This window comes from Magnolia sinica, chromosome 10 (assembly GCF_029962835.1).
Source record: "Magnolia sinica isolate HGM2019 chromosome 10, MsV1, whole genome shotgun sequence".
In the NCBI taxonomy this organism is placed as follows: Eukaryota; Viridiplantae; Streptophyta; class Magnoliopsida; order Magnoliales; family Magnoliaceae; genus Magnolia; species Magnolia sinica.
In genome coordinates, this window is record NC_080582.1 from 18,150,615 (window position 1) to 18,294,793 (window position 144,179).

The 144,179-nt window shown below is 39.7% G+C and overlaps 2 protein-coding genes, 1 long non-coding RNA gene and 1 other non-coding gene across 4 annotated transcripts; 3 read left to right on the forward strand and 1 right to left on the reverse strand.

Annotated features, from left to right (window-relative positions):
* The first annotated feature begins 30,763 nt into the window (after window positions 1-30,763).
* Window positions 30,764-30,870, forward strand: LOC131217774 (small nucleolar RNA R71). The gene has a single exon (XR_009157364.1). It is a non-coding gene; the product is annotated as a small nucleolar RNA R71 (small nucleolar RNA).
* A 10,402-nt stretch (window positions 30,871-41,272) lies between these two features.
* On the forward strand, window positions 41,273-43,142 carry LOC131217411 (uncharacterized). The gene is made up of 3 exons (XM_058212331.1): window positions 41,273-41,653; window positions 41,985-42,170; window positions 43,053-43,142. Exons 1-3 carry the CDS (start codon window positions 41,273-41,275, stop codon window positions 43,140-43,142), a joined length of 657 nt encoding a protein of 218 aa, XP_058068314.1.
* A 28,677-nt stretch (window positions 43,143-71,819) lies between these two features.
* LOC131257378 (protein PHLOEM PROTEIN 2-LIKE A9-like) lies at window positions 71,820-84,236 on the forward strand. Its single transcript, XM_058258266.1, has 4 exons — window positions 71,820-72,037; window positions 72,165-72,276; window positions 74,668-74,750; window positions 83,615-84,236. The coding sequence occupies exons 2-4, from the start codon at window positions 72,229-72,231 to the stop codon at window positions 83,985-83,987; spliced, it is 504 nt and encodes a 167-aa protein (XP_058114249.1). The 5' UTR covers window positions 71,820-72,037; window positions 72,165-72,228; the 3' UTR covers window positions 83,988-84,236.
* A 32,591-nt stretch (window positions 84,237-116,827) lies between these two features.
* Window positions 116,828-118,786, reverse strand: LOC131257379 (uncharacterized). The gene is made up of 3 exons (XR_009177347.1): window positions 117,654-118,786; window positions 117,335-117,433; window positions 116,828-117,207 (listed from the first exon to the last, which is right to left on the reverse strand). It is a non-coding gene; the product is annotated as an uncharacterized LOC131257379 (long non-coding RNA).
* Between the last annotated feature and the right edge of the window lie 25,393 nt (window positions 118,787-144,179).

The following is a 144,179-nucleotide window of genomic DNA, read 5'->3' on the forward strand; positions in this document are numbered from 1 at the left end:
ATCAACATTACAACCATGACCCTTACCATATTACAAGGACGGCCCTTACGATTGGTATAAGTCGTGGTTGTCATGTTATATGGGTTGTGGTTGTCATGGGTCGAGTTTGTCATGTTATATAGGTCATGGTCGTCATGTTATATGGGTTGTAGTTGTCATGGGTCAAGGTTGTCATGTCATATGGGTCGTGGTTATGATGTATCATAGTTATCATGTTATATAGGTCATGGTTGTCATGGGTTGTGGTTGTCATGTTATATGAGTTATGGTTGTCAGGGGTTGTAGTTGTCATGTTATATGGGTTGTGGTAATCATGTTATATGAGTTGAGGTTGTCATGTGACATGTGGAGTTCATGGTTTGGGACCTGTCGTGATTTATGTGTCGAATCCATCTGCCCACTGGATTTAGAATTTAGTTTAACGTCATGGGCCAAAAAATAAGTTACATCCAAAAATTTTATAGCCCCCAAAAGGCTTTTAATGGTAGGTTTTCAATTTCACGGCTTTCTATGGTATGGTCCACATGAGCCTTTGATATGCCTCATTTTTTGGCTCATTCCTTAAAATAATCTTTCAAAATGAATGGACGACATGGATAAAATATATATGTCACAGTGGGCCCAACACTCAACACATGACAACCACGACCCTCAACACGTGACAATCATGACCCTTACCACATTACAATCATGACCCTTGCTACATTACAAATGTAAGGATCATGTTTGTAACGTAGTAAGGGTTGTGGTCGTACGTGTATAATCCACACCTTCCACTTAGTAGGTAAGAATACTTTAGGGCTAGGGTCCAAATATCAACCAAAACCATCTCTTGGGTGGGGCACACCATAGAAAACAGTGATGGTGATGGCATCCACTTTGAAACTTTCTAAGGCCCACTGTGATGCATGTGTGTATTGGAACCTGCCAAAGGCATGGCTCTTCGGGCCCACGGTGAGCTGGTGAACCTGATGGACGATTTGGATCTTGCAAATGGACCCCACATGGATGAAAAATTTAAAAATTATTAAAAAAAGGGCTTTCCGTGCATGCCAAGTAACCGTGAGAGTGCAGAAGCCATTTTTTGGGCATAAGCAAGGCTCAACTCGTGGGGCCCACACTATTATATGTGTATAATCCACACCGCCCATCGTTTTTGACATGTCATTTTAGGGTTAGGGACCAAATATTAGCTTGATCTAGAGCTTTGGTGGGCCACATAATAGAAAACAACGTGACAATGATACCCACTGTTGAAACTTTTCATGCTCACTACGATGTTTGTTGGAAGTGGACCCTGCCCAAGTTTGGACTTCTTGGGTCCATAGCGAGCTGACCAACAAGGTGGACGAAATGGATCACCCCGTAAGGGCCGTGGTAGTTTTCAAAAAGGTTTATGGCCCAATAGGCAACTTTCAACTGTAGTGTGCAAATACACTATTTATTGTTGTGTTGTCCATTTCATCTATAGGTAAGCATCATTTTTGGTGTTATATATTACAATGAACTCGTACAATGGATGAACTATGTAGATCAAAATCTTGAATCACAATGGGCCCACAGCCAGGTACATTACCATCAAGCACAAGAGTTGGAGCCGCCGTCCTCCCTTCATCATCATTACCTTTTCAAGCTTGTAGGGGTAATTTGGTTCGAAAAACTTTTAAAAACCTATCAGTGGGCTACCCTTGGAATATTTCCATCCTTTTTCCTAATTTTTATCGTAATTACAAGCTAGCATGGTCAAAAAAAAAAAAGGAAAAAAAAAGAAGATGAAATATCAACTGTACATATTCACTTTTGAAAAGTGTTGATCGTACTCTAGGCAAACGATTTATAGGGCATTGCATGCAATTACGGAACCTTGAAATATAAAGTACGCCCTTTTTCCCACCAACGTCTTCTATGGTTGGAGATGAGAGAGCACGATTTTTATGGTGTTGACTTTAGTCAACAAGTTAAGTCAACGTCATGAAATCAATGCTCCCGCATCTGAACCCAACCATTCAAGACCAATGCATTCGAATCAAGGGCCAATGTTTTTGGCGTCACATGATTTTTGGTACATGTATGGGTCCTAAAAAATGTAAGCGAATTGGGTGGTGACCCCAACACAAACCACTTAGGTGGTGCTGGCATTATATATGGGTTTAATTTATGACATCACCTCAAAGAGAGGTGGAACAAAATTCGGTGGTCATTGATCACTGGCCATTAAAAACTTTTCGGAGGCCACAAAAGTTTTGGAAGTAGTTGTTATTTGTATTTTGCCTTCATCCATCTAGGTCACCTTATCAAAACCTTGTACGACAAATAAATACTACGGTGGGCCCTAGAAAAGTTTCAACACTGTTTTCTTTAGTTTGGTCCATTGATCTTTAGATCTGCCTCATTTTGATCGTGCCCTAAAATAAGCTGGTAAAGTGGGTGGGCGGTGTGAATGGGTCCCGCAAAGTGTTCACAACCTCACGTGCAGGGTTGCGATGTAGTAATAACTCGGTGAGACTAAGGTCGAATCCACAGGGACTATACTTGTACGTATTCTGAAAATAACTAAAACCAGAATAAGATCTAAATTGAAATCTGGAATAGTTGAGAATAATTGAGAATAAACTATCAATAATTTAAAAAAACTAGAGCGCCAAGGATCCACTTGTAGCTATCAGGATGCTATAACTCACTTGATTCAATAAACACAAATGAAATTGAAGTCCTATTCTATCCAGTTGGAAGATAAAATAATTGAAGATTTTCATTGAAATAGTTCATACATGAAGAAGATTATGACGATTGGAAGGGAATTCAATCATCTACCATGCCCAGGAGATGATGTTGAATCACGAATTTTACCAATCACCACAACACTAAAACAGATAACAAGATATTAAAGCCTATCACAACATCTATTGTAATTTGAGTTACAATAAATCATTGAAAACTGAAAATACTTCTTAAATTAAAACTAAAAATCAATGAAGTTCTACATAAACAAGAATCTAAGTAAGATAAACATCCAAATAAACTACAAGCTTTACCTCTTAGCTATAACTAAAAGGTTTAGTTAACCATAAACATGATTAAATCCAAATAACTTAAACAAAACATAAAAAATAAATTAAGGAAGAAGAAAAACTCTTGGGAGGTTGCTCCACCCTTTTGCTTTACTTCTTAAACCTTAATTCGTGTTTAGAACTCTTTAAATAACCCATATTTATAGCTTTTGTCCAACCGTCTTTGGAAACCGCCTCAAATTTATGCACACTGCGTAATGCCTTCGATGTCATTGAATATGAATCGAATCCGGAAGTCACACCTTTTCACACTACATAACGCCTTTCGCACTAGTAACTCTTCATGTCATTGAACATACCTTCGATGTCATCGAATAGATCTTCAATGGCATCGAAGGGTGTTCGAGTGATCGAAAAAGTGTCCAGAGTATTCCAGCGAGTTGCTTCAAAAATCTCCAAAAATATCGATGTCATCGAACTACCTTCGATGTCACAAAACAGGTCTTTGAGTAATCGAACAGGGCTTCGATGTCATTGAGAAATGCATCCAATTTTTTTAGCAACTAAACTCTATTTTCATATAATTATCGATGCAATCGAACTGTCTTCGATGTTATCGAACGGTGGTTAATGTCATCGACAGTGTAGTTCATATTCTCTGAATTTCTGCAATTTGCACTTTCGACTTCCTTCTCCACTTGGTTTCCTTGAATCTCGAATTCTTAAAATCTTCAATCTTGGTCTCTTAATATTCATCCCTTGCCTTGGTGATTCTTTAGCATCAAATATATGCTTTTAACATTCTTTTCAATCCAAGCTCTCAGACTCACCTTGCAATACAAACATGTATAAAATATATCCATTAAGCATTGTCATGTTCATAAAACCAAGATATAAACAGGGGAAAATATCCAATATTTAACACTCAACACAACGCTCAATACCACCTAGCTCAATGGTGTTGGGTCACCACCTAATTTGCTTCCTTAAAATAACATGTTCACTGAATTATAGGTACTACTTTTATAAAATGAAATTGGAATTTTACCAAAATGGTCCTGAAGTATGGCCATTCCAAGCAAATATTTTCCTTTTTCATTTCTACTTTATCAAAGCCTCTTCATTTTAACTTTTTCATGGATTTAAATGCCCTTGCTTTTGGGAAGCTACTTCGAAGTTGATTTTCCTTGCAGGAGAAGCTTTCAAGCTCAACTCCTAATATATTAGGTGTCCATAGTGTGATAATTTGAACAACTTGAAGATAAATCCAATCCATTTATTCTCTTCGTGGCCCACTATTTCAGTAGGAATACTCAATCTTCAACTTGATATAATTAGTTCCTTGTGGCTTAAATAAATGATAATGATGACCGTTCACTCTCAACTATTTTCTCATGGTCTCGTCTACCTAATCTATGAATGTGGCTCATTCTTTACACCATGACTTTTTTATGACATGCCAACTCCAATGAAATTAGTAGATTAGGTATATAACTAATGGGTGAACCCTACAAATGACATCCTTTTGGTGTTAAGGGTTAGGGTCTGGGTTGTCATGTGTTAAGGGAAGGGTCAAGGTTGTCAAGATATGGGTTGTCATGTATTAAGGGTCAAGGTTGTCATGTGTTTAGGGTCGAGATTGTCAAGATATGGGTTGTCATGTGTTAAGGGTCAAGGTTGTCATGTGTTTAAGGTCGAGGTTGTCAAGGTATGGGTTGCCATGTGTTAAGGGTCAAGGTTGTCAGGATTTGCGCTGTCATGTGTTACGGGTTGAGGTTGTCAAGGTCTGAGCTATCATGTGTTAAGGGTTTAGGTTGTCATGTGTTAAGGGTCAAGGTTGTCAAGGTCTGGATTGTCATTTGTCAAGGGTCGAGGTTGTTAGGCTTAGGTTGTCATGTGTTAAGGGTGTAAGTAATGGTGTGTTGAGAGTTATGGGGCCCACCGTGGGATGTGTGTTTAATCCATTCTACCCATTGAATTCAGAATTTAATTTAAGGTCATGGATCAAAATGATTCATATTTGCAAATAAGGTAAACCATATCATAAGGAAATAACTGAGAGTAAACGATCGCCATTATCGATTGTAATGGGGCACAAAAACCATGGCTGAAATTTGTGTCTTCCATTTGAAATAGTGTGTTATGAAGAAAATGAATGGATATGATGTTAGTGCACTAATTTTTGCATGTTATTTGTCAATCACGTGAATTGTTGTGTTAAGTAGTTGGTTGAGCCCTTGGAAAGTGAAGACCGAAGGCACAAGTAAAGAAGGAGCGTCAAGGAGCAAAAAAACATGTATATGAGGTACCTTAGTGACCCTAACCCTTGACCCAAAACAACCTTAGACCTCTAGATGATATAGTCTTAATAGGAATACCTATTTGATTATCCCTTAGCCTTAGAAAATCAAGTAAAACATGATAAACAAGCTAGAAGAGGTGCGAAACTGTTGTGTAAAAGATTGCCCAAAACAACAGTGTTTGATTGATATTCGATGGCATTGAGCTACCATCGAAGTGTCTACGATGGCATCGAAGGCCTGCTGGATGGCATCGAAGGCCCCTAATGCAATCGATCGAGAGTCAGAACTGTCCAACAACATATGATATTTGTTTTGAATTTCTTGATGGCATCAAGGTCCCTTCGATGACATCGATTGAGATTCAGAATTGTCCAGCAAGAAATTGGATTTAATTTTGTCTTTCTCGATGGCATTAAGGACCCCTTCGATGACATCAAAGGATGAGTTAGATGACATCGAAGGACCATTCGATGACATCGAAGGTATCTTATATATGTCCAGCAAGAAATCATCACATATCTCTGAATTTTTCAATGGCATTGAGGAAACCTTTGATGACATCGATAGACCTTCGATGACGTCGATAGAACCGTTTTCTACCTTTGTTTTTTTTTTTTTTTTTTTTTAATACCGTTGGAGCTCAAAGTGTTTATAAAAGAGAATTAGTTCTTGGGCATTTTATAAGTTTTTGGTTCAATAGAAGCTTAAGTATACCCATGTTCATATCCCTCATCCCAAGCCTCTATTTCATTGAGTTCTAAGCAATCTTCATTGAGATTACAACTCCAATGAAGATTTCAATCTCAACATTGAAGATGTGTTTGAACTCTTCCATTTTCTAGATATTCGACTTAAGATATCTTGGCATACCATTGTTTAAATCATCCAGAAGACCCATCTAGGTGAATTCCCTAGGAAAGACAACTTCACACTAATTGTAAGAGACTCAACTGACCTCTCATCACCTTGGTCACCTTGGAGGAGCATCATATATAAGGTAGTTGATCTTATAGTTGAAGCCTTGGTAAAGCAGCAACATCATGATTGAGGGGGCATCGGGAAGCTGATTGTAGCATAGGAGAGTGACGATCAAGCAAACTAAGACGGAGTTACAAAAGAGACTCAATCCGACAAGTAAGTTGTCATATTTAGTAGTTCATTTTTACTCTATTTCCTTATGTAAGATCGTGGGTAAGAGTTTATGTTTCAAACTCGAATTATGTTCTTGGGCAGGAACTTAGCTTTTGTGTGGGGCCTAAACCCCTAGGTTTTTATGTAGGACCTTGGCTCTTGTGTAAGGCCTAAATCACTGAATTCTTGTGTAGGACATTAGCCTTTGTGTAGGACTTAAAACTCCGGGTTCTTGTGTAGAGCATTGACTTTTGTGTAGAGCCTAAAGTCTAGAGTCCTTGTGTAGGACTGTAAAGGTTAGAGGTTACCATCATTTAAAACACTCAATAATGAAATCCGGTACACTCACAGGTTGATTGCGTCCACCGGGAGTGGAGTAGACAAGTAGTCGAACCACTAAATATGATTGCATTGGGGATTGTCATTTGCACACTTGTTTGATTATGCTTATGAGTTTGAATGTTTAAATTATACATGCATGATTAAATAAATGCTTAATGATTGATAGGTAGCACATCCCACACACACTTATATACTATCTTGTTATATACTAGTTGCTTATTTGCAAATCATTTGTATTCTATGGCAGGGTTATATGATAAGTGAGGGTGCTGTCCCCACTCGAAAATTCTTGTACAACATTGATGGCTGCTAATATAAATCCAAATGTTTAATTTTTTTTTTTTAAATTATTTATATTCTATGTGAGTGGATCCTCTACTGGCTTAGAAGCCTTAGAGTTAAATTGTCTTACTTAGTTTAATTAGAAATTAGTTTAAGTTAGGTAATTGGTTTTTAAAGGGGGATAATTTTTTCATAGGTCCTAATCCCTGGTCTTCATTCCTTAGCTCCACCAAGCTTTTACACGGACAGTCGTGGTAATCCCATTACGACACAGGCACAATTTCATATGATTTGCCTTTGAGTATGCTTAATCATCATGTGATGTCATATCATGCATTGGAATTATGGATAAAAAGCCTTTGGATCGAGTACTTGTGAAACTCATAAAAATCAGGGCATTTTGGTCCTAAAAAATTAAAAGGTGTCAAGAGATCAAAAGAAAAAAAATGAAACGAGAGGTCATTCTCCTAAAACATGGTCATAGCTTAGGTCATTCTCTTGAAAACAGCCGGCCATACCTCAAGGTTATTTTGATAAAAATCACAAATGAAACTGCCACTTATTGGTGTAGTAACTTCTGGGCATAGTAGTGCATGATGTCTAATGGACTCAAGCGGAGCTCGGGTCCAAGATTTAGGTGGGGCCGGGCTTGGAATCATCTTACAATAATCCTTGTTATTCGACAGATCATGTGATTGTACGGAGGTGAATCTGTTGCTTCCATTAGTAAATCCAATCGTGCATGTAACAACCCTGAATTTTTGTGCACATAAAAACTAAAATAATAAATATTTTATTTTTAATTAAAAATAAAAACAAGTGAATAGTTGAGTTGGTAGAGATATTCTTGGTTGAAAGAGAGGATGAGGGATCGACTCTTGCTACCATGACTCTTTGGAATAGTAATAATATTTTTTTATCAAATGACATAAAAATTAAGAAAAACAAAAGAGATAGGAAGCCCTAAAGAAAAGGGAGAGGAGATTCTAAGAGGGCTTGAGCAAGTAAGTTCTAACCCTTAGATCTGTTTAATTTTTTTTTTATTTTGTTAATTTCTCCCCAATCTATACAATGGATGGTGTGAATCATCCACACGATCATTGTATAGGTGTGTAGTCATTGTATAGGTGTGTAGAGAAAATTTTAACAAAGTGATGTTTTATGATTTTAGACCTTGTCAGTAATATTTTTAGAATAAATTTAATAAACGCCATCTGACTGTGTTAAGATGGATCTGAACAGGTCATTTAATCCTAAGCACCAAAAGATAATAGTGCCTTAAATTTCAGATCAATCTGATCAATGGATGAGCCATTTTATCAGATTTACCCATAAGAACCATTTACACTTTAGATCTAAAATGGTGATCGGACAGATCAGATCAGATCCCCACTATGTATACTCGTTCTAGAAAAGATATAAACTGTTACTTAGAGAATATGGGTAGATCTGACCGTTTGATGGGCCACAAGGATGAAATGTTAGAATTGTACTAATTATACTTTAAATCAATTTTTTTTTTATTTCAGAAATATAAATGGTCTAAATCTAAGCGATCTATTAACCCATTATCAATATGAAATTTTATGATGTTGATGGATGACTTACATCTGTCCCATATGATCAGTGGATTATTGGATGTATTAGATCCGATCCAAACAATCTATCTGATTGTTGAGTTTAAATTATGTTGGAACCATAAATATTAGGTCAATCTGACCATCAGGTGGACTTGATTAATCAAGTGGGCCACATGAAATGGTTGTGATTGTAGACCATGTATCAAGGGTTGGATCTGAAGAGATCCAGATTTGAGAATATTATGGACCCTAATCATATCCTCGATCAATCAAAGGTGAGACCTATTGTATGAATTCATATAAATTAGGATAATGATTGTATATACATGTTATGTTTTAAGAAATTCTAAACTATCATATTACGATGTCTCGCTAAACCTTCAGGTGAGTGATCCCAACATGTTTCCTATCCATTGTTATTAAAATAGACATCCCATTATTTTGATAATTGTGATCTTTTGTATTGAATGCTTGCTGAGTTTGTTGAGAATTGGAATACTATATGTTGTTATATGTAAATATTTGTCAACTGTTAATATCATGCACCAATCATTCTCATCATACATCCATGTCATGCATCGCATAACTGCGCTGAATACTTGGGGGCACTCCTTGAATGACCTGTAGGTACTTAAGTATCGGGTGACCTAGGGGACCATCACTGCATGCTTACATTGTGTGAAAGCCTACCAAGATGGTAGAAGCCTACCCCAAAAAGGGGGGAGATGCGTGTTGATGGGATCTAACTCAAGCAAGTGGATTGATCAACCCACTTGATGCATTCATGCATCCATGCACCTCATGTCATTCATGCATTCTATTTTAGTTATGATGTGCATGGTTCTATTTTAGTTATGATGTGCATGAACCATGATGGGTTCACTCACTGGCCTGGTCAACTGACGTTTTATTGATAGCAAAATCGTACAGACTTAGTGGACGATGAAACCATTGTTCAAGTTTTATGACAGGAAGGTGAACCAGTGGATGATTCACAAGGGCTATGGCCCTATCTTGATGAAGACGAGTTAAATATGTTAAATCATTAACATATCTAGTCGAACTTATTCTATTCATTTGATTATATTTTGAATAAATTTTAAGTTGAGTAACTGAAAGTTATGAATTGTTAACTCTTTTTTAGTGAATGGTTTAATAAAGCCCCAGATGGGTGGGCGATGGTACTGTGATTATTATTATTATTATGTTTTTGTAAATGTTATCAATATATGGATTGAATGTCCATTAATAATTGTGATGGTGGATATATGTGTGTGTGATTAAATTAAATGAGAGTGAGATGTTTTGTTTAAGTTTTGATTTTGAAAACTTAGTGTACATTTGAACTAAGCCTTTGGAAAACGGTATGAAGGAATGGTTTTATTACACATGATGTACAAGTCATGTGTCGTAACTCAGGTCCGAGGGTGCACACTGTTGCGCAGAACGCCAACAATGCTAGTAAACCGAGATCCAATCTTCGGTCTCACCCACAAACGATAAACAAGAAGAAATATAATCTAGAAGAAGAATCAAAGCATTCCAAACAAACCACAAGACAGAATATAAGTAGAAAAACCCCAACAAGGGTAAAAAACCACGGGTGCAAACTTTCACTATGAAGAAAATGATATTACAAGCAATATACTAACCTTTTCCCTTCGATGCATAGAGAAAACCCTTTGCCCACACTTTAGAATAACTCCCATTAACCTTAGAAAAGCCCTAGGTACCCTTATTTATAGTTTAGGTAACTTCCCTTTTACACCCTTGTGAAATTGCCTTAAATTTTCGTAGTCCTTGTCAAATCCGCAAAACGAATCTGCGTAACCTCGACTAGTCTAGCAGGCTCCTCGACTGGTCGAGCACCTCGGACCAAAAAATACTTTTTCTTGCTGGACTTTGAGTCGAGCGAACCCTCGACTAGTCGAGCAGGGCACTTGACTGGTTGAGTAGCCCTGTCCAGATGTGACTCCACATCTCAACAATCTCTCACTTCAAGACACATCATCATAAACTTTCATCTTTTACATCCAGAGTGCACCACTTCCCCATCTTCAAACCTGAAGACTAAACAGAGCTTCAGCTTCTCCCGTGTGACCACCTTGGTCAGCATAACCGCAAGATTCTTACTTGTATGAATCTTCTCCAGAGCAATCGATCCATCTTCTAGTAAGGAACGTATGAAGTGATATCTGATGTTAATATGCTTGGTCCTTGAATAAAAGGCTGAACTCTTAGCCAAGTATATTGCACTCTAATTGTCATTGTATAACTTGCAATCCGCTTGCTTCTTACCCAACTCTTCTATGAAACCTTGTATCCACACCATCTCCTTACACTCTTCTATAACTACAATATATTCTGTTTTCGTTGTATTGATAGATACTATCTTCTGTAACTGAGAGACCCAACTGACTACAGCACTACCCAGAGTAAAGACATAACCTGTAATGCTTCTTCTGCTATCGATATCTCTTGCCAAATCTGAATCTATGTAGCCTTGTAACTTGATTTTCGATCCTCCATAACACAGCCCTACATCCACAGTACCTACCAGGTATTTAAGAATCCACTTCACAACTTCCCAATGTTCCTTTCTGGGGTTATTCATGAACCTGCTAACAACTTCCACTGCTTGAGCAATGTCTGACCTCGTGCTCACCATAGCATACATAAGATTCTCAATGACGCGTATGAGACTTTAGCCATGTAGTCATGTTCCTCCTGCATCTTTGCACCCTACTCCTTAGAAAGCTTGAAATGGTTGGTTAATGGGGTGCTAACCGACTTAGCACCTCCCATATTGAATCGATCAAGTACCTTGACTATGTACTCTGCCTGTGACAAAATTAGTTTCTTGTTTTCTCTGTCACGCATTATCCTCATGTCTAGGATTTGTTTTGCAGATCCTAAATCCTTCATGGCAAATTCTCTAGATAGTTGTCTTTTGAGATATGAGATATCCTTCATACTTGATCCTACTACAAGTATATTATCAACGTATAGAAGAAGGATGATGTACGACGTATCAAACTTTTTCAAATAGCAATAGTGGTCTGCATGACATCTCGTAAAACTGTTTCCTGACATGAAACTGTCGAACTTCTTGTACCACTGCCTAGGGGCCTACTTCATGCCATATAGACTTCTTTTCAGTCTACACACCTTATTCTCCTTTCCTGGTGCCACGTATCGTATCGACTGATGTATATATATATTTTCTTTAAGGTCCCCATGAAGAAAAGTTGTCTTAAAATCTAACTGCTCTAGATGTAAGTCCTCTGTAGCCACTATACTCAAAACCATATGAATCGTAGACATTTTCATCATTAGTGAAAATATTTCAGTGAAGTCGATATCTGCCATTTGTTGGAACCCTTTCACAACCAGTCTAGCCTTGTACCGTTTTGAACTATCGTGTTCCTCTTTAAGTTTGTAAACCCACTTGTTATGAAGAGCTTTTTTACCCTTAGGTAGAGTGACTAGTCCCATGTACGATTAGACTCAAGAGAGTCCATCTCATCATCCATGGCCTGCTCCCACTTAACTCATGTATCTGACTGTAATGCCTCTTCGAAACACTCTGGTTCACCATTATCTGTCAGTAGTAGATAATGTAAAGAGGGTGAGTATCGAATTATGGGTTCTCCTCTCCCAAGTAGACCTCCTCACAACAGGTGTCTATAGCTCTGCCTTATAATGCTTATGTACATGATCATCCTGTGGCGCTGTAACACCTATGTCCGGTAACTCTTCCAACTCTACGAATTTTTTCTCATCAGCCTTGTTTTGCTGCACATTATCCTTATGCATCACTTTTTCATTGAAGATTACGTCTTTGCTTCTAATGATTTTTTGATTCTCTGTATCCTAAAACCTATAGCCAAAATCATGCTGCCCGTAACCTATAAACGTGCACTTCCTAGACTTCTCATCCAGTTTGTTTCTATGCTCTGCATCAATATGAACGGATGAAGTACAACCGAACACTTTGAAATGTGCAAGGTTCACTTCTTTTTCAGTCCACATTTCTTCTTGTAGCCCACCATCCAATGATGATGAGGGACTTCTATTGATGAGATATGCAGTATTATTCACAGCATCTGCCCAAAACTTCTTAGGGAACCTTGCATGTAACCTCATGCTCCTGACGCGCTCAAGGATAGTCCTTTTAATGCGCTTAGCCACACCATTCTGCTGTGGTGTCCCTGTAATCATTTTTTAATGTTTGATTCCATTTGCTGCACAATACTCTTCAAACCTCTTATCACAGTACTCTCCCCCATTATCTGATCTGAGACATTTTACTATTTTACCTGTCTCGTTTTCTACCATTACTTTCCACTTCTTAAATACATCAAATACATTACATTTATGCTTTAAGAAATAAACCCACAGTTTTTTACTAGCATCATCAATAAAGGAAATAAAATAACGTGAACCACCAAGAGATGATACCTTTGACGGTCCCCATACATCAGTGTGTACAAGTTCCAACAGATGCGTCTTTGAAGTGTGTCCTGTTTTCTTTAAACTTAGCCTCTTTTGTTTGTCATACATACAGTCCTTGCAGAATTCCAAGTCAATAGACTTTAGCCCTGATAGCTTCCCTTTTGACAATAACACTTTCATCCATTTCTCACTCATATGTCTTAGCCTCTGATGTCATAACTGCTTATTCACTCCAGTTGATACGACTGCGAGTGAACTATACGATCCTCAAGTCACATACGAAGTACCTTCCTTCTTGCCTCGAGATATCACCAAAGCACATTTTGTGATCTTCTAAGAATCACTAGTGAATGTTGTCATATATCCGGTATCGGCCAACTACCTCACTGAGATTAAGTTCCGTCTCAAACTCGGTACATATCTGATATCCGTTAATTTCAACGTCATTCCATTTTTTGACTTATATGAACGTCTCCCTTTCTAACAATACTGCACGGTTTATCATCACTTAGTTAGACTCTCCCGAAGTCACCTAACATATAATCACGCAGAACTTCTTACACGAAGTGGCATGAAACAAAGCACTCGAGTCTATGACGCAAGACTCATTCCTCTCATCAAGAGACAAGATCAATGCCTCTGTATCACTCTCCTCGGATAGATTCACCTAATCCTTCCCGCCTTAAGAGCTTCCTTTTTGTTTCTTAAGCTCCCTACAATCACGTTTCATGTACCCCTTCTTGTCGCAATGCCAACACTCGTCTTTGTCTTTCGGTCCTTTGGACTTCTTCCTCGACTTAGAACATCCGTGTTTATTGCCTCCTTTGTTCAGTGATCTTTCTCTTCCTTCAACGTTTAAAGCATTCCCTGAATCCCCTGAAACTCCTGATGCCTTTCTTCTAGATTCTTCGCTGAGAATTAGACCGGCCACATCATTGAATTTTAGCTTTATCGACCCTAAAGAATTGCTCACGGCTATCATCAAACCATCCCAATTGTCTGATAAACTAGACAAGATCAATAACGTCATGACCTCGTCTTAAAAAATAATGCCAACGGATTCCAATTGACTCGTGACTGTATTAAATTTGTTTAGAAGTTCAGTCACGCTCCGACCATCTGACATCTTCATGTTGAATAGCTATTTCATAAGATGAATCTTGTTCGACGCTGATGGTTTTTCATACATCGTAGATAGGGCTTCTATTAATTCTTTTGTGGTATTCTCCTTAGATATATTGAAGGCGGCGCTCTTAGATAAAGAGAGTTGGATCGTTCTTAAAGCCTTTCAATCCAATAAAGACGATTCATCATCTGTCATCTTCTTTGATTTCTTCTTTTTTCCTTCTAGAGGAATATAGAGGTCCTTCTGATACAGATAATCCTTTATCTGTATCTTCAAAAAGGTAAAGTTTGAACCATCAAACTTCTCAATTCTAGTCTTCCCTACTTCCGTCATCGCTCCCATTAAAACTAAACCAATAACTCTGATACTAGTTGTTACGCAGCACGCTAACAACGCTAGTGAACCGAGATCCAATCTCTGGTCTCACTTACAAACGATAAACAAGAAGAAATATAATTTAAAAGAAGAATCAAAATATTCCAAACAAACCACAAGACATAATATACGTAGAAAAACCCCAACAAGGGTAAAAAACCACGGGTGCAAACTTCCACTATGAAGAAAACGAAAATACAAGTAATATACTAACCTTTTCCCTTTGATGTATAAAGAAAACCATTTGCCCACACTTTAGAATAACTCCCATTAACCCTAGAAAAGCCTTAGGGACCCCTATTTATAGTTTAGGCAACTTCCATTTCGCACCCTTGCGAAACCGTTTCAAATTTTCAGTCCGTGAGACCTACGTTGGAAATAAAAATAAAAAATAAAAACACGGAAAATGGGGGAAAGAAACACATGAAATGCAGTCCCAGTTGCAGTTTTATTTTGCATGCAATCATGTTCGGTGAGAAACTGCTATTGGTTGACAATATAACAAATAAAAGTCGCTGCTATTTGCCACCCACTAAACGTGCTCACGAACACCTGCGAGCAAAGGCGACTGCACGGATATCCAAGCTGTGTTCGGAAGGGTCCAAGGTGGATGTTACCTGGCCCGGGAATCAAGCTGGTCAACTCCAGAACGGATCTCAATTTACTCAATGCGGACTAACCCAGTTTTAAATCCAGTTGGAGTTCTCCAAAGCTAACCTGACACTTGAGGAGCCTAACAACTTGACCCAAACTCGGGTTGGGTTGACCTGAGCCCAAGCTGCAGCCTTGCAAACCCATGTGATTGCAAGTGACTGAAAGGGACAACTTACACACCCTGGATTTCCAGGTTTATGGCTGATTTACGGCTGGGCTTTTCTCTTAACTAGACCATGAAACCATGCGTCACAGCCTATGCAATGTGTGAGAACAATGGACGTTCCGAAAGGTTCTGAAAAGTTCAGGGTACGCACACATGATCTTGCTGATGAGTGTTGTATCTTTAAAAAGAAAAACGGTCAATGGTCCAAGTCTAATAGCCAAAGTCAACTGATTAACATTCCATCAATATGAATTGAGTTTCTGGCCACACTTCAACCATACCATGCTTGCTTGTGTACCGTGAATGCAGTTTGCTCGCACGTACCAGATTCAATTATGGTGTGGTACTGTACAACTTGGATTTTCTGCTTGTACAGTACCATTTAGATTTTCTCCATGTTAGACCCATGGTGATTTACAGCGAGCAGCGGATGCTTTCATGTCCAAAGTAGACCAGGGAAGGCCCAACCCGATGCCAAAGTGATTAAGACCGTTAGTTATTTGATATATCATATATAATTTTGGGGTAAGATAAACTACTTTAGCCAACCAACCTGCTATGTTGGGTTGCCCACATCGGATTTGCAAGATTCTATCGGATGGTTGAAAATCTTAGTTAAATTCATTTTTACTATATATAATAATTTTTAATTCAATCATAACCTTTGATCCTTTGAGCTTTATGAGTTGTGCCCAAACATGAAAAGGGATTAGAAAATTTATGAGAATAAAATGGGTAGAACAAATTAGATACTTATTATTTTTGGTTGAAACAAGTCCAGTAGAAATCATAGCAGTCTATAAATAGTAAACTAGTAAATTTACTATTTATAAATAACTCATAGTCTCAGGTAGTCTGAGTTAGAGTTTGATTTTGAAACTTCTTCCTAAGTTTGAGAATACCATATAAAAGGTTGTAATTTCATTTTTTATTAGCAATCATTCTATTTTCAAATTTATTAAAATTTATTTGTAGTTTTCCTCATGGATTGGAGGAAACTCTGCGAGGCATCCAGAAAAGCTCCTTCGATTTGGAGTAATTATCCCCTTGAGGAAGATAGTGATCGACCTCATCATGGCCATCCCTGCGTCACATGGTTAAGTGTTCCAAATATTGACAAGACAGGCCACGCAACGGATGGCCCATGTGCCAAAATCCCCTGGATTTGTTTATCCTACACCATCAGATCGCTAACCATCTATTGGTTGCATACTTTTTGAAGGATTGAGGCTTCTCCGGTTGGAAAATGTTTGGTGCATGAACCACCTACAGTGGGCACACAATTTTTAGTGATTTGGATCATTGAACCATTAACTTGGGACCCATCTCAACGAAAACGAAAGCCTAGGAGGCACTTATCGAGAGCATTTTTTGCTACTTGATTAAAAATTACCAGTGCACATGGAAATTTTTCTAAGGCCCATTATTAATAGGACTATCTTAACTATATAATTAAATGGAACCACCATTGGTCACACCATTATAAAAACAGTGGTGACCCATCTTCCTCCCAGATCATCCATGCTGTGGGGAACACCTTATATCTCAAAAATCATAGTGACTAGCAATTCTAATTTTCTGCATCTACAAAGTTATAATTTGTGTGTTCCCATTTTTCTGTGGAACAGAGAGAGAGAGAGAGAGAGAGAGAGAGAGAGAGAGAGAGAAAAAAAAATCCTAATCATTCAACTGATGGTTGCCAAATGGATGGTTAAAAGTAAAATAGTGGGTGGTTCAAATTGCAAGTGTGAAATCAACTGTAAACCATCATATTCTTGGTGTAGTTTTTGAGATATGTGCCATCCACAACAAGATAAGAAATTTGAATGGTCCAGATTTTGTAAAATCATGCAAGTGCTTATGGATGAGATCACCATCATTAAAACGGTATTATTTGGCACAGTGAGTCTAGCCCTGTAAAGAATATTCAGATCTCAGGCTCCTATAATTACTATTAACTGTGTTACACGGGGGCTTTACTAATACTGTGGTATTCGAGGACTTCGAAATTCGGTACCCCACTTGCTTGAAAGCATGTGCTACAGGCCATGTGAATTCGGACGCGGATTTCCCGCTGGTGCCTTTCGCTGGAACTTCCTTTGCAAGGATGCTGCGTGGGCCCACCTAGATGTTTGTGAGAAATCCACTCCTCCATTCCTTTTGAAGCTTCTTTTAGGAAATGCGACAAAAATTAAGGTAGATTCAAAACTCAAGTGGATCACACGACAGGGAAATTTTGGGAAAGAAATTTCCACGGTTGAAACCTTCATGGCTCCACCTTGATGTTTATATGCCATCCAAACCGTTTATATGATCATTACCAATGGGATGAAGTGAAAATACCAAAAAAAAAAAAAAATTCCTGACACAAAAAAATTATGGCCCCAAGAATGTTTCAACGATTCACACTGAATCTCCGCTGTTTCCTCTGTTATGACCCACTTAAGTTTTTGATACACATCATTTTTGTTCACGTGTCCTAAAATGAGCTCTCAAAGCGGACGAACGGGGTGGATTTTTCACAAACATCTGGGTGGGTCCCACCAGCATCCTTGCGCAGAAACTTCCCGCGAGAGTCTTTGGCAGGAAATCCGCCTCCTGTAAATTCGTACCCCACTTGCTTGAAAGCATGTGCTGCAAGCCATGTGAATGCAGACTTGAACTTTGATATTTGTACCCCACGTGTTTGAAAGTACGTGCAATATACAAGTCATGTGAACGCATGTGATCCCATCCTGTTTTTTAATGGTCCAGTTAATAAAGAGCAATGATTAAAAGTATATGAAATAAAATGGTTCTTACAGAAATGAATAATGCAACCGAACTCTCAAAGATCCATAAGTTATGGTGCATGTTGTTTTCATTGGTTTACTTGGACAGTCCAATTAACTGATTTAAATTGTCCACTGAGTCCAGAACACAGGTGCAACATCCAGGCCATCACTGTAGCAAGTCTGACTGTATAAATGCTCTCACCCAAAACTCAGGCAGGCCCACTTATGAGGTGAGCCACTTCGTTGTGACATGGCTGGATGTGCTAGATGACATTGGGCAAGTTTCTCCAGACATGCATTTATTTCATGGGTTATGGTGAACCTGATGAGTAGACTGACCTGATTCTTGGGCCGGGACATCAACCTAGTGGTATATATCCTTACAATGGATGGATTGGATCTCGGATCCATGTGTGATGCTTAGACGTGGTGGCCTGTCCATGAGTTGACATACGCACAAGGGTTAAGCTTGGGGACTGTAGAATTAAAATGAGGTTCGGCGTTCAATTTGGCTTATAAAAATCTAGTATCCTAGAATAGAAATGAGGTCTAACGTTATAGTATGGATTACTTATAAAACGTATTATGTAATGATCACTTAGCGGTCTTTTATTCCAGCTAATCTTGTTCGAAAACGGTATTATACAATGCCACGACTGTAGGCAAGTGTGGCCAATGCTTCTGTAGTGCAAACGGTTGATACTATGGGCTCCACCGTGGATGAATCATATATCAATAGAAATCATCATGACGATTGGATGCTCCAATAATCAAGTTTAGCCCACTATCAGGTTAATAGACATGAATGATGGATAAGGTAAACGTATGGAGCCAATATCTTGTGACAAAGAATGTAGCCATCAATTTTGGATCTACCTATCTTGATGTTTTTTTTGTTTTTTTTCGTTAAAAGAAGTCTTTAATCTTGGATTTCCAAGATGATCGACTAGTCGAGGGACTGACTCGACTAGTCGAAGGTTCCTTCGACTGGTCGAGGGATTGGCTCTACTAGTCGAAGGTCCATTCGATTGGTCAAAGATCTGTCCCAACTAGTCGAGGGTTATGCAAACGGTGCGCAGTTTGTTCGCAGACTGCGTAAATTCGAAGCGGTTTTTAGAGATGTACGTAAGTGGGTGTTTTTCATCTATAAATAAGAGTCCATAGGGTCATTCTAAAATATTTTAAGGCTTCTTAAAGGTATTTCACCATGACCAATAATGAATGAAATACCCTTGATAAGAAGGCTTTATCCTCAATCCGTTTATGTCTCACGAATGAGGTTCTCTATAATGTTTTAAGGGAGAAAACTGTGGCTAGTTTATGGGCGAAGTTAAAGGATATCTATGTGAAAAAATTCTCTGAAAATTGCCTACACTTGAAGCAACAGTAGTGTAACTTCAAGATAACAGAGGGTAGAGATTTGAAGGCCCACATTAGCAACTTTAATAAATTAGTTTGCAAATTGCTGGATATGAAGAAAGTGATTAAAGATGAAGAACAAGCATGAATGTTGCTGAATTCTCTTCCGGCATCGTATGAGTCATTGAAGGACACAATGTGCACCATAAATTAAACCTTGAGTGTCGACGTCGTTATCTCAACCCTTCAAGGGAAAGCCATTTAAAAACTAAACGGCGACATGAGAACATCTTCCGATGCATTGATTATGAGAGGCAGAAATTCTGAGCGAGGTATAGAATCTTCAAGACCTATATTCAAATCCAAGAGTGAGGGTAAAGGAAAACTAAAGTGGTGGAACTGTGAGATGTCTGGACACATGAAGAAAGATTGTACCAATCCTAGAGCAAAAAAATAAAAAATAAAAAATAAAAATCAGCGGCTTCTTCCAAGGAGGCCAATGTTGTCACATCTAATGAAGAGACAAGTGGTGGTGATGTATTATCTGTGTCCATGATCGGACACTTGCATGACAATCATGGAGATGAGTGAATCCTCGACACATGATTGTCATATCACATGACTCTTCATTAGAGTTGGTTCGCCACTTATAGAGAATGTGACGGTGGACAGGTGTTTATGGGCAATGACATTGCAAGTAATGTTGTGGCTGTCGGTACGGTACGCATTAAGATGTTTGATGGGGTGGAACGTACCTTGACTGATGTCAGGCACGTTCCTGATTTGAAGAAGAATCTAATTTCTCCTGGTGTACTTGAGACAAAAGGATGCAAGTTCACGGGTATTGATGGTGCCCTTAAAGTATTTAAAGAGAAACGGGTAATCATGAAAGCGCACCGACTCGGTAATCTTTACAGGTTGATAGGGAGCACTTCAACAAGTGGAGTTGCAGTGGATGTAGTGGATTCCACCTCTGTACGTGTGTGACATGTTGAGCATGGCCACATGATTAGGCAGGGCATGAAGGTTGATACGGAGTAGGTGGAGTAGCTACTTGTGAGAAGAATCACACAACATATTCATAGGATATTGGCGAGTCACATGGACGACTCCAACATCGCTTATGCTCTCGTTAAAGACGAGGGGGATCTGTCTTTTATTCAGATGGCTCTAGATGAGCCTGGTGCTGAGAAGTGGAAGGTCACTATGGACAATGTAATGGACTCGTTGTATTAGATCGACACATGTGAGTTGGTAGTGGGTCAGAAGGTAGTTGGATGCAGGTGGATCTTCAAGAGGATACAACATAAATACAGAGCGAAGCTGGTAGCGAAGGATTATGCTCAGACAGAAGGGATCGGCTTCTTAGAGATATTCAGACTGGTGGTATAACAGGTGTCTATTAGAATTATATTGGCGCTGGTTGCGCAATGCGATCTCGAGCTGGAACAAATGGATGTGAAAACAACACTTCTGCATGAGAAATTGGAAGAACTGTTCTACATGAAGCAACCAAAGTGATTTGAAGTTTAAAAGGGTTGAGAAAAAAGTTTGTAGGAGGTCGTGGTACGACCTGTCGCCTAGGCAATGATATAAAATTTGATTCCTTCATGGTGAGTCAGGAATTATATATTGATGACATGTAGATCACTAATCATGTCATGTCTAAAATCAACGTACTAAAGTCTCGGTTAAGTGGGACATTTGAGATGAAGGATCGGGGGATGCAAAGATGGTTCTTGGCATTAATATTTTTAGAGACTGAAAGAGGAGAAGGCTTTGGTAATCACAGGTAGAATACCTTGAGTAGGTATGCGTGGACCAAGCAAAACTGGTAAATGTTCCCTACGCGGTTCACTTCAAGTTTTCCTCTGGACATGTCCCAATACAGATGAGGAAAAGCATGATATGTCTCATGAGCCTTATTCGAATGCAGTTGGCAGTGTATGCCATGGTTTGTATTGGACTGGTTATTTTATAGGCAATCGGTGTTGCGAGCAAATACCCCGACAATCAATATTGGATAGTGATGAGATGGTTACTTCGATACATTCGAGGTACAGAAGACTACGTCTTACTTTTAGAAAAATAGGAGCAAAGGTGGTTGGGCATGTGGATTCAGATTCGGCAGACATGCTTATTAAGATCGTTCCTACAAAGAAGTTCAAGTTCTGTGCAACTTCTCTACACTTGACGATGGGGAAAAAAAAGGACGGAGTGTGCATGAGAAGCTATGATGAAATGCAAAGATAAGAGAAGAGGTCAAAAAGCTATATGTTTGAAGATTGAAGACATGGTGGAGATTGTGGTTAAAAGATGTCTTTAATCTTGAATTTTCGAGATGCTCGACTAGTCGAGGGTCCCTTCAACTGGTCGAAGCTCTGTCTCGACTAGTCAAGTGTTACGCAGACGATGCGCGGTTTATGCCCGGACTATGTAAATTTGAGGTGGTTTCTATGGATGTACATAAGTGGGAGTTCCCCATTTATAAATAGGAGTCCCTAGGACCATTCTAAGATATTCTAAGGCTTCCTAAAGGTATTCCAAAGATTTCTAAAAGGATTATAGGGTTTTAAAAGGGTGTAGCGAGGGTGAGATTCGAGGTTGTTCGAATCGGGTAAGTTCTCTCTCTCTTTGTAATTTCTATTTTCATAGTGAAAATTTGTCCCTTTATGCCGTGGTTTTTTCTCGAAAGGTATTCACACCCCAAGTGTAGGGTTGTGATGTAGTAATAAACTCGGTAAGACTGAGGTCGAATCCACAGGGACTGATACCTGTACGTTATCTGAAACCAAGTAGAACTAGAACTAGACTAAGATGTGATTTAAACCAAATAGAATTTAAGAAATAATTGTGGAACAATTATCTAAAACTTTAAGGAATTCAGAGGAAGGAAACTAGGGTTTTAGAGGATCCACTTGTAGAGATCAGGGAGATCTTATGCCTGCATCAAGGATTATGGAATTCAAACTGAACTTACTTGATCTGGTTTTTAAGAGATGAAAGGTATATGAATTAGAATGGATTCCATCATCTAACCATGCCCAGGAGACAAAGCAAACAATAGGATTAAACTAATTACCAACCAATCAACAATGTATGAAGATCAGGAAGGGTACTGTCATCCTACCACGCCCATGGAATAATGATGAACAACAGGGCTTCCTGACTTCATAAACATAAAAAGGGGAAAGAAATATTCAAAGCCATTGCAAACCCATTGTAATTTCAGTCACAACAGACCATTAAAGACTAAGAAAAATATTCCTTGAATAATCAAACCACAATCAAGTTTAATTCACAATTAAATAATTAAAAGAAGTCTCCCATCTCAATACAAGCTTCACCTCTTAGCCCTAGCTAAGAGGTTTAGCCGACCATGATTAGGCTAAAATCCTTAGGATTCATAAGGAAAGAAAGAAATGACAGCTAAGAGAAAATAAGAGAAAAAAAAGGAAATAAGGTAGCCAACCTCCTCAATCCCTTCTCATCTCTACACGCTGCCAGCTTCCAAAACCGAGCCTTTTTCCCCTCCACACGCTCAGCTCACGTGCCACCCAACTGTCCTTCCTCCTCCTTTCCAACACGAGTGCTCCAAGTCTGTGCTCACGTTACAGCATCAACAACTCTATTCCTCTCCAGCCACGTCCCGCAGAAAGCCAAGCTCCCTGTACTCTCTCACGCTCCAGATCCCCTTCTCCGTTCTCTCTCTTTCTCCCTTATAGGCAGCCGAACATACCCCCCCGCAGGCGTGCCGAAGAGGGATTCTTTTCTTCCCGTCTGCGGTCAGGAACCTCCGCCGATAAGTCACTGCCGAACGCTATTTACGCAGCAAGAAAACAACGTGGCTGATTTGCGTTAACTGCGGGACCCATGATCTGAGTCTAAGGAGAGATCCACCCCGTCCATTAGATGAGGCTAGAGATTCTGATCAGGAATGTAAACTTTTGGTCGTCTGCTGATGCGGCACACTGGATATTTTATCTGCCATCCATCTTGCGTTTGAAGTATTGAAACCCGATCCTCGCTATATCTTGGAATTTTGTCACCTAGGTCTTGCTCAGATGGACCGTGGGCTTCTAATGGATGGTCCGGATTGGACCCTTGAGTTCAGATGGTAGCCCACAAGTATCAACCGGCACCCCTGTTTCACGCCAGAAGAACGGACGTTTCCGTTTCTTTTGAATGAGAGCCGGTGGGGCCCATGAACAATGCCCGAGAGTAAATCCACTCCGTTCATTCGACTCGTGGAGAAAAACCTATTGAAAATGCATACTTTTTCTTGATTTTAGTGTGGCCCACCGTATCACATATTTCCACTGTCTATCCTGTGTTTGATCTTTTTTTACACGTGCGGTGTTTGCCTGGAGCAAAACTGCCACCTAGGTTTTGGCCAGTGGACCCGTGGAATTCCAATGGACGGTCCAGATCGGACCGTCGCATCATGATGGTGGCCCACAAAAACACGTCCGCAAGCTCTGTTTTGCGTTCGCAGGAAATAGAAATCTTTTTTTTAGAAGGGATCAGTCAGCGTGCTATTGACCGGTTTCATGGGTTCGGTGCACATCACACTCCCATGTACTGTGTACACATGTAACCTAAGGTGGGGCCCATCATGATGTTCATGCAAAATCCACTCCATCCATCCGTTGTCCCATCTCATTTAAACCGCCAAGACTAACTTTGAAGCATATCCAGATAACAGGTGGGCCCCATATCACTGTTTTAGTGGCTGATCTGTCCGTTGGGCCACTTCATAGTGATCCAGGAGCTAAAAATTGATGTGTACGGTTCATTTATGGTCCTCAGGGTACGTATGGAGTTTCAAACTGATCTAATGGTGGGAACCCTGTGATCTTATATTCTATACGTCTTCTAGGCCTGTTGGCTGGAATTTCTCTGATTTCTGGCTTGTAAATTCTTCAAGCTTGGTCCTCTGGAGTCCCGTCCTATGCCTTGGTAAATTCAGAGTATTAAATCCATGCTTTTAGTACCCTTTTCCAGTCCAAGCTCGTGAATACGCCCTGCATCACAAACATGATTAAATCAGGCCGTTAAACAATACTATGTTTGAAAATCCAGGCAATAACAGGGTCTGATATACAATATTTGACCCTCAACACAACCCCCAACCAGCATCTTGCTAGTCCCGAGCAAGGTATGCGAAAAATAAATTGAGGATTACAGGACAATTTCTACAAACTCAAGAGATTTATGAAAAACATTTCAGATACTCAAATTCTAAGATTCATGAATGTTGGCATTACTTTCTCCTGAAATCAAGCTCCCGGTAAACTTCATAATCAAGCTCAGATATTAATCCATTAATTAGAACGATTCTAAATATTAAATTCCATGGGTGTATCGTGTAATCTCGGCTTATCATTAAGGTTCACTTCTTAATTTCATGATATTATCGGTAAACACTAAGATAATTCATAATAACTAAAACTTTCCTCATGGGTCATCTTTTCAGAAATCGACTGTTGATATATATTTTTTTCATTGAAATACCGCCAAGGGGAGGAATCAAATCTTCACCTATAGGGAGCAAACCTATGATGAAGACCATTGCCCACCCATTTCCGTAGGCTACTTTGGGAAATCAAACCTTCACCTATAGGGAGCAAACCTATGATGAAGATTATCCACCCAATCCTTTCAATTTTCTCAGGCCGGTTCCTTTCATGCTTAGTGAGTACCAAGTAAATCCTTCAATATCAAACTGAGACCTTAATGTGAAAGCGAGATGTGACACGTGAGATCATAACTCAATCAAAGTGTACAATCTTCTAATTCTGAATTAACAATTCAAACTTAGCTATGAAATTTAATAGATAACTAAATCCAAGAGTCATAAAGTACCAACATCACGCATTTTGAAATTCTAAGTGCCCTAGATGGCCGTCAAAATCACTTCGAATTCATCAGAAAGCCTAAAAAATTAAAAATTTTCACAACTTTTGCTCAAGACCAAGAAAACACTGATTAGGAAACCTAATCTCCCACCCCCAACCAAAAATCTACATTGTCCTCAATGTAAAAGAAATAAACATGCAATGCACATGGGACAACGGAAATATAAGAGGAGTGATGGAAAGATAGTACCTGGACGAAAGAATCAAGAGGTTCTCCAAAGATATCTACGTAAGAGCGGGTCAGCACAAGAGAAAAACCAACAAAAATAAAAATAAAAATAAAAATAGCACAAATGAAATCCTACCTACACCACTTTCGCAGGTACTCTCGATTGCATTTAGCATATGCAACAAGCCTTTAAACCCCTAGGTTGCCCCTAGTGGACGAGTTTGAGTCTCGTGAGGGTTTGCAGTAATGTTACCCACAAACATTGAACTAACTAACGAAATGAAATAAAGAGCTGGGTTGCCTCCCAGGAGCGCTAAGTTTACCATCTTCAGCCAGACAAATAAAGCAACTACCCTAGTCCTAAGAAAACAGGAAGCCTACCTATACCTCCATCAGACTAGGAGATCAATCCTGGTAAACAGGATCAGTCAGAGGCATGGACATGTCCTCTGAATCAAATTTCTCGACGAATGGTTTCAATCGATGTCCATTGACTTTAAACTCCTTGTCATTGTCGGGATCTCTTATCTCAATGGCTCCATGCAGAAAAACAGTGACAACAATGTAAGGGCCGGTCCAACGAGATCGAAGCTTACCCGGAAAGAGATGTAATCGAGAATTATACAAAAGGACCTTCTGACCAGGCATGAATGATTTTCGCAAAATGTGTTGGTCATGAAATGCTTTTATCTTGTCCTTGTAAATTCTCGAATTATCGTACGCATCATTCCGGATTTCCTCAAGTTCATTCAATTGAAGTTTGCGTAGCGAGCTAGCGTTGTCTAGATTGAAATTAAGATTTTTGATCGCCCAGTACGCTTTATGTTCCAGCTCCACAGGCAAGTGACAAGCTTTCCCATAGACAAGTCTAAAGGGAGACATTCCAATAGGGGTTTTAAAAGCAGTACGGTATGCCCATAAGGCATCGGTCAATCGGATTGACCAATCCTTACGATCTGGGTTAACCGTTTTCTCCAAAATGTGTTTGATCTCCCTATTAGAAATCTCAGCTTGTCCACTTGTCTGTGGATGGTATGGGGTGCTCACCTTATGAGAGATACCGTATTTCTTCATTAAGCTCTCAAATGGTTTATTACAAAAGTGTGAGCCCCCATCACTAATGATGGCTCGAGGCGTTTTGAATCGAGAAAGGATGTTTTCTTTTAGGAATTTAATGACCGTGTGATGGTCATAAGTTCGACACGGAATCACTTCGACCCATTTAGTGACATAATCCACAGCGAGCAAAATATACAGATTTCCAAAAGATTGGAGGAATGGTCCCATGAAATCGAGGCCCCAGCAATCAAATGCTTCAATGATAAGGATGAGATTCAAAGGCATCATATTTCGACGGGACAATGCTCCCAATTTTTGACAACGCTCACAAGCTTTGCAAAACTTATGAGTGTCCCTAAACATAGTGGGCCAGTAAAAACCACACTGCAGAATCTTGGCCGTGGTCTTTTTAGCAGAAAAGTGACCACCACAGGCGTGTGAGTAACAGAAGGAGATGACGCTCTGATGCTCATCGTCTGGTACACATCTCCTTAGGATTTGGTCTGGGCAATAGTTAAATAAATAAGGATCATCCCAGAAAAAGTTGCACACCTCGGTGAAGAATTTCTTCTTATCTTGCGCAGTCCACTGTGTCGGTATGGCACCTGTAGCAAGATAATTAGCAATATCAGCGAACCAAGGTGAATGGGAGACTTTGAACAGTTGTTCATCAGGGAACATATCATTGATATGGGTCGCCTCAAGGGAATCAGAGGTATTAAGGCGAGAAAGGTGATCGGCCACAACGTTTTCTACTCCCTTTTTATCTTTAATTTCCAAATCAAATTCTTGGAGTAGAAGGATCTATCGTATCAAACGGGGCTTAGAATCATTCTTAGAAAGAAGATACTTAAGTGCCGCATGATCTGTGTAGATAATAATCTTGGATCCGATCAAGTAGGACCTAAATTTGTCCAAGGCGAACACTACAGCTAAGAGTTCCTTTTCCGTAGTCGAGTAGTTCACCTGGGCAAAATTTAAAGTTCTACTTGCGTAATGGATGACGTAGGGCCTCTTATCTTTTCTCTGGCCTAGGACTGCCCCAAGAGCATAATCAGAAGCGTCGCACATAAGCTCAAAAGGAAGGCTCCAGTCGGGTGGCTACATGATAGGTGCAGTGGTTAACGTGCCCTTAAGCTTGGTGAAAGCTTCCTGGCATTGCTCAGTCCACTCGTACGGAGCATCCTTTTGAAGAAGAGTACATAAAGGACGAGAGAGGAGACTAAAGTCCTTTATGAATTGCCTGTAAAATCCTGCGTGTCCTAAGAAGGATCGCACGTCTCTGATGTTCTTGGGTGGAGGTAGGTTAGAGATAAGATCGATTTTTGCCTTATCTACCTCGATTCCCTTGGACGAGATGATATGCCTAAGGACAATTCCCTTTTGAACCATGAAATGGCACTCTCCCAATTAAGTACCAAGTTCTTTTCTTCACATCTTTTCAGCACACATTTAAGACTTTCCAAGCACTTGCTGAAAGATGGACCGTAAACAGAGAAGTCGTCCATGAAGACATCTAGATATTGCCCCACCATATCAGAAAAGATACTAAGCATACATCGCTGAAAGGTGGCAGGGGCATTACATAGTCCGAATGGCATCCTTCGATAGGCAAAGGTGCCGTAGGGACATGTAAATGTGGTCTTTTCCTGGTCTTCAGGGGCTATCTCTATCTGGTTGTAGCCCGAATACCCGTCAAGGAAACTGTAATAGGAATGACCAGCTAACCTTTCCAGGATCTGATCAATGAATGGTAAGGGAAAGTGGTCTTTCCTCGTGACGGTATTCAACTTCCTATAGTCAATGCACATTCTCCAACCAGTAGTGACTCTAGTTGGCACGAGTTCATTATTGGCATTGGCTACGATGGTGATTCCGGACTTCTTAGGGACCACTTGAGTTGGACTCACCCATTGACTATCAGATATAGGGTATATAATACCCACGTCCAATAGTTTAAGAACCTCGGCCTTAACCACTTCCTTCATGTTTGGATTTAGTCTACGTTGTGGTTGCCGAGCGGTTTTTGCATTATCCTCAAGATATATGTGGTGAGTACAAATCGAGGGATCGATTCCCTTGAGGTCCGCTATCGTCCATCCCAGGGCTCCTTTATGCTCAATGAGAGTAGATATGAGCATACTCTCCTGTTCTTTCTCTAGGTGGGCAGAGATCACCACCGGGTATGTCTCATCTTGACCTAAATAGGCATATTTCAAATCAGAGGGCAAAGATTTTAGGTCAAGCTTCGGCGGCTTGAGGTTAGACGGTAGAGGCACTACATCGGTTTGTGGCAATTCTTCAAATTGTGGCCTCCACCGGTTAACTTCAAGTACCGGTGCAGTATCAAGCAAGGCGCACGTCTCCCTAATTATGTCATCATCAAAATCATGGGAGTGGGCCAGGCACGTCTCTAGAGAGTCAGAGGATAAGGTTAGAGGTGTCGTATCTTCCACGAAAGAGTCAATCATATTAATATCGTGGAAATCGTCATCCTCCTCTGAGTTGCTGCCATTATTGAAAAAAATGTTTGACTCTAATGTCAAATTTTCAAAAGACATAGTCATGACACCATTCCTGCAATTGATAATTGCATTTGACGTGGCAAGGAATGGGCGACCAAGAATGACGGGAATCTGAGTGCTCATGTTATTGATGGGTTTGGTGTCCAGGATGATAAAATCTACAGGGTAGTAAAATCTATCGACCTGGACTAACACATCCTCAATTATCCCTCTTGGTAAACGAACAGAGCGATCAGCAAGTTGTAGTGTGGTTAGGGTGGGTTTTAATTCACCCAAACCTAACTGTTTGTATACCGAGTAGGGAATCAGATTGACGCTTGCTCCTAAGTCAAGAAGTGCATGATCAATTCGATGGTTCCCGATTACACATGATATGGTTGGGCTACCAGGATCCTTGAATTTCTGCGGCACATCTTGCTTCAGGATGACACTCACTTTCTCAGTCAAGAAGATTTTCTTTTGAATAATTTTTCGTCGTTTGGTCGTGCATAAGTCTTTCAGGAATTTGGAATATGAAGGTATCTGTTTAACGACATCAAGTAGAGGAATGTTGACTTTCACTTGTTTCAACACCTCTAGGATATCCTGAGAGTTAGAGAGAGGTTTTGGTGAAACCAACCGTTGGGGGAATGGAGCAACTGGCTTCTCTGGAAGTTCCGGTTCTAATTTTTGTGGGGCATCACTAGCTACATCATTGTTGTCCTCTTCTGGTTCTTGAGGTTTTTCGGGTCTAACCGAAAGAGTTTTATCAATGATCTTTCCACTCCTAAGAGTGGTGATGGATTTAGCGTGCCCCATCTGATTTGAAGAGCTGGGATCATTAATCTCGTACTGCGGTTTAGGATTGGGGAGAGGTTGTGCAGGAAGCATCCCATTTTCTATAACCGTCATACGAGAATCTATCTTTTGCATAAAATCTGTGATTCCCCGCATTGCCTGATCCAGCTCTTATATGGGATTTTGAACCGGTTCCCCTTGAGGTTTCACTTGATTTGGATTTTGATTGAAGAAACCTGGAGGAGTCGCCGTTTGTCCATTCCTCCAACTAAAGTTTGGATGATTTTTCCAGCCAGGATTGTATGTATTGGAGTTAGGTCCAGTAAAAGGTCTTTGATAGTTGTTTACGGCATTGGCTTGTTCATTCAACACTCCTCGAAAGGCGGGTATTGTAGGACAGTTTTCAGTTGTGTGAATGTTGCAATCACAGATGCCGCAAACAATTTCATTGACCTTATACTTCTTTCCTTCCATGGCCTCAACTTTCCTTATGAGCGTAGTCACTTTACACTTAAGATCATCCTCTTCTTTTAAGAGATATAATCCACCTTTCTCCTTTAATTGAGTCGGCCTAGACGTGGTGTTCGCCATTGGGTAATAGTCCCATGATTGTGTTTTTTCAGCGAGACTATCGAGGTAATCCCATACCTCGTCAACATCTTTATTAATGAACTCTCCATTACACATTGTCTCGACCATTTGGCGCATGGAAGATGTCAGTCCATCATAGAAAAAATTTGTAATGCGCCACGTTTCAAATCCGTGTTGTGGGCATGAACTGACCAAATCTTTGAACCTTTCCCAACATTGGAAGAATGTTTCATCTTCCTTTTGGGCGAAGTTCATGATTGCTTTTCTGAGGGTAATCGTTTTATGATGTGGGAAGAATTTTTTTATGAATTCCCTCTGCATGTCGTTCCATGTGCCAATGGATCTAGGACGCAGTGAATGTAACCACGTCTTAGCTTTCTCTTTTAAGGAAAAAGGAAAGAATTTCAGCCTAATTGTATCCTCAGATACATTAGGAAAACATAATGTGGCTATAATCTCATCGAACTCTTTCAAATGTAAATATGGACTCTCTGATTCAAGTCCATGGAATTTGGGAAGGAGTTGGATAACTCCTGGCTTGATGTCCATTTGTCCTGTGTTTTCAGGAAAAATCATGCATGAGGGCATACTTACTCCCGCCGGTTGTAGATAATCTTGTAAAGTACGAGGCGGGGGTGCCTGTTGCACCTCATTCTCATCTTGGGTATCCTCCACCCTGGGTGGAAGTAGAGGAGGTTGGTCTTCAGCTATAACTTCACTTAACTCAGGGGATTTCGAGTGGTGTCTAATCCTGCGATGGATAGTCAACCCCTCAACCAATCCTCCTTCAGTCAAAAGACGTCGAGTGTTGTCACCGGCCCAATTGGGCATGAAACACTCGCAGCCCTTAATCAAATTCAAAGCCTAATCCTAAGAAAGGAAAAGAAAATCTAAAAAGAAAGAGGGAGAGTTGGAAAGAAATTACCAAATTGAAGCTCCTAAGTTAAGGACCTGCAAAATAAAACAAAATAAGTTAGATTTTAAGAAAGGAGAGGAACAATCTTTTTAAAAGAAAGGTAGCAGTAAACTGATTTCTAAAAGAAAGTAAAAACTTCTAAAATAAATTAGGAAAGTCCTAAGCTAGAAAGTAAATTACTAAAAGAGAACTGAAAAATAGAAAGTAGAGAAGGAGTGTACCGAATTAGAGATTTCTATCTTAAAGGCCTACAAAATAGGAAGGTTAGTTTCTAAACAAAAATTCTAAAAATAAATTAGGAAAACAAAATTAGATTCTAAAAGAGTTAAAATTAGAAAGTGAAAAGCAAAAGAGAAAAGTTTCTAAAATTAGAGGATTTTTCTAGAAAGGGAAATAACTAACCTAGTTTCTAAAAATAAACTGCTTCCTAAAAAATAGAAAAAAATACTAGAATTAAAATTTTCAAAATTTAAACCCTAATTCTAAAAGGTAGAAAAAGTAGAGAGATTAGGAAGGAATTACCAATTTAGAAACTTATGTCAAGATCCTATAAAACAGGAAACAAGTTAGTTTTGAACTTAAATAAAAATAAATAAATAAAATAAAATAACTAAGGTTAGTAAAATCCTAATCTTAAACTAATCCTAAAACCAATTAATTTCAGAGAATCGTAATCGTCATTCCCCGGCAACGGCGCCAAAAACTTATTCACACCCCAAATGTAGTAATAAACTCGGTAAGACCGAGGTCGAATCCACAGGGACTGATACTTGTACGTTATCTGAAACCAAGTAGAACTAAAACTAGACTAAGATGTGATTTAAACCAAATAGAATTTAAGAAATAATTGTGGAACAATTATCTAAAACTTTAAGGAATTCAGAGGAAGGAAACTAGGGTTTTAGAGGATCCACTTGTAGAGATCAGGGAGATCTTATGCATGCATCAAGGATTATGGAATTCAAACTGAACTTACTTGATCTGATTTTTAAGAGATGAAAGGTATATGAATTAGAATGGATTCCATCATCTAACCATGCCCAGGAGACAAAGCAAACAATAGGATTAAACTAATTACCAACCAAACAACAATGTATGAAGATCAGGAAGGGTACTGTCATCCTACCACATGCATGGAACAATGATGAACAACAGGGCTTCCTGACTTCATAAACATAAAAAGGGGAAAGAAATATTCAAAGCCATTGCAAACCCATTGTAATTTCAGTCACAACAGACCATTAAAGACTAAGAAAAATATTCTTTGAATAATCAAACTACAATCAAGTTTAATTCACAATTAAATAATTAAATGAAGTCTCCCATCTCAATACAAGTTTCACCTCTTAGCCCTAGCTAAGAGGTTTAGTCGACCATGATTAGGCTAAAATCCTTAGGATTCATAAGGAAAGAAAGGAATGACAGCCAAGAGAAAATAAGAGAAAAAAAAGGAAATAAGGCAGCCAACCTCCTCAATCCCTTCTCATCTCCACACGCTGCCAGCTTCCAAAACCAAGCCTTTTTCCCCTCCACACGCTCAGCTCACGTGCCACCCAACTGTCCTTCCTCCTCCTTTCTAACACGAGCGCTCCAAGTCTGTGCTCACGTTACAGCAGCAACAACTCTATTCCTCTCCAGCCACATCCCGCAGAAAGCCAAGCTCCCTGTACTCTCTCACGCTCCAGATCCCCTTCTCCGTTCTCTCTCTTTCTCCCTTATAGGCAGCCGAACATACCCCCCCGCAGGCGTGCCGAAGAGGGATTCTTTTCTTCCCATCTGCGGTCAGGAACCTCCGCCGATAAGTCACTGCCGAACGCTATTTACGCAGCAAGAAAACAACGTGGCTGATTTATGTTAACTGTAGGACCCACGATCTGAGTCTAAGGAGAGATCCACCCCGTCCATTAGATGAGGCTAGAGATTCTGATCAGGAATGTAAACTTTTGGTCGTTTACCGATGCGGCACACTGGATATTTTATCTGCCATCCATCTTGCGTTTGAAGTATTGAAACCCGATCCTCGCTATATCTTGGAATTTTGTCACCTACGTCTTGCTCAGATGGACCGTGGGCTTCTAATGGATGGTCCAGATTGGACCCTTGAGTTCAGATGGTAGCCCACAAGTATCAACCGGCGCCCCTGTTTCACGCCAGAAGAACGGACGTTTCCGTTTCTTTTGAATGAGAGCCGGTGGGGCCCATGAACAATGCCCGAGAGTAAATCCACTCCATTCATTCGACTCGTGGAGAAAAACCTATTGAAAATGCATACTTTTTCTTGATTTTAGTGTGGCCCACCGTATCACATATTTCCACCGTTTATCCTGCGTTTGATCTTTTTTTACACGTGCGGTGTTTGCCTGGAGCAAAACTGTCACCTAGGTTTTGGCCAGTGGACCCGTGGAATTCCAATGGACGGTCCAGATCGGACCGTCGCATCATGATGGTGGCCCACAAAAACACATCCGCAAGCTCTGTTTTGCGTTCGCAAGAAAGAGAAATCTTTTTTTTTTAGAAGGGATCGGTCAGCGTGCTGTTGACCGGTTTCATGGGTTCGGTGCACATCACACTCTCATGTACTGTGTACACATGCAACCTAAGGTGGGGCCCATCATGATGTTCATGCAAAATCCACTCCATCCATCCGTTGTCTCATCTCATTTAAACCGCTAAGACTAACTTTGAAGCATATCCAGATAACAGGTGAGCCCCATATCACTGTTTTAGTGGCTGATCTGTCCGTTGGGCCACTTTCACAGTGATCTAGGAGCTGAAAATTGATGTGTATGGTTCATTTATGGTCCTCAGGGTACGTATGGAGTTTCAAACTGATCTAATAGTAGGAACCCTGTGATCTTGCATTCTATACGTCTTCTAGGCCTGTTGGCTGGAATTTCTCTGATTTCTAGCTTGTAAATTCTTCAAGCTTGGTCCTCTGGAGTCCCGTCCTATGCCTTGGTAAATTCAGAGCGTTAAATCCATGCTTTTAGTACCCTTTTCTAGTCCAAGCTCGTGAATACGCCCTGCATCACAAACATGATTAAATCAGGCCATTAAACAATACTATGTTTGAAAATCCAGGCAATAACAGGGTCTGATATGCAATATTTGACCCTCAACAAAAGGGTTTTCCACATTAAATCTTTGTATTCTTTCGTGTTTGCTTGGTGCTCTTAGATTGCTATCCTAGATCCAAATCCGTAGGATTCTGCAGAGTAAATCCCAACAGTTTTCAGCCTTCACGAACAAAGAAATTATCACCATACAAGGGCTAGACTTCCATTTTACTTTAACACCAATTATATTTATATATATATATATATATATATATATATATATATATATGTGGTACTATGCGGTCGAGCGCATGCAACCCTAATATATGGTCGAGTCGTGTCCCATTTTCCGTCATTGGATGATAAATTTGAAAAATATACTGCTCAGATAATAGCTTTTAATGAAAAGGAAACCAACAAAATGGTGGAGCATTTTACTCGCCCGCAAAGAAAGAGATCAAGCATTGGATTGCGTGGTGTGACCTTCACAATGTGTTGCCATTAGACCCACCATGATGAATGTGTTATATCCAGACTATCCATCCATTTGCCAACTTTATTTTAGGGAACAATCATAAAAATGAGGCAGATCGAAAGCTCAAGTAGACCACATCACAAGAAGCACTGGGGATTGAATGCTTATCATTGAAAACTGCTAGGGCCCATAGAAGTTTCGGATCATGCTGATATTTGTTTTTTTCTCTTCATCTACGTTTGGGTGACCCTATCGACACGTAGGATTGCAAATAAACATCATGGTAGGCCTTAGGAAGGTTTTAAAGGTGGGTGTCAAGGTGCCCCACTGCTTTCTGTGGTGAGATCCACTTGAGCTTTGGATCTTTATAATTTCTAAGTTCATGATCTAAATTGTCCTCGCCAAATAAATGGATGGTGTGGATATAACACATACATTATGGTGAAGCCCATAGAATTGGTGACGTTGTCGCAGCAACTACGTCGGTGGTGGGGATACCACCAAATAAAAATGGAGGATTTGCAATGGATGGAAGTGCGACGGAGAAAACCCCCTTTAATCCAACATCCCTGTTTGTAGCCAACATCTCCTACAACTCCACCACCAACGACCTACATAGAATCTTCAGGAAGCATGGTAAGATCATGGACATCTTCCGGCCGTGGGACGTCGTTTTGCAAAGGCGTAGGAGGTTTGCTAAGGAGAAGGATACATCAATAGCGTTGAACTGTTAAATGGTAAAATGGTGGATGAAAGAGTGCTTATTGTGGAAATGGCCTAGGATCGGCCTGAGAAGAGGATCCCCAATGGATTGTAAAACCCCCCCCCCAAACTAGAAACCTCCCATCAGATGTACACCGGTATTTGACCCATCATTTCTGGATGTAACCAGAGGATGGAGTCAGAGGTGCTCGACAGATGTTCAGGGAAATGCCCCATCCAGCCTTCCTGTAGCCCCTTCTCCCTCCAGCCCTCCAGACGCTTGTGGTAATGCTGCTGTGAGCCTCCATATCCAAGTAAATCCCCGTGAATCAGTAGATAGAATCAAAGGCTTAAAGCTGGCTCTTGTAGGGCAGGTTGTTTCTCTAGATATTCTGTTGAGCCACCTCACTGAGACACTCTCCCATTCCAGGCATAATTCCTCAGCCATCGATATCTGTAGGTTGAACCATGATCACTTTCTCCTTGTATTCCAGACAATGATGGAAATATAGGGTATCATTTTTTTTCTGATGAGTCTTTATAAATGGACATGGGGCTTGCTATGGTGTTTGCTTGGTCCCAGGATTTTGGTGCAGTCGAGCAAGGGGTCTGGATTCACCTATTTGACATACCGGCTCATACCTAGTTTAAATTGGTGTTTGTAGCCCTGAATAACACATTCGACCGTATCTTAGAAGTCGACAGGTGTGCCCTACTGGGGCTTATTCAAGAATCTGTTAGAGTGAGAGTGGTTGTTACTCAAGGAGCAGATGCACACAACAATAGGAATTTAGAAGTGTCAAGTAATGCTTTCTGGTGAGTCTGTTGATGGAGCGTTTGGGATCTTCTCCTAATCCAAACGCTCGGAGACCCTCCTCGCACCCCCTAATCAGGGGCTCCACTAGGCAATGGTTAAACGGGCTTTCTATCAATCGAAGTCTTGGTTAATTGTCTTTAACCTTATAGAGAAAAAATTTTGCTTAACCCCTTTGCTCTTCCCAACCCACCTGCCCTCCCAACCCCTTAGTATAATTCCCCTCCATCCCAAGATTTGGTTCCTACCCTCCCTCCTGCCCTGTACAATACTTTTACAAATCCCTTGGTCCCAGATCCCATACCACCTCTTAACTCAATACTGCCCTCAGTATCTAACCCTGTTCCAATTCCCATACCCATAGACCACCCACAGATGAACTTAACTCGAACTTGAACTCCCTTCCTAGGCCCATAGCCAATGCCCCTACTTCGCCAAAGTCTCTCATGGAGTTCCCCTTTGGGTTTGGTCCCCTGTCATCCCAGCTTCCCCTAGGAAAGCCCTCTTTGAAGGCCATTGTCCCCTATCATTCAGATCTCATTCCAATTGCGGATCGGAAGGTTCCTAGGAAGCGAGCTGTAACACTTACTCTCAACCGAGTAAAAGCAGAAGGCAGTCCCTTGAGAGGGGTGAGATTGTGGTGGATCTATCTCCTTATTTCATTCAAAACACTTTATCCCCAACACCCGACAGATCCTTATCGAGATGCATCTTCCCCAGAGCCTCATGTAAACTCCCAGCCTCTTTAATACAGAATTCCTAGGCAAGTCGTAAACCAATGGCCCAGATCCCCAGCAAGCTGTCCCGCATACTCTAGGAGGTGTCCAACGTGCCTCCAAGGAAGGATGTCAATAGGGAGGTCTGCTCTTATGGGATGGATATTGCTTTCATAGCCTCTAAAAAAGTAGGGAATGAGAAGTCGAATGGCCGTAGACTCAGTTCAAGGCTGAGGAAACAGAACTCAGCATAGCGTGTGGTCCCCAGGAGACGTAATGACAAGACTCATTCTAGACTTAGTAAGGGTGGTCCTTCCAGCCAAAAGTTAGCTACTGTTCTCTCCAAACAAAACAGGAGAAGCAGAGAAATTTTGTCCAGAGTTAATTGGTTCGGGAAACTCAAGAAACTCAAACCCAGAAGCAAGTTCTCCATTAGATCATCCAATGGATAGCATTCTTATTTGGAACGCACATGGTGTGGGTAATGCCCCAACGATCCATACTCTTAAGAGTATGGTGAGCCAGTCGAAACCGGCCATTATTGCCATCTTAGAGCTAATGATTAGTGATGTGAAGAGAAGCCGGATTGACTTGAAGGTGGGTTTTCATTCATCCTATTCCAATGTAGATCTGGGAGGCAAGATTTGGGTGTTTGTCTCATCCTCCCTGTCTACTTCAGTTATTGGGGCCTCGAATCAATTGTTGTCCATGGAAGTGGGAATCTGTGGGGACAACTCTAAGGTTCTGATTTCCTTCATTTATGCTAAATGTGCTAGAATGCTTAGAAGGCAACTATGGGAGGATCTAGCAATTCTAGGTGACCTATATTCAATACCTTGGGCAGTTGGTGGTGACTTCAATGTTGTCCTTTCTTCAACAAAAAGAAAGAGGTTCTGCCAACTTTGATGCTCTGAGCGCTTCTGAATTCGCTAAAGCATTGGATAACGCAGGTCTTCAAGATGTGCAGTTTTCAAGTAATAGATTCACATGGGTTAATAGACAGGAGGGCCAACCACGTTGGTGGGTTAGACTAGACAGGTTTTGCTGTAACAATTTATATTTCAGCAATTCCAAGAGTTCCAGGTTAAGCATCTTCCTAGGGGGAACTCAGACCATGCCCCAATGCTTCTCCTTTTCCCCTAGCCGCGTCCCTCTACTCCGAGACCGTTCATATTCCAATGCATGTGGACAATAGATGTTAATTTCAGGGGCATAATTAGCGAGGCGTGGTCCTCTAATGTTGAGGGGAACCCCATCCAATCCCTCATCGGTAAACTCAGGAATGTCAAGAGAGTGTTGAAGGCCTGAAATACCAATGTGTTTGTTAATATTTTCAAAAACCTGAAGGTGGTTGCAGATGTTTTGCTCGCAGTTGAAGCGGCAGCATAGGATTCATCTGACCCTGCTCGTCTGAGTGCCCTGAGAGCGACTACAAACAGGATGACAAACTGGAACTCTGCGAGGAGATATTTTAGAAGCAAAAGGCTAAGGCCCATTGTTTGTAAGAAGGTGACTGTAACAAAAAAAAAAAAATCCATGCAGCAGCTTCAGGCTGAGCTAGAAGAGCCAAAATCCTTGAAATCAAGAATGAGGATGGGGTGAGAATTTCAGACAATAATGCCATAAAAGAGTACGACAGTGGAATTCTTTTACAAACTCTTGCAGGATGTTGACGACTCTAATGGGGGAGAGCTGGTGGATTCCATTCCTTCTTTGGTTACTGAGGAAGACAATAAACTGTTGTTGATGGATCCGTCTTGGGAAGAGGTCAGGGACGCGGTTAGGTCACTTCCTCCAGATGGTGCTCCAGGCTCTGACAGTTTTTTTAGGGTGTTCTTCCAAGAATGCTGGGATTCGGTAGGCCACGATATTGTATCGGCTACTACATTCTTCTTCAATGGAGGTAATCTTCCCAGAGTTCTCACAACATCCCTCATCTGCCTAGTCTCCAAGATAAGTTCCCCCTCAAGTTTTTCTGATTTTAGACCCATCAGCCTATGTAACTGCATATAATTTTTTTTTTTTATATAAAATCATTGCTGTAAGGTTGGGAAGACTCCTACCCAATATCATATCCCCTGAGCAAGGGGCTTTTGTGCAGGGTAGATCGATAGCGGAAAGTGGGGCACTAGTCCAAGAGATCTTTCATGATATTAACAAGAAAACTAGAGGAGGCAACATCCTGTTAAAACTGGACATGGATAAGGCCTATGAAAGGCTGCAATGGAACTTTCTAAAGAAAGTCCTTTCCATATTTGGCTTTGCTAAAAGGTGGATCGACATGGTGGAGAAGTGTTGGACCAACTACTGGTTCTCCATTTTAATTAACGGTGAAGCTTCTGGTTTCTTCAAATCAGCTAGGAGCCTTCGTCAGGGAGATCCAATCTCCCCTAGACTGTTTATCTTAGCAGCTGAGGTTCTTAGCAGGGGCTTCAAGCATCTCATGCTTCGTGGAAGTTGCCACCCGAAGTGACTGCCCTTTGATATCTCATCTTCTATTTGCCGATGATACAATTTTATTTGCGAACACTAGCCGCGATTCCTTGAGGGCTATTTCCAAATTTCTCAATGATTATGAGAATGAATCAAGCCAAAAGATCAACATGGATAAAAGCTTTTTCATTCCTTCTTCATTGATTTCAGCGACCCGCATTAGATCTACTAGCAGAATCCTTGGCTATCACAAGGTTGAAGCACCATTCAACTACCTAGGGATCCCGATCTTCCAAGGTAGAGTGAAGAAAATCTACTTCCAGAGCTTGGTTGAGAAGATCCAACTGAAAATTGTTGATTGGAAACGCCAGATTATCTCCCAGGTTGGTAGGTTAACCTTGATTAATCACGTCCTTTCTAGTGTGTCGGTCCATACACTAGCTGCTATGGATGTCCCTTCTAGCATTCTATCCGATCTCGAGGGGTCCTTTGCAGATTTTTTCTAAGGTTGGAAGGGTATTAAGAAGAAATATCGTTCGCTCAGTTGGAAAAAGATGTCTCTCCCTAAATCGGAAGGAGGACTGGGCATTAGGAACTTAAAGTCGGTGCTTCAAGCTTTAAGAATGAAATTTAGCTGGATGGTCAGGTTCAGGGGTGTGCAAAGCTGTTGGTGTAAGTTTGCAAGAGCCAAATACAAGGTGAATGCGAGTTCCATAGCCATGGGCCCTAGCCCTCCAGCCGCGTCATCCCCTTTCTGGAAACAGGTGAGCAGAGTTTTGCCTCAGCGGCTGATCGCACGAGGTGGCTTATAGGTAGAGGGAATATCAGATTTTGGCATGATGATTGGTCGGGGTTGGGCCCCCTCAGCTCATTCAGCCTGCGCCTCATTCAGGACTCCAATTCTCAGGCTGAGGTGAGAGATTTCATCGGTCCATATGGGTGGAAATCCCTGGAAGTTACTAGCTAGGGGTATCCTCCCATAGCAGGTGGTGGATCATGTGTTGAAGGGAGGTTTCTGCACTTCACCCATGGAAGACAGATGCATTCGGGTTGACTCAATCAACGAGGAACTTGCAGTGGGCCAAGCTTGACAGTCCATAAGACCGAGAGCTGTTCAGAAATCTTGGGCCCAATGGGTTTGGCATCCGAAACTCCCCCCAAGATATCTCTTCTGGTTTGGAAAATCATCCAAGCGGCGGTCTTGGTGGAAGTTGCTGTGTAGTCTAAAGGGGTCAGCCTGGCATCTTAATGCATTTGTTGCCCTCTTTCTCTGCAGCTGAATCGATTAACAACCTTTTTGGGAACGGTCAGATGGCGGCCTAAACTTGGGAATTCTTCAATAGGGCCTGCAACGTACGGACCATGGGTCCAAGCTCAGCCTCTTCAATTGCAACTCGTTGGTGGGCGTCCTCCGCTTCCTCCAAATCTCTCCCCCTCCTCAAAGGGCTGATACCGTCCTTTATTCTTTGGGAGTTGTGGTTGGCTAGAAACAAGGCGAGGTTCGACAATTAGATTATGAAGGCCTCAAATATCATTGGGAATGTGCTTCGTTGGGTTAGATTAATGGCCGAGGGTCTTCCAAGGGCTAAAAATCTCAGCCTTCCTCTTCGCCTCTCGCTTGAGATTCTCGGGATTTGCATCCCCTCACCCAAACAACCTGCCCTTTTTGTGGTTAAATGGTCGAGACCGTTTAGGGGCTGGGTTAAAGTGAACGTTGATGGCTCCTCAAGGGGGAACCCAGGCCCCTCAGGTGGTGGTGGACTAGGTAGAGATAGCAATGGTAACTTCCTTTTTGCATTTAAGCTTGGGTATGGGAGAGGCTTTAATACGAGGGCGGAGCTTAGGGCGATTCTAAATGGCATTGAGCTGTGTGCCCAAATGGGGTACTCGAGGGTGGAGATAGCGAGCGATTCCAGTATGGTGGTCGTGTCACTAGCCAAGGAGGCATATGGATCCTGGGCCTTATGGTATTGGAGGTATAGAATTGATGCTCTTATATGTACCTTGGAGGTCCATATTTCTCATACGCCTAGGGAAGCAAACGCGGTGGCGGATGGGCTAGCCATAGAGGTGGGCAAAGTTGACTCGATCCCGTGGATCCGACCCGATCCGACGGCCTGGATCGGTGTGGATCGAGTAGGGCAACCTAGATTCGAAATCTTTTCGGGTCTGGTTCGGATCAATACCAATTCGAACCGATCCGATCCAGAATTCGATCCGTTATTTACTATTTTACCCTAAGTTATATCTATATATTTACCCTTTTTACATGCAGCTTCCTCCCATCTCTTCCCTCTACGTGGGTGATCTGGACCCCTTCATCTCTGACTCTGACCTCATAAAATCCTTCTTCGCTGTGGGCCTCATCGTTTCTGTCTGCGTCTACCGAGACTCCATCTCCAAAGCCTCTCTCGGCTACGGCTACGTCAACTTCTTATCTCCCTCTGATGGTAAAATCTTGGTAAAATGGCATTTTCGTTATCATTCGAACGTTGCTGCTCTGCTTTTTCTTGATTTAGGACTGATGGTATTTCTCTCTTTCTTAGTAGAACGGCGAAATCGTACAAATTCAAACAATTTCCGTATCTTCTTTCTTAGTAAAATAGAGAAAACAAAATTGTTTGAACAACTCTGGTTTTGATTTCGAATTAGAGCTACCTCTCTGTTTTCTCTATGAAATGTTGATATTGTAATTCATTTAAATGATGCCATTACTTTTGTTTCCGTTTATCTCTATTCTATTGGTAAAATGGGATGACTGTAATTATCTGAAGAATGGCATTGCTTGTTTCGATTATGTAGCTTCTAAGGCTCTGGAATCTCTTAACCACACCCAGCTGAAAGGAAAGCAGATGCGAATCATGTGGTCGTTTCGGGACCCACTTTCCAGGAAGAGCGGTATGGCCAATCTTTTTTGTTAAGGTACCATTTCTTCTTCTTCTTCTTCTTCTTCATTTTATTTTTTATTCAATGAAGGGTCCGGATCTGAACCAATCTGAATCGTGCTCAAAGACCGAGTCGAACTTGGATCGGATCAAGCAATGTACCTTTCGGATCGGTCCGAGTTAGGTGACTCGGACCCGATCCCAGATCGGATCGATTTTGGGTCAGGCCACTGAGGTTTTGGATCGGATCGAGTTGGACCCAATCCGATCTAACTCGGTCCGATGCCTAGCTCTAGCTACCCAGAATGGGGAGTGAGTCCCAATTGGAGAAGATATTCACATCCATGGATTCCCTTCCTACGATCATCAGGGGCAACATTTTCCTAGACCAAGTTGGTCTAGGTGACCTTAGGAAGAGTTAGTCCCCACTTGAGTTGGCTTTTTTCGGTTTCTTTTAGCTGTCAGGTTTGGCAGGCCTCCTTTTTGGTCTGGGCCTGCTCCGATCTCTCCAGAGTGTTGTACAGCCTTCGGCTGCCGTTCTTTTGTGAATAATAGAATCATGATCTTTATTAAAAAAAAAAAAAAGAAACCTAAGTCGGTGGTGCGTGGCACACCGCACAAATCGCTTACAGAAAGTAGGGGAGCGGATTAGGTGTTGTTGGGTAACACCTTTGTTACACTTACCATGTGGGGCCTATTTTGATTATTTTATTTTATTTTTATATCTATGCCTTCCATCCTTTTTATTATATATCCTTAGGATATGATTCCAAAACTTAAGCAGATCCAAATGTCAGGTGGACGACACCATTAGAAACGGTGGTGAAAGACTATTAAAAGCTTTTTATGGCCAATAAAAGTTTTGGATTAATCTGATCTTTAGATTTTCCCTTCATCCATATCTGGTTGACCTTATCAACGGGTTTGATTGAAATAAAACATTACAATGGACATTACTATGGGCCTAGGAAGTTTTAATGGTAGGTGTTCAATCACCACTGTTTCTGATAATATGGTCCACCTGAAATTTAAGTCTTCTTCATTTTTGGACTCATGCCATAAAATGATTGTGAAAAACAAACATCGTGGATATAAAATAATTGGATTAAGTTGACCCAACAGCGAGGGCTGCATTGTCAACGGTGAAGGCGGAGCTGCATATAATCTGCTCCCACCGTGTCGAAGCAGAATGCCTCATGTGCCAAGGTGTGGACCACATGAGGGGGAAAACCTAGGGAAAAATACCTGCCATTGAAACCTTCTTGATTTCGAACTTAAAGTTTACAAGACATCCAAACCGTTTATGAGGTCATTTCCATTTGGGTTAACTGAAAACACGACGAACTAAGCTTGATACAAATTTTTTATGGACATACGAATGTTTCAACTGTGACTATTCAATCCTCGTTGTTTCCTATTGTATGGCCCACTGAAGACTTGGATCCGGCTCATTTTTTGTTGTATAAACTATACCAAGGCCGCAAAAAGAATCGGCAGGGTGGATTTATCACAAACATCACGGTGGTCCCACCTAGTTCCCGACACAGGAACTTACTGCCAAAGGCTTTTTAGGAAATTTAAGCTTGTCCGCCATGTGCAACGACCTCGGTGTTATTGTGTTGCTGCCATGGCCCAAACATAAAGCAGATTCAAAGCTCAAGTCGACCACAACACGTAAAATAATGAAGATTGAGTGTCTACCATTGAAAATATTGAAAGCTTCCTAGGGGCCACAAAAGTTTTGGATCAAGCCGGTATTTGTTCTGTCCTTTCATCCAGGTCTATGAGACAGTATGAACAGGTTGGATAACAAATAAACATCATGGTGCATCCCAGGAAGTTTTCAACGGTGGTCATCATTGTCTCCAATACCCTCCGTGGTGTGATTCATTTGAGAACTGAATCTAACTAATTTTTGAGTTCATGATTTAAAATGATATTTCTAAAATGACAAACGGTGTGGATATCACACTAAATCGAGAACTTACCCAATAAGTAGTAAATGAGTAATGTCGGTTCCACCGGTTTTGCCTTTATTTACGTTGCTAGCGTGCATACATCATATTATTCATCTAACGATGGAAAATGGGACACGACTTTCATGCGCTCGACCGCATAGTACCATTTCCATATATATATATATGTGTGTGCGCGCGCGCGCGCGTGCGTGCGCATGTGTCTACACACGTGTGTGCATATATATACGTGTTCACTTAGGAGAGTGCAGATCCAGTGTTTCCTGGAGTCAGGAACTCCCTGACTCTAGCGTTTTCATTGGTCCATCTCCACTCCAGTGCCACGTAGGCAATTTTTTAATAAATTTTTAAAAAAATCCTATGAAATTATCTAACGAAGATTGGCGAGAGAGACGCAGATTGCGTCCTACCACCGCCCGGAAATTACCGTCTGAGCAGGGCTCTGTGGGGTCCACCGTGATGTAATAGTCTTATCCACACCGTTCATCATTTTTCTTGGATCATTTTAAGATATTATCCAAAAAACATGGCAGGTCCAAGGATTACGAGGACCACAAAGTGGGGATTGAACGTCCACCATTAAAAACTTCTTGGGAGTTGGAGAAGTCTCAAATCAAGCTAATACTTGTTTTTTCACTTCATCCACGGGTAAATGACCTTATTAATAGGTTGGATGGTAAAAAAACATCACTGGCCCTTAGAAAGGTTTCAACGGTTGGGGTCATTATAACTGAAGATTCCGTTGGTGTGGTCCACTGGAACTGTGGACCTGCCTAAATTTTAGGATCATACTTTAAAATGACCTGAGAAATGAGATGAACGACGTGGATAAAACTCTTACATCACGATGGGCCCCACAGAGCCTTGCTCGGACGCATTACCATCCGGGTGGGGGTAGACTCAATGTGCGTTTGAAAGAGGGCTGGCTCTCTCACGGCTCTTGAATTCATGCACAGTTATAAAATTTTTACTAATGTGGATGAAGAATTATGCAGATGGGATTAAGATGGGGCTTTTCTGGATTGATTCATTAAACCTTTTTTTTTAAAAGGAAGGTGGAAACCATTCCACCTGATCTTTATTGATGAGAGACTGGGATGTACATCCATTCGGGTGGGTCCCAACAAAAAGGATCCGGACCTCGCCTATCATATAAAACACATACACATGGTTTTTATATGAAAACTAAAAAAACAAACCAAATCTGGATGACCCATGAAGCGCGGCAACAACATTTAATGATGCAGATAGCAGCAACCTACAGATCTATATGGCCTCAGCTAACTCCCCAACCTGCACTTGGCAAAGGAGAGCTGAACCGAGCTAAAAACAGGGCTGACACAGTTTCCACGCAGCCCTGTCCTCAAGCTGCCACTTCAACCAGGCCTGAAGCTAAACCCGATCGGCCAGAAACCCTCTGATGCTCAAACAAACATCTACCAATCAGCAGCTCCATCCACCCAGCTAAAAGGCTCGGCAAACCACTATGCTGACTGTTGGCCCTGAATTCGACAATCCAACTTAAAAAATGACCAACGAAAATTTCCCTGCCGTGAAACTCGACAACCTGGAATGCTCCTATAACTGGATGGACCTGAAGCCATACCCGATCGGCTTGAATCCCTCTGATGCTCAAACAAATAGCTTCCAATCAGCATCTCCATCCACCTAGCTGAAAAAGCTCGGCAAACCACTCTACTAACTGCCGGTCCTGGATTTGGCAGTACTCCAACTTGCAAAAAAAAAGACCAACGAAAATTGCCCTGCATTGGAATTGGATAGCCTAAAATGCTCCAATAGTCAGATGGACTTGAACCTGACGGGTCAGCCCTAGCCAAGCAACCACTAGGTTGATTTATTAAACTGCTTACTACAGCCGCTTATATTATGTGGGGCTATAGTGAACTTGTCTTTCAACAACAGACAAGTCTCCTCTTTTATGTAAGACTCTTACTTCTCGACATTGAAATCTCAAGTTTAATCACAACTTAACTATCGAACAGGGGAAAAAACTTCTCAGGTGGGAGAAGTTGTTTCTGGAAGAGAATTGTACCTTCAAGCGATGCAACTTTTTATTCAAGTCTTTTGACATGTATATGCTTATGACTCTTCATCCCAAAATTTTAGTTTATCCTAAAATTTCTCGACTTACTGCCAGTAGTTTGTTACTACCCAATCCATCAATTAATTGGCATTTGTTTTGGATTGGGTTCAACTTTGGAGTGTCAGATTTTGCATATACTGATTTCTTTATGGCAAGTCAAAGACCTCATAACAGGAAATGGTTGAAATGTAATTTATTTATTTTTGTTATCTTGTCTTACAAGTTGCAGGTAGAGACAAATAATGGCTGGATGGAGAGATTTTTTAAATTTAATTTTGTTTGCAAGCATTGTTGTGTAACTGGCTATCATTGGATGATACATCTAACTGGGACCCATAAGTTGGATAGTTTAGTTCTACTCATGCCACATGTAATTTCAAAGTCTTGTGTATCATCCATCACGATCGTCCATAGTATAAAAAAAAAAGATCTTTTTCTTTTTTATTGCCTAGACTTGTAAATTTGCAAATTGCTAGTTGAACTGAAACATGTAATTAAACTGATTGTGAACCAGGGAGTTTGCCTATTTCAATTTGATGTTTGAAATTTTGTAACGTGTCTTGACTTGTTGCGTAACTTGTGAACCGTCTCTCTTTATTGGATAGGCCCCTGGCCTGAGTGGTGTGCATCATTTAAGCATTATAGTGGACTCCATGAAAGTTTCATATCTCAGGTGTGGACCACAACAAAGGAAATCCCGTCATTTGTGTAGTATAACATGGTCATTTTGCCAGTAAAGCAGTCACTTTGTGTAGTGCAGGTTTGTTACTTTATCTGAGCACCATGTATCACTTTGTATAGTGTAACATAGTCACTTTGTTTGAAAAATACCGTCATTTTGTAAGCTGGTTCCACTAAACAAAGTAACGAGGTTAAACGAGACAAAGCGATATGGATCCATTAGACAAAATGACGTGGTTGCTAGATAAAGTGACGGGGTTCACTCCACATAGTAATTTGGTTGCTGGACAAAGTGATGACGTTCTACTAGATAAAGAGATGTTGTATCATACTATTTGACAGGGTTTTACTAGACAGAGTGACGGGGTTGTTGTACAAAGTGATGAGATTTCACTAGCTAAAGTGAAAGGGGTGCTAAAAAAAAGTGACAAGTTTATTGTAGACATAGTGACGTGATTACTAGATAAAGTGACAGAATTCCATCAGATAAAGTGATGGGGTTGCCAAGTAAATTGATAGTGTTTCGCTTGAAAAAATGATGAGTTTCCTTCAAAAGTAACTTGGTTCTGCTAGACAAAGTGACAATATTTCACTTGACAAATTTACAGGGTTCCATCAGACAAAGTAATATGCCCATTTTATATAATCATCATGGTGGGTCCTATAAATTTCAAGGGTCGATGTCTCTCTTCCAAATATTTATATTCGTATGGGGCGCGACTATTGATTTTATTAGGGTCCACTACGATGTTTATGTAAGATCCACTATAACCATTGGTTGTTGAGTCCAATATTAGGCCTAGAGATATGCACTAAAGGAAATAGTTAAGGAGAGAGACGTCCACCCTTAATTTTAAAGGGTCAAGTATTATCTTAAAAGAAAATCCAATCCAACCATTAGATTGTTGAAAAAAGTGACGAGTTGCCGAACAAAGTGACTTGGTTCCACTAAATGAATTGACGAGGTTACAGTACAAAGTGAAGGGGTTCACTAGACAAAGTGACCATGTTGCAGTACAAAGTGACGATATTCAGTAGACAAAATGATGTGGTTGATGGACAAAATGACGAGGTTGCTGGACAACGTGGCAGGGTTCACTCGACAAAGTAATTGGGTTGCTGGACAAAGTGATGACATTCTACTAGATAAAGAGATGATGTTGTATCTTACTATTTGACAGGATTTTACTAGACAGAGTGAATGAGTTGTTGGACAAAGTGACGAGATTTCACTAGATAAAGTGAAAGGGGTGCTAGGCAAAGTGACAAGGTTCTTGTAGATAAAGTGACGGGATTACTGGATAAAGTGATGGGATTCCATTAGATAAAGTGATGTGATTTCATTCGATAAAATGATGAGGTTGCCAAGTAAATTGAAAAGAGCATCCAATTAGCCAGGCTACGGATAAAAGCCATAGCTAAATATCTATGGCTACAAATTAGATCTGTAGCTATAGAATCAATGGTTATGGATCTAATATATACTTTTTGTACCACATGCCCTGATAGATCAGCTCATTTAAGCTAATAAAGAGTAGCAAGTTCTCTCTAATGGCTTATGGAGGTCTTCAAGTTGTGAAGATATGTAATTTTATTTAGTTTAGCAAGTTGTGATAATCCAACCAGACATGTTGATTGCCAAGTGTTGTTAGGAAGCTTCTATGCTACAATCTAGGTTGTAGCATTCCACATTTCTGCATCATCTTTTTTTTTTTTTTTTTTTGGAAAGGAAAGAAAAAATACTCTTATTTCTTCCAAAAGGGCATGAACCCCAAAATTACATTTGTATCTGCATGCTAGCTAGTTATTATTTGGATATGGTGAAATAAATACAACAATGCTAGCCAGTTAGAACTGGATTAATTAAATTTTATCATTCAGCCATACGTCAAAGAAAATTTTTTTACATTCGTCTCTGCATGCTTACAAAAAAATTACAGAAAAATGCTTAAAAAAATTAAATTAAATAAATCCTTCCAACTAGTCAACATCCATCTCTGCCTACAATACAACCTTCCTAATTGCATCCAACTCATAAAGAAAAATTTGATTGAACTGGCCTTCACTCACAACATCCTGCAAAAATCCAAATCATGAGCCAAAATACCAAACAGTTTCTCATCCAAGAAATTTATATATATATATATAAAAATCTCATTTAAGAAAAATCATGAGCCAAAATACCAAACAGAAGTAGAACTTATTGATAGTATGTTATCTATACTTAGCAATAGAATGACACACCATTCCAAGTGATTTGACCTTCGGTGTTGTAGAACTTCTTACAAAAAGTGGATGTTGTGCGGCAAAGGGAAGCTGAATGAGCCACAAGAATAGTTTGCATGAGAAAAGTAAAACAGCTTGAGTTAGACTTGGAAGCCTATCAATCTCTGTTGAAACATTGAAATAAGTTGTTCAATCTCCACCTTCAATTTAGCAGAGTTAGTAACAAACTTATCAATCTTATAGAGGATTTGTGAGTCAATTAAATTGATCGGAAACAGACAAAACTATGATAAGAGTTTGGAGTTGGTGCACAAGGCCCAACTAAACCCAGTCCAGTAGCAAAGCTAGAAAGTTGATTTTAGCTCAATCGGTGAGTTTTGAACCAATGACAAACTTTCTTCACGAACATTGAACTCTACAAGACATTATTTCAAAGGGAAACAACAATAGCAAGAAGGACTATACCTCCACAAATTTCAATTTGAAATCGAGGCTTCCAAAACATTGCGCAAGCTCATACTCATCTAGATTTGTCATAATCCATGCATTTTCATTCTTTCTTACCAGTCTACCCTGTTTCTCATATGTTAAAATGTTTAGTTACAACCCAAATTCTTAAACCAATAGATCTAAATTTTCCATAATCCATGCATTTTCTTTCTTTCTTCTTCTTTTTTATTTTTATTTTTTAACTAAGAGTTTAAAAGAATCATTGTACTCACCATCATCAGAATTTCCTACAGTGTCACAACAAATATATAATTTTTTAAACATGAAAATTTTAAAGAATCCTTATCACAAATATTATATGTCTTTTCTCTTTCTTCTTTTACAATGATAGTTTCCAACTGTCTGGAGTAAAAATTCTAGTTTTCAATATTCAAGACAACACGAAGGACAGTCATAGTGGGTTTATGTCTGATACACTAATCCTCTACCTGCAGAGTAGTGGATTCATTAGTATCATTTCCCAATCCTGGTGAATATCGGTCTTCTACTTTATCCGAGTATTGAGTCTATTGATAATTGTCAGGATTTAGAATTACATCAAACCTCGTACACTTCTCTTTAACAAGATTCCGTCAATTCGTGGTCTCGAGTATTTTAAACACTTTGAAATATCCTGTAAATTTCCATTTTATTTTATTTTTAAAAGAAAATTCCCCGCGGACCATAAGAAATAGATCCCGATTGGCACATCCTTGGTTGAATCTATGCTTAAGTATAATTAATTTATTCGAAAGGTGAAAGTGGTCAAAACATTACATTTCGACAACCTTTTGCTTTTTCTTTTTTTTTTTTTTTTCATCAGAATGCCTACTTGGTGGGATTATTACAAAAACTTTAAGACTTAAACTCCAACATTTGACTATGGTCTTCTTATGGCTAAACCATGGTTTCGATCCTCTGACCTGTGGGTTATGGGCCTACTCTGTTTGTTATCATTTGCTAAAATTGGAGATGATATTATTTCAAACTATGAAAAAATTTGAGAAAAATTTAAATTCTAAACTTAAAAAAAATAATCATTATTTAAGAATCAAGTTCAAAGAGTATTCATGTTTAATCTAATATACATCATGGTGGAAATCTATTCTCCCACAGTATCTAAGTTTAATTTCTAAGTTCAACGACTATCCAAAATTTTTCAGGGAACCTACAATTTGAGTCTCTATATTCACAAAACAACCTGATGCAAAGGGAATTTCATCTAAGTTTAAATCTCTAATTTTCATCGACATAACTTTAAGTCATTTGAGTTTGTACAAATCATTTCCCTAAGGGCCCCGTTTGGCCGGTCGGATTGGAAGGGATTGGATGGTATTGGAAGGGATTGAAAGTTAAATCCCGGGATAGGCTGGGCATGCCAAACAGAGTCGGTGATTTGATCCCAATCCCATGGATCTTAAGACAATCCACTGACAACACCATTGTTAACTTTAAATCCCATCCAATCCACCCTAATCCGTTCAAATTTGCTTGAGACGTGTTTGGTTCGTCGGATTGGAAGGGATGGGAAGGTTTAATCCTCTGATTAGCCGGGCATGCCAAACAGACTGGATATAGCAATCCAGGGATATAGCGATCCCATGGATGTCAAGACAATCCACTGACAACACATCATTACCTAGAAATCCATGCCATCCACCCTAATACCATTCAATCCCTTCCAATCCACCCGGCCAAATGGGCCCTAAGGCCTAGTTTATCTAAACTCACTCTGATACTATTTTGTAACGCCCCGGATTTCGTAACCCGAATTTAGTACTCATTTTATAAAATCCTGAGAGGTAACCTAAAAGGATAGCCCACATTTCACAGTAATATTTACAAAAAAATAAAATAAAAATACAAGTGCGTAATCAATCGCAACGGAAGCAAACAAACCACACATAAAGGAAGTGTCTAAAATATATCTCAATATATACAAGTGGTTGCCCATAGGGCTTATACAAACTAATGACTCAAATATAAAAATGGGACAACATAATAATGAAAGAAAACTATAATATGGAATTGTAAGAACATTCCGCTCTTCAAGTCGATCGGTGCATCATCTACATATACGGTTTGATAGCGTCAATGGTTATCCCAATGAGGTATACCCTCCAAGATTGCTAAGCATCACAATAGTTCAGAATGGAATTTAAATAAACTTAAGGGAATACAATATCAAACATAAACTTTATAAGTAAAATACAAGAATGAACAACTTATGTTTCATAATTAGTGACATATAGGAGGATATCACCTGCAATTCAAAAGATGGTACAACTCGTATTTTCAATTACAATTCAATGAAATATAATATCTAAATTACAATTCACCACTCACAAGTATAATACCAACCAACACATCCAAACAACAATTCGGAGTATAACATAAAGAGATACATTTCACTCTTCACTAATATAAACCAAACCACCATAATATTCAATTGCCAATTTGATCTTGATTAATGCATGAATGTATGAATGCAATCAGCCTGAGGATGCACATCCAGCTGAACAAATGAATGAACCTTTCAAACAGTTTGCCCATTCATATAAGATATCGGGTCTTTCAAACAGTCGACCCATTCAAAATGTAAAAAGCATCGTTTGAATAGTACACTGGTCTTTCAAACAGTCGACTAGGCACCCAATAATGCCCACGTGCCATGTATGTCGCACCCCAGACTCGGTGACTAGGCTCACAAGAATCCCGATTGCCGATTCTGGTGCCAACAGCCTCCGTAGTACTCCATTCTCGGCTCCTGACACCCATTCACCAGGTTCCGATCCTGGGATCCTACAAGAATGATTTTCATAACATAAATCTGATCCATAAAGAGCTTACCCATGATCATAACATCATAACCACAGATAATAACTATAGGAACACCATTACAAAATTCACTAAGAATTTAAACTTTCACAAGATACATGGCTTAAAAGGGAAATACAAGAACTATATAAGAGCAATCTCTAAAAGGTCCACGGCACGCTCCATGCTCCTGCCCTGCTACTGCTGCTGCTTAGAATCACCTACATGCATCAATCGTTCATAAGCTTATAGAAAGCTTAGAGGGCGGTGTAAGTGTGTGTAATACCAGTGCCGGGAATGCAATATCAGAGTATGTGAAAATGCGGCAAGAACCATAATACCATCAATGTTGTTAGCCATACCAAGGTATGCTATACAAAGTAGGAATGCTATAAGCCGTCACAAGGCTATGCAATGGGACATATGAGTACTGGGTGCCATGCTGAGGCGATGCAACAAGAGGCCTACATAGCCACTGTTATATGCAAGGTGCAATGCAATCATGCAAGTCCTCATCGCAAGTATACATATCAATATAGTTCCACTTTAAGGAATCCACCGGGGTCAAATACACTACCTGCCGATTGCCGTACAGTCTAGTGAGTGTAAAAGACCTCACTACTCGCTTGTGGACAGCCAATCACCAACAAGGCTCGATGGTAGCAGACCTATTCACGAGCTAGTCAAACTCAGCCTAGCTATTACCCCCTCACTCAGGCGGTTAAGGCTACACCCCATCCCAACCGACCACGCTACGGTGGGGACGCGGCCTAAATGTAAAGGCACTCGGGCACTCATGTTTTTCACTCGGTATCGGCATTGGGGCGTCTCCTGGTACTATGAAGGTTTAGGGGCTTTTACCCAAGGAGATCCTAAGTGCCCTAAATGCTCAAATAATATTTCTGGTGTCCAATTCTGGCTATCCACGATTTACCTATGGAGGCTACGACCCTCATGAAGCCAAGGCGATTATCAACCGTAGCTATGCAATGCCGGATGCATGAATCACACAAATCAACCATGCATCAATCACACACATACAACGCACTCAAGAGGGGAAACTCTATCCCTCAGGGAGTCCCATAACAACTTGCCCAATGGCATAAACCATGACCAATCACATGTCAACCAAGCAGACATATGATGCACATGGGAATGGGTCATGAAGATAACCAAGTATGCCATGCGGTGATGTTGTACTCTCCTCTTAACCAAGTAGGGTCTAGGTACTAAGATAGTTTCTATGGAGAGAAGGAACACAACCTCTAGTGGGGCCCCAAAAGCCTGGGGTAGCCCACGAGACTAGATAGACAACATCATGGGCCTAAATGATGTGAATCGGCCTAGCAAGGGTCTATGGTAGACATTTAACCACCCATAGATAAGAGTAGGCCTAACAAGAGAGCCTAGAGGGGTACACAAATGTGGACGTTCAACCACTATTTATCCCAAGAAGGCAGCCCATTAAGAAAATCTAGCCAATACAAGGCCCGTGGCCCGAGTACAACCACAAAGATAAAATAGGCAGCCTATACATAAAATTGCATCACATGGTGGGCCTCAATAAAATGGCCCAAGGCCTACATACATAATCATGGGTCCAAAGGGCAATTCATGGCCCAACAACATGTAACAACATGGGCCCATAGCAGAGATTATGGCTCAAAAATAATGCCACCAAATCCATGCATTATATTGGACTTAGTGGGTAGCCCATAAGCCCAAAAACATTGGTAAAGATCATATCCAAGTTGGGCCAAATGGGTCTTACAATGCAAGACCCGTGTCCTAGTCCATACCGTTCCGTTAGCTTTCGTAGTCCTTCTGGTCAAATTCCAGCAACCTTCGCACCGTATCCGACATTTGCGCGCGATTCTAAACCAGGTCCCCCATATCGAAGTCAGTTCGAACTGAAACCTATATCTTAACGACCGCGTCATCACCGCAGTTCCAACGCCGCGACTCACGCACCGACCCGATTCCCAGGCTAGAAGATGTCGGTCTGCGTTTATTCTGAAGAAACGCCGTACGTTGCGAATCTCGAGGGAATCTCTACAATAAGTCCCATCAATCAACCATAAATGCATCCCTTATCCAAGTACAACCACCCCACTCCTCCTTTTCCCACAAGTCAAACCTCTCTCTCCCTCACCATCCCTCTTTTACCCATTTTTCAAACCAACCCATACCTCATTAATTACACCCACCACTCCATCCATCACTCTTAATATTCTCTTTCCCTCATTTACTCAAACACTCTCCGAAGCAACAATTCCATACGTCCAAGCTTCTCTCTCCCAAGCCAAGTGTGGCCCACTTTTCCCACCCCTCTCATCTCTCATCTCCACCATCCAAACCCCATCATCCACCGTCCAAGGCAAAGGCAAGGAGCTTAGGAGGCTAAGGGAGTAAGGAGGAGGCCTAGAGGTGGGTGATCCACCGTTAATTTTAAATTTTAGGGTCCACTTGTTGTGGGACCTACTTAATGTATGTGTTGTATCAATGGAGGGCCCATAGTGGCGGGGTCCATCCTCTCCATCACCGTCTCTCTTGTCTCTTCCTCTCTCCTTCTCTCTCTCTTTCCATTGTGATGTTGTGGATCCCACCAAAATGTGTTATATCTACTCCATCCATCAACATCAGACGGTGTGGCCCACCCTATTATAGGTGAAGATCCACACCATCCATTGTTGAAATGGATCCAATGCCCTTCTTGTTATATGTTATATTTTATATAATATATATATATATATATGATATATAATATAATATATTATATATATAATATAATATATATAAATATTATATATGTATATAGGTGTAGGCGGGCCACATGCATGTGGAGCCCCACCATGACGCCTGTGTTTGCACCGTCCAGCGTCCCTAGACGCTGGACATGGGTTGGCTAACATGGAGTGTATGTACTGACATGATTGGGTACTAATAAAGCTAAAAAAAAGAGTTGCTTTTGGGATAGGCTACCTATGTAGGCTCCACCTTGATGTATGGGGTCGATCCAAGCCGTCCATTCCATTCTTCAGCTCATTTTAGGTGTTAAGCCGAAAAATGAAGCTGATCCCATTTACTGGGGGGCCATACCATGGGAAATAACGGTGTTACCATTGAAATGCACCTTGATCCTTCTATTCACCAAAAATAGGCCGCATATTGGACTCATTTGGTCAGTCTTGGACCGTGGAATCTAATGGCTGGAGTGGATTCATCTGATGTGGGCCCTACAGGGGAAAAACCACAGAATTTCTTTTTTTTTCCAAAAAAAAAAACAGTAGCAGCAGAAGGCGCAGGCAACGCCTGCACTGGCTGCCTGACGGACGGACCGGCTGGGCCTCACGGCTTCCAGCTGTGGGCCCCACATGATGCTTTTCAAACATCAACACCTTGCATTTGATGGGTCCCCTTTGTCCACGGGACGTCCCCAAAAATCAGCCATAAACGGAACTCAGGTGGGCCATACCATCTAAAATCATGTGAAGAGATGCCTAAACATATAAAATCATTTGGTGGGGCCTACCTGAGTTTTGGATGTTGCTGAAACTTGGTCTGGACAGTCAGCTAGGTGGGACACACATAATGGGTGGACTGGATTTGTGAACCACATTTCGGTGGGCCCCACGCCCACCCCTAGGTCCAAGTGACCTTATAAATAGGTTGGACGGCAGATCAATATCACGGTGGGCTCCCTGCCCACATGACCCAGTCAACAGGTTGGGTGGAAAATAAATGTTACAGTGGGCCCCTCCCTGACCGTGTGACCTTATGAGCTGTGTGGATGGCAATAAATGTTCCAGTGGGCCCTGGTCCATGTGACCTTATCAACTGGTTGAATTTGAATAAACATTACAGTGGCCCCAGGGTCTGTATGATCTTATCCACATATTGGATGGAAAAATAAACGTTTATGGTGGGCCCACACGGGACCCACTAATGTATGTTTTGTATCCACACTGTTCATTTTTTTTGTGGGGTCCACCTTATTTATGTGCCCCAAATATGGGCCACCCTAGGCAAGCCCACCGTGATGAGTGTGTCGAACCCTCTGTCCTTCTAATTTTGCCAATCATGGGCTGCCATATGAGGCCCATGTGACTAGGCCTATTTTGATGTATTTATGGGCTGTCCATTGAGGCCCACTTTGATTTGTATAAGGCCATTAGTCGAGGCCCATCTTAATGTATTCATGGTCGCCCACTAAGGCCCACTTTGATATATATGAGACCATGGTTTGAGGCCCATTTGATATATTGAAGGCCCATGGGTCGAGGCCCAATGGGTTGTACATGAGGTCCATTACAACATGATTCTACCGTGGTTCATGTGTTGACTATTGTGGTGGGCTACGCCTTGGGAGCAATGATGGTTTGACGTCCACATTGAATGAATAATGTTGGTTAAATGTCCGCATTATAACTCTCCCTAAGGCCCACTGATAGGCCCATACTTGTAGTAAGTAGATGTTGAGAGTCGAATATTGCATATCAGACCCTAGTTATTGCCAGGATTTACAAACATAGTACTATTTATCAGCCTGATTTAATCATGTTTGTGTTACAAGGCGTATTCATGAGCCTGGACTGGGAAAGGGTACTTAAAGCATGGATTTAATGGTCTGAAGTCACCAAGGCAAGCAACGGACCCCAGGGGACCAAGATCAACGGAATTACACGCCAGGGATCCGTGAAAATCGAGAAACTGAAGCTCAAGCGGCCTGAAAGTCAGGCAGAATGCAAGATCACAGGGTTCCCACCATCCGTTCAGCTCGAAACTTTATATATGGATTGAAGACCTTAAATAAGCCGTACAAATCAAAAATCAGTCATTGGATCGTTGTGGAAGTAGCCCAATGGATAGATCAGCCCCTTAAAACCTCAAGTGGGGCCCACCTAATCTTTGGATATGCTCCAATTTTGTTCTCAACCCCTTAAACTATATGAAAAACAGGATGGACAGAGCGGATTCAGCGAAACATTACAGTGGACCTCACATGTACACTATGTGTGCACAACGTGCATGTACACAGGTCGCGCACCACAAGAATTCAAATCGGTCAGCGTTGCGCTGACCGATGAATTCCGCAAAAAATCCAAAGACGCAACAGCGTCTTCGAAGTGTTTTTCTGGGTTTTGATTGTGGGCCCCACCCATCGGGTATTCTGATGATCTGGACCATCCATTCGATCAATAGGTGGGGCGTAACCCTCACCTAGATGTCCTTTTCGTCCCATTATGCACACACGTGTAAAAAAAAGATCGAACGGAAGATGGACGGTGGACTGAACCAGCTTGTGGGCCACACTGAAATCTAACCAAAACTATCCCTTCCTGAACAGTTTTTCGTCCTGAATCCAATGGACGGCTTGGATTTCCCAGAAAAATAGTGAAGTGGGCCTCACCATTGTCACAGCGTCAATGACGCTCCTCTGTCGTCCAGAAAAACCAGGTTTTCCGTGCGGTTCTGGCCCACCATAGTTGATCAGAGGTATGATCCAAACCATCCATCGTGTATCTTGTCCAAATATTTCCCAAGTGACGTTATTTGTTTGGAAAGAAAGTGAGGGAAGTGGAAGTTTTTTCTTCCATTTTCTTGGCTGTAGAAAGGCCTACGCACCGACCTTGTTGTGTAAGGAGTCTTCCTCTTGTGAAACTTCCGCAGGGAGTGCGAAAATCCGTCCCGGACGACAGCTCTATAAAGAGAAAAAAGGAAAGGAAAGAAGGGGAGGAGTTTTGGAAGGACAGGAAGAAAACGTGAAGGAACGGAGAGAGAAAGGAAAAAGAGAAGACAAGGAGCAAGGTGGAGCACACAGGCGGGGAACATGGGAGCTGAAAACGTGAAGACAGGGGTGGCTTGGGCTGGACGTCTAGGAGGTCTTTTGTTTGGCTGGTTTGGCTGCTAGAATGTGAGGCTGGATCTTTCTTCTTTCCTTCTTGTTCTTTTCTGTCCCCTTTTATTTTTATTTTTATTTGCTTTATTTAGCCCATTCATGTGTGGCTAAACCTCTTAGCTAGGGCTAAGAGGTGAAGCCTGTAGCGAGATGGGAGAGTCTACTTTGTGCCTTTAAAATTCATAAACTGAATTTGATTTAGTTGATTATTAAAGGAATATTTTTCTTAGTCTTTAATGGTCTGTTGTGATTGAAATTACAATGGGTTTGTAATGGCTTTGAAGATTTCTTTCCCCTTTTTATATTTATGAAATCAGGAAGCCCTGTTGTTCATCATTATTCCATGGGCATGGTAGGATGACAGTACCCTTCCTGATCTTCATACATTGTTGATTGGTTGGTAATTAGTTTAATCTCGTTGTTTACTTTGTCTCCTGGGCATGGTTAGATGATGGAATCCATTCTAATTCATATACCTTTCATCTTGTGAAGACTAGATCAAGTAGGTTCAATTTGATTTCCATGATTCTTGATGCAGGCAAAAGGTCTCCCTGATCCCTACAAGCGGATCCTCTGAATCCCTAGTTTCTTTCCTCTGAATTCCTTAAGTTTTTACATTAATCTCTCACCATTATTCATTAACTTATAATTAATTTAGATTGCATCTTAGGCTAGTTCTAGTTCTATTTAGTTTCAGGAAACGTACAAGTTTCAGTCCTTGTGGATTCGACCTCGGTCTTACCGAGTTTATTACTACATCACAACCCTATACTTGGGGAGTGAACAAGTTTTTGGCGCCGTTGCCGGGGACTGACGGTTACAATTCTTTGAAATTAATTAGTTTTAGAATTAGTTTGGGATTAGGATTTTACTAACTTTAGTTGTAGATTTTTATTTGATTTCTAGAACTAACTTGTTTTCTTGTTTTGTAGGATCCTGACATAAACTTCTAAATTGGTAATCATTTTCTAATTCCTCTACTTCTTCTATTTTTAGAATTAGGGTTTGAATTTTAGAAATTTTCTAATTCTAGTATTTTCCTATTCTTATTTTATTTTATTTTATTTATTTATTTATTTTATTTATTTATTTATTTATTTATTTATATATTTATTTTTTTTGAAAGTTTATTTTTAGAAACTTTCCTCCTTTGTTTTTAGAAACTTGGTTAGTTATTTCCTTTTTTTTAGAGTTTCTTTCTAATTTTAGAAACTAACTCATCTTTCCTTTTTAGAAACTTTCTATTTTTATTAACTTTCTAATTCTAACTCTTTTAGAATCTAACTTTGTTTCCTAATTTATTTTTAGAAATTTCCTACTTGTAGACTTTTTGTTTAAAAACTAACATTACTTTAGAATTTTTAGATTTAGAAACTAATTTCTGTTGTTTTCTTTTGCATGATCTTAATATAAGAATCTCTAGTCTGGTAACATCTTTCTAACTTCTCCTCTTACTTTATGTATTGCTGTAGGATTTTTTTTCTTCTAGGATTAGACTCAGAGTTAGGGTTCTACCATGGAAGCGTGGGTACATGCATATGCCGAGATGGATAAGAGATATTGGGGAATGCCTGAGGGTTGTGGAATTCAACGTATAGGTCTAGCTATCTACACACCAGGTTCGAACTTTCAATGAAAAGAGAGAAAGAAGAACACTTCTGTTTTGGAAAAGGACTTCTATTTTCTTTCTTTCTTTTTCTTTGTTGATTTTAATTTGGGTTTTAGAGATCTAATATATATAAAATGTGAGTGATCATAGATATATGAATTTGAATGATTTTCGGCTATTCTTGGATTTTGATTTTGCTTTTATAGCATGATGATATTCTGTTGAGGTTGAATCATTAAGAGTCAGATGCATTAGATGTGAATATGTCCTGATTTAGCCATACTACACAAGTGTTGTCCATGGTTCATTGACCCAGACTGTTGTTCTAGAGGCATCTCCATACTCCACAAGTGTTGTCCATGGTTCATTGACCCACACAATGCTCTGAGTGCATGGTTGGAGGGTTCAACTGATTGGGATTACAGTTTGTACAAGTGGAGTCATGGTTCAATGATCCAAAGCCCAAACCACTAAAACCATAGACATGATGAACCTTACCCTGAATGGTCGATGCACTAAAATTCGTCAGATTGGAAAATCGTAGCAATAAGTTTTTTGACCTTTTTTTCCAGTTGAATATGAACCATTACTGTATTTTTTTCTTAACCATTATTTTTTCCTAAACTATAGCTCTTGTTCTCCATTCAACAGTTTGGGTTTTTAGTTCATACAAGTGTAATTGACAGGATGGGTTCTCACCCTAGATGGCCCATGCACTGAAAATCTTTCATATTCAGTTGATCAAGAATTGTTGTATTTTTTAATGTCCTTTTTTTTTCTTTCCTGAGCCACATTATTTATGATCTATAGTAGTGATGTCAGTTTCTTTAGTTCATTTAGTTGAAATGTCCATTTTAGTTGATTGCAGGGTATAGGTAGGATTTTGAAGGGTCTTAGTTTTTCATGGTATCCCTTTAAATATGTTCTAAACTTAATAGACGGTCTAGATCTATCTCTTAAATTGTCCAAGTTACCCAATGCAACTAAAACCGTATAATTCACAGTGCACCAAAAGAGCATTGAATCATTTCTCAAACTTAGAAACTCCACCTATTTAGTAGCCTTTTAAATCTATCATCCAAGAAAAACTAACCACCCCATCTATTTTTAAGTACTTTAAATGAAAAAACAACCATTCATTTCTAAATTAGTGGACCTCTTATCTTTATAAATAGCCATTTCTTCCTTTATTTCATCGTTCAGCTGTCCAAACATACATACAAGAAAGAGAGAGATGGGCTCCAAGAGACCGTTGTCATTCATTAATTTATTTAAAAAAATTTCCATTTGATTTTTTTGTATGGATGCATTATGCATGGTTTTATGATAAAACATGTATGTATAAAACAAATTATTTGTTCCAAACAGGACATTTATGATAAAACAAATTATTTGTTCCAAACAGGACATTTATCAAAGGAGCACTATCAGGTGATACTTAAGATTTTCATTATAAATAGATTAAGAGCCATTGATAATTATAAGTAGACTTGCAGCCAAAAATAAAGAATTTGATCTTTTTAAATTTGATTTTTTCAAAACATGGAAAGACTAATCAGTCCTACTTCTTGTAACTTCAGTCATTGCATCAAATGGAGCGACTGCACAAAGATTTGGTTAGGGAGACTACTGATGGTGAACTAGCAGCTGCAACAAATATGAGAGTTACAAAGGTGAAAAGAAATATAAGGTAGTCGGTAAGCTAAGATGCATGATTTTCCTTTTCAACTGTTAGTCATAGATTGACAGTACTTGTTTCAATTTTCTTGGATGGATGATGAATGTATTTGGGAATGTAAATGAAAATAAAAAACTTAATATATATATATATATATATATATATATATATATATATATATATATATATATATATATATATATATATATGTTATCAATGGAGGATGCCTTATTTAGGGGGACATGAAATTCTTGTAGCTTATGGTATGGTGCCCCAATATTGGTTGTATGTTACTAGTATGTAGTAGATAATACTAGGTTCAATGGTATATAATACTAGAGAATCCCTAAACCTAAACCTAAACCTAAACTTGAAAACCCAAACCCAAACCTAAACCCAATCCCGAACCCGAACCCGATTTCCAAAACCTAAACCTAAACCTATTCTCAATTCCTTAAACCTATAGCTTATAACTTAAACCTAAACCTATAACCTATAACCTAAACCTAAACCTAAAACCTAAATTTATTCTCATATCCCTAAACCTAAACCTACACCTAATCATAATCTCAACTCCCTAACCTAAACCTAAACCTAAACTTGAAAACATAAACCTAAACCCGATCCCGAACCCTATTTCCTAAACCTAAACCTTAACCTATTCTCAATTCCCTAAACCTATAGCTTATAACCTAAACCTAAACCTAAACCTAAAACCTAAATGTATTCTCAAATCCCTAAACCTAAACCTACACCTAATCCTAATCTCAACTCTCTAACCTAAACCTAAACCTAAACTTGAAAACCCAAACCTAAACCACCCGAACCCGATTTCCTAAACCTAAACCTTAACCTATTCTCAATTCCCTAAACCTATAGCTTATAACCTAAAACTTAACCTAAACCTAAACTTAAACCTAAACCTAAACCTATACCTAAACCTAAACCTTAAGCTAAACCTAAACCTAAACCTATAACTTATAACCTAAACCTAAACCTAAAACCTAAATGTATTCTCAAATCCCTAAACCTAAACCTACACTTAATCCTAATCTCAACTCCCTAACCTAAACCTAAACCTAAACTTGAAAACCCAAACCCAAACCCGATCCTGAACTCCCTTTTTGCAGTACAAGATGTAACAAAAATATGCATTGATTGTATATTTGAATTTTTTTAAATGCACCAACTAGAAATGATTTGAGACAATGTTCAATGATACTTTGTTAAATATGAAATTTATGACCTTTAGTAACTAGGTTAATAAAAAAGAACTACGCAGTGGCTTAATCCCAATCTAACTTTTTGGGTACGTAGGCAGCTGTTCGTAATGTATTAGAATATCGGTGCAGCCACAAATCTTTTTTCTCCTTTGAATTGTAACCGACTGTATCGGTTGCATTTTTCTCTATCATACAGGTTGTGGCTATCAAAGATATAATATCACCTCCTTATAGGGAAACATTTAATGATGTGTACAGGTAAATTCATTTTTTCTTATTCCTTATATTGTTTCCCAGTTATATTTGTGTTGGTTTCAGAGTACGGGTAGCAATAGAAAGTGTTGGTCGATTGTGGCTTATAAACAAAGGGATGAGTAACCAACAATATGAATATGGGAGGCCTTCCCTAGGTATCCAGATGCTTTTAGATATAATTATGTTGTTTTTAAATGTATTAGCTCAAAATTGATAGAGCAAACTCGGATGTGCGTCGGAGCTATCCGGATGTTGAGCGGGGGTCCCTGGAAGGTGGGAACCGCTGTTATGACCATGTTGAAGCTGTCCATTTTCTATGGACAGCATTGGAGTAGCCTGGCCATTTGGACAGGCCATGTTTATGTATTTACTCGAAATTGATGGAGCAGACCCGGATGTGCGTCGGAGCTATCCGGATGTTGAGCGGGGGTCCATGGAAGATGGGAACCGCTGTTATGACTATGATGAAGTTGTCAATTTCCTATGGACAACATTAGAAGGGCCTGACCAATTGGAGCAGACCGTGTTTATATCTGTATTTGCAGGGACCACACCCTTAACCTATAACTTAAACCTATAAACTATAACCTAAACTTATAACCTAAACTCAATTCCCTAAACTTTAACCTACAACCTAACCTAAGCCTATACTTATAATCTAAACCTATTCTTAAATCCCAAAACCTATAACCTAAACCATAACCTAAACCTATAACCTATAACCTATAACCTGAACCTATAACCAAAACTCAACTCCCTAAACCTTAACCTATAACCTAACGTAAACCTATACTTATAACCTAAGCCTATTCTCAAATCCCAAAACCTATAACCTAAATCTTAACCTAAACCTAAACCTATAACCTATAACCTAAACCTAAACCTAAAACCTAAATGTATTCTCAAATCCTTAAACCTAAACCTACATCTAATCCTAATCTCAACTCCCTAATATAAACCTAAACTTAAACTTGAAAACTCAAACCTAAACCCAATCCCAAACTCAAACCCGATTTCCTAAACCTAAACCTTAACCTATTCTCAATTCCCTAAACCTATATCTTATAACCTAAACCTAAGCCTAAACCTAAACCTGTAACCTATAACCTAAACCTAACCTATAACCTAAACTTAAACCTAAACCCTAAATGTATTCTCAAATCCCTAAACCTAAACCTACACCTAATCCTAATCTCAACTCCCTAACCGAAACCTAATCCTAAACTCGAAATCCCAAACCTAAACCCGATCCCGAACCTGAACTCGATTTTCTAAACCTAAACATTAACCTATTCTCAATTCCCTAATCCTATAGCTTATAACCTAAACCTTAACCTAAACCTAAACCTAAACCTATAACCTATAACCTAAACCTAAACCGCAAACCTAATGTATTCTCAAATCCCTAAACCTAAACCTATAACCTATAACCTAAACCTAAACCGCAAACCTAATGTATTCTCAAATCCCTAAACCTAAACCTACACCTAATCCTAATCTCAACTCCCTAACCTAAACCTAAACCTAAACTTGAAAACCCAAACCTAAGCCCTATCCCGAACCAGAACCCAATTTCCTAAACCTAAACCTTAACTTATTCTCAATTCCCTAAACCTATAGCTTATAACCTAAACCGAAACCTAAACCTATGCCTTAACCTAAACCTAAACCTAAAACCTAAATGTATTCTCAAATCCTTAAACCTAAACCTACACCTAATCCTAATCTCAACTCCCTAACCTAAACGTAAACTTAAACTTGAAAAACCAAACCTAAACCCGATCCCGAACCCAAACCCGATTTCCTAAACCTAAACCTTAACCTATTCTCAATTCCCTAAACCTATATCTTATAACCTAAACCTAAGCCTAAACATAAACCTTAACCTAAACCTAAACCTAAACCTGTAACCTATAACCTAAACCTAACTTATAACCTAAACCTAAACCTAAAACCTAAATGTATTCTGAAATCCCTAAACCTAAACCTACACCTAATCCTAATCTCAACTCCCTAACTGAAACCTAATCCTAAACTTGAAATCCCAAACCTAAACCCGATCCCGAACCCGAACTCGATTTCCTAAACCTAAACATTAACCTATTCTCAATTCCCTAAACCTATAGCTTATAACCTAAACCTTAACCTAAACCTAAACCTAAACTTATAACCTATAACCTAAACCTAAACCTAAAACCTAATGTATTCTCAAATCCCTAAACCTAAACCTACACCTAATCCTAATGTCAACTACCTAACCTAAACCTAAACCTAAACTTGAAAACCCAAACCTAAACCCGATCCCGAACCCTAACCTGATTTCCTAAACCTAAACCTTAATCTATTCTTAATTCCCTAAACCTATAGCTTATAACCTAAACCGAAACCTAAACCTATACCTTAACCTAAACCTAAACCTATAACCTAAACCAAAACCTAAAACCTAAATGTATTCTCAAATCCTTAAACCTAAACTTACACCTAATCCTAACCTAAACCTAAACTTAAACTTCAAAACCCAAACCTAAACCCGATCCCGAACCCGAACTCGATTTCCTAAACCTAAACCTTAACCTATTCTCAATTCCCTAAACCTATACTTATAACCTAAACCTAAGCCTAAACCTAAACCTTAACCTAAACCTAAAACTAAACGTGTAACCTATAACCTAAACCTAAACCTAAAACCTAATGTATTCTTAAATCCCTAAACCTAAACCTAAACATTAACCTATTCTCAATTCCCTAAACCTATATCTTATAACCTAAACCTAAACCTTAACCAAAACCTAAACCTAAACCTGTAACTTATAACCTAAACCTAACCTATAACTTAAACCTAAACCTAAAACCTAAATGTATTCTCAAATCCCTAAACCTAAACCTACACCTAATCCTAATCTCAACTCCCTAACCTAAACCTAATCCTAAACTTGAAATCCCAAACCTAAACCCGATCCCGAACCCGAACTCAATTTCCTAAACCTAAACATTAACCTATTCTCAATTCCCTAAACCTATAGCTTATAACTTAAACCTTAACCTAAACCTAAACCTATAACCTATAACTTATAACCTAAACTTAAACCTAAAACCTAATGTATTCTCAAATCCCTAAACCTAAACATACACCTAATCCTAATCTTAACTCCCTAACCCAAACCTAAACCTAAACTTGAAAACCCAAACCTAAACCTAATCTCGAACCCAAACCCGATTTTCTAAACCTAAACCTTAACCTATTCTCAATTTCCTAAACATATAGCTTATAACCTAAACCAAAACCTAAACCTATACCTTAACCTAAACCTAAACCTATAACCTAAACCCAAACCTAAAACCTAAATGTATTCTCAAATCTTTAAACGTAAACCTACACCTAATCCTAATCTCAACTCCCTAACCTAAACCTAAACCCAAACCTAAACCCGATCCCGAACCCGAACCCAATTTCCTAAACCTAAACGTTAACCTATTGTCAATTCCCTAAACCTATAGCTTATAACCTAAACCTAAACCTAAACCTTAACCTAAACCTAAACCTATAACCTATAACCTAAACCTAAACCTAAAACCTAAATGTATTCTCAAATCCCTAAACCTAAACCTACACCTAATCCTAATCTCAACTCCCTAACCTAAACCTAAACCTAAACTTGAAAACCTAAACCTAAACCCAATCTCGAACCCGAACCCGATTTCCTAAACCTAAACCTTAACCTATTCTCAATTCCCTAAACCTTAACCTATAACCTAAACTAAACCTAAACCTATTACCTGCACTTATAACCTAAACCTATAACCTAAACCTAAGCCTAAAACTTAAACCTAAACCTAAAACCGAAATGTATTCTCAAATCCTTAAACCTAAACCTACACCTAATCCTAATCTCAACTCCCTAACCTAAACTTAAACCTAAACTTGAAAACCCAAACCTAAACCTGATCCCGAACCCGAACTCGATTTCCTAAACCTAAACCTTAACCTTAACCTATTCTCAATTCCCTAAAGCTATAACCTATATACTATAACTTATAGCTAAAACTTAAACCTTAACCTAAACCTATAACTTAAACCTAAACCTTAACCTAAACCTAAACCAAAACCTATAACCTAAACCTTAACCTATAACCTATAACCTATAACCTAAACTTATAACCTATAACCTAAAATCTAAACCTAAACCTAAACCTAAACTTATAACCTATAACCTAAAACTTAAACTTAAAACCTAAAACCTAAAACCTAAATGTATTCTCAAATTCTTAAACCTAGACCTACACCTAATCCTAATCTTAACTCTCTAACCTAAACCTAAACCTATACTTGAAAACCCAAACCTAAACCCGATCCCAAACCCGAACCCAATTGCTGTAATAATGTAGCCCAATCACATGGCAAGAAACAAGAATGTATCCCTTTTAACACATGCCTCTTTTTACAAAGCTTTAATTTTATTTTTTTTTATTTCTATTAACTCGAATTGTAGCTCAATCACATGGCAAGAAACAAGAATGTATCCCTTTTAACACATGCCCCTTTTTACAAAGCTTTAATTTTTGTTGTTGTTTCTATTAACTTGAATTGAAACACTTTTTTGCATTATTTGCTTGCGTTAGTTTTATTTTAATGATCAGTTTTATTTTAAAAAGTGCCCACTTTTTTTAAAGAAGTTTATGCAATTCTTCATGATTCTGAATTATAATGTTTTGTTGGTTTAATATATTTTTTTTAGATGAAAGACAAAAAGAAAATTGTTGCTGATTTTTTTCCTTTTTTATTTATGATGTTAAACTTATATGTATTTATGCGTGGATGAATGTAATGTGGATAAGATTGTTTGTGTTTGGATGGATATAGTTTATGTTTGGATGAATGTAGTTTATGTTGGATTTACGTAGTTTGAGTTTAAATGGATGTGAATGTGAATATGATGAAATATATTATATAACAGGTGTATATCAGGAAGAATACGATGAAATATATTGTAACAGGTGTATATTGACCCTCTCACATAAGGGACGGCCCATGACAGTCCTTTTTAAGGACGATCTATGGCCGTCCTTTGAAGGCTCATAAGAGACGGTCCATGATAGTCCTTTTTAAGGACGATCCATGACTGTCCTTTTAAAGGATGGTCCATGGCCGTCCTTCGAAGGCCCATAAGAGACGGTCCATGACAGTCCTTTTTAAGGACGGTCCATGGCCATCCTTTGAAGGCTCATCAGAGACGGACTATGACAGTCCTTTTTAAAGACGGTCCATGACCGTCCTTTTAAAGGATAGTCGATGGCCGTCCTTTGAAGTCTCATAAGAGACGGTCCATGACCGTCCTTTTTTCGTCAATAAGAATGACGGTTTTTGACCGTCCTTTAAGTAATACGACATGTCAAAATTTGACGGCCCATGCGACGGTCCATGACTGTCCTTTTTGGTCATTTGAGACGGTTTTGGACTGTCTTTTTTTAGTTGTTTTAGCGTAGTGTTATCCCATCAAATTAGTAGAATCCTTTAGTGATTGCTTCATACATGCTATGGTAAAGGTGGTCAAGCACGAAAATGGGCAAGGGCAAGTTAACGTACCTCAGCGAGCACCTCAGCCAAGTGAATATATTCCTTAGTGATTTGCAGAATGCTCACACATCACAGAAAACGGTAGATCCACATTAGCAAGAACACTGTATGTTCTTGTTCATCTACTTTATCTCGAGGTTTGCGTTGAAGAGCCATGAAGCACCAACTTTATAATTGCTTATGTATCCACTGCGATATTTATGCATCAATGAAGAGGCATTGATGACTCCTCGTATGATACACTTTTATACGACATGTCACATGGACAACCTAGAAGTGTGAGGTAAAGAATATTTCATGATACGACTTCGATTGAGTGGAATCAATGGGTAAACAATACATGGATTAACAACAGATTGCATTTAGGGCCTGTTTGGCTGGTCGAATTGGACGGAATTAGGAGGGATGAGATTGGATTTAAGATGGCAGTTGTCAGTGGCTGTCCGTGAGTTCCACCGGTTTGCTAAATCCCAGGATGATGTTCGGAACCTGTTTGGATGGATCGGATTATCCTGCAGCTCTAACACAGGGAGTGTTTGGGAACGCATGGGATTAAGCATATACATCAATCGTTTTTTCCACCGATGGCTCAAGATCATGCTGCAACAGCGTATATCAGGCAGAATCGCAACAGATGGGATCGGTTGAAAAACTGGACGAAACCCGGAAAGTTTGGCTCGCTGTGCGATTAAGATCAGGATCGTATCCCTAATCCAAGCCGTCCATTCTTCTAAAGCACGGGAATCGACCCCTCCCAAGCTGGCAGAACAAAGAAAGGAATAAAATAGAAAGAGGTGCATTCACCATTAATTTCACGCAAGATACGCTTTCATGGAACTTACGTTCCATGCACTTCGAATGTTTGTGATCAGACCACCAATTTCGGTGGGCCAGGGAGTGTCAAAAAGAAGATCCAAATTGTCCAGGGATGACAAAATGAAGAAAGGATGGGTCAGGATGGATCCACCATTAGAATATAAACCATCTTCCTCAAACAACCACCGAACGGTGGGGACAATTATGGTCCTGAAACAGGATCAAGATGCGCTTTCATGGAACTTACATTCCATGCATTTGTGAATGCAAAGTTGTATCATCTATTGGAGCAAAGAGCGGGCACCTGTGGATGAGTTGGACGATCAAAATGCAAATGGGAATCCTTCGTCTTAACAACGAACGGGCTGGAGGAAGACGGAATGGGACTTCGCTGTTTCCCAAGCGTCTTACGGAATACCACCTTGTAACCATGGGTTATGGCAGTTTGGTGTAAATTGACGGTCCAAACACGCGCATGGGTTAGGGGGTGGGATCGCCTGATCGCATCCCACCTAATCTCATTCAGTCCATCCGGGCAAACAAGCCCTTATGGTGTCGGGGAAAGGAACAACGCAGCTGTCACCCCTTTTTATATATATATATCACAAAGGTGAAGTGACCTGAGGGCAATGTTGTACCTTTCTAACATTTTTGAGAAAGTCATTAGGAAGGTGACACATGGCATTAATTATATGAGAAGTAGAAAGTGGATAAAAGTATATTCAAAGATTTTGAGACATCTTCTTATTTTGGTGCTTGGGATCAGAGTGGATCGATTTAGATCCGCCGGTTGGATTGATTATGCTAAACCCATATAATTGAAAACAAACCAAGTGACCAACTGTATAAAACTGATTTTTGAGTAGTTGGTGGGACTTATTATTATTATCATTATTATTATACACACGCACCCAACTTACACCCATACACACAGTAGTAGGATTTCACCGCCTATGGGTATCAAACCCAAGACCTCGCGTCGAACCCTAGTCGGTGGGACTTACTCGATGTGTGGGCCAGAAGGTATGCTCACGACACAGTGAACCTCAAATAAACTATTGGATAACATTTACACACAGGATATAAAGAGATGTTCATGCAATTGGTAACGTTGACATGTACCCCACTTATTTTTATGCATAGACGTTCATGGACCCCGCCTATACGCACGCGTCCTCATGCAGTGAGGTTCATTCATTGTGTAATCCCATGAAAAGAGTAGTCAAGAGGGAAAAGAACAGTTCCATGCGTTAGCCATCCGTTAGTTCAAGCAGTAACATGACCTGTAAATCTGCTAGGCAGGCAGCTTTTGGAAAATAGTTTAGAGCAAGAGGTTTTTGGTTGCCCTACCAAGAAATTCCTTTTGAAAAGCCTGAAGAGAGAAAGTGCCGTACTCTAGTATTGTAGGATGGTTGATACGTGTGCACTTTTTAATTACCTACAAATCACATAATTAGAATAAAATCAGTTCAAATTAACTGTACAAATTATGAGTCCCAGATTGGATATTTTATGAACCAAAAATTACACTCATTTGACTATCTAGCTATCGGATTGATGTACATGTAGTGGACGGCTGAAATGAGAAAATCAAACGGTTCTTGTTGATGTCCACAAATCAGAGGTTAGAATTGTTCCACAAATATGATCTGTGTATAATGACTCAGATGCAGTAGCTTCTACAATTTAATCGTTTTAACTTGTGTTCAAACATGACGCATATACAATTTCTAAGTGCCTGCCTATCAAGCATCACTTGCAGCTGAGTATCATTGGATTCCTCCGCTTGTTCCGAAAACGGATCCTCGATTTCGGCCGTCGGATCATCCCACACGTTATTTTTAAAAAAGGAAAAAAAGCGGGAAACAATCTCATCCGTCCCCTTTCTTCCTTTTACTCTCTGCATTCCCTATGACAATTTTTAGGTCTCTCCCTCCCTCCCCACAAGCGGTAAAAGCGATGGCAGCCATGGAGGGCGGCAGCAAGCTCTCTGACACCATCCACTTCTGCAACTACCTGTGACTGCGACAGTCAGAATTGAAAGAGAAGAGTTGAAATCTCGCCAGAATCAGTGTATTGGTTTTCCTCGTATCAGGTGAAACTCTAGTTTCCTCTCTTTTCCTCTTTTATCATCAGTTAACCAGACCGGGCCGAGTTTGAGCCTACATTGAACAGTACAGGCACCCCTAGAACTGATCATCATTCATATTCACGCACTGCAGCCATTCCTGGTAAAAAGAAAAAGAAACTCAGTCCAGTCAAGAACGTGGATCGTCATATTTCTCCATGGGAACTAGTCACTACAAAGGAAACTCAGATTACCTGCTCGAAGAGGTAACCATCCAACCGTCTATCTTGCCCTGATGAACAACCACTATTTATTTCCATATAGCACACTTGCCAACATGACACGCACATGCAAGATCTGACCCGTTCATCACGTGGGTCCCACAGTGGATAAGCCTATACCGAGACTGAGTTTGTCCTCTCATTTTCAGGCCACACGAGTATGCTAACTATGGAAACGGATTGGCTACTCCCCTGCCACCAGCCCGGTGGCTGGTGGTCGGTGCTCTGTGGGCCCCCACCATGATGTATGTGTTTTCCATTTTTAAAGATCATTTTATGCTTTATTTCAAAAACTACGGGGATGTAAATCTCAGGTGGATCACACCATAGGAAAACCACAGTGATTGGATATCTACCATTAAAATCCTCCTAAGGCTCAGCAGATTGTTTATTTGACATCCAATCTGTTGATTAGGTCATATAGACATAGATGAAGATGAAGGGAAAAAAAATAAAGATCAGCTTGATCCAAAACTTTTATGGCCCCAAAAAGTCTTTTATGGTCGACGTTCAATCAACACTGTTTCCTTTAATGTGGTCCTCTTGAGGTTGGGATATACCTCATTTTTGGTTTCATTCCACAAAATGATCTATAAAAATAGATGGACGGCATGGATGAAACACATACATCATAGTGGGGCCCACAGAGCACCGACCACCAGCCATTGGTGGGTGGCAGGTAGAGGTGTACACGAGTCAAGCCGAGCCAAGTATTGCCCGGCTTGTGCTCGGCTCGCATTGCCCGAGTGCCAGCTCGTACTTGGCTCGACTCAGGCTTCGAGCTCGAATGCCCAGCTCGTGCTCTGCTCGTCCGAGTTCAAGCAGATATCGAGCTAAGTCGAGTTCGAGTTTTCGAGTCGAGTCCGAGTATACTCTGCTCATGGACAAAGGTCTCAAATCAAAGGTATTAGGTACTTGCCGGGCGAGCTGCGGCAGGAACGACTGGCACCGTGCGTGCAAGGCAGGGATGAGCGGCAGAGACAACCGGCGGCAGGGACGAGCGGTAAGGACGAGCTACAGCACCAGATGAGTGACAGGGACGAGGAGGGGCACCGGACAAGGTAGGGACAAGCAGCAGGGACGAGCGGTACCGGATGGATGCCGAATGAGTGCAGGGATGGGCTGAGAGAGGGTGAGGGTGCTGGGAAGGAAGGGCGTTGGGTTTTTTTTTTTTTAACAGGCAAAGAGAGAGTAGGGGCACTAGGAAAGGGACAGGCGGGGTGGGTAAGTTGGTTAGGTTTTTTTTTTTTTTTTTAGGTATATATATATACCCTTGGTCGAGTTGAGCCGAGTCGAGCAGGGGCAAGCTCATGCTCGGCTCGAAATGATTTCGAGCACCAAAAATCCACTCGTAGTCGGCTCTAAATCATTTCGAGCCAAGTCGAGTCGAGTTTTTCCGAGTCAAGTCGAGCGAGTTGACGAGTGTACTCTGCTCGTGTACAACTCTAATGGCAGGGGAGTAGCCAATCCGTTTAAGTTAACTATGGGGTCGTTGGTCGTGTTTGTCAAGCTGTCAGATTTTACCACGCATGTGCCGCCCACCTGGATTTGTTTTGGACCGTGTTGGATGGGGTCCCCGTACTGCGAATGGCATAGATATTGTACACACGCACCATGGTAGGACGTAGCCTCTCCCTTCATGGCTTGGTCCATAGGCCCACATTCAGAGATAATCGCACATAGAAGATGGATGGCTACGATCATCCGCCTTTTTTTTTTTCTTACACACCCCCATGCACTCACGCCGTAGTGGAATTTCACCACATATGGGTCCTCGAACCCTTCACTGAGAGTTAATACTCTGGAGAGTTTACCACCGGAGCGAGAGTAAGGACCCAGCAACGATCATCCGCCTGTATCTGCATGCAGGCTTCACACCTCTGTTTTTACCACAGCCGCCAGCCACACAAACATACACACATTCTATCTATCTCGGTGTCTTAGATCTCTACTGTGGCTGATTGACCCGACTCAATTTTGAACAGGTTCAGACCGAATTTCTAATAACCATTTGGAATCGAGTGAGGTTCGGGTTTTCTTCATCACTTTGGACTCCCTATAAAAACCAGTCTACTTCCACGTCCAACATTTTGAACCCGATCATTGAGTTGTTTTTGGTCCAGTTTTAATTTTAATAGAAATATTATGCATTTTAAATATATATTAAAATACATAATACATATTTTAATATATATTAAATACAGATCAACGAACTCTAGGAGCTTACCCGAACCGTGTTGCCACCACTACACACATGCACGTTGGCATGTACAAAAACACGTCAGTGTTTGTTAACAAGAATTTAGCCACGAGCATGGTGAAACCACACGTTTGAAGACACGTGCTTATGAGTTATTTCTGTTCATGTGAACGCAGGAAGATGGCTCGTTCGTGATCAAACCCATAGCACTTGATATCGTATGGGGACGCAGCCCCAACTATTGGCGACTACCAGAAAGGTGAGAGTACCCTTGCAGGTGGGGCCCACTGTAGTCGATCAGGGCCGTTGTTCTGTTTGATCCATGATAATGTTGTGTGCCCCAAAAGTTTCTCCAAGATTAGAACATCATGATCATTTGATCTACCGCATATAATTAGATTTGTCAATGGACCATACTGGATTTGACAGCCCGTGGGTGTGGTCCGACACTGGACCGCTTGGGCTACAGATCAAGCCCATAAAAGTGCAACTAGGACTACATATGGCGCCCAGTTGATAAAGGAAGCGGATGTTACTCAGTACGCTCTGTGGGGTCCACCGTGATTTACATATTTTATCTACTCCGTCCATCCATTTGAACAGAAAATTTGATGGCTTGAGCCCAAAAATAAAATATATCCAAATCTCAACTGGACCTCACCACGGGAAACAGTGTGAATTGAAATCCTACCGTTGAAAATTTCTTGGGGCCCACAGAAATTTTATATCAAGCTGATATTTGTGTTTTCACTTCATCCATGTATTTTTGATCTTATGAACAGGTTGGATGACAAATAAACATCACTATGGGCCCTAGAAAGGTTTCAACGGTGGAAGTCATCATTCCCACTGTTTCCTTTGGTGTGGTCCATTGAACTCTGGGAATATTTCTATTTTTGAATCAACCATGAAAATAATCTGGAAAAACGGATGGATGGCGTGGATAACTCACATACATTCATAGTAGTCCCAACTGAGTTTACTCAGTACGATAAAAGCGTAGTCATTAACTCAGTACGCAATCCTATTTCGTTGATAAATAGGCAGATGCGTTTAACCAAAAACAAGTGGGCTTGAATTGGGCTTTTATATGTAGTTGAAGCCCAGAATAGTCTATCGCTTGCTTGATCTAAAATGGTTGCTGTAAAAATAAAATTTACAGCAATGGTCAAGATCCAACAAAGGGCTAACTACCAAACAGATTTCATCTTTCTAGAGATTTTGGGGTATTTCCAATCATCATGTGGCCCAACGGAACAGATCTGGAAGACCCAACTAATAGCCCCTACATTCATCATGGCCCACGAGGTGGTTCATAGGACATGTGGGAGATCTCTGATTCTCATCAAGTGGGGCCCACTATGAATATGCTCATATCCAAATTATTAGACTCATCAAAAAAAATTGTGATCGGCCACACGAAGGCCGGCCCAGGTAGAAAAAATAAGTTGTATCCGTGGGTGGTCCAATTACTTTGTGAACCACTCAAATTGCAGGTGGGCAACCTTCTTATGGGCGTATGTATAACTTTAGCATCTCTCAATCCTAAGTATATATATCGACAATAATGTTAAAGCAATGCTGATAAATAGCCTCGATGTTAGATTATGTGCGGCCTATCAAATGTATTGGATAATATTAGAGTATATTAAAGTAAATTAGAATATCTAATTAGATTAGAGAATATAGAAATCGTTTAGATTGGAATATGTAGAGATATCTCTACAGATGTCATATCTCCTCTATTGATCATATTTCTCTATAAATGAAACAATTGAGTTCTTCAGCATGTAGCCCCTTTGGAATTTTAAAAGATATGTATGACTTCTATAAGGTATTGGCATACTTGATCAATGATTTGAATCTACTTAATGGATGGATAATTTGATCCGGCATATCGGTGGGCCCTATTAAAGTTGTGGCTATATTACACGATATTTATTAAAATTGGAAACATTTAGTGTGGAGTAATAAATGAAGAATTTTGATAGGATTTGTAAATAAATAAATAGATAAATAAAAATGCCTCTATCCCACTTCAAATAAATATTGACTAGGCCCTCATACCTATCTAGTGAAATTCCTGTAAAGGTGTAAGGTGCAGAATATTTGGTTCATCTAATTCGACAAGTTTCTCCCATAGCATCTCAAATAGGTATGTAGTTTTAATTTGGCTGTTTTGATTTACATAATCGATGAAAAGATTAATATCTTATTCCGCAATTAAGATTATATTTGGTATGAGAGCAAACTATGCATCAAATGGCGGATTAATGTAGATTGGTGAATCCGATCATGAACCTTCTAGGTCAGATCTTAACTATCGATTCATAGATTTTCATAGTCAGATCTAGTCATCCGTTTCTAAATATCAATGGTTGAATCTGGGATCCCAAACCATCGCCTGATGATTCTATCTTTTGTTTGAAGTTTTTTTAGAGTGCACTTTGGGCATTCGGACTCATTATTAGTTTTTAGCCATCCTTGAACCCATTGGATCTTCTGACGACTCTGAGATGTGGAGCCCACTCTTGTTTTAACTTGGATTGAGTTTCACAACCCATTAATGGCTGGATTAGAATAGGACATTAAAACCACACATTTAATGGGTCTTATTGCGCTCAACGAGTTGTGACCCAATTTTGACCAATGTTGGAACATTTAATCTGATAATCTTGTTCTCATTGTCATGTGCTTCAAATTGAGTGGTTACTCACCTCAATCAGGTTCCGAATGATGAAGATATTGGACATACAAGATTGATCACTCATTAAGTGAGTCATATCTGGTGTTCCAACAATTAAATTGAAGTAAATTTTGGTTTGAATAATTAAAATGACATGATCTTCAATATGAACCCATCAATTTTCCAAAATATGTCCAAACCTGGTCAAATTGATCAGGGCCATTTAAATAGTGTTTTGGACAAATTTGACTTATTTAAGATCATATTAGGTTGGGTTCGAGTCCTTGCCTCGGTGGTAGACTCTTAGAGGTTTCAAGTCTTGGGTTCGAGTTTCCATGTGTCGTGAAATTCTAGTACGGCATGAGTGCATGGGTGTATGTGGGATGCGTGTGTGGGGGTGTACAAAAAAAAAATTAAAAATAAAATAAAATAAAATAAAATAAAAAAGAAAAAAACGAGAAAAGGAGATCATATTGGGCTAAAACTTGTTCCTTAGCCTAATCAACATGTTTCAAACACATCTAATATCTTCAGTTGATCTAAGGTTAGCCAATTATGGAGTTTGATCAATCTAGTTATCATATGTTATTCTTTATAATTTAATTAACCGTACTCGGGTTATCATTTTGTACAAGTTAACTGGACTAAATAAATGTGTGGTTGGTGGGTTTCACTTGATGCACAACCCTAATATTATAGTATACATGTTATTGAGTCCTGATTTGGTCCAAAATAGGGCCATTACCCATCCTAGATGGCTGATCTCATATGCTGAACTTTAACTATTGATCCAAATGCTAATTTACAAAATGATTCTCCTAGCCTTTGGATGGTCAACATCAGCCACATTTTAGGTCTAATCATACAACTTCAATATGATTCGTTGAGGGCAGGATTCTATAGGCAATCCTGAATCTAAATTCATGAAATTTGAACTAGTTGTACCAACCAGCACAATAACTATAAAAATTTTGACTCATGATTATGGGATTCAGCATTAGGATTGCATAGAATTACACTGGGGTTCAATGCGGGTGGTGAAGAAAACACAAACAATCACCATTTGGCAAGACATATGCGGTTTAGAGTAAATAATGCTAGTGATATAAAGTTGAGAGACCCATTTATGTTGAGTGCCTTTGATTTATACGATTAGCATTCAATTAGCTTCATATTTAGGAGAGCCACATCTTAAAAAAATTGCTCAGGAGAACCACTTGCATATTAGTTCAGGCCATCATTATCGAAGGCCTTAATCAATTGAATATAAATTTTTACTGATACATAGTTCATATTCATGATTAGTTTAAATTAAATTAAACAACTTTATTAATATATGTGTAATCAACTAATATTCCAACTCAATACAAATTTGTACTCCTTTTAACTAGGCCAAATTATCTCAAATCGAAAGAGTTCATAGAGTTAGTCGTGAGGTGCAAGAATATGGATATTGTCTTGGAAGATGTAGAACTTCTTAAAGCATCTAACATAAGAACTAAGTTAGAAATTGTATACTATAAGGCATGAGTTAAATCCAACAAGATTTGTCAAAAATTCATGAAGCACTTGATTCTAAAACGATGAAGGGTGTCATGCTTGAAACTGAGAAGGTTGAGGCTTTCATGACCAAAAATAAGAAATTGATTCAATAAATTGGATGAATTATACACTATAAGGCATGGGTTAAATCCTATAAGATTTGTCAAAAAATCATTAAGCACTGGATTCTAAAACGATAAAGGGTGTCATGCTTGAAACTGAGAAGGCCGAGGCTTTCATGACCAAAAATAAGAAACTAATTCAATAAATTAGATAAATTTGAAGTGAGTTCCTTTCTAAGTAGATTAACTCACACATCTTATAACAACCATAAAAATATTCGAGAGTACATCGTAGAGCTGGATGAGGTGGTCAGCAAGATTCGCTCTTTCTATCTTAAACTTGTGGATGAACTCTTAGTATACTTAATCCTAAAGTCCTTACCTCCTTAATTAAGTACATTCCAAGTCAATTATAACCTCAAAAGGAAAAAATGGACATTGAAAAAAATAATCTCTCAATATGTTTAAGAGGAGAAAATGTTTAGTAAGAAAGGTAAGACACATAGTGTCCATCTTATAACATTAGGATAAGGACAACGGAAAAAGAAAAAGAAAACAAAGTTATGAAAATTGACCCCCAGATTCTACAACCGGTAGTCCACCTTAACCTAAAGATCAATTAAAGAAAAATCAGAAAAAGAAGGATAATTGCTTCTTTTGCAAGAAGTCGAGTCATAAAAAAGGGATTGTAAAAGTTTAAGGAATAGCTCTAAAAGAATGATAATAATCATGTCTTGGTTTGTTTCGAATATGATCTTGCTGACGTGTATCAATAGATTTTTAGTGGATATATTCTAATAAAACTATTCAAATTTGTAATTCCATGCAAGGCATGCTGCAAAGCCAGCCACTAATTGATGCAAAATTATTAGTCTACATGTATAATGCCATAAGAGTGGATGTAGAGGCAATTGGAGTTTGTAAGCTTAGGTTAGAGTTAGGTCATATATCAGATCTAGTAGATACCTTTTATGTACCTTATAAGACAATTCAGTTTCTATTTTTTTGTGTAGATAAATTTGATTATATATTTAGATTTAAAAATTGAAAGTTTAATATTTATTATGATTCGAATGTGATTAACAATAGGATTATGGTTAATAAATTATATGAACTAGACTTGAATGCCTCATATGTCTATAATATAAATTCTTTGTAAAGAACTAAGCCATGCACTAAGAGAAGAATATATTTTGAAAATTCCTCCATATTATGGTACATGCAATTACGTTATATCTCTTATGAGATATTGGAAAGAGTAGTGCGAGAAGAAATTCTTCATTCTCTATACTTCTCTAATTTTATAGTATTCATAAATTGTATAAAAGGTAAACAAACCAGAATAAAAAATAAAAGTGCAACTAGGAGTATAAGACTCTTAGAGGTGATACATATGGATATCTGTGAATTTCCTATTACATCTTAGAATAAACATAAATATTTTATCACATCCCTAAATGACTACTCTCACTTTATGCTTGTTTATTTTATAAATTAAAGATCATATGCCCTATAAACCTTTAAAATGCATAAAGCTGAAGTTGAAAATCAACTTGATGAAAAGGTTATGGTCATCATATTTGACCATTTTGGTGAGTACTATGGGAGATATGACAAACCAAGGGGCGATCCAGGACTTATCACAAAATACCTACAAAATTATGGCATCGTCGCCTAATATACTATGCATGAGACTTTAGAAGAAAATAGTGTAACAAGAAGGCACAATTGCACCCTAATGGACATGGATGGTCGAAACTGTTGTACATATTCTTAATTAGGTCTTTTGTAAGGTTGTATATAAAAAAAAATAATAAATAAATAAATCCTACTTGAATTGTGTTATGGAAAAAAAAAAAACCTCAGTTTTTTATACTTACAGAATGAAATTATCCTCCAAAGGTCAAACCTTATAACTAGAATAAAAGAAAACTTGATTCCAGAACTATAAGCTATTTTTTATTGGATACCCAAAAAGTTAAAATGCATTAATTTCTATTATCATTTTTACTCCATAAGCATTATGGAGACTCGAAATGCATGTTCATTAAGTACACTAATAATAGTAGAAGCGTGAACATTAAGAATGTTGTATCCGAGGAAGAGTGAATTATGAATTCTGTTACAATTATTCCTAATAAAGTGAATATATATTCTATAGTAGAGCTCATTATTACTACAAATTACAAATGAATTTTCAACACAATTCATTGAAGAAAAAAATCAAAACCGAATTTAAGATAATAAATCATTAAGAAGATCCCAGAGAGACGAGATTGATGATTCCTTGCGATTACTCCCTCTACTTATAAGAGCATGAGCTTAGCATTGGAGTGAAAAGGGATCCCGAATCCTTTACATAAGCTAAATAGAGTGCTAACTCTTCTCAATGGTTTATGCCATGAATGATGAATTAATATCTATAATGAATAACAAAGTCTAGGGTCTTATAGAATTACTCAAAGGAATTTATCCAATTTGTTGTAAATGGGCATTTAAGACCAAATGGGACTCTAATGGTATATCAAAAGATATAAAACTAGACTAATTACTAAGGACTTTAATCAATGAGAAAATATTAATTTTAAGTAGATTTTTTCACATGCATGTATTTAAGAAAGACTCCTGTAGAACCATAATAGCTATTGTAACTCATGTGGATTTATACTTACATCAAATAGATGTCAAAATTACATTTTTCAATGGATATTTATAATAGAACATATATTTGATGCAATCAAAAGGTTTTATAACTGATGAATCAAAACATATGGTTTGCAAATTATTAAAAAAAAAAAAAATCATTTATGGGTTGCAATAGGAGTCGCAATAATGGTACTTGAAATTTCATGAAGTAGTTTTTTCATATAGCTTTGTAAAAAATATTAAGATCAGTGAGATCAAGTTTATTATGCTGGTTTTGTATGCTGATGACACTTTGTTGGGATATTATGCGATATTAAAAAACATTATTGTCTCAAACCTTTGAGATGAATTATCTTATTGATGTCTCATTTGTTATCGGCATTAAGATATGTCGTGACAAATCGCGTAGACTATTTGGCTTGTTGCATAGCGCTAATATCAATATGATACTCAAAAGATATGATATGCAAAATTGTGCTCTCTGCCAATCGCTCATTGAAAATGGTGATAAATTTAGCTAATAATTACAATGTCACAAAAATAATCTAGAAAAGGATTGTATAAAAGATTTTTCATATCAATCAATCATAGAAAGGATCATGTATGATGAAGTTTGTATGGAGAAGAATATCACTCTTTATAGATGAAATGTTTGGTATATATTTCTAAGGTAAGGATACATTAGATAGTCGTAAAAAAAGAAGTGTAACATTACTTGCAATGAATGAAGGACTTTGCACTTCCATATAAAAGATCCAACAATTTGAAATTAGTTAAATACTCCATTGCAAATTTTGTTAGCTGCCATGAAATTAAAAAGTCCGTTTCTAACCTATTTTTTTTTTTTTTTTTTTTTTAATGGTTGGTGAAATTGTGTCTTGGAAGCTGAGCATGTGGCTTGTCATGAAGCTACAAATTAGGTGATACGGCACAAAGCTTCTTTTTATTATTATTATTATTATTTTTTATTTAGTTTGCAAGTAATGGAGGTTATCCTAAAATCATAGAGAACTTTTTACGACAACCCAATTGCAGTAAACTTTTCAAATAACAATAAACAATATTCATTAAGATTGTAACTCATCGACATTTACCTTATCGTGAAGGAAAGAGTTCAAAATCGTTAGGTATTTGTGGAGTTCTTTGGCATTAAGTGAATGATAGCAGATCCGCTCACTAAAGAGTTTCCTATCATGTTGTTTCAGGTGTATATTACTTTTATAGGAGTTATAGATCTCATAGATTATTTAATTAGTGGGAGCCTAGTATGATCCATTATGCACAAGCATTTAAAGAGATTTTATTCATATATTTTTTATGACTTCATTATTGAATTTATTTCTACTTCACCTTATGTTTGTGCATTTTTTGTTTGAGTAAGCAAAATTTTGAGTTTCGTTGAAAACATATATAAGGCTCTAGGACCTCTTGGAGATGGAGACATATGATTACATTACATGCGCAATCTTCATACCGTACTTCCTTATCCTCAATTTTTTTGTTAACACGGTTGATATTCATGGACTATATCAAAGAAGAGTTGCTTGTCTTATTTAATAATGATACAATAGTTGGTCATTATGATTCCTTTTCTTTTAAAATAATAAACCATGTTTTGTAAAATTTTATTTTATTTTTTTTCAAAATAAATTTGATCACTATACCTAAGTAGGAGAATGTAAGAATTTCATGAGATACGCATACATGTTCAATGGTTTAGATCTACTTAAAGGATAGATAATCTGAACAAGCATACCGATGAACCACATTAAATCCATGGTCATAATAAAAAGCATGAAAGTAGTGGTATGCTTCTTCACATAGTACTTCGTAAGGAGTCATACATGAGGAGGAGTTTCTATGGGTTTCTAAATAAGTAAAAAAAGGCCTCTATCCCAATTCAAATAAATATAAACTAGGTTTCCACACCTATATATAATTGTGGTTCTTTCCCATCCCCTTAGCTTCCTCTAAAGTGCAAAAAATCTGCTTCTCAAATAGGTATGTAGTCTCAATTTATTTATTTTGATTCCTGTAATCGATGCATAAATCAATCTCTTATTCCACGATTAAGATTATAAAGTATACATTTTTTATATTTATTAAATTTTATTGATGATTATCTTATATGTATAGATATGTGATGCTATGTGATGATGATTATTTTCTCTCATTTCATTCTTGTAGTGAAAACGACACCGCTGAGCTTCTAGGAGTGAATTGGTTTGAAGTGAGCGGTTCAATCGAGCTCAATAAACTAAAGCACAGGAAATATAAAATCGGCTTCATTGTAAGCTTACAGGCAAATGGGTCCGGTTGGTCTAACAACCCCATATACATGATGACCAAGGTCGGAAGGAATGACTTTAAATGGAAGGGTGTTGATTTGAGTGGTAGGGACCCAAATACCCAATTTGATATCCCAGAAGATCACACTTTTGAACTCACAGTGGCGGAGGTAGAATCCAACGAGAATCTCAACTTTGGCCTCTACGAAGTATGGAGGGGAAGTTGGAAGACTGGCCTAGTCATCCATAAAGTGGTCATCTCACCCCTATAAAATAATAGCCGTTGATTATCTCTCTCTCTTGTTTCCTCTTTTACCGCAGGACTTTGGTTTGCATGCATGCATGCATCTACCAGTTTATGATAATAATAAAGATTGGAACATCTCTAATAAGATTGTATGACGACTAACATTATGCCACGGATGGCTAAAGAAGTATCATCCCTTCCACGATGAGCTGTTCCGTTGCTTTGGAGGTGGCCGATGGCCAGTGAATTTAATTTCAACTTCTAGGTTCTTAAATATGAAAAGTGTTGTAGGATCTTTCTCCTTGTTTTGTTTGACTCTTCAAAATCAAGCTTTGTAATTTTATATGCTTAGAATCACTTGTTTACAAGCACCAGTGAGACACCTTTTCAGAGAAAGCTTCTCAAGTTTGTCCTAACCTTGAGATGGATAAGTCAAATATTGAGAAAAAATACCCATACATAATATTAAAAAGGAAAAACCTATAAGTCAAATATTGAGAAAAAATACCCATACATAATATTAAAAAGAAAAAACCTACCCCAAAACCCTGAAGTCTAAGAGGAGATTTTTCATTTAATTGCCTGCCTTTTGGGATACGGACCAAAAGAGTCGTGCTCACCTGTGCACCTACGCACATGTGCACCTTTGCATATGTGTTATGGGCATCTAATCCAAACGGTCCATGTGATGTGGAATCCCATGAAACACCAAGGGAAAAAAATTTCACTCTGCTATAAAAGTTTTGGTAGGCCATAACAAAGAGAAATGCAAATCAAGGGAGGAAACTGTTTTCATTTTTTAGGGCCCACCAAAGTCTTGGATCAAAGTAAAAAATTAATCTTGGGGATTTTCATGAGGTGCTGCTTCACATTGGACTGTTCAAATTTTGGATTCACATCATGTATAATGAGTTCTAAAAAATAATAAGTTCTAAAAAAGGTTGGCACGAGTTCAGTGAGAGCTGGTGCACGCGCAGTGGCATTTTATCACATATGGATACTTGAACCCTTGAGCAGGTGTTGAAACTCCTAAGGGTCTACCACCGGAACAAGAATAAGGGGTCGTTTGGCACCTTGGATTGGAGGGGATTGGAGGGGGTTAGAAGGGGTTTCAAATCCCCTTTGTTGTTTGGCAGCATAAAGCAACTGGGGATTGCCAATCCAGGGGGTTCCCAATCCCCTCTTTGAGGGGGTTTGTAATCCAAGGTGAGAGCTTGGATTACACTTAAAATCATTTCAATAGTTGCAGGTATAAATGTATGTTACTGTACACTATCATTCTACTGGGCACGTGGCCCACTAACGATGATCAACACCGTCCAAACATTGTTCATGTAGATCAGTACCGTCCAAATATTGTCCAGCACCATCCAAACATTGTCCATATTAATCAACGATTAAAAATCGTTGGTTAGTTACTCGGACATGATCTTGTGCTTGCAGTCCATCTGAGACTTGGAATTTCATCATTTTTAGGCAAAGCATATATTTTAGCGGGCTTATCACAACCATAGTGTCAAAAATTATATATCTCACTAATTGAGGATATTAAAGTTGATTTAGTAATTAAATTCAAACCCCCGTAAATATACCATATATAGGTATTTTTGAATTAAAGTTGATTCACACTCCAGGGTGCCAAACACACCGAGAGGATTGCCAATCCAGGGGGTTTCCAATCCTAGGGGTTGCGAATCCAGGGGGTTCCAGATCCACGCTCCCAAACAGGCCCTAAGGATCCAACCACCGCACTATGATTACAATAAAGTATATGCTCCATTTTCTATAGCTTTCGCGCTATATTTTTAAGAGGTGGATGCGCACCACATAGCCAATGTGGCACATTTGAGTGAGATTTAGAACCATTCATCAAGTGGAAGCCACCACAGACATGACCTAGCCTAAAAATAAGGCAGTCCACTCAACAGGTGGATTGTAGCTTTACAAGAAAAGTGGATTATTGAAGAAAAAGTCTAAATTTAATGCATACATGTTGCCAATATAGACCTTTTTTTTAAATTTTATTTTTTTATTTTTTTATGGGGCATGTTTACAGTGGTACCCACTGATGAGACCCAAATCCTGAAGCAGATTGCATGGTGTGCCACTGACCTCAGTGGTGTGTTGACATCACCGATTCTTGTGGGTCCCATCATGATGTATGTGTTATATCCAAACATCCAACCATTTTGTGAGATCATTTTTTAGGGAACGAGTTCAAAAATGAGACAGATCCAAAGCTAAAGTGGACCACACCACAAGAGGCAGCAAGGATTGCACGCCTACCATTGAAAACTTCTTGAGGGTCCGTCACAAAAGTTTTGGATCAATTTGATATTTTTGTTTTCCCTTTATCCCAATCTGTCACCTTTTATGGTATATATAAACTAAGCAATTTTTTATTATTGGGTTGTAATGAGATCATTACAACCCCAATAATAAAAAATAATTTTTCAAAAAATCCAATTTAATTAGTGGTTAATTAGCCTTGGCTTGCAAGTCTTTAGGAGTGTTGGCTACTCTAATTTAATAATTTTGAAATTTTAAGAAAATTTTGGAAATTTTCAAAATATAAAATTCCCTAAATTTGACCCATTTAAATTATAATTTAGGCAACAGAAAAATCAAATTAGACATGTTGGAAGTTGATCTATAAATTCATAAAGGTTTGGTATTTTTTAAATTTTTTTATTAAAAATAAACAATTATTATTATTATTATTATATGGTCGGATCAACTGTTAATTAGCCTTGATACCTATGAATTTAGTGCACCAAATAATTTTATTTATTTATTTTTTCTTTTGTTAGCTTGTTAGTACACCCACTAGCAGACCAACACCTCAATGTTGAAAGGAGGTATCTTTCACCCAGTCTACCACTTGAGCTATGGATCAGGGTGTTAGCACATCGAATATGTTAACAACTTACTTATTGTTGTTTTACAGGTAGAAAATGTTAGGAGCAAATGGGATACAACTCACTATTAGTTGATAGCATGGGACCCCACTTCCTGATAATCGAATTAGGCCCCGATGCAATTATTTTAGGCACATGTTGAAGAGTGGATGGGTGTCCTGCTTCAAGGGACACTTAGCGGGATAGCATGGGAATGTTGTTGATTATCCAAATGTTCCAAAGGAGGTGAGAGCAAAGGTGAAGGTGGTTTTGAAAAATAGAAAGAGTGAGATTAGAGATGATTGTGCTGCATGTGAGAGGGAGTTTAGACATTAGTTAGCACAAACAAGATAATACCCTGAGGATGTAAAGGAGGTGGATGAGTATGAGGATGATCTTGATTACATACGCGTTGTTGAGGCATCATTATAGAAGCTTTGTTATATGAATCAGATGAGACTGTAGGAGATGAATAGGCCCACTTTTAAGGAACTTACGTAAGAAGGGGAGGGGGGTCATTAGGCAACCCAACCCAAACTCAACCTTATATGCATTACATATGCGTATGAGTTATAACTAATATACATAATATAAACATCAAAATCATAGCATGTATAGAAAATAAGGTTCTTATTTATTTATTTATTGAATAGCACTATGTTGTAGACTTTATGCTATGTAGGGTTCATTATTGAAACTGTCCATGCATGGAAAATGAGGTTCACCAGAGTCCGCATAGTAAGTGGTCCAATGTCTTTTGAATATGGTCTCTAATATCAGTGATTTTTTTTTTTTAAATTTTTTTTTTTATCTATTTCGTTAATTTTATTTTTTATGAGTGGTGATTGTAGACTTCATTTTATTAGTGTTACTTTAGTACTTAAAGTTGTTATTTTAATTATATTATTTGATGATTAGCTGTTTGATTTTGTGTTAATTTACTAGTAGGTATTAACCTACTACAACCCAATCTAACACGAGGGATAGAGTGTTCTGTATACCTTAGGCTGCACTTTTATTGGGTTAGGCACCGGGCCAACTCCTCTTGCAGCTGCGTTGGGCTTGGGTTGAACTTCAACTTGACTCAACGCACCCAACTTGCACCCCTAGTCTGTAACGGCTTCTCCTAATGGATGTTGTATTGTTTTTTTAACCGTTTGTATGTCCATCTCTACTACATACAATATGCAAGTATTGTTTAGCCAATTTTACCCTTGCAATTGGCTAGAGGGAGGGGCATAAATTTTCAATTTTGAAAAGGAAATATGGGATGTGTTTAAATCTTTGACCGTGGGCACTTTTGTCATTTAATTTAAATCCATCCATCAGCCTTCTCTTGCATTCCTTCAGTTTTTGTGTAGCCTGCACAAATGTGGTATCGTGGATCCCATGCGAAAATGGCTTTATAGATTCTACCGTGATGACTCATACATTTATTATGCCGACTCATGTTAAAACATCTTTAAAAAAAATTATTTTTTATTTTTATTTTTTTAAAAAAAGATGAACATCCAAAACATGAGTGGACTGCCTGCAATGGAAAAAAGGCACCTTCTCTTTCCTTTTTCTTTATTCCCTATATATTCTTTCCATGTGTGTAATGATCAAGAAAATTTCGTGCCAAGACCCGAGTACTACCTCTATTTTTTCCTTAGAAGTTATATGTGGGTTAATTAGCGCTAAACTCAATTGCTTGTGAAATTTATACCAATCACTTTAAATTCGATCTGCAGGACTCAAAACCTGTAGAATCATTAACGCTATGTTACCCTGAAATCTAGGATTCAACGCTAAATCCAATTGCTCTCGGGAGTACTGGGAAACTTTGTATCGGACCTGGACCCCGCGTTGAAAGTCCGATAGTCGATCTTAGACAATTTTGGTCATCTTGTTGGGCTTGACCATCACCTCAAAAATCAAGTCCAGATGATGTCCTGCATCGATTTGCTTAGGTCCGGAATAAAAAGTGTGAGAAAGCTGAGAAATTAAATATGATTTTATAAAATCTGAGTCGTGTCGCTTGCGTGACGATTTTAAGCACTCTGACCGTTGGATTTTGACCCAATTTCACCCTCGGATCAAGGAAGATGGCCTAGGCATGTCCAAGTGCCGGTGGACCTGATTGAGTTTCGGTGACCGTTCCATTGAGAGTGGTCCGCCACGGCTGATCTGTAAATTCGATCGGTACGAAAACTCAATCTGACCTAGATCCATGGTCAGTGAGCTTAAGTCCGACCGCACGTGGAGAAAGGACTACCAGAAGTGTTCCGTTGGATCGGAATAGGCCTGATTTGGTTATAACCAAAGTATACCTTGGCCCTGGGGCTACTTTCATCAATGTTAGGCCTATATAAAGACCTTAAAACCCTCACTCTCTTTTCCATATGAATTTCCTAACCCTAGCTAAGAAAGAGAGAGGAAAAGAGAGAGAAAATGAGAGAGAAGTTGGTGAATCATTTTGAGATTCTTTTCTGTTACTCTGTATCCCTAAACCATCACTTGTGAATCGTTATTCCGGCGATTCTAAGTTTCTTCTTGGGTAAGTTAATTAAACCCTAGCCTGTGTTAGAGCTTAGACTTGTCTAGGTGTTGATGTAACTCATTTCTATTCTTGCCTTAGGTTTTCTAGTCGCCGTTGACAAAGACTTATCGTCTGAATCAGATCTTTTGTGCTTTTCTGGTTTAAGGTGCGGACTATATTCGTATAGGTTATGGTTTTCAAGGCTTTCAATGTTGGGTAATAGTTTGTTATTGTTATGGATGCAATTTCACATGCCAACTGTAATGTTTATTTTGCTTTCCTGATATATATGAGATATATTGAGATTTGTGTATTCTATGTATATGTAGGAAGTATCGTATACGTATAAAATATGAACATGTGTTTGCCATGATTAATTGTCATGTACTTATACTAGTTGTATGTGTGTCAACTCCTTGGCGAAAGGAATTGTCCAAATGTGTGTTATCACTAACATACATCATGTATGTTGGACTATATAGTCTAAGTGTTTGTAGAAATGTTTGAATAGTTAAGTATGTATTACATTAACCTATTTATGGACATTGAGAAGAGATTCTCAACTATCCTATTGGTGTGTATGATTTCCTACATGCAATTGACATTCCTTGTTGTTTAACTTCAAGTACTACTTATGTGTAAATCTATGCTAAGTTGATATTCATCACATGCTTCCATATTATATGATTAGAATTGTTGTTCCATTATTGTGATATGAATATCTGTTATAATTGAATGTGTTTAGGACTATGGAATAGTCCAGGAAATTGGTAACAATCTTTGAGTTCGTGGCCGAGATTGTTTTCGCCACGTAAGACGTGTTTGATGAAACCGAGTCGTATTAGGGTTGTCGGCAGTGGTTTGGCCACACGGAGTGTTTGCGCACTCTATGTCGTTTAACTCAACGTGCGCTCATGCTAGTCAAGTTCTTCAAGTAACTCGATTATCTTAGTAGATGTACACCATGTATGGACACTATTGCTTGAATCTAGGGTACTAAACTTACCAATACAATTGTACAACCATTGTACCTTGATCCGCTAAGACTCATAAGCTGGGCATGGTGATATGGGACACCGTGGTCGAGCTGTTGGCCTACGCTGGGGTGATGAGCCTCCCTATATTGACCAGTGAGCACACTAGACTCGTGAGCCGATTATGGTGGTATGAGACACTATATTCGTGCTGTCGGCCTACATTGATTGGTGACGAGCCCTTTGTAGTGACCTCGAGCATACCTTTCTACTGCATTGAGGGGACGAGCCTTAGGGTAGTAACTAAGGTATGATAGGCATGCATTGATTGGTGACGAGCCCTTTGCAGTGACCTAAAATCATATGATCGTATGAGATTGTCTAGGACTGACTACCCTAGAATGGATCACTGTTTGAAAATATGAGAAAGGTACCTTAGTTTTCCAATCCTGCTGTATAAAAAGGACTAATAACAACTGGGTAATCATGTTCATGCACCGCATTGCATATACGTAGGAGTTGTTGGCACTGCGGGAGGTTGTCATGCGTACCGTAAGATGAAGACGCTGAGGGAGTGCAAGTGAGGGCATGCATCATTCTTACATACATCATTGCATTAACAAGAGTAATTAGGACTTGTTTGATTGTATTGCCTTATCATTACTGCTTGATTGATTTGATAACATGTTAACTTTTACTGTATAGTTCCACTGAGTTGATCACTCACTCCCACATTCTAGGACGATGTTTCAACACCAACCAGACCCTGTCTTAGATGCAGATGCTGACGCGACCCCTGAAGTAGAGCAGGAGTACGAGGATGATGAGGACGCATTTTCTTTATGCAGTTCTCAGGCGGGTTCATGTGAACCATGTCTTGATATGCAGGGATTCTGGATTTTCTTTATAATTGTAATAGATGATGTCATGTTGATACTTGTATTTTGAAAGCAACACTTGTAATTATGACCTGGCAGAGTATACGTATTTCAGGGACTTGCATATGTACACATATGTTTCTTTAAGTCTTCCGCTTGCGTCTTTCACTTATCCCTGACTTATGTTTGCAGTTTGACTTAATCTATTCCATGTTTTATGCACTCATACAGACAACATACATCCATCGTTAAATATGTTGCATAAGTGATGTTTTGAAACTCGGGAGCTGAGTTATGTTCGACCCCCGATTTTCAGGGCGGTACAAGTTGGTATCAGAGCATGATGTGGATTAAACCGGACCTGGGTTATGGTCATACAACACACGCTGTCGCCACCTTAGTATAGGAGGGTGCAAGTTTATTGTAGAATTTGTGTATGTTGTCCCGTTGCTCCTGATGAGCGAGGATGCCACATATGTACTGCGACCGACACGTATCCTAGACAGGAAGGAGCAGGTATTGCGTAGCAAGGTCATCCCTCTTGTGAAAGTATTATGGACGCATCATAGTGAAGAAGAGACTACTTGGGAGACTAAAGCTGAGGTTAGAAAGAGCTACCCTCAGATCCTTGAGGAGTATGAGAAGGTACGAATTTCGAGGACGAAATTTTTCTTTAAGGGGGGTAGATTGTAATGACCCGAAAAATTTCGTGCCAAGACCTGAGTACTACCTCTATTTTTCCTTAGAAGTTATATGTGGGTTAATTAGCGTTAAACTCAATTGCTTGTGAAATTTGCACCAATCACTTTAAATTTGATCTGAAGGACTCAAAACCTGTAGAATCGTTAACGCTATGTTACCCTGAAATATAGGATTCAATGCTAAATCCAGTTGCTCTCGGGAGTACTGGGAAACTTTGTATCGGACCTGGACTGCGCGTCGAAAGTCCAATAGCGCCGATCTTAGACAATTTTGGTCATCTTGTTGGGCTTGACCATCACCTCAAAAATCAAGTCCAGATGATGTCCTGGGTTGATTTTCTTGAGTCTGGAATAAAGAGTGTGAGAAAGCTAAGAAATTAAATGTGATTTTATGAAATCTGAGTCGTGTCGTTTGCGCGACGATTTTAAGCACTCTGACCGTTGGATTTTGACCCAATTTCACCCTCGGATCAGGGAAGATGGCCTAGGCATGTCCAAGTGCCGGTGGACCTGATCGAGTTTCGGTGACCGTTCAATTGAGAGTGGTCCGCCATGGCTGATCTGTAAATCCGATCGGTACGAAAACTCAGCCTGACCTAGATCCATGGTGAGTGAGCTTAAGTCCGATCGCACATAGAGAAAGGACCACCAGAAGTGTTCCGTTGGATCAAAATAGGCCTGATTTGGTTATAACCTAAGTATACCTTGGCCCTGAGGCTGGTTTCATCAATCTTAGGCCTATATAAAGACATTAAAACCCTCACTCTCTTTTCCATACGAATTTCCTAACCCTAGCTAAGAAAGAGAGAGGAAAAGAGAGAGAAAGTGAGAGAGAAGTTGGTGAATCATCTTGAGATTCTTTTCTGTTACTCTGTATCCCTAAACCATCACTTTTGAATCATTATTCCGGCGATTCTAAGTTCCTTCTTGGGTAAGTTAATCAAACCCTAGCCTGTGTTAGAGCTTAGACTTGTCTAAGTGTTGATGTAGCTCATTTCTATTCTTGCCTTAGGTTTTCTAGTCGCCGTTGACGAAGACTTATCGTCTGAATCAGATCTTTTGTGCTTTTCTGGTTTAAGGTGCGGACTATATTCGTATAGGTTATGGTTTTCAAGGCTTTCAATGTTGGGTAATGGTTTATTATTATTATGGATGCAATTTCACATGCCAACTGTAATGTTTATTTTGCTTTCCTGATATAAATGAGATATATTGAGATTTGTGTGTTCTATGTATATGTAGGAAGTATCGTATACGTATAAAATATGAACATGTGTTTGCCATGATTAATTGTCGTGTACTTGTACTAGTTGTATGTGTGTCAAATCCTTGGCGAAAGGGATTGTCCAAATGTGTGTTATCACTAACATACATCATGTATGTTAGACTATGTAGTCTAAGTGTTTGTAGAAATGTTTGTATAGTTAAGTGTGTATTACATTAACCTATTTATGGATGTTGAGAAGAGATTCTCAACTATCCTATTGGTGTGTATGATTTCCTACATGCAATTGACATTCCTTATTGTTTAACTTCAAGTACTACCTATGTGTAAATCTATGCTAAGTTGATATTCATCACATGCTTCCATATTGTATGATTAGAATTGTTGTTCCATTACTGTGATATGAATATCTGTTATAATTGAATATGTTTGGGACTATGGAATAGTCCAAAAAATCAGTAACAATCTTTGAGTTCATGGCCGAGGTTGTTTTTGCCACGTAAGACGTGTTTGACGAAATTGAGTCGTATTAGGGTTGTCGGCAGTAGTTTGGCCACACGGAGTGTTTGTGCACTCTATGCCGTTCAACTTAACGTGCGCTCGTGCTAGTCAAGTTCGTCAAGTAACCCAATTATCCCGGTGGATGTACACCATGTATGGACACTATTGCTTGAATCTAGGGTACCAAACTTACCAATGCAATTTCGCAACCATTGTATCGTGATCCGCTAAGACTTATGAGCCGGGCATGGTAGTATGGGACACCGTGGTCGAGCTGTCGGCCTATGCTGGGGTGACGAGCCTCCCCGTAGTGACCAGTGAGCACACTAGACTCGTGAGCCAATTATGGTGGTATGGGATACTATATTCGTGTTATCGGCCTATATTGATTGGTGACGAGCCCTTTGTAGTGACCTCGAGCATACCTTGTTACTGTATTGAGGCGACGAGCCTTAGGGTAGTAACTAAGGTATGATAGGCATGCATTGATTGGTGACGAGCCTTTTGCAGTGATCTAAAACCATATGATCGATGAGATTGTCTAGGACTGAGGACCCTAGAATGGATTACTATTTGGAAAGTGATATAAGGAAGGTACCTTAGCTTCCCAATCCTGCTGTATGAAAAGGACTAATAACAACTGGGTAATCATGTTCATGCACCGCATTGCATGTGCGTAGGAGTTGTTGGCACTGCGAGAGGTTGTCATGCATACCGTAAGATGAAGACGCTGAGGAAGTGTAGGCAAGGGCATGCATCATTCTTACATACATCCCTACATTAACAAGAGTAATTAGGACGTGTTTGATTATATTGCCTTATCATTACTGCTTGATTGATTTGATAACGTGTTAACTTTTACTGTATAGTTTCACTGAGTTGATCACTCACTCCCACATTCTAGGACAGTGTTTCAATACCAACCAGACCCTGTCTTAGATGCAGATGTTGACGCGACCCCTGAGGCAGATCAGGAGTACGAGGATGATAAGGACGTGTTTTCTTTTATACAGTTCTCAGGCGGGTTCATATGAACCATGTCTTGATATGCGGGGATTCTAGGTTTTCTTTATAATTGTAATAGATGATGTCATGTTGATACTTGTATTTTGAAAGCAACACTTGTAATTATGACCTGGCAGAGTATACGTATTTCAGGGACTTGCATATGTACACATATGTTTCTTTAAGTCTTCCGCTTGCGTTTTTCACTTATCCCTGACTTATGTTTGCAGTTTGACTTAATCTATTCCATGTTTTACGCACTCATACAGACAACATACATCTATCGTTAAATATGTTGCATAAGTGATGTTTTGAAACTCGGGAGCTGAGTTATGCTCGACCCCCGATTTTCAGGGCGGTACAATGTGTGTTGTACGTGTCATATTTTGAGCAAAGGTCTAAAATAGTCCAATTTTGGAGAATGTGGACCGTCCATGGTAATGACCATCAAATCAATGTGGTGAATTTCAGAACAATGGTCCCAATCCTAGATATGTTAGGGCGTAGGGCAATGTATATGCTTTAACCGAGTATCATATTAACTCCTCCCGGAGGCCTTTTTTGAGGGACGCGGATTACGTCCTACCGCCACCCGGACGGTAATCCATCCAGGCAGGGCTCTATTGGGCCCACCGTGATGTAAGTATTTTATCCATGCCGTTCATCATTTTTCTCATATCATTTTAATCTATGATCCAAAAAATGAGGTTGGTAAAGGGCTTAAGTGGACCACAAAGTGGGTATTGAACATCCACCATTAACAACTTCTTGTGATCCCGAGAAGTTTCGAATCAAGCTAATATTTGTTTTTTCACCCCATGTACATGAACTTATGAATAGGTTGGATGGTAAAAAAAAAAAAAAAAAAAACATCACGGTGCCCCTTAGAAAGGTTTCAGTGGTGGGTGTCATTATCACTGCACCTTCTTTTGGTGTGGTCCACTGGACCTGTGGACGTACTTCCTTTTTAGAAGTATATCTTAAAATGACCTGATAAAAACAATGAATGGCATGGATAAAACACTTACACCACAGTGAACCCCACAGAGCCCTGCCCGGACGGTGATGCAATCCGCATTCATTTTTTGAGAGGGAAGTGTTATTTGATACTCGGCTGCGTATGAGTCTTTATACGCAGGCCCCTGGAGATGGTACATGTGGAACATGTCCACTCAAGTAAAACCCACTAAAATGTAACACCCACAGTCTCTAAGCTACAATTTATTTCCAACATGTCATCCGTTTTTTCATCTAATTTAAGTGGTTGAGTCCAAAATTGAAGCATATCCAAAGATCAAGTGGATCATACCACAGGAAACAGTGGGAATAATGATCTCCACCATTGAAACCTTGCTAGGCCCCACGATGATGTTTATTTGTCATCCAACCCATTCATAAGATCATACATACATGGATGAATGGAAAACACAAATATAAGCTTGATCCTAAACTTCTGTGGCCCCAAAGAAATTTGCAATGGTAGAAGTTCAAGTCAACTGTTTCCTTTGGTGTGGTCCATTTTAACATTTTATATGCTTCTTTTTTTTTTGGTTCCCAGATCTAAAATTATGTGGGGAAATGGATGGACGGAGCAGATAAAATATATAAATCATGGTGGACCTCACACAGTTTACTCAGTACGCTGAGCGTAGTGAGTTACTCAAGGTAGGCCCAACGGTCAAGGACTGACCCACTAAGCTGTTATCCAGATGCCTCGGATAACAGCTAGGGGTGGCCCCCATCTTATACAAAATGCCCTCTTCATCTGATACCCGAACGGTAGAGCTAGCATTTCTCTTTATTTAGCGTGGGTAACATCAATGATGCATGCATATCATGTTTTTCTGACTCGACGATCTTGAGTCAGGTTAGGAGTCGAGCGAGTCAGGGCTGACTCGTCCGAGTCGACATCATGGGGTGACTCAGGGCATAAAACCAGATCAGACTGACCCGGACTCAACCGAGTCCAAGTAGACTTGGACAAGTTAATTACATCAAAGTCGGACGACTTTGATCTTACACAAAGTCATGGACACGTGTCAATCATCTGTTTGCATGTACACACCCGTGTATCACGATTCGGTTTGACTCTAAGCTCTTAAAAAATAAAAAATAAAAAATAAAAGATAAAGCTGGTGATCCAGTGGACCACTTGAGAAAAGGTATTATCACTGCTAGGAGGATTGGCATGTGCAACACATGTGGAGAAAGCCGCGGAGAGACTAAGAAAAAGGTTCCAGCTGGGAGCCGATTAGGTATTACGGTTACTTGGTAACACGTTAGTGGATGTTGCCATGAACAAGGGACCCACCTTAAGTATGTGTTGTACATTTCCATCAGTTCTTTCATCTCAATCTAGTCATAGTGCCACAAATGAAACAGATCTAAATCTCAAATAGACCACACCACATGAAAAAAAGTCAAAAACTTCCTAGTGCCCACCATAAAGTTCATTTTTTGGGACTAAAACTGTATACAGAATAGGCCTACGGATCTATCTGTGCATGAGACATAACAATCAAGGGTCGGATAGCTTACCTAGCTGAGAAGCCGCTATGAAAGCCGGATAAGAATACTAGAATACTTATAGAGCTTAGGCTCTTCCTCTCCTTTACACCCTTTCTGCAATTCACAAGATGGGACTCGAATTTCTGATATGGTGTAAGATCGGAGACCCAGCCCTCTTTTATAGAATCTGTGGAGAGAGAGTTTGAAACCCGTCACAACTCTCTCTCCCACACTCCACATTGTAGCATCCTAGTGTAACACAAATTACTGTCTACGTAAGACAACTATAGCATTCCAGCCATAGTACGCAAAACTGCGCAGATAGACCGCGCAGCGCATCACCTGAAGTGGGGCCCACTGGTCTACTCAATCATCCAGTCCAACTGAATGACAATCCAGACCGTTGATCAGTAAGGCCTACTAAATAGAGCTCTTACATTCTCTCACTTGGGCCTCATTGAGCAACGTCAATGATTGTCATATAGAATAATTTTGTAAATAAGTTTTGATCTTTTAAGAAAATATCTAAATGGTTAACCAATGAAATAGTTGGACAATATGAGTAATGTTATTCAATCTGGTCCATTAAGACTGTCAGTATCAAAACGAGGTAGTCGTCACAACATTTAATTTAGGCGAAGTGAGACTAAGCGCGATCACAAGTACTTTTAATCTTAACGACATACATCACGAACTAGGAATGTGGTATAAGGATTACACACTTTGGTGTGATGATATGTGCTTATCCTTAAGAGGTCCTGGAGCTTTTACATGTCTCCAACGAGACACGACTATAGTTCTACTTACTCATAATTTGCGCATATATATAGAGAAGCAGAAATAAATCTTTATATCAAAATTATCCAAATAAAACCGTATAAAACGAGATCTCTAAGTATCTGTGAAAATCAAAATAAGCTCAAATCCCACTAATTGAAAACATCTATGGGATCAATGACTCCCATGAATGTTACATGCTCCTGAAATGGCATGATAGGGAGCCCTTTAGTGAGCGAACCTAATCATCTGCTTAGTGTCGATGAATTCCACGGACACTTGATGATTCTGAACTCTTTCCTTTACAACAAGGTACCTGATGTCGATATGCCTCGACCTTGGCGAATGCTTGTTGTTACTAGAGAAAGAAATAACAGCCAAATTATCGCAAAATATTCTTAATGGTTTCGGGATATGCTCCAGTACCCGCAAACCTGAGAAGAAACTCTGTAACCATAGTGCCTGATTAGATGCCTCATGGCAGGTAATAAATTCAGCTTCCATAGTAGATGAAGCTATAGTAGACTATTTCATGCTTTTTTACAACATAGCTCCTCCCACCATCATGAAGATGTATCCTAAAGTAGACTTTTTAGTGTCAACACAGCCTGCGAAGTCTGCGTCTGAATATCTGAACAACTCCAACTGATCAGATCTTCTGTATGTGAGTCTGAAGTCTTTCGTTCTCTGAAGATACTATAATACTTTCTTCCCAGCTATCCAATGTTGCATTCTTGGATTAGATAGATATCTTCCCAACATTCTAGTGACAAAGGTAATATCTGGTCGCGTACAGACTTAAGCATATATGATGCTCCCTACTACTAATGCGAACGAAAATTCCTTCATTCGATTCTTTTCTAAATCATTCTTTGGACACTAAAATAAACCAAATTTGTCGCCCTTCACAATGGGCGACTTTCCTTAAGCACAATTTTGTATGCCATACCTTTCAAGTACCTTAGTAATATAGGCCATTTATGACAAGCTGAGCAGTCCAAGTGTTCTGTCACGGCAAATCTCAATGCCGATGACGTAAGAAACTTCACCAAGGTCTTTCATTTCAAACCTTTGAGATCAGAATTTCTTGGTGTTGCTCAACATCTGGGTATCACTGCTAGCTAACAGAATGTCATCAACATACAAAATCATCATAACGAACTTACTTCCACTGGTTTTAATGTAGATACATTTATCTGTAGTGTTTTCTACAAAGCCATATGAGGAAATTATTTCATGAAACTTAAGGTACCACTGTCGTGATGCCTGTTTCAACCCATAGATGGACGTCTTAAGTTTGCAAACCAAATGTTCTGAGTCAGTAGCTACAAAACCTTCGGGCTGCAACATGTGCACATTCTTATTCAGATCCCCGTTGAAAAATGCAGTCTTTACATCCATCTGATGTAACTCTAAATCCATATGAGCTACAAGAGCCATTATGATCCTGAATGAGTCTTTCTTGGATATTAGTGAGAAAGTCTCCTTAAAGTCAATAGCCTCACGTTGGTTAAAACCCTTGGCAACAAGTCTGGCTTTATATCGTTCGACATTACCTTTGAAGTCCCGTTTGGTTTTAAATATCCATTTACAATCAATCGGCCTTATTCCAGTGGGTAACTCTATAAGATCCCAAACTTTATTATCCTGCATGGATCTCAACTCATATTTCATGGCATCAAACCAACGAGAAGGATCAACATTTTGTTTGACTTATGTAAAAGATTCAGGATCCTTTTTCACCCCTATGTTAAAGTCGTGTTCCTATAAGTATACGATGTAATCGTCTCGATTTACAGGCCTTCTCTCTCTTTTAGATCTTCTTAATGGTTCAGCTTGTTGGGTCTGATCTTGATTTTCCTCATTAGTGGTTTGTATATGAGGTTCTACGTGGTGCTCTGCAGTGACTGCAAAATCGACTGCGTCATTAATGTCCATGTGATCTGGATTAAACTATGACAGGAGTCATAGTCCTTTGTTCCTCAAATACAAAATTTATTATGTTCGTGCTCCCACTGTTTTCAATGTCCTCAATGAATCTCGCATTCTCAGTCTCAACAATCCTGATAGAGTGGGAAGGACAGTAGAATCAATAACCTTTTGATCTTTCTAGGTATCCAATGAAGAAACAACTTATGGTTCTAGGATCAAGCTTCTTTTCATGCGGGTTATAAATTTTGGCCTCAGCAGAACAACCCCAAACATGTAGATATCAGAGACTTGGTTTTCTCCTATTCCACAACTCAAAAGGAGTTTTGCTTACTGCTTTACTGGAAACCCTATTTAGTATATGAACTGCGGTTTTGATTGCATCACCCCACAGAGATTCTGGCAATATCGAATTGCTGACCATACTTCGCACCATATCCATAAGGGTGCGATTACGTCTCTCAGCAACTCCATTCTGCTCTGGAGTACCAGGCATAGTGTACTGAGTAACAATGCCACAATCCTGCAGGTATTTAGCAAATGGCTCTGGATTGCATCCTGATTCGTCATATCTGCCATAGTATTCACTACCACAGTCAGATCTGACAACTTTAATTCTCTTATCGAGTTGATTTTCAACCTCAGCCTTATATATTTTAAAAGCATTTAAGGCATCTGATTTTTCAATAATAAGGTATAGGTACCCGAAGCGAGTGTAGTCATCTATAAAGGTAGGGAAATATTTGTGGCCACTCCATGAGGCTGTAGGGAATGATCTACAGATATCTGTATGTATAACCTCTAATAGATCTACAATCCTGGTTGCACTTTTCTTTCTCGTTCTAGTCTGTTTCCCTTTTATGCAATTAATGCATACTTTATAGTCAGAGAAGTCTAGAGAATACAAAATTCATTCTCGCACAAGCCTGTCTAATCTCTCACGAGATATATGGCATAGTCGCCTGTGCCATAGCATAGAGGAATTCTCATAGTCTAGTCTTTGCTTGGATCTCACTACGTTTCCATGCAAGGTATTAATATTATAGACGTGAGAGGCAATCAAGTCTATCTAGTATAAGTTGTTTACTAAAGAGCCGGTTCCAACTTTAATCGAATTAAAGTAAATACTAAAATTTTTATTTTCAAAGTGAAACGAATATCCCAACTTATCCAAACAGGAAATTGAAACTAAATTGCGCCTTATAGATGACACACAGAATGTATTTACTAAATTCAAAAAATGACAAGACTTCAACTTAAGTTTATAGACTCCTATTGCCTCCACGTCAACTTTGACACCATTGCCTACGTATACTGAGTGCTCCGCATCAGTTGGTGGCCTGGCCTATAGTAATTCCTGTATAGAAATGCATATGTGAATAGTAGTTCCTGAATCTATCCACTAGGAATCCGCTAACACATCGGTCAGATTAGATTCAAAACAGACAAGAACAGAATGATTACCTTTCTTTATGAGTCAATCCTTAAAATCTTCAGTCTTTCTTTAGATGACTCGACTTTTTACAAAAGAAACACGATTTACCTTTAACCTGTTTGCGTTAGATCCATTTCAAGATTGACTCTCATGGTTTCCAGATGGAGGACCAGAGAATTCTTTATTAGAACCTTGTTTCCTTTTCCTTTTACCTTTATTCCTTTGCCCATGCCCTTGTCCTGAAGTCACCATATTAATATTTTGAACTTTTACCATCTGCCTGATTCTGTCTTCTTCTTGGACACACTGAGTGATAAGTTCATTCAATGTCCACATGTCCTTCAGAGTGTTATAGTTTACCAGGAACGTGCCAAATTGGGGAGGTAGGTTATTCAGCTTTACATGAGTGAGATGAGTCTTTCAGCTATGGGTGAGATGAGTCTTTCAGCTTTACATTACCAACACCATTTACTTCACCCGTTCATGTGACTGCCAAACGGCAATCGTCTGTGTTTTCGTTATCGTACACAGAAAATGTGAACACAACTGTATGTAATCCTTCTTATCCTAATGTTATAAGTCTATACTTATAAAAATTTTATTGATTGAGGTCACTATTGTGGGTAACACAACCAAATCCAACTCTACAAATATAGACTTAGGATCGCAATTATAATCTTGCCTCTCAATGGATTACATCTAAATTATTCTGATGCGGCCCACAAGATGGTCAGTTTTGTTCATTAGAAAATAGATGAACTACAGAGAGAAACTGTCAGATATATTTCACTTTCTATGATCCAATGGTCTATGTAAGACAATTAAGGATGGGTAATGGGCCTAAATAAGGGCTTCATCAAAATTTAATCTATATGATCTATACATCATCCTTAAGGCACTCATAATTAGATTATCATAAGATGGATAGTAATTATCAACAATCCGTTTAATTCAATGATAGTGTATACACACCCTTGATCCCCACCTAGTGAACATTTTATATGAGATGCCTATGGAATACATCATGGATGGTTTAGATCAATTAATCAATGTTTAGAGTGTAAAAACCAATGTCAATCATATACGTGTGTGGCCCATCAATGGTAATGAAAATCGGGCCCATAGATCTTATAGAAGACTAGGCCCAAAAACAGGGGAGAGGGCCCATTAACTCATCAGGCCCGACAAAGGAGAATTGGTCAGACTTATATTATTTTGCGGGTCCAGATCCGAATGGACTGTAATCGGGTCTGTTGATCCGATACAATATAGGTCGATTCACGACCTATCGTCTGCAGCAAGAGGGAAAAGGGGAAAGAAAATTTTCGGCCGTTTTCTATCTGCCACACGCAGCAGCTGAAGAGAGGGAGATGAAATCTCTAGCTACCGCAGCAGTACGATCAATTAGCCAAGAAGATCGGCCACCAACATCTTCCATGATCTCGTCTTGTTCTCCGGCAGTCCTAACGCCAAAATCGGACAGAGAAGCTACGGAAACAGCTTCTATGGTTGCCGGCAATGAAGGTGGGACTTGGAAATGCCGTCAATGGCTCCTGAAGCAGGGAAGATAGGGAACAGCGAGCCATGACCTTCGTCTGCTGATCCAAGGGTCGATAATGGCTGTCGATCCTCGATGACAGAGGTAAGTAGCCCATAAGATACGATTTCCACACCTAAATCTGGGGAAGATGGGTTCCGAAATCCCCAATTGGCATCTGGATTTGGGAATTTTGAAATCCCTAATTCGTTGTGCTGGATTTGGATTCGAGAATCCCTAATTAACGGATTTGGGGATTCCGAATCTGAAATCCCTAATTTTTCCACGATTTAGGGTTTTAAGATCTAGATCCCCAATATTAGAATTTGAGATTTGAAATCTTTAATTCGAATTTGGACGGGATACCCTAATTAAATGTTTCTGGTTTAAGGGATTTGGAAATCTCTAATTAACTGAATCAGGGTTTCGAATACTCCCTAATTAACTGGATTTAGGGTTTTAGTTTCGAAGTTCCCAATTTGGGATTTGGGATTCAAAATCCCTAATCTATACTATTTCTGGATTCAGGGATTCTAAAATCCCTAATATTGATTTGATATGGAATTCGAATTCGAAAGCCCTAATTGCTGTATGGGTTTCGAATTTGAAGCCCTAATTGATGTATGGGATCAACTATACCTATGCATAGATAGCCTTGATACCAACTGTGGGACGAAAACTGTATGCGGAATAGGCCCACGGATCTGTCTGTGCATGGGACATGGCGATCAGGGGTCAGATAGCCTACCTAGCTGAGAAGCCGCCATGGAAGCCGGATAAGAATACCAGAATACCTGTAGAGCTTAAAATCTTCCTCTCCTTCACACCCTTTTTGCAATTCACAAGATGGGACTCGAATTTCTGCTATGGTGTAGGATCGGGGACCCAGCTCTCTTTTATAGAATCTGTGGAGAGAAAGCTTGAAACCCATCACAACTCTCTCTCCCACGCTCTACATTGTAGCATCCTAGTGCAACACAAATTGTTGTCTGCGTAAGACAACTATAGCATTCCAGCCCTAGTACGCAAAGCTGTGCAGATAGACTGCGCAACGCATCACCTGAAGTGGGGCCCACTAGTCTACTCAATCATCCAGTCCAACTGAATGACAATCCAGACCGTTGATCAGTAAGGCCCACTAAATAGAGTTCTTACACATTTTCCATCCAACCTATTGATAAGGTCACACTGATGTGAATAAGGGGAAATCACAAATATCTGCTTAATATAAAAATTTTATGGCTCTTGAAGAAGTTTTTAATGGTGAGCATTCAATCCCTCTCATGTGACTCACTTATGATTTGAATATGTCCCATTTTTTGGGACCATGACCTAAAATGAGCTCGAAAAACTTAAGGGCAACCTGGATATCACATACATTACAGTGGGCCCTGTATTTAAGGTAACACACACTAACTTATTACTTAGGTTGCACTTAATCCACTCTCATATAATTAGGTGTCACATGTAGAGATAGAAAGAGAAAAATATCCACAATAACTTCTATGTTAAGCAATCTACCTACTTTTCACCTGGTATCCTAGTCCATTTGAATTTTATATTGACTTCAGCTCATGATAATGTACAGATCACTGAATGCCACAGAGTTATTACATAGGTTCCAAAGACTCGTTATTTCATAGGCTTCCTAATATAACATTTTATGTACATGCTACACACAAAGAAGATTTCTATGAAATAATCAGCCAAACCCTACTTAAATTATACAACATTAATGAGAAACACACAAGAAATCATCCCACTTGATAAATAGACGAGGGTGGGTCTATATCTTGGCCACTTGCTAAATAGACAATCTTGGCAATGTGCAACCATAGTAGATTTGGTGAGACCTTATATAAAGACATTTGCGATGTATGCGACTGAAGGACTTTCAAACATACTTTGCATGTCTTATCTTTGACAATCGAATGTTGGCTTCATACACGGTTCCTCACGGGTTCACGAGGCCAGAGCCTCACCTAACCGACTGCGCATGCACGGTTGCTAAAAAACAGAAAGGAAAAAACTTTAATACTCAGGTAGAACGTGGTAGATAATAAACAGCTACATGACATGTGAGTCAAATGAAACTGTCTGGACTGTTTAGATGCATCATGAACGGAATTTGCACTCATGTGATTATCTAACCATAAATCAGATCGGTAGACATTTAATGGATGGTTAAAAATAAAGGAACAAAAAATCCAACGGTCCTATTTCAATAACGGTCCACGGATCATAGGCTAGAATTATTCGGCCAATCAAATTTTCGGACTGTGGCGACAGCTGTTTCCACATTTTAGTTAATTTAGTTTGAATTAGTGAATGCCACGTGTGCCATTTTGGAGGGAATTGGATTGTGTACTGGGTTGATGTGTCACAAGCCTATTGGCTCTAAGATGTGGGCCGCATGTCTCCTCCAAACATTAAAACAAACGCCATTAGCTTCTCTCTTTCTCTCTCTTCCATCAAAGGAGGAAACGTAGTAGGATCTACCGCTCCTCTCTCCCCAACAGAAAAAATATATATATATGAAATTCAGTATACTCAATTCTTTTTCTTTATCTGAACTAAAGGTTTTGATACAGCAGAGTCAACTGAGCTGGAATGAGGATATAGGTGAAGCTCTCCTCTCGTATAAATATGACTTGTAGTTCAAATCCTAGCCACCCCAATGCGGTGTAGATGGATTATCATCCAAAATCTACACTTAAACTATGTTCTTAACTTGTCGATTGGTGGACACCTAATGCATTACAAAAGTGTAAAAGAAAGTAGTCAATGGAAAAGATTCCACAAACCCATGTCCGCTAATCAGAGGTTTGGATTATCCAATCAACCTAATTTTGAGTACACAACAAATCAAAAGTGTTTCCCACTATTTGAGCGGTTTGGATTAACTATTCATGCCACGTGTACAATAAGGAGCCTCACTTATCTACTATTGACAACACAGCTAATTACGCTTTATCAAAAACCCCAAAATGCTTCAATCTGTTCACAAATCCAACCAAAAACTCAATTCTTCATTGTTATCGTTGAATTTTTGACAAAAGATTGATTATTATTTTTTTTCATTTTTCCCAACATTAAATGATTCGACATACCCATGTCCACTAATCAGAGATCTGGATTGTCAAATCAACCAGATTTTGAGTACACCACAAATCAATAGCATTTCCCATTATTTGCAAAGTTTTTTTTTAGGGGTTAGCTTGTTAGTACACACCCATGTCAGTACACACACTCCATGTTAGCCACCCCCGCTAGGGATCGATACCAAGACCTCAAGCATTGAAACGAGTTATCTCCACTCAGTCTGCCAGTTGAGCTATGGATCTGGGATTCACTATTCATGCCAAATGTATAGTAAGGAGCCTCACTTATCTTATCAATAGTACAGTTGATCACGCTTTATCAAAAACTCCAAAATACACAATTTGTTCACGAATCAAACCAAAAATGATTCCATAACTATGAAATTCATGAAACTCAATTCTTCATTTTTTTTATTACTGAATTCTTGACACAATAAAGAAAGATGAGAAATGGGTCAATGTAGATCTAAGAGAGAGGGAGGTCGATCTCGAAAGGAGACAGAGAGGTCGACGGGAGAGAGCCAGAGGTCAGTTTTTTTTTTTTCCTCTGTTGAGGAAGCAAATTGCATACCGGGTAATTTATTATGCTTAGCGTGCTGATTAAATTTTGTGACGTTCACCATGATTTATGTATCTTATTCACTTCGTTCATCTATTTTACCATATAATTTCAACACTTGACCCCAAAAATGAATCATATATAAAGTTCAAATGGACCACACCACTGAAATAGTGTGAATTGAATGTCTACCGTTGAAAAATTCTTAGGGCTACAGAAGTTTTGGATCAAGCCTATATCTGTGTTTTGCCTTCATCCATGTCTTCATGATACCGTGAACAGGTTGGATGACAAATAAAAATCACTGTAGGACCTACCAAGGTTTCAAAGGTGGAAATCATTATTCATATTGTTTCCCGTGGTATGATCCACTTGATCTTTAGATATGCTTAAATTTTGAAATGAACGCCTTAAATTAGCTGTAAAATCTAATAGACAGCGTAGATAGACGACATACATTCAAGGTGGGTGCAACTAAGTTTATTCTGTACGATAAAACCGTACTGAGTAACTCGGTGCGCAATCCGATTTCCGTTGGGGATAGAGGAGCCGCAGATCCTTCTATGTTTCCTCTTTGCACAGATGATAGAGAGAGACAGAAGCTAACTGCGTTTGTTTTGGTATTTGGAGAAGGGAAGCGGCCCCACATCTTAGAGCCAATAAGCTCGTGACACATCAACTCCATACGCCTTATATAGCATACTGAGTTACTCATACACAATCCGATTCCATTTTGGAGTGCCTGCGTATCAAGCCTCCACTACCTGAGCACGCATCTCCCCCTTTTAATTTAATACGCTGGCTGGCATACGTGTAGTGGTTGATTCACAGGCACTGAGATGTCGTCCTCATGCATTGCATTACCAAAACGGGGAGTTATTTGATACTCCAGCTGCATTCGACGCTTGATACGCGGCCACTTAGAAATATTACACGTGGCATAAATTAATTTGAACTAACTTTTGATTGGGTAAACAGTCCTAACTTTTGATTCGTGGAGACTTGTTTTTTGAAATAATACCATATGATATTTTTCATTTTTAACCGTCGAATAAGAATCTGTCACTATTAATAGTTGAATCATCAAATAAAAGTAATTTTTATGTTCGCAATGCATCTAAATTGACACCATATATTAGACCCTTTAATTTGAATTACTTGTATGCCATGTATGCACTTTCTCGGTAAATCTAAATCTTGCTTATCATCCATCAAACCGTGTTAGTGCATCAAAGCATTTATCTAATCAAAATTAAACTGTTAAAATTGTGGGACCCACTGGTTATAGGTCATAACGGCAAAATCCGATTGGTTGAGCAATCCTAGCTTATTGAATTAAAAGCATTTGTTATTTTTCATCTCAGCCATCCAAGAAATATCCACCAATCCACCTAAGTAATTAATTAAGTAGGTGCAAATTTAGTTTCTGATTCATCTATAGTGGGCCCTTAGATGATGTGCCCCATAAATTTCACCTGATAGCACTACACCATTAAAATTAAAGGGGAAGTTTTATAATTAGATAACTATAAAACCAACTATGCTTTATAGGAGAGAATATTGGATAATTAAGGAACACCATTTTTGAAGATGAAGGTAGCTAGAATGAGGATGTTGAGATGATGAGGGATAAAATTAATAAAATTAAAATTAAAAATGAACCCATTCAAATAGCCTAGGAGGAGCTTTAACAAGTAATAAGAGGAGGGAAAGTAGACATAGATGTTTCGATCATGTCCATCCAAAGCAAAGAACTAGCTAGAGTTAGTATAACTTGAAGGTTTCAAAAGGGCAAAGGCCAAAAAATTTGGTCCACCATGATGTATGTGTATTATTCATGCTGTCTATCCAATTTAACAGATCGTTTAGGGCATTAACCTAAAAATGAAGCATACCTAAAGGTCGTGTGAACTATACCACATGAAACAGTGTAAATCAAATGCCAACAGTTGAAAACTTATCCGGGTCCATAGAAGTTTTCAATGAAGTTGATATTTGTGTTTTCCCTTCATCCATATTTTTGTGACCTTATGAAAAGGTTGGATGACAAATAAACATTATTGTGGGCCTTAGGAAGGTTTAAATGATGGATGCAACTATCCCCAATGTTTCCTATGGCGCGGTCCACTTGAGATTTGGATATGCTTCAATTTTGGGCTCATGTCCTCAACCACCTGAAAAAATGAATGGACGGTGTGGATAAGACACATACATGAACAATGGGCTCCACAGAGTTTACTCACTACCCCAATTTGCTTTAAAAAATAAAGGGGTGGAGGTTGTACGAAGGGACTTAATATCCCATAGTCTACCTGATGTTGACCCTTTTTTCTTTTTTTCTTTTTTTCAAAAAAACCATTGTACCATTGATAATTTAAATAGCACATGTACAAAGTAGGGATTCAGGAGGGCAAACCACGAAAAAAAAAAACTTGGGCCTCTCCTATCATATGAAGCTAACTAAAGGAAGAAGGAAAACACACTAAGGATCCGACGTATTTCTAATCGAACCAAGGCCAACCTTATCAAGGAATATCAGCCCTCTGACCTGTCTCAGAAGGGAAGACTCAAGAGGAAACAGGGAGGACACTTGGAGTTCACTTCCCATGCGGGCCATGGCATCAGCCGGCCCGTTTCCCTCCCTTAGAATATGACTGAGGGAGCAAGTTCCTTTCTGGATCAAGACATTGATTCTGGAAACCCAATGTCTCCAAGGCCATGGGGATCGCACCTTCCCTAGAAGGAGTTTTAGGGCGATCATGGAGTCGGTCTCAATTTCGATCTTTTTCAGCCCACGTTCCAGACACCGATTGATCCCATCATGAATCGTGTGCAACTCAGCTAGGTTATTTGTACCCGTCCCGTAGCCTTCCACGAAGGCGAAAAGAAGATTTCCATTCTCGTCCCTACAAAATCCACCGCCGCCTGACAAACCCGGGTTACCTCTAGCCAACCCATCCACGTTAACTTTGACCCAACCTTTTGCCGATTTTTTCCATTTGACGATTTGGGAGCATGCATGAAACTAACCATGAGGGGAGGGGGAAATGGGCTAGCACCCAAGCAAGAGGTGGGATCTCATGGGTGTTCCTTCAAGAATGATGTTACTCCACCAGTTGATACGCGCAATGGCTAAGCGAGCCGATACCATTTTACCCTCAAATCTGGCTTCATTTCTCGCCCTCCAAATTTCCCATAAAATCAAAGCTGGGATAATAGAACAGGTCCACAGAGGGGCGCTGCCCGGAGCTGAAGCTTCACGCCACTGAGTTAATTTGCCCTCCACTATATGATGGGATAGAGGAGAAATCCCATAAAAGGAACCGAAATGCATCCAAAGGGAAGAGGCAAGATTACCTATTAGGAAAAGATGGGAGATGGATTTAGAATGGGCGGAGGAGGGAGGTTCCGTATCACAACAGCAACATTTGGACGCCATCGCCACCCCTTTGGATTGTACTCGGACGTCCACCGGGACAGCCCCATGCAATAGTCTCCAACAAAAGATTGAAACTTTTAGTGGAAGAGATTTGTGCCATATCCCATTGCTCCACCTCGCAGTTGTAGATGGGGATCTAGAGATCTTCCAAACCAACTTGACTGTGAACATTCCTGAAGGGTTTAGGGGCCAAAAACAGGATAGAAGATCATCTGAAGTAGCAAACCCCCCATTAAAGATGTGATTTATCACCTGTTGGGGAAGATATGTGGGAGTGACTGAAGGCGGGAGCGGGCCAGCAGTTCCTAGGAAATCCCTGACTTTGAGTGATAGAATGTGACCAGGAATGGGATCAGTCGCAAGATCTAACAAAGGGCCCAAGCTCGTCCAATTCTCTGTCCACAGGTTAAGGTCCCCCGATCCAACCTGCCATTGGATCTTAGAAGCGAAGAGCGGGAAGAAGGATCTGATTTTTTTCCAGTAAGGAGAAGCTTTGTCTCGTGCTCTATTGTCAGCTGCCCTGTAACTGTCTGTATGAAATTTTGCCCGCATGAGGGACACCCACGTCCCGGGATTTTTAGCATATTTGACTTCCCACGCCATCTTCATTCGGAGGGCTGATAAAACATCGTGAAGCCGTCTTATACCGAGACCTCCTTCGCTAATGGGTCTCTCAATCTTATCCCAGGCCACCCAATGAAACTTTGGAGCACCCTCCGTCCAGCCCCAGAAAAAATTGGAGAAACTACGTTCAAGACAGGAAATATCCTTTGATGGAACATGAACTGCAGCCATGATGTGTAAAGGAATGCTTCCAAGAACGTGTTTGATCAGCATCATTCTGCCAGCTTGGGATAACAGTCTTGCTTTCCATCCATTTACTTTATTGTACACTTTATCGATGAGGAACTGAAAGTCTGAAATTTTTACTCTCCCTCTACGAAGAGGGATGCCCAGGTACTTGACTCCCATCATCGCATTTGCAATGCCAATCAGTCTTTCGATCAACCGGGCTCTTGATGATGGCATTGCTTTTGGCCCAATGAAACAACTCTTATTGTAGTTTATCTTTTGCCCCGATGCCTTTTGGAAGGAGTCCAAGAACACCTTGAAATTCTTGAGAGATTTGCGGCTTCCATTCATGAACACTAGTGTATCATCGGCATAAAGAAGATGCGTAACTAGGGGACAACCACGTTGGAGTTTATAAGGTTGGCACGCTTCGGTCTCCACTAGGTGCTTCAGGCTACAAGAAAAGGCTTCCCCTACGAGAATAAAAAGAGCCAGCGATAAGGGGTCGCCCTGACGAAGTCCTCTCTTGGCTTTGAAGAACCCCGCGGTTTCTCCATTAACTAAAACTGACAACCACGTGTTTGCCCAATAGTTTTCCAGCAACTGGATGCATCTGCCATCAAATCCAAATCTTGAGAGGACTTTCTTCAGGAAATTCCATTCCACTTTATCGTAAGCTTTCTCGAGATCAAGCTTTAGGATTATATTGCCCCCTCTAACTTTCCTATCTATCTCTCTCATAGCTTCCTGCGCCATGGCTATGTTTTCCGTGATGGCTCTGCCTGGAATGAAAGCCCGTTGTTCTTTTGAAATCAGATTGGGTAAAATTAGGCTTAATCTGGCAGCCAACACTTTTGAGATGATCTTGTATATAACATTACATAGGTTGATAGGCCTGAAATCCGAGAACTTTGCCACTGAAGGGGATTTAGGAATAAGACAAAGCAGCGTAGATGAAAAGGCCCTTGGCATTTCTTCCCCTTTGAAGAAGGATACCGCAGCCTTGTGGATATCGGCCCCTACAATCTGCCAGCAATCAGCAAAAAAACCTGCTGTGAAACCGTCTGGGCCTGGGGCCCCGTCTTTTGGGATTGAGAACACTGCTGCATGAATTTCCTCAAGAGAAGGAGGTGCCAAGATGCTTTGGTTGTCTTGGGGAGAGACCCGCCGCGGGACATACTGAGAGAAATCGTCCTGACAATCCCATTGAACCGATTGAAAAAGGGACTCGAAATATTTAGCTACAGCTCCTTTGATTCCTTCCTGATTGGTGAACATGATGCCTTCGTCATCTGTGATGGTGGAAATCAAGGCACGTCTAATCTTATCCTTAACCGTAGCTTGGAAAAACTTTGTATTTCTATCTCCTTCTTTCAACCACAAATTTCTTGCTTTTTGCTTCCAGAACAATTCTTCCATCTGTTCAAGAAGATTTAATCTCTGCCTGATAGAATTACCCTGTTGCATGAGGTTGTCATCCCGATCTTCATGCATGTGGTGTTCAATAATATCCAGCTCCTCTTCTGATGTTGACCCCTTGATAAAAGGGAATGATAGAAGAAAGATTCATGCAGCTGACATAAATTTTGGTGATGACCATGATTGTGATCCATGTATAGTGGGGCCCATCGTATTGAATGTTTAAGTCAGATTGGTGGTATACAATTTGGAACAATTTCTCCATAGTCACACGCCACAAGAATATCAAAACAAGGAAGTTATTTGATACTCGTATTGCACTTGATACACAGCCACTCCCAGATTGTCCATGTGGCATACAGTCACTCGGAAGGTAACCTCACTGAAATTTCAAACCCACCAATGTCCAAAATCAGACTGCTTCAACAATCACCTCAAGTTATGGACACTGAGAGAGGCGCCCGTACGGGACAAGCTTGGCAGTACTGAAATTTTGTGGGGTCCATTTCAGCTGTGCATCCAATCTACCATGATCTTGTTATCCTGCTCATGATCACTGGCCCATCTCACCTGTGCATTGATCGTGTTCTCTTACTCACCGTACAAATAAAAAATCAGGCTGATCCAAATTTATGTGGGCCACGTTGCGGGGACTAACGTCCAATAATGCCTGTCTCATGCCATGCAATTTGGATATAGTGTATGCACCCTTAGACCTGAGTTACTGTCAAGTGTATATAAAACAACAAATCAGATAATTGTTTGGAGGCATAGCTTAATGCATTCTAAGTTCATACATTCACATCTATCATAAAGTTCCACATATTTCCATTTACCATAACAATCACATTATTTAATGATTAAGTCAACTACCTAAGTCCAGCCATTTGGGACTTTGTTCAATTAATATCAATAACATCCAATAGAAATGTCTATTTACAAATATTCAAAACAATGTCTAACTATGAATGAGTAACTTAATGAGTCTTTGAAATTCATGATCAGTAATTCTTGTTAAGTAATCCATTCAATCAATTCATCGTAGTGAGTTCATCTTTAGATAAGTATGACCATTGATCATGTGGATCATCCACCATCTTAGCCTCATTTTCTGGCATCTGATTTGGATTTCTTATCTCGATCACCTCTATACGATTGTCATTCCACAATGTCAATTGGCCAGGCTCAGTGAGTGAACCTATCATGGTTCATACACGACACAGCATGATAGAGTACAAATATCATTCACACACACACACACACACACACACACACACACACACACACACATATATATATAAGTATATGGATATAAAGATGCCATGAAATGCATGCCAAGTGGGATAATCGTCCACTTGCTTGGGTTAAATAATCGTCAACTCACATCTACACTTAGTAGGCTTCTATCATATTAAGTAAGTATATATTGGGAAAGGCCCGCATCTACTCCTTAAGTAGGCTTCCACTAATCATGAGCGTCTGATAACGATTCTACCAGAAAACCATTCAGGGAGATCTCCTAGGAACCTAGGCATGAGGTCATTTAGAGTATGCATTTAGGAATCATCACATGAACATTATGCCATTCATGTAATGCATGCTCAATGCATAATGCATCGATATACGTAATTGTCATATTCATCTCTTCATGTAAGATAAAACTTATGAATTCATGATTGTAATTATGTGAATGTCTACATATTCAATTCACTATAATAAATGTTCAAAGTATGTAAACATTTATCAAGAATCAAACTAACATGGCAATACAACAAAATAACAATTATAACAACCTAAAGCAAAGAGAGAAAACTCAGAGGCTTCTTTTAAGGAGGCCAATGTTGTCATATTTGATGAAGAGACAAGTGGTGGTAATATTCTGTCTGTGTTCATGATTAGTCACTTGCATGACAATCATAAAGATGAATAGATCCTTGACACAGGAGCATCATATCACATGACTCCTCATTAAAGTTGGTTCACCAGTTACAAGGAATGTGATGGTGGACGAGTTTTTATGGGCAATGACAATGCCTGTAATGTTGTCGCTATTGGTACTGTGAGCATTAAGATGTTTGATGGGATGGAGCATACCTTGACTGATATCAGGCACGTTCCTGATATGAAAAAAAGTCTGATTTCTCTCGGTGCACTCGAGGCTATAGGGTGCAAGTTCATTGGTATTGATAGTGTCCTTAAAGTTTCAAAATGGGCACTCGTGGTTATGAGATCGCAAAGGCATGGAAACCTTTATAGGTTGATTAGGAGTACTTTAGCAGGTGGAGTAGCAGCGGCTACTACAGATTCTAAGTCTATACGTATGTGACATGCTTGTATGGGCCACATGAGCGAGTGAGACTAGAAAGTACTATCTGATCATTGTTTGATTCCAGCTTTTAAAAATTCTGATTTAGATATATGTGGGCATTGTATATATGGTAAACAATCTAGATTATCTTTTAAATCTAAAAAACATATGTAAGGGAGTGCTTGATTATGTGCACTCTGATGTATGGGGGTCATCGCCAAAGTTTCCATTGGAAGATCGTCATTGTTTGTTTCATTCAATGACAACTAATCCAGGAAAGTTTGGGTTTACTTCATGAAATGTAAATCCAAAGTTTTTACCATATTCAAACAATGGAAGGCAATAATGGAAAAGCAGTCAAGGCAAAAAATAAAGGTTTTAAGCACTGACAATGGTGGAGAATTTACTTCTACTGAATTTAATGAATATTACAAGGATAAAGGGATCATCAGACACAACATAGTGCGTCACACCCATGAACAAAACAATGTGGATGAACGGATGAATCAGACTCTTTTGGAGAGGGCTAGATATATGTTAAGTAATACTGCGTTGAGCAAGGACTTATGGACAGAGGCCGTTAACATGGCTTGCTACCGGTTCCCGATTACGGCAATTGAATGTAAAATCCCAGATGAAGTATGGAGTGGTCATAAGCTGAACTACTTACATTTGCGTATATTTGGTTGTGAGGCTTACTCTCATGTTGTAATACCCTGAACTTTCTAGCGCTCGGGTGTTACCATGTAATCTAGCTAGTATGAATGCAAACCTGACCTACTTAAATATTCACATACATTCAACCCCCATCCATATGTTAACCCACCCAACCGTTGACGTTCGAGACGAGCCATCACATCATCAGCACAACTCGTCGTTAGGACTTCGATCACCTCGATAGATGAATAAAACCATCCAATAATATATTTAATAAATATATTAATTTTTATTATTTATTATATTATAAATTTTACACAAATACAAATCAAAAGGATTATGGATGTGTTTTGATAATTTCATTATCAATTAAATAATATATGAAAATGTATTGAAATAGAGTGATGTGTATGAACTTAACATATGTAAAATATTATGAAAATAATATTATAATAAACAAACATAATGAATAATAATTTTACAACATATGATTGAATTATAAATATTAGTGTAGCATTAAATATCTTTTATAAATACGTACACAAAAATTATTAGATGTTTTAATAAAGTTGTATATTATTTAACAATGCAATTTTAAATATGGTGTTGTACAATTTCCAATTCATATTATGTATATTATGATATTGTGTATTATGAATTATATACTAGTAAATGTGTGCCCAATAGCAGGTAAATAGTAGTATGTTAATATTAAAATTTTATTTATATAGGTGTAAATTGTTTTAATCAATGTAACTAGAAGTAATGTACAATAGTAATGAATTTTATATTAATTGGCCAGTAATATAGGATAGAAGCCTCACAAATGGCCCATTTAGGTCTTTTAACCGTTGATCTTAAATTTCGGACTAATCCGATCAACAGATCAACGGGAAATCCATAAACGGGACCCAAATCAAGTTGTGAGCTTGACCTAGGCTTTAGATTTGCCTGATAACTGGCCAAAGGCCCTACATGGATTCCTAGAAGCAAATAGATGGATCGAATCAAGCAGAACAACCATGTGAACCCCACATTATGGAGCCTGTGCACGTGGGGTGCGTGCATGCGCTGTACACGGTACCGACAGGGGCGGTCAGAGCTACTCTAACCATGTCTCTCTAAAAAAAAGAGAAATTTTTCACTCTCTCTCCGGATTGGTAGCGGACAGGTTGGCATCCTCCATTTCGATCAGTGGCCCACCCACATGATCCATCTGAACAATCCAGACCGTCCATCTTGTGCACATCATGGCCCTAACCAAGATCATGCTCTTCATCCGCATTCATGCGACCATGTGTGTCACTACAACAACTGGGACTTATACCGGCGCTCGAAAGCGCTGCTAAAAACCATTAAAAGCGCCGGCATATGTAATAGCGGCGCTCGACCAAGCGCCGCTAAATGGGATTGTCGGTAAAAGTATTGGCGGTGCTAGGTGAGTTTTAGCGGCGCTTGTCTGAGCGCCGCTAATTATTATTTGTTCCGACGCTAATAAGCGCTGATAAAAGTCTCTCCGAGCGCTGGTAAAAGTGGTTCTGAACGCTTTTTCTCATGAAAAAGCGCCGTAAATTTTCTACAGAAGCGCCGGTAAAGGTTTTGTATAGATTTCTAAGGCCCTCACATGCCAGTAAATTTTTTTATTATATATAATTCAATCGAAACTTGTATTTTTTTAATATTTGAAACATAAAAATGATGCCATACAAATAAAACTGAATATTAAACAAAATTTATATTACTAGACAATAAAAAAAATATAATATTTATTACAATAAATTGAAAATGGTTTTGAATATAAATAAATAAATAACAACAACCAGCTCTACTACTCTAGCAAGGTTTGTGAGTTGATCTTTCATCTCAGTTGGGGTGAGGAAATCTTCTAACATCATATTGCCTTCATGCACTAGCTAGGTACTTCCAACACGCTAATACTCTCATCATCTACTGTTTCTAAAATAAGCAATGACCTGGCTGAGCACCGAGTTCGATGACATGCAACTTAGAAATAATTTGACCGGCATTCATGGTCTTTGATGCGAAGCAAATAAGAGTAGAAGGATTCTCATTTCCACCAACCTGCATGGGGCAAGTGATAATATTAAAAGTATATAACAGTGGGCGAGCCTGTAGTAATCGTGAACCAAGTGAAAGAGGTTGTTCAGATGTATATTTTTAAATGTAAAGGGATAGTTGTGAAACTCACTTTAAACGTTGCAAAGGCTGCCGCATGTGCTTCTAAAGCTTGACTATGTTGCTGGTCTACGGAAAACAGTTGCATGTTCCCCTTAACAAGTTGTGGCCTCTGGACATACAAATATTCCACAGAATAATCATAAGTGCCGCTTCAACAGCATAGCTTACAGATCACAAAGAGCAACATAAAAGAACAAATACAAACTTTCCTGAATGGAATGGATATTAGATTGTAAGAACAAATACCAAGAAGAACTGAGAGAGAAATCTTTTCCTCCTACAGCATTCTCAACAGGAATACATAAATAACACATTCTTCACAGATATACCTCAGGTGCACCAGGAGCAATGCCAATCAAAACAAGCCATTTCTTGGAAGGATCAGTAATTGATGATTTGATTGTTCAACAGATTTGCCGTTCGCTCAAACATTTTCACAGGCTCAGTGTCACCTGCAAGTTACAGTGGCATGGATTGTAACCTATTTGCACAGAAAATTCTGAAGGACATGTTTTCAAAGAGATAACAAAACTGGAGCGTCAATAGGAAAAAAAGGGCATACGAGTTATTGACTCGAGCATAATATTACTTCTCTGAAGATTAATAGGATCAGAACGAATATTTGCTATTTCCATAATTCTAGCATTTTGGCATACGGAGCTGAATAAACTGTGAAATCTTTCTATCTAGCTGCCTTATCTTTCTTGTTTGCATTTCGAGTAAAAAGTTTCGATGAGCCAACAGCGCAAGCAGTGAGTATGATACTACTTAGTAAAGCAGTAGCAGCAACACTGCACAAAAACCTCAACTACAGAGTAACTCATCAATACTCTGCTTTATGATTGATAATATCACCACTTTCCGTCATCTAGTGCTGCTCCCACTTTGTCAAAGCTTGAAATCTCATGCAGTGGAGGGCTAGATTCAGGTGCTGACTCATCCACCATAAAAATCGTATGCGTACATGAAAATCCAGACTTTCCAATCCATCGGCCCCAATGTGTATGGAGCATAGCCAGAAAATTGACTATCTTAACTAAGCAATTTAGACTGCTGAATTGGGACAGTTCACCATTTTATTTTTAACCATCCACTTGATAGTCACTAGTCGGATGGTTAGGGATGGTTTGATCAGTATAACTTTTGTGGAATGTTCAATCCACAGTGGGGCCAAGATTTTAATACAATGGGATGCCGCACATGTACAACTCTTGTGAATTACTGACCACCATTTCGAAAATGTGGTCAACTATAACTGCAGTCCTGTCCTTTTTATAATGTATGAACTAAAACATTCATATCACATGGAGGAGCAGAGAGTTATGGAACTAACGCCCACCTCCAAACATGACCACAACATTTCTACAGTTTAAAGTGCCACATATAGCATCACAAGCATCAAATCGACAAGCCACAATATAAAGTGAACTTTCGAATATCCATATCTGTGTGGTCTCGTAATAAAAAATCTATTCCTTCATCAACTGAACCATCAGATAAATAATTTATTCCACAAAATTGCTGGTTATTCCACATCAGTAAAGGCATGGAATATGTGTATATGGAACAGACAAATGTTGCACCACATGCACAATAAGGAGGTGACTTTACCAAGCTAAACACTCTGAAGGAAGATGAACAAGCTGTTTCATCAATCTGGAATAATGTCTAATTTATGCCTATATAGTTGGTACTAGTCCAAGTCATATATATAGAAAATAATCTAAGGACCAAATTGACTGCACACACATAAAAGATGGGTCAATCCAACCAACCTAAACTCCATGCTTGATTTCACCAATCCAATCATAGGATAAATAATTAATTCCAAAATAATTGACAATTACTAAAATCATGCACATACGTAGTTCAAGGCCAAACCTGTACTTCCACCATAATTAACATCGGCAAAAGCCCATCCTCAACTAGTCCAGTACTGGATACCAAGATCCAACATTGCACGTGCTTCAGCTGTAGGTCCACCTGTAACATTTACATAAAAGTGAATTCTACTACAGATTCAATATTCAACATTAATACATACATTCTTCCTTAAGTGTAGCAACTAGAAGAAAACTCGATGCACTTGTAGCTAGCTAATTGTTGATGGGTCCTGAATCCCAGTAAGGCTAGCAATTTAATATGCATAATGCAATGTAAGTGCAAAGTATAAATTTCCATTTTGAACATTCTTTTAAACTAAATAAATATATTACCGAAACAGCCAAAGTTCTCTCCTTCTGGTGTCATGATGGGCATGGCCTCTAAAGAAAGGATAGTAAGCACCTAGCTGATACCAGTGAACTAACAATTCAGGCTCAGGGTTGCCAAAAAATCCACCAACATCAGCACCTATATAAAATACATCCATCAAAATAATTTACCTAAAAAAAAGGAGAATGATTCGATCAAATAGAAACACCTTGAGCCAATCAATTCATGAGCTTTACTCACCAGAGAATGACATCCCAGTAAGGCCAAGAGTCAAGATCATTGGAACTGAGACTCTAAGGTGATCCCAGTCTGCTGAATTATCTCCTGTCCAAAAGTCTCCGATTCCAGCAAATGCCATGGCTCCAAATACACAGCAAATGCACCTACAAGAAGCATAAAGCAATTAGAGATTACACTGTCAACAGAATTTTGGATCAACCCACTTCTCAACCTGTAAAAATGCTGAAAATTTCAACATATAAGAATACCAAATTCAATATCAAATCCATTAAATTAAGTGTCTTCATAGGTATAAGCATAAAATAAGACTACCAAACAAAAACAAATAGATGGAGAGAAACATGCTGACTAAATCTAATTGTCTTCTCCCGTGAAGTCGAACAAGCCGTCTTACTCTTGAAAGCTGACCAGCAAAAAAATCTCTAACCTGTAAAAACATATGTAGCTGTAAGTGTCTAACCTGCAAATCAGAACTCTTGGCATATCTAACAAGGTGAACAAGACAGAAACAAGTAACAGATGAGCTCTACAGAACCAACATGCCAAGCACAAAGGAATCCAAACATATGAGAAACTGTTAAGCACAACGCATTAACTCAACAGAAAAATTTAGAAACCACAAACATTACCTAACTAGGAAACCAACATAATCAGAAACCTCAGATACTCAGATCTATAACAACATACCGTCCTTAAGACAGATTTGTTGTCATTATCATAGCTTTGTCCCAGCTATTTGGGTCTGGCATTTCGGATTGTGTTTACCAATAATCCCTCTCTAAAGGTCCTATATCCACCTGTAGCTTGAATAAGATTCTGAACAAGCATCCTTGTGATTGGTTGGCAAAGTTTCTATGACCAGCTACCTGCCTAAAATTGACCCTCTTTTGTCAAATTTATTTACAAAAACTCAAACTAAAATGGCTGAACATAAGGTTAATATTTTTCCCCAAGAAAAATGAAATCACAGAGAAGATGCTTTTAACTAGAGAGTGGCAAGTTCTCGTCCACATAAAGAAAACATAGGCCTAGACAAACTCGGTCTCTTGTTATTTTCCCCATTTTAGTCAAATGTATAAACAGGAAAGGTTGGCCTGACAGACTTTTCAGCCCTGGCATGCTTCTAGTTGAGCTGGTGCTTTGCCTACTGGCTTAGACACTCAGGTTGGGCATGTGCCTAACTTTGGTTAAAGGCCGGTGCATGATGCACCCTAAGTGCCGTTTTTACACCATTTTGTTGTAGTGGCTAAACAGAATCAAATAGCTTTATTCTAACAAATGGCCTTCTACCACCAACCGAACCGTCTGATCACAGCCTCTGACTGCACAAAATATCATAGGCCCACTCGTACAAACTGAACCCAAGGAGAAACCATTTACATCTTATAATCCACAAAATGGAATGGGTTAAACAGAGGCAATCAAGCTGATTCAACTAGAAAGAAAATTGATCCTAGTAAATCAGACATACCAACAGAATTATTCTACTTCAGAACATAAAATTCCTCCAAAAATCTCATCTTTAAAACAAGCCACGCATTCTATAAGAATAAAAACCCATACAAAAATCAGACCATAGAATTTTTCAGTGGACCTGTATCACCAACTTGAGCAGAGTCAGTTGGTGTCACTGAGCCCATAAAAGTCCAAATTCAAATCAAAGTAAAAACAATGCCTGAAACCAATTTTCAGTGGAAGGTGACCTAAATTACCTTCAAACCGACACGAAACAAAAACATAACATATCAACGGAAAAAAAGGTCCCATGATATGCCATCCCAAACACCATTTTGCATGTTCCAATTCAAGTGCAAGAAATGAAGTTGGAAAACTGTGATAGCCATTAAAAATCCAAACTGATAATTAAAAATAAAAATAAATAAAGCAGCTAGGAATGCAATTCAACCAAACCTCCCCATATGAGAATCTAACCATAACGACATTGAATCAAAATTCCACTAGAACTCAGTCATACCGAATTCGGTCAACCACCAATTCACACTCTACAAAACATCAGATAGAAACCCAAAATTTAAATCTTCTCTTAAAGAAAATCCAAATCTTACAATTCACAGTTTTGATTAGAACACCACACAAATGAAAATCAACATATCACCCCATAATTACAACAAATGACATGCACCCTATCCAAAAAGGGGTGTATCTTTCAAAAAACAAGGGTATAAACATCAACTACTGTAACATAGAAGAATTGAATTCCACACACACCAACAACAAAAATCCACCTCAGAAAATCCTCATTCATATAAAAGAAACAAAGGAATTCACAAATAATTAGAATTTCGACCCTACATTCTGATGCAGATGAATTGCCATGACATGCACAGTAAGGGGGTGTACGTATTGAAAACAAGGGTGCAAATATTCATTCCCAGAACAGAGAAAAATTCAATTTCATTATAGAGAGACTAAGAACAAGTAAGACCAACCTAAAAAAAAAATCCATATTCTCAAGCAATGAGACTGATTCGGAAGAGAAGCGTCCCTGTTTTATACTATTCCTGGTAAGAAATAAGTCAGAATATCAAAATCCTAAAATAGTTTCAACAGAAACGATGGACAAGATACAGACAGGAACAATCTATGAAGGTTTTAGCTAATACCTTCGAACTTGTGAATCAGATCGACACCATCAACAACCCTGATTTGAGAATCTGCAGATGTAATAAGCACTTCTAAATTAGGGATTCGACCATGCAAAATCCCTAAAAATGGATTCGACAATGCAAATCCCTAAAAATGGATTCGACAACACAAATCCCTAATTAGGGATTTGTATAAAACAAAGTATATTCCTAATCAAGTATTCTAAATTTCAGAAAGCAATAATAAGAAGAGAAAAGCATTACATCATACCTGAGAATCTGAGATTCACTAGCAGCAGAAGACCGAACTGCAGCAGAGTGCAAAAAATAGATCCAAAACCCTAGGAAACAAGAGAGTAGCAGATCTAGATACTATGGTGAGATCCCAAAGCAGGTTGCTGCAGCTGGAGAGATCCCAAAGCAGCCGTGAGAGAGAAAGAGGAGAGAGAGAAGGAGAGAGTCGTGGAGTTGCAGAGAGAGAGAGAGAGAGAGAGGTAGGAAATAGGAGAGTCGTGGAGTTTCAGGGGGAGAGAGAGAGAGAGAGAGAGAGAGAGAGAGAGACGGGTAGGAAATAGGAGAGAGTCGCGCTGGCCCGTTGCTTTTTTATATATATATATGGTACGATATCCGTCGTTAGGTCTTACATAGTGCTGATATAAGTGTAGCACAAATGCCGTTTTTACCCCTTTTTGTTGTAGTGTGTGCACAATCCTCGCTGCAAATAGGTCCTGAAAACACAAAGTTTCCCAAAATTGGAAACTGTTGCCACTCCACGTCAACGATCTGTGTGAGCCAGCTAGAACCAATCTAGACCGTCTGTCCTGGAGAGATCCTAGCCCTCTAAAGCTAGGTTTTAGAAAAGGAAAGAGAATGAGAGAGAGAGAGAGAGGAGCTGTTTCTTCTCAAGATCGAACCCACCAGCCGATCCTCCTCAAAGCTTCAATGAAGCTTATCTGCAAGCTTCCTAGGGCCCATATAGACCATCTGAAAGAAACAGATTGAAGAAAGAAGCAATGAGGAGAAACCAGTATTACCGCCCGATCGTCTTCCTCGGCCAACCCGCGCTGAGTTTGGTCCAAGTTGGGCCAGATCAAACTGTTCAACGGAGAAAGGAGGAAAAGAAATGAAGAAAATGAAAGAAAGAAGAATAGATATAGAGGGAGGGAGTGAGCGGCTGCCCTGTGCGGCAACAGCTCGATCCGAGCCTCACGAGCTTGGGGCATGCTGGTTGGACCCACCTACAATGAAAAAGGGGGGGGGGGGGGGGGGCGAAAGAAAGAAAGATGAAGCAAATGGAAGAAGAAAGAAAGAAATAAAGGAGAGGGAGAGTGAGAGAAGAGAAAGAAGAAGAAGGAAAGTAGGGAGTTGAGTCAGGTTTGTTGGCAAGTCAATTGGACACGACTCGGTTCAAGTCACAGCTCGAACCAGTCAACCTTTGTGCTGGAGTCTTCCAGCAGTAGGAGTAGATGATGGAAAAGAGAAAGAAATGGAGAAAGAAAAGAGAAGGAAAGAAAAAAAAATGGTGGGTTGTGCCAAGTCAACTCAGCTGAAACCGAGTTTGACTCAGTCAGGTTGGACTTGGGGCCTGGTTTAGTCCAGCAAGCTTGCTAGGATGCAGGTCTGAGTGTAGGAGAAGGTGAAAGAAAGAAAAGAAGGGAGAGAGGATGAGAAGCGAGGAGAGAAGCAGGAGTCGAGTTGACTCAACCGACTCAACTTAGGTAAGCCCACCCCTTTTCTCCATATCGAAGTTCCTTTGATTACAATTAACATTGTCACCATTTCTACCAATAGTAAGATTGTTAATATTAGAAATGCGAAGCCGTTAGCAAATGATCTATAGTTACCGTAGACAAGAAAATAAAATAATATTGTTATTAAGAACTAGTGTCTTGTTTTGTCATTCTTAAATATTATCGTGATAGTAGATCTTAGTATTTATTTATTATCATTAGTATTACTATGATAGTTGCAATCATATAGCATGACTAACTATTAGAAGATTATCCATGGTTATAGTAGCTATTATAAATAAATAAGAGATTTTACAGTTATTAAATATTAGCATTTTATTTATCATGCTTAAATAGTATCATTAATAGTAAATTTTACAATTTGATATCATCATAACAATTATCATTGATGCGATAGCTAGCATTAATTGTAACATTGATGTTAATAAATATTTTATAACTATTAAATTAATATTAAAATTAATTACACACTACTAGGGTTCAAACCCTAAAAATCTAGCCTAGATATAAACCCTAGGTTAAGACCTTAACCTTAAATAATGTGTTAGGATTGGATCTAACCGTAGAATTTTATAATTCATGGTAGGTCAAAGTATTTATTATTACCATAATGGTCATCATTACTATATGAATTGATATCAATCATAACATTAAGGATAATAATTATTTTCTAACTATTAAGTCAACATTGTGACTTATTTTAAACTAACTACAATTTAAATCCTAGAATCTAAATTTAGGGCTAAACCCTAGGATGAAAACCCTAAATTCTACACTAAAACCCTAAAAGATAACCCTAGGCTATGATCTTAAACCCTAGGTAGTATGCAGAACTTGGATCTAATTATACATACTGATTTATGGTTGGATTTGATTTTAAGGGAATGCACATTCCCTAGCGATGCTGGTAAGCGATGCAAACTAAGGTGATAATTCTTCCCCTTGAGCTTTCCATCTTCCTATTAGCTAAATTATAGTTTGTATTTTATTTTATAATTGATATCTACATTTTATAATCACATGTGTTAATCGTTGAAATTGAATTGTTATATTATATGCTTAATGTTTACCTTGCATACTTATTTCATGCTTGTGGATTATTTGTGGATTGCTTAAGGAACTTAAATTGGTACATCAGTGGGAAACCTCCACTTATAAATGTACACCCATACTTGGGATGTAACTTGATTGACAGTGATTGCAATGAACCTTCGATCTAGTGGTTATTGAGTGGTGGTTTACATGGATCATTGATGTGGGCCTTGTCATGGCCCAAACTCGGAAACCGGGCTCACAAAATTTCTGATCACCGAAATCGGTGCCGACAGCCTCCGTAGTGCCCCATTCTCGGATTCCGACACTCATATACCAGATTCCGATCCTGGGATCCTATAATGAGGATTTTTCAACATACATTTGTCTCATAAGAAGCATAACCATAAGATACCCAAATCATAAAGGCAACATCATCACCACATATCCACTAATATAAACTTTGAATAGAATGCTGAAAGGGAAATATATATATATCGAAATCAAAGCTCCAGAGGACAGCTGCACGCTCCAAACTCAACGTTGCTGCAACCTAATGCCACCTACATGCATCTATCGTACATAAGCTTACAAAAGCTTAGAGGGTGGTGAAAGTATGTGCACAAGATAAGTGTCAAGTATACCATAAAGCCCTATATCATCGGAATAAGCGAAAATACTGACAAGACATGAATCATACGATATCAGAGTAAGTGAAAAAATACTGGTAAGTCCATGAGTCCTATCAGCCGTACCAAGGCCATGCGATGCAAAACATAATAAGACAATAACAGATGCTAAGAATGCAATGCAATATGCAAATCCTGACGAATCACAAATACCATCAACCTCATCTAGGCCATATAAGTGCAAAAATGTAGTAACCCAAAATGCTAAGTACTGCAGATGCAATGTGATATGTGGTGCGAACAAAATGTCCATGCTGGAATGTGAAGTCGGGATGACAGTATGAAGTATCACAGGCTATGGGGTCCATCACAAGTGACTTCTATCCAAACCAGTCTCATACCTAAATTTGGATAGTCAGACACAATGTGGTAAACTCCTGATCTTAGGTTATTCGCGCACCCAACCGAAATCCTGGCCATGTAATGGTACACGTAACAAATAGTTACACACCACCAGCCCGAGTGGATAGTGAATGAATGAATGAATGGATATGTAATTCCTGCTCAATAAGTCCACATATCAGTACGGTTGCTCTCAGGGAAAATCACCGGCGTCTATTACACTCGACATCAACTGCCTCCTCCCTAGCTGCACAGCCCAGCGAGCGGAATATACCTCACTATCCGCCCGACCAGTAGTCTGCCAATACCTACACGACTCATCGATAGCAGACCCATTTACGAGCTGGTCATACTCAGCCTAGCTTATAGCCCCCTCACTTGGGCGGATAAAGCCACACCCCATCCCAACCGACTACGACATAGTGGGAGATATGGCCTACTGGTATTTGGCACTTGGGTGCTCATGTTCCACTCGGTCTAGACGTTGGGGCTACTCTTGGCCTCGGAGCTTCTAAGATTTTCACCCAAGGACATCCTAAGTACCTATAGTGCTAGAACCAAATATTTTCGGTGTCCCATCTAGCCATCCACAATGTGTCTATGGAGGCCACAACCTTGATGTCGCTAGGCCGTATAATGATCAAGTCACATATATGTGAGATGCATGAGTCACACTATCTAGTCATGTAGTAATTCTGCGCATACGGCGCGATAATGTGGGCACTTCGTCTCATAAGGAGTCCCGTAAATAGTCTGCCCAATGGTGATGCTATGATCAAACATTCCTTATATTAGGCATACATATGATGCGTATGGGCATGAATCATGGAGTTATACTAAGCATTTTATATGGTGATGAACTATTCTCACAACGAAGATGGGCCTTGATGGCCTACACACAACAAGTATGGGCCTATCAATGGGCCCTAGGGAGAGTTATAATGCAGACATTTAACCAACATTATTCTTACAATGTGAACATCAAACCAACATTGCTCTCAAGGCATGGCTTGCCATAAATGTCATTACATAACATATGGTGGAATCACACAATGCAATAGACCTTGTATACATCCCATTGGGCCTCAACCCATGGGCCTCAAATACATCAAATGGGCCTCAACCCACGGGCCCTAATACATCACAATGGGCCTTAACCCATGGGCTCCAAATACATTAAATGGGCCACATCATATGGGCCTCATATACATCAAGTGGGCCTCAACAACGGGCCATAAACATTTCAAAGGTGGGCCTCACAGATGGGCCATAAACATATCAAAGGTGGGCCTCACAGATGGGCCATAAACATATCAAGAGTGGGCCTCACAGATGGGCCATAAACATATCAAAGGTGGGCCTCATAAATGGCCATAAATAAATCAAAATGGGCCCCATACATATACCAAGGTGGGCCTCAATGGGCGGCCACAAATAAATTAACACGGGCCCCATACATATACTAAGGTGGGGTCCACTTGAACTATAGATCTGTCTTATTTTCAGCCTTAAGCCCTAAAACAAGCTTTCAAATTGGTTGGATAGATTGGATGCAACACATGCATCATGGTGGGGTGTCCACATGAAGGCCAACCATTATGTATATATTATATATAATATAATATATAATCTATATATAATATATATACAATATCATATGTAATATAATATAATACACACACACACACACACACACACACACACACACACTGCAGTTGTAGTCCCCCCCACGTGGGGTGGATCCCACCGTCCAGTGCGGACGTTGCGGATAGAACACATAAATCATGATGGGTCCCACCGTCAGTGGACGGTGTGAATGAAACATATACATCACTGTGGGGCTCACGTGGGGGCCCACCATCATGTCTATATGCCATCCAATCTGTTGATAAGGTCACACGTACCTGGCTGAAAGGGAAAAACAAATTTCATCTTGATCCAAAACTTTTGTGGCCCAGAAAAGGGTTTCAAAGGTAGCCATTCAATCTTACTGATTCCTATGATGTGGGCCACCTGAGCCTAAGATAGGGCCGATTTTTGGGGATGGCCCACAGACCTAAGGGGCCCACAGAATGGACGAAGTGGATATACAACACACATCAGGGTGGGGCCCATGGCTGAGACCGTGGGTCCTTACTCGTCCGCCCGCCAACTAGCGTAGCAGGCGCTGCCTGCGCCTCTGACAGCAGCAGCGTCAGCTGCTGCATGTCTTATATATATATATATATATATATATATATATATTGTTTCCTGTGGTTTTTCATAAGTGGGGCCCACATCAGGGAATCCGACCCCACCATTGATCCCCATAGCTTAAGACAAGCAGAACGAGCCCAACATTCAATATATTTTGGGGTACAGAAACGTCAGGGTCAATTTCAACGGTAAAGCCACTGTTTGCTCTGCTATGGAACGCCAGAAACTCGGATTGGCCCCATTTTTCGGCTCAATGCCTAAAATGAGCTGGGGAAGGGAATAGATGGCGTGGATTTGATCAGTGCAACAGGGTGGGGCTGTGTGAGTGGTCCACCCAAAAGCCTTAAAATCCCTTCTTTTTTTTGTTTGATGCAGTCAGTACACCCACCATCTGTTCACATCTCACTTTACATTTTGCAACCACGTCCAGCATGCAGGGACGCTGGACGGTTTGCATACAGTTAAAGTGGGTCCCACAGGGACGTGGCCCACTTAAATCAATTTGATATTTGTGTTTTCCACTCCTATGAGGTAGGGCCCACATGACATGAATGGTATAGGTAAAACATACATTAAGGTGGGATCCATCCAAGTGGGCCACACCACTACATCATCACATACAAGAATAAAAGAAAGAGAGGGAAAGAGAGAGAAGGAGAGAGGGACACGTGTGATGGAGGGACCCCGGCACTATGGGCCCTCCCTTGCATAATTTAAAACATACATCAAGTGTGTCCCAATACATATGGGCCCACCAAATTAAGGATCAACAGTGAAGATCACTTCTCCACCAAAATGAAAGGTCTAGATGACCCTATTTATGCAGAGAAAATAAACATCATGATGGGGTCCATGGAGGATGGCCCCATCATGGAATGATCATGGAATTTAAAGTGAGTCATCGGCCACATCTAGGGTCCAAAGTGAGATCCATACCATCAATCGGTAGGCCTCACTTGGCCCATCATCAAAACAATGAAATTAAGCCTATGGAAGCACCCACCGTTTAATCTTCTTGGTCCGTTGGAAAGCCGATCTCCTTGTGCTTTACTTTGATGGAAGGTGATGAGGTTTAAATGGCTAGGATGATAGATCTAGGGAGAGGAAGTGGGCCACACAACTCACTTTTCTCTCACTTGGGAAAGCCATGGACGTGCACCATTTTCCTTGCTTGAAAAATGTGAAGAGAAGGAGAGAGAGAGAGAGAGAGAGGGTTGTAAGGGAGAGAGAGCGATGAATGTTGGATGTGAGGTGAGTGATGGGTGAGGTGAGAGATTGGTTGACTTTGGGGTTTGTTTGACTTGTGGAGAAAGAAAGCATGGGTTGCTTTTATACTTAACATGATGTGATGTGATTGATTGATGGAGTGATTGATTGATGGGACATGTCGTGGAGATTCTCTTGGGATTGTAAACGCGCGGTATTTCTTCGACATAAATGCCGGCGCACATCTTCCTGCCAGGGTATCGGATCGGTGCGTAAGATGCGGCATTGGAACCGTGGCGATGGTGCAGTTGCAATGGTATAAGTATCGGATTAAGCTGAATCAATTCTACAGGATACGACTTAAGGTCGTGCGCAAACGTCAATTACCAGTCGCGGATTGCCAGAATTCGTCGGGAAGGATCGTGGGAGTTGACGGAACAGTACAGGCTAGGGTATGGGTCTTACAGCTCTCCCCACCTAAAAAAAATTTCATCCTTAAAATTTACACCATCATCGTAACTAACCATAACTCATAAGGGAATAGGGAACATAACATCATATATAGTCAAAACACAACTTATCATCATAATCAAACACCTAAGGGATGGGGATAACACGCATGAATCTCAAGCTCTAACTCCCAGGACGCATCATTCATGAGCAATCTAGCAAGACGGTGTAGGGGCCAAGTCACACGAATCGTCGACTCCTCCTCTTGATGTCTGAGGATCTTGCTGCTGCTGCTGAGGACAGGGACACTCGCTCCTACGATGTGCTATCCCGCCGCACCCAAAGCAAGCACCAGAGAACGGTCTGCGTGGCAGGGGCTGCCGAGGGTGGGGGCACTCCCAGATGTAGTGTCCCGTCACACCCTATCTGAAGCATTCACTTGAGGATTGACGTTTAGGTGGTGCAAATGCTCAGAAGGACGGACGGTTCTTATGCCTATGTGGCCGTCGACATTGCTGCACCTGGGAGCTACGGGAGGGGGCCTTCCTCTTCTGGTCTCCTCTCTGAAGAATGGTGATCATTGCTTGCAACATCTGCTGTAGCTGGTCCGCACTTACGGACATGGTCGGTGCTGCGTTAAACTCGGATGGGGGTGCATAAGTTTCAGGTGGGGGAATAGGAATCTCAGGAGAGGAAACGAAAGTCGTTTGGGTCAGTCTCTTGGGTGTCATGCCCTATAGGAAGGAACAAGGGCCTATCATCCTTGGGTACTCTCGAAAGCACACATGATAGGGAGCTATATCAGGGAGTTCTAAGTTATTCGAACTCGGGGGTCAACCATTCTAAGTTCTCAACAATCATACAGTGTAGTGTAGCTATCAGCAGATATGTGATGTTATCCTTAGGTATTCCTCGTGGATTTGCACGTGTACACATTTATTTCTATAAGTCTTCTGCTTGCTTTCTTCACTTATCCCTGAATTATATTTGCTATTTGGCTTAATCTATTCCATGTTTTATGCACTAATATAAACAACATACATCCATCATTGAATATGTTGCATAAGTGATGTTTTGAAACTCGAGAGCTGAGTTATGCTCGACCTCCGAATTTCAGGGTGTTACACCATGCTGGAATGTGAAGTTGGGATAATAGTACGAAGTATCACAGGCTATGGGGTCCATCACAAGGGACTTTTATCTAAACTAGTCCCATACCTAAATTTGGATAGTCAGACACAATGTGGTAAACTCCTGATCTCAGGTTAGTCGTGCGCCCAACCGAAATCCTGGCCATGCAATGGTACACATAACAAATAGTTACGCACCATCAGCCCGAGTGGATAGTGAATGAATGAATGAATAGATATGCAATTCCTGCTCAATAAGTCCACATATTAGTACGGTTTCTTTCTAAAAAAATCACCAGGGTTTATTACACTCGACACCGACTGCCTCCTCCCTAGCTGCACAGCCCAGCGAGCGGAATAGACCTCACTATCCGCCTGACCAGTAGTCTGCCAATACTTACCCGGCTCGTCGATAGCGGACCCATTTACGAGCTGGTCATACTCAGCCTAGCTTATAGTCCCCTCACTTAGGCGGATAAGACCACGCCTCGTCCCAACTGACCACGACACAGTGGGAGACGGGGCCTACTGGTATTTGGCACTCAGGCGCTCATGTTCCACTCAATCTAGACGTTGGGGCTACTCCTGGCCTCAGAGGTTCTGAAATTTTTACCCAAGGACATCCTAAGTGCCCATAGTACTAAAACCAAATATTTCTAGTGTCCCATCTGGCCATCCACGATGTGTCTGCGGAGGCCACGATCCTGATATCGTTAGGATGTACAAGGATCAAGTCACATATATGTGAGATGCATGAGTCCCACTATCCAGTCATGCAGCAATCCTACGCATACGGTGGGATAATGTGGGCACTTCATCTCATAAGGAGTCCCGTAAATAGTCTGCCCAATGGCGTATGCTATGATCAAACATTCCTCATATCAGGCATACATATGATGCGTATGGGCATAAATCATGGAGTTATACTAAGCATTTTATATAGTGATAAACTATTCTCACAACGAAGATGGGCCTTAATGGCCTACGGACAATAAGTATGGGCCTATCAATGAGCCCTATGGAGAGTTATAATGCAGACATTTAACCAACATTATTCTTACAATGTGGACGCCAAACCAACATTGCTCTCAAGGCATGGCCCACCATAAATGTCATTACATAACCCATTGTGGAATCACACAATGCAATAGACCTTATATACATCCCATTGGGCCTCAACCCATGGGCCTCAAATACTTCAAATGGGCCTCAACCCACTGGCCCTAATACATCACAATGGGCCTTAACCCATGGGCCCTAATACATCACAATGGGCCTTAACCCATGGGCTCCAAATACATCATATGGGCCTCATATACATCAAGTGGGCCTCAACAACGGGCCATAAACATATCAAAGGTGGGCCTCACAGATGGGCCATAAACATATCAAAGATGGGCCTCACAGATGGGCCATAAACATATCAAGGGTGGGCCTCACAGATGGGCCATAAACATATCAAAGGTGGGCCTCATAGATGGGCCATAAACATATCAAGGGTGGGCCTCACAGATGGCCCATAAACATATCAAAGGTGGGCCTCACAGATGGCCATAAATAAATCAAAATGGGCCCCATACATATACCAAGGTGGGCCTCAATGGGCGGCCACAAATAAATCAACATGGGCCCTTTACATATACTAAGGTGGGGTCCACTTGAACTATAGATCTGTCTTATTTTTAACCTCAAGCCCTAAAACAAGCTTTCAAATTGGTTGGACAGATTGGATGCAACACATGCATCATGGTGGGGTGTCCACATGAAGGCCCACCATCATGTATATATTATATATAATATAATATATAATCTATACATAGTATATATATACAATATTATATGTAATATAATATAATACCCACACACACACACACACACACACACACACACACACACTGCAGTTGCAGTCCCCCACACGTGGGGTGGGTCCCACCGTCCAGTGTGGATGGTACGGATAGAACACATAAATCATGATGGGTCCCACCATCCACTGTCAATGGACGGTGTGAATGAAACATATACATCACTGTGGGGCTCACGTGGGGCCCACCATCATGTCTATATGCCATCCAATCCGTTGATAAGGTCACACGTACCTGGCTGAAAGGGAAAAACAAATTTCATCTTAATCCAAAACTTATGTGGCCCAGAAAAGGGTTTCAAAGGTAGTCATTCAATCTTACTGATTCCTATGATGTGGGCCACTGAGCCTCAAATAGGGCCGATTTTTGGGGCTGGCTCACAGACGTAAGGGGCCCACAGAACGGACAGAGTGGATATACAACACACATCAGGGTGGGGCCCACGACTGAGACCATGGGTCCCTGCTCGTCTGCCCGCCCGCCAGCGTAGTAGGCGCTGCCTACGCCTCTGATAGCAGTAGCGTCAGTTGCTACATGTCTTATATTTTTTTTTCTTGTGGTTTTTCATAGGCTGGGCCCACATCAGGGAAATTCGACCCCACCATTGATCCCCATAGTTTAAGACAAGTAGAACGAGCCCAATATTCAATATATTTTGGGGTACAGAAACGTCAGGGTGAATTTCAACGGTAAAGCCACTGTTTGTTATGTTATGGCCCACCAGAAACTCGGATTGGCCCCATTTTTCGGCTCAACGCCTAAAATGAGCTGGAGAGCAGAATAGATGGCGTGGATTTGATCAGTGCAACAGGGTGGTGCCTGTGTGAGTGGTCCACCCAAAAGCCTTAAAATCCTTTTTTTTTTGTTTGCTGCAGTCAGTACACCCACCATCTGTTCACATCTCACTTTACATTTTGCAACCACGTCCAGCGTCCAAGGACGCTGGATGATTTGCATACAATTAAAGTGGGTCCCACAGGGACGTGGCCCTCTTAAATCAATTTGATATTTGTGTTTTCCACTCCTATGAGGTAGGGCCCACATGACATGAATGGTATAGATAAAACATACATTAAGGTGGGATCCATCCAAGTGGGCCACACCACTATATCATCACATACAAGAATAAAAGAAAGAGAGGGAAAGAGAGAGAGAAGGAGAGAGGGACACGTGTGATGGAGGGACCCTGGCACTATGGGCCCTCCCTTGCATAATTTAAAACATACATCAAGTGGGTCCCAATACATATGTGCCCACCAAATCAAGGATCAACGGTGGAGATCACTTCTCACCAAAATGAAAGGTCTAGATGACCCTATTTATGCACGGAAAATAAACATCATGATGGGGTCTATGGAGGATGGCCCCATCATGGATGATCATGGAATTTAAAGTGAGTCATCGGCCACATTTAGGGTCCAAAGTGAGATCCATAACATCAATCGGTAGGCCTCACTTGGGCCATCATCAAATAATGAAATCTAGCCTATGGAAGCACCCACCGTTTGATCTTCTTGGTCCATTGGAAAGATGATCTCCTTGTGCTTCACTTTGATGGAGGGTGATGAGGTTTGAATGGCTAGGATGATAGATCTAGGGAGAAGAAGTGGGCGACACAACTCACTTTTCTCTCACTTTGGAAAGCCATAGACGTGCACCATTTTCCTTGCTTGGAAAATGTGAAGAGAAGGAGAGAGAGAGAGAGAGAGAGAGAGAGAGAGAGAGAGAGAGGGTTGTAAGGGAGAGAGAGTGATGGATGATGGATGTGAGGTGAGTGATGGATGTGAGGTGAGAGATTGGTTGACTTTGGGGTTTGCTTGACTTGTGGAGAAAGAAAGCATGGGTTACTTTTGTACTTGACATGATGTGATGTGATTGATTGATGAAGTGATTGATTGATGGGACATGTTGTAGAGATTTTCTTAGAATTGCAAATGCGTGGTGTTTCTTTGAAATAAACGCTGGTGCACATCTTCCTGTCAGGGTATCTGATCAGTGCGTAAGACGCGGTATTGGAACCGCGGCGACGGTGCGGTCGTAATGGTACAAGTATCGGATTAAGCAGACTCAATTCTATAGGATACGACTTAGGGTTGTGCGTAAATGTCGATTACCGGTCACGGATTGCCAGAATTCACCGGGAAGGATCGTGGGAGTTGACGGAACAGTACGGGCTAGGATACAGGTCTTACAGGCCTACCATCCAGGGTTGTTGTGTCTAAATGGTTTTCAAGGATGGTCTTTTATTACATGATTTTGATACTCACCCTATATGGCTTATTTTGATATTTACCCTACGAGGCTTTGTTTTGGTATTTTTCTTATATGGGTTCGATGTTTTATACTGTGCCACCATGCGATGGTAAGCCCCATATACTGTAATATGATTAGCCATTAATCGATGAGTTTTCATTAAACATCCTAAGATATAGTCGCATGAGCCGGGGATGATGGTATGAGACCTATGCCCGAGCTGTCGACCTACGCTAATGACAAGCCCCCGTAGTGACCTTTGAGCTTATTTAAATTGGCTGGTTATAATTGGACTAATAACAAGTTGGCTAATCATGCATACATGGCACATACCAGCATCTATTGTTATCGAACGTGATGTACGTATTTTTTCGACTAGATGAGTTTTCCAGATTCGATAATTGCATGGGTGACGAGCCCAACTTCCGCACGGATGTGCATCCCCAGGGCGATGATTGCATTCATGCATCCATGCATCTAATAAGACCTGAATCATGTATTGTTTTATATGCTTATTTTATAACTATGCTTACCTAATGCGGTGGTGTGTAATCTTGAGGGGAATTCACACTGAGTTGGTCACTCATCCATCAATTATACAATCATACAGGTAGCATAGGTGGCCTAAATGATGTATATGTTCAGACTTGATGATGAACAGTGCATAGGTGCCATGGACGCACGACTGTATTGCTAGGAGCTGCACGATCTTGCGGCTTAGATTTTTTGTGCATTTGGTTATCTCACTTGTGTAATTGTGAAATTCATGTATTTGTTATTTCATAGACATTTGTTTGTATAAGTCATTATGGGCAATCTCTTGTACATTCTAAATAAAATACAAATTCTCCATTATACTGATTTGTCCATTCTACACTAACTACTTACTCTGAATGAAAAAAAAAGTGAAATTTTAGCTCTCGATTAGTTAACACTCAGGTTTTTGGGAGACGGGTAATATACTCGGGTCTTGAAAACACAGGGCATTACACATGTACTGTCAGTTGAGAGAGATAACCAGACTATAGAGCTTAAAAGTATATTTTTGTTGGCTATGATGTTGGTGTGAAAGGTTATAGGTAATTCGATAAAGTCACACACAAAGTTATCACTAGTCGTGACGTCAGATTTAATAAAAGCTCCCTATTCCACAAGAATGATCAAGAGGAGTAAGAGGAACCGGAAAGGTTGATCGTAGACGTCTAGATTGACACAGATGATAATCAGACAGAGACAGATGCATAGATAGAGGTACAGAAGAAGGTTGAGCAGCCACCTATGAGAAGAAACCCACCGCGTGATCGCGGGTTACCGGCAAGATAAAGGGATGACTCTAATATTGTATATGCCCTTATTACAGATAAGAGGAACATGTCTACTATTCAGGAGACTCTTAATGAGCCTGATGCATAAAAGTGAAAGGTAGTTATGGACGATGAGATTGACTCGTTGCACAAAAACAACGCATGGGAGTAGGTGGAGCTTCCAGTTGGCCGAAAAGCGATTTGATATAAGTGGTTATTCAAAAGGAAACAGAATAGATACAAAGAGAGGCTAGCAGCGAAGGGGTATGCTCAGAGAGAAGGAATCAACTTCACAGAGATATTCACGCTGGTGGTTAAGTAAGCATTTATCAGATTCGTGTTGGCGCTGGTTACCCAATACGATCTCGAGATGTAACGAATGAATGTTAAGACTTCATTCCTGCACGGGGAGTTGGAAGAGTAGATATACATGAAGCAACAAGAGGGATACGAATTTAAAGGCAGAGAAAAAGATTTGTAGGTTAACGAGGTGGTTGTACGGCCTGAAATAGTCGCCTAAATAGTGGTATAAAAAATTTGATTCTTTCATGTTGAGTCGGAAATTTACTCGGAGTGAATATGATCACTGTGTCTATTACAAGACATTGAGTGATGAAAAATTCATCATCCTAGTATTGTATGTTGATGATATGTTGATCGCCAATCATGATATGTCTGAAATCGATGTACTGAAGAATCAATTATCAGGAACATTTGAGATGAAAGATTTGGGGGCTGCAAAGAGGGTTCTTGGCATAGATATTCATAGAGACAGGAAGAGGATCAGGCTTTGGTTATCATAGATAAAATACCTTGAGAAGGTGTTGATCAAGTATGGGATGGACCAGGCAAAGCCGATGAGCGTTCCCTACGTGGCTTACTTTAAGCTTTCCTTAGAACAATGTCTTAACTCAAATGAGGAAAAACAGGTTATGTCCCATGTGCCTTATTCGAATGCAGTTGGCAGTTTAATGTATGTCATGGTCTGTACAAGCTCAGATATTTCACAGGCAGTCAGTGTTGTAAGTAGATATATGTCAAACCCCGGTAAGCAACATTGGGAAGTGGTGAAATGGTTACTTCGATACATTCGAGGTATAAAAGATTACGTCCTAACTTTTGAGAAGACAGGAGCAAAGTTGGTAGGATATGTGGATTCAGACTACGCAGGCAGTGTGAAATCTAGAAAGTCGACTTCAGGTTACTCGTTTGTACTAGCGGGTGGAATAATTAGTTGGATGTTGAAGCTTCAGTCCATAGTGGCTCTTTACACGACCGAAGCAGAATATATGGGAGTGACAGAAGCGTTTAAAGAATGTGTCTGGTTAAGAGGCATGATAAATCAGTTAGGACTTCAGTAGGAGGTCGTGCCAGTTAATTGCGATAGCAAGAGTGCTTTAATTTGACTAAAAATTCTGTTTATCACTCTCGTACTAAATACATTGATGTTCGTCACCACTTTATCTGACACGTGCTTGAAGAAGGAAGCGTGACTTTGGAGAAGATTCACACCAGCGTGAATCCAGCAGACATGCTGACCAAGGTTGTTCCTATAGAGAAATTCAAGTTCTGTGCAACTTCTCTAGGCTTGGCGATGACGTAAAAGGAAGACAGAGTGTGCACGAGAAGCATTGATGAAGCTATGATGTGAGGCAGAGATGAGAAGAGGATACTGAGCTACACATTTGAAGATTGAAGACATAGTGGAGATTGTTGTATTTGATGTCTTAAATCTAATCAGATTTTGCGTAAATTTTTTGCGCAACAGTGAAATTGTGGATTTGTTTTTGATTTCGTTTATGATTCTTTCCGATTTTGTTTGAGATTCTTCCTAAAACTATATGTATAGGTGTAAACGGGATTAGGAGGTATTTTAGGAGATTTTAAGGCTTTGTAAAAGGGTTCTAGGTTTCTAAAAGGGTGGAGCAATGGAGAGATTTGAGGATTGCTCAAGTCTGGTAAGTCCTTCCTCTTTGTAATTTCTGCTTTCATAATGAAGATTTGTCGCTTTATGCCGTGGTTTTTTCCCGAAAGGGTTTTCCATGTTAAATCTTTGTGTTTGCTTAGTGCTCTTGGATTGCTATCCTAGATCCATCTCTGTGTGATTCCACATTCCAAAACCCAACAATTTGTTCTTTTAAATGGTTTAAATTCTTGCTTTGAAAATCTACTGCTAGCTTCTCCTGAAAGCAAAGAGAAAACGATTCTCCTTTGGTTTTCTGTGTATTTGAGACAACCCTAAAGGGTTGAATATATAGAGATGTACATTCATCTATACAAGGTAAATGTTAAAAACAGAATCATCTATCTATGGAAATTAGCTATACATCATCTATCTATGGAAATCAGCTATATAAGGCATGTGGCCTATCTAACATCCCTCCTCAAACTAATGTTTGTCATCGACAAGTAATAGTTTGTCAACTAGAAATGAGTGATGTGTAGAAGTGGGGGACTTCATGAGACTGTCTGCAATCTGATCATGGGATGCGACATGTGGAAGAGAAATGAGCCGAGTTTGAAACTTCTCACGAATGAAGTGACAGTCAACTTTAATATGCTTTGTCCGTTCATAGAAAACAAGGTAAGAGGCAATCTGAATGGCACTTAGATTATCTACATAGAGTGGAGTAGAATTTTATAGATGAACACCCAAGTCGAAAAGAAGTCCACGTAATCAGATAAGCTCACTGCAAGTAGCTGACATTGCTCCATACTCGGCTTCCGTACTAGATTTGGAAACAGTTGCATGCTTCTTACACTTTCAAGAGATGAGAGAAGTGTCGAGAAAAACACAATATCCAGTGGTAGATCTACGTGTGAGAGTACAACCGGCCTAGTCAACATTCAAATAAGAACGAAGGTCCAAACTTGTCGTGGAGGAGAAGAACAGTGATCGATTCAAAGTTCACGTAGGTACCGTAAGATGCGCAACACCACGGTCATATAAAGAGTCCAAGGAGCAGAAACAAACTGGCTAACAACTTGGATAATGTAAGCAATATCAAGGTGAGTCATTGTTAAGTAAACCAGACTCTCAACCAAACGACGGTATAATGTAAGCTCCTCAAGGAGATCACCATCGTCACGGCCATATTAAACGTTAAGTTTTAAGGGAGTCTGAACTGTATTCTGATCCATCAATGAGGCTAAGGCGAGAAGATCATTGGTATATTTACACTGGCTGACCAGGATCTCACATTTAGAACGTGAGAATTCAAGTCCAAAAAAGTATGTCAGATGTCCAAAGTCCTTCATCTTGAAGGATGATTTCAGAACTTCCTTTAATGCCGAGATGCCAGTAGCATCGCTACCAGTTAGAAGTAGGTCGTCAACATATACGAGAAAAATAACAATTCCACGATCAATGGTGCGCAAGAATAAGGATGGATCATGACCACTTTGAGTAAAGCCAGCACCTATAACAACATCATGAAAGCGTTGGAACCATGCCCGAGAAGCTTGTTTGAGGCCGTATAGAGCTTTCTTAAGGCGACAGACCTTATTGGCAAGGATTAAAGACCCAGGAGGAGGATTCAAATATACTGTTTCTTGGAGGTCGCCATAAAGAAAAGTATTTTTCACATCCATCTGAGTAAGTGGCTACAAATGAATAGATGATAGTGCCAGAAGAGTGTGAACAGTTTTTATCTTGGCCACAAGAGAGAATGTCTCATCATAATCAATTATGTGTTCCTGTTTATATCCCTGAGCGACAAGGCGAGTTTTGTATCGATCCAATGATCCGTCAGACTTGAGCTTTACAGAACAAATTCATTTACTCTCAATTAATTGTTAGTCGGTGGGTCGACTGACAATGTCCCATGTATGGTTATCATCCAATGCTTCCAGTTCTTCTGTCATAGCCTTCTTCTAACAATCATGAGTGGCTACCTGATGGTATGAAGTAGGAATAGATATAGTATCCAGAGTATCATTCATGGCAGACATAGAATATATCAAGCGATCAGGTTGTCGTGGTACACGAGTGGAACGACATACCAAGGTAGGATCTGGATCGATAACAGGTATAATAGGAAGAGTAGTAGGTGGTGGATCTGTACGTGGTTGTCGTGAGTAAACATGCAACGGACAAGGAAGTGTACTTGAGGCAACAGGAATGTCAGGAAAAATGGTAAGACCAGAAGAGTTTGGTGCGAGCAAAGGAGGAATAGATGAATGAAAGGCAATATGCTTAAGAAAAACAACATGTCGTAACACCCGAACACGACAAGATACCGGATCATAGCAACGAAAACCCTTCTGAGTTTCTCCAAATCCCAAGTACATACATTTGACTGATTTTGAAAAAAGTTTGTTATGTTCGCGTGATGCCAAATGAACATAATATACACAGCCAAAAACACAAAATGTGGAATATGTAGGAAGTAAACCGGTGAGATCAAAGTAGGGAGATTTACTATTTAGAACTATGGTTGGCATCTGGTTAATCAAGTAAACTAAATACATCATAGCTTCCGCCCAAAAGGAACGAGGAACACTCATAACTGTCATCAGGGTATTGGCAGTTTCAACAATATGGTGATTTTTTCGTTCAGCCACCCCATTTTGTTGGGGAGTATTAGAACAGGTGGTCTAGTGAATAATCTCACGATCCCGAAGATATGTACGAAAATTTGTGGAGAGATACTCTCCCCCTGAGTCAGAGCGGAGAGTTTGAATTTTTACCTGAGATTGAGTGTCCACCACAGAGTGAAATATCTTGAATTTTTCAAAAACCTGTGACTTAGAGTGCAAAAAGTAAATTCAGGTGTAACGGGTGAAATCATGAATGAATATAAAATAGTTTCATAGTCCACAGAGTGACATAATTAGTGAAGGACCCCAAACATCCGTATGCATTAGCTCAAACATAGATGATGATTTTATAGTACTTAGAAGAAAAGGCATATACTTACTTTTTTAAGACAACATGAAGAACAAGAATAATCCAAAGTGCTTTTATTAATAAAAATATTCTCTAACTTGCCAGAAGAAAATAGTTGAATCAACCGATCAGAATGTGGATGACCCAGGCGAAAGTGCTAGAGTTTCCACATTTTATTGGCTGAACAAATATCCGAGGAAGATGGAGAAAAGAAACAACGAGTTGGAGTGACGGGTGGGTCAAAGTCTAGCACGTACAGACATTCATGCTGCCTACCCTTCCCGAGTACCTTCCCTTTTGCCAGATCCTGCACAAAACAACAATTTGGAAGAAATATGACTAAGCAGTTATTGGATGTAAGTTGACTAATAGAAATTAAATTTGAGGAGAGTTTAGGGACATGAAACACATCACGAAGGGTAAACTAACGATCGGCAGAAGGAGAGAAAATCAATGAACCAACGGACTAATGAGTAGTCTAGTGCCATCCGTATTAGAAATAGCCTGATTTCCAGTGTAGTTATGAATGTCGCGAAGATGTGATACGTCACCAATCATATAATTGGAAGCACCCGAATCGAAGAACCATGTATAAGATGAGGATATACTTGACATACCGGCCACAGAAAGGGCTTACACGATCTGCTGGAGCATCGCAAGAGTCAAAGGTGACAAAAGACCATGAGCAGAAACAATAGATGTAGTATCACTAACAGAAGGCTGAGAAGAACTAATCACAGAAGTAGCAAAAAGAGCACAACCATGGCCACGACCTCGACCACCACGTCCACGGCCGAATGAGGATGCATAGGCATGTGAACGGCAATGACCAATCCGTTGGCAATAAGCGCACCAATCTTTGCATTGAGCGGCGACATATCCCACTTTGTTACAGCCGCGACAAGTTAAAGGAGTGGAACCACGATTTGGTGCATAGGTGGATACAGCGAGTACCAGATCAGATAGTCCCTGAGAGAGAACTTTACGGTCGTTGTTCCTCAGCTAATAAATCATTAATAACCGAATTCATTGAAGGAGTTGGGTTACGGTTTAGGAGAGCAGCCCCACAATGCTCAAATTTCGGACACAGCTTTATAAGAAACTGTCTAGCTCGCGCACTATCGCGCATTATTTGGAATATCTTAAAGTCATTAGGGAATTCTAGATCCATCATAATCATCTCTATCCAAATTGTAACCATTGTAGAATAGAATATTTGAATACTTTTGTCACCCTGAGTAAGGTGAACCAGATCTTGTTTCAGGCGGTATGAGCGGTATTACTCTGTTGATAAATAATCTAGAAATATTCCCATATTGCCTTAGCAGTGCGATGTGGCGTGAGGCCAACAATAATTGATCGATCGACCAAATCGAGAATCTAGGTAATAATCCGTCCATTTTTCATTTCCCACTCAGCCACTTTGTCGGCATCGGTGGAAGTGGGGACAGTAATAGATTCATCAATTGGTCCCCACAACCACGACCCTTGAGAAAACTATGAAAGTAGATGGCCCATAGATCGTAGTTGGTACCATCAAAACTATATCGTGGGGCCTCTGTCCGGAGTCTTTGTCCATAGTAAGGAAATGATATAAACCACACCAAGGAAGAATATACCTTGCAGCAAGAGAGCCGGTTGCAATGACAGGCAACAGAACAGCAACAGCACCAGCGATGCGGTTAGCACTGTGTGGAGGCAACGCAGCAGTTGCGAACGGAGGTAACAGGGGCGTGCGTAGTAGGGGCATATGCAGCACATACGGGGCAGCGACGTGCACAGGGGCGTGTGCAGCATGTGCGGACAGGGGCTTGGTGTTCTTGGAGATAATCGGACAAGGGCTTGGGGTTCCTGGAGATGATCGGACGGTCCTGGAAATGATTGAACGGTCCTGGGGATGGTCGGACGGAGCTGGAGATGATCGGAAGGGGATTGGGTATGGTCGAACGAGGCTGTTGACGTAGCAGGAGCGCAGAAGGGGTGCAAGGGTGGTCTGGAACAGGGTTTTCTGACGTATGAAGGGCTGGATCTGTCAGGATATAGTACCGCAGGGGTTTGTTAATGCAGAAGAGGCCGGATCTGTCAAGAGGTGGTGTCGGTGATGAAGGAAGTGCCAGATCAGGATCGCTATAGCTCTAATACCATGAAAGCAAAGAGAAAACGATTGAAAGCAAAGAGAAAATGATTCTCTTTTGGTTTTCTGTGTATTTGAGACAACCCTAAAGGGTTGAATTTATAGAGATGTACATTCATTTATATAAGGTAAATGTTAAAAACAGAATCATCTATTTATGGAAATTAGCTATACATCATCTATTTATAGAAATCAGCTATACAAAGCATTTGGCTTGTCTAACATCTCCATTCCTTTCTATATTGTATCCATATGTAGCAAGGAAGACAAAACATTTTAATAGTTTTGTAAAAATGTTGTTTCAGCCCTGCCGTCCATATGCGCTATGAGTGGTGCAGCAAAAAGAGTTATGGAGCTTCTGGTGAGAAATGAAGAAACGGTGGTGATCGTCCCCTGAGTAAGGATATTTGCTCTGTTACGGCAAACCGATCAGAAATCTCCAACTTTCACAATGGAATTGCAAACGGAATGTAATTGAATTGCTTTCAAGTGGGACATCTATTGTTTGGCGAAAGAAAAACTGTATTGATCCCACAAGATTTTTTGTACCAGTGAGGG

Bases quoted from the DNA above. Each gene is read 5' to 3' on its own strand.
- LOC131217411 (XM_058212331.1), top strand. From the start codon at position 41,273: ATGGCCGAGGGTCTTCCAAGGGCTAAAAATCTCAGCCTTCCTCTTCGC. The intron at 41,654-41,984 runs GCATATGGATCC...TTTTACATGCAG, and splicing joins TCGTGTCACTAGCCAAGGAG to CTTCCTCCCATCTCTTCCCT. The intron at 42,171-43,052 runs GTAAAATGGCAT...GGTTTCTTTTAG, and splicing joins CCTCTGATGGTAAAATCTTG to CTGTCAGGTTTGGCAGGCCT.
- LOC131257378 (XM_058258266.1), top strand. From the start codon at position 72,229: ATGGGAACTAGTCACTACAAAGGAAACTCAGATTACCTGCTCGAAGAG. The intron at 72,277-74,667 runs GTAACCATCCAA...ATGTGAACGCAG, and splicing joins CAGATTACCTGCTCGAAGAG to GAAGATGGCTCGTTCGTGAT. The intron at 74,751-83,614 runs GTGAGAGTACCC...TCATTCTTGTAG, and splicing joins TATTGGCGACTACCAGAAAG to TGAAAACGACACCGCTGAGC.